At 39.0% G+C, this 108,168-nt stretch overlaps 4 protein-coding genes and 4 long non-coding RNA genes across 14 annotated transcripts; 6 read left to right on the forward strand and 2 right to left on the reverse strand.

The window, feature by feature from the left end:
- The first annotated feature begins 45,868 nt into the window (after positions 1–45,868).
- On the forward strand, positions 45,869–47,819 carry LOC147500163 (1-aminocyclopropane-1-carboxylate oxidase homolog 1-like). Its single transcript, XM_086561862.1, has 3 exons — positions 45,869–46,540; positions 47,082–47,403; positions 47,484–47,819. Exons 1-3 carry the CDS (start codon positions 46,008–46,010, stop codon positions 47,733–47,735), a joined length of 1,107 nt encoding a protein of 368 aa, XP_086417988.1. The 5' UTR covers positions 45,869–46,007; the 3' UTR covers positions 47,736–47,819.
- A 1,878-nt stretch (positions 47,820–49,697) lies between these two features.
- On the forward strand, positions 49,698–50,153 carry LOC147500164 (uncharacterized). The gene is made up of 3 exons (XR_015195476.1): positions 49,698–49,770; positions 49,885–49,947; positions 50,043–50,153. It is a non-coding gene; the product is annotated as an uncharacterized LOC147500164 (long non-coding RNA).
- A 4,830-nt stretch (positions 50,154–54,983) lies between these two features.
- On the forward strand, positions 54,984–56,571 carry LOC147500165 (WAT1-related protein At5g64700-like). Of its 4 annotated transcripts, none has more exons than XM_086559288.1 (5): positions 54,984–55,075; positions 55,187–55,249; positions 55,345–55,461; positions 55,926–56,019; positions 56,080–56,571. In XM_086559288.1, exons 1-5 carry the CDS (start codon positions 55,065–55,067, stop codon positions 56,137–56,139), a joined length of 345 nt encoding a protein of 114 aa, XP_086415414.1. In that variant the 5' UTR covers positions 54,984–55,064; the 3' UTR covers positions 56,140–56,571. The 4 variants fall into 4 exon arrangements, with proteins under 4 accessions (XP_086415414.1, XP_086415415.1, XP_086415416.1 ...); XM_086559289.1 differs by having other exon boundaries at positions 54,985–55,075; positions 56,182–56,571; XM_086559290.1 differs by having other exon boundaries at positions 54,987–55,075; positions 56,164–56,571.
- Positions 56,572–58,719: 2,148 nt separating this feature from the next.
- Positions 58,720–61,483, forward strand: LOC147500166 (WAT1-related protein At5g64700-like). Of its 3 annotated transcripts, none has more exons than XM_086559296.1 (8): positions 58,720–58,857; positions 58,981–59,091; positions 59,208–59,309; positions 59,872–59,963; positions 60,149–60,378; positions 60,490–60,552; positions 60,713–60,764; positions 61,229–61,483. In XM_086559296.1, exons 3-8 carry the CDS (start codon positions 59,300–59,302, stop codon positions 61,259–61,261), a joined length of 480 nt encoding a protein of 159 aa, XP_086415422.1. In that variant the 5' UTR covers positions 58,720–58,857; positions 58,981–59,091; positions 59,208–59,299; the 3' UTR covers positions 61,262–61,483. The 3 variants fall into 3 exon arrangements, with proteins under 3 accessions (XP_086415422.1, XP_086415420.1, XP_086415421.1); XM_086559294.1 differs by having other exon boundaries at positions 60,648–60,764; positions 61,229–61,342; XM_086559295.1 differs by lacking the exon at positions 60,490–60,552 and having other exon boundaries at positions 60,648–60,764; positions 61,229–61,481.
- A 1,499-nt stretch (positions 61,484–62,982) lies between these two features.
- Positions 62,983–63,406, forward strand: LOC147500167 (uncharacterized). Its single transcript, XR_015194636.1, has 3 exons — positions 62,983–63,069; positions 63,147–63,191; positions 63,271–63,406. It is a non-coding gene; the product is annotated as an uncharacterized LOC147500167 (long non-coding RNA).
- A 9-nt stretch (positions 63,407–63,415) lies between these two features.
- LOC147500168 (uncharacterized) lies at positions 63,416–66,079 on the forward strand. The gene is made up of 3 exons (XR_015194637.1): positions 63,416–63,523; positions 64,344–64,449; positions 65,866–66,079. It is a non-coding gene; the product is annotated as an uncharacterized LOC147500168 (long non-coding RNA).
- A 21,607-nt stretch (positions 66,080–87,686) lies between these two features.
- LOC147500169 (uncharacterized) lies at positions 87,687–89,089 on the reverse strand. 2 transcript variants are annotated; one of them, XR_015194639.1, is made up of 4 exons: positions 89,067–89,089; positions 88,583–88,658; positions 88,330–88,414; positions 87,687–87,875 (listed from the first exon to the last, which is right to left on the reverse strand). It is a non-coding gene; the product is annotated as an uncharacterized LOC147500169 (long non-coding RNA). The 2 variants fall into 2 exon arrangements; XR_015194638.1 differs by lacking the exon at positions 89,067–89,089 and having other exon boundaries at positions 88,583–88,975.
- A 10,895-nt stretch (positions 89,090–99,984) lies between these two features.
- Positions 99,985–100,776, reverse strand: LOC147500170 (uncharacterized). The gene has a single exon (XM_086563607.1). It carries the CDS (start codon positions 100,774–100,776, stop codon positions 99,985–99,987), a length of 792 nt encoding a protein of 263 aa, XP_086419733.1.
- Between the last annotated feature and the right edge of the window lie 7,392 nt (positions 100,777–108,168).

The following is a 108,168-nucleotide window of genomic DNA, read 5'->3' on the forward strand; positions in this document are numbered from 1 at the left end:
CGCAGTAGAAGAGACAATAACTGGTTTTCATATTTCACTTTTCAAGTGAATTGAAGCTTTCATTTCCCCTTTCTATGCATGTTTCATTGTTCTTTTCTAGGATAAAATAGAAGATATTGTAAGGAAACCAACATGAATATTTTGTGCCATGGCACTTACCTTATCACCATGCTGAAATCACTGGCCTCACTGTGTTGATGAACTTGTCTTGAGGTTTTATAAGGAATGGTGAATTTATAAGGAAGAGCAGGAATAATCTGATACATTCTAGGCAAGGGTTACCTCCTTGTGCATTCTAAACACAATTTTTGGTAGTTCGATATACTTTACGTCTATCTCTCTGTTTGCTTATGTTTGCCTATGGAGCAAAGAATTACATACACATTACTCGTTGTCATTTGCCAACAGGGCATAATTTTGCACTTGGGAGCAGCATTACTATTCTCCTTTCTATATTGGTACTCGAGTACAATCTTGCAAGCATTGGGCCTAAGCAGATATAGCTGATCAAACCCAGATATTTGCGCGCGGCATGCTCCCTCAACTCTATGCTTCGCTCTGAATTTGGCAATGCAGAGGTTTCTTCAAGCACAGAACATTGTGAACCCCTTAGCTTACTGGTTACATAGCTACTGGGATTTTTTTCTTGCATTTGCTTCTCACTTGTCTATGAAATTTGATATGGGTTATGATATATTGATTTTGTATCTGCTTACTTTCAATTTCGTTATGTTATACGAAACAGAAAAATGAGTTGTAACAACACACAAAGAAATCATATAGAAAATTGCTTGATTTAAAAATTACTAAAGATATGATTCCATATATGTAAAAATGTCTGATAAGTCATCTCATTTCCAAGATTGAATAGATAATTAAGTAGAGAGAATCATAATTCTACCATTCCCTCTTTAGATAATCAATATCTTCTTTCAGACTCATAATTTTTTCTTTTTGAATTTGTATGCACTGATTTTTAAGAGTGTCGTTCTTTTCTTCAATCTCAAGTTTGTTGCAAATTTCTTCTATTTCTTCATAGTTATAATCTACTACTTCAAAGCCTATTTCACTGCGCAGAAAATCAATTGCTTTCTTTGATCTTTGAATTTTCTCTGAATCTTCTCGAAGTTGTTGAGTTTCCTTGAATTGGTGATTGTCTTTGATGTTAAATATTGGAATGTCAATTGATATTTGACATCTATACTGATTTTCTCCCAATATTTTGTTGCGAAATTCTGGGCCGTCTATCTTTAATATTTTGGTGCAGTGCATTAGCATATCTTTGAATTTTAGAGGGATAAGTTTCCGAAATTGGATTCGCTGCATCAATTTATTGTTAGTAAAACACTTGAAAATTACAATTAACCAAACAAAATATGAATGTTGAATTTGTTTACCTTTTTATTAAATTTGTTGAGACTCGAGTACCGTTCTTTATTCTCTTTGATTATGAGTTTGGTATTGTCTAAAATAATACTTCTAATATCTGTACTGGACATTCCGCGACGTGCTTCATTTCTTCCAACCTAAACTTTTAAAAGTTAGTGATATATAACATATGAAAAATCATATTAAATAAAAAAAACTTGCCTTTGTTCGTTGTTTGATATTCATTGATTTCTCGAGGACTTTGATTCTTTCTTGTTGTTCTTTAATGAACTTTCGCTTGATTTTCAACTCCTTGAAGTTGTAGTCAACAACTTCAAATTCATTAACTTTTTGTGTAAATTCAATTGCCCGTCTTGCTGCAGTGTTTTCAGACTCTTCAAGGGATTTTGATAGTACTCCTTTAAAACTTATGATTTTGATGATATATTGAAGGCTTGTATAGTTGTTTATAGTTTTTTATGTTCATATCTATCTGTGTTTTTTTGTGTGTATGTTTGCTATTAGTAATTCTTTTACAAATTCGAATGTATTTAAAGTTTTGTGAATAATATTTCACATGTAAGTTTGCGAACATTATTTATACACATCAAGTTAGTTAAGGCAAGATTGTCTTTTTCAAAAGAAATAAAATATATTAAATCCAAATATGCAGAACATTGTATGTGACCAAAACAATCTCAATATATATCTTCATTCATGTCTTCAGTAGATACTTTATCTACTTTATCTCCGATTGACAGCGTTTCTCTTTTCTATGCCTTATTAAGATAGTTGAAAAAATAATCACTGCTACTTATCTTCTCTGTTTCTTTTCGAATCCATTCCTAATACATAAATAAAATTTAAAATTAAAACTAAAGATTAAACTATATAAAAAAAAAATTGTTTAAAAAACATGTGACATACCTTTGTCTTCTTGTTCCAAATATAATGATTTGGGAAGTCAATATCGATTTTTTCTTGTTCAAGTATCATTGAATAATGTCGTAGTGGTGTATTGACATGCATTATTTCTTGCCAATTTTAATCATAATTTATAGACTAACTTAATTCTTTATTTGAAATCTTTATACCACACGTCAACTTACCTCATCTGTCAAACCCTTGTAGTCTTCATAAGAAATAGTATTCTTGTTTTTCCTGTAGTAACAGAGTCTATTTTGCTCAATTGTATTCCACGCATCAGTTAATGTTTCACTAATCATCATTCCAGCATTTATCAATCCGCAATTAGTTGCGTCCACATCTATGGTATCCATGTGGTTTACCTGCAGTATTTTAAATAATCTTAATAGCTACTGATAGAACAATATAATTCAAACTAAGTTCTTAGATTTAAAACACAATAATAATTATTAATTCACAGAAAAAAAAAATTAATTTCTTGGTACCTTTGCTTTGTAGCTCTGAGTTTTGTGATGGAGGTTTCTGTACTTATGAATGGTTGAGTTGTATTTATAGGTTTCCTTCGGCGTATTTTTGTCTTAGTGCAATACTTGTGTTGGACTTGTACTTTGATTAGAAGTTTTATTAATTAATTCTTATCTAAATTAGATAGATATCAAAATTAGAGGTTATCAATTGATAAAAGATAGATTTAACAATAAAAAAGCTACTTATTGACCTTCTTTCCTTTTCACCTAATTGACCTTCTTTTCTTTTCACCTAAAGTCCTAAACCAACTAATTAAAATAGCATCTTTGTATATTAGAACTTTGATATTTTACTTTATTAGAAACAGATCAATATTCGAGGCTAAGCAATATCAACGCATAAAAGTTTGCTTTCTATTTGAGAATGTTTTTTGTGCTTCCGTGCAGTAATTAAGTTCAGGCAAATATTGTTTGAATATTGTTTGGGTTATTTCTTGGATTATTTGATATTGAATATTTATATCATGTTTATATCATAATTTTCCAAGGTTTATGTGTGATAGATAACACATCTTTATTGTCAAAGATGTATGCTACTTCTCATAATGGGGTTCGAGTCTGAGCTGCATTATCTTCATCCTATATAATGATCTAGACTCTGACATTGTTATCAAAAAAGTGATGAATGTATTATAATATCTTGATGATTAAGATAAAATCCTAATAAAAGAAAAAACAATTATTCAACTACTGAGAACGATTTATTCCTCTCCAAAAGATTCTTCATTTGCTTGATACTGTATTGTCCTCATCACTTTACTCTTCATTTTTTTTTAGCTCTCTTTGATGGTCGAATTTCTTCGATAATTTCTTTGGAAATCTGGTGCTGCATTTTACTTACATGGATAAGGTTAATGACCGCTTGAGTAATCAGCGGGAAACCCTCCTAGCGCAGCATACCGCCGCTCTTGCCACCATCTCTGAGAAGCACCAAACTGAAATGGCAGCCCTCCATAAGCAGCACGACACCGACATTGACGAGCTCCAGGATCACTTCCGAGCCCAGGCTGACAAGAGAGTGGCCAAGAAGATCAAGGAGGAGCATGAGCGGCTTATCAAAGAAGGACGGCTTCTTCCTGAAACCCCGGCCACTGCCCCCCTTTCTGAGGTTGTTGTACCACCTCCGGAATCTGTTCCCGTGGTCGATGAGGCCGTTGTCCTAGTAGCCGGGGTGATAGACGCTGCTGCGGATGCCGTCATCGAGGAAGCCGCCGAGTCAGTGATCCATGAAAATGCTTGAGTGTGTTTTACTTGAAATGGCCCGTTTTGTGCCCTGGCCAGGCTTCTTCTGCTGCAATTTTGTAGTACTTATGATACATTTTGTTTTATTTTTACTCTCTCTGGTTGAGGATAACTGATTGTGGTATTTATCTTATATTTTGTCTTTATGCATTCCAAGTGTTCTTGTCGGCATCCGATACCTGTGTGACTTTAGCAATAGTGAACCTCTATCATCGTCTTCATCTGTTTGGTCGGGAGCGCTCGATTCATTTGCCCCATGTTTAGGTCGGGCCCCCCACCCTTCCTCTCTACACATGTCGGACCCCTTGTCATGCGGGGGCGGGGAAGCCTCTTCGGCTTTTCTCTTTGCCGGCATCTCATATCTTGTCCGGCTTACTCCTCTCACCCCGCTTGTGTGAGATTCTTTGTACCCGCCGTGGACAACTCTTTTTGCCCGACCGAAGTTCTAGACCTCTCGTCCCTTGGAAGGCTCCCCTTCCGTTCCTTTTACTCAAGACGGTAAAAATTCATGCGACATTACTCATCTCAAAAGTGCTAAGGTTTTATATATGTACAACTAGCTCATGCGGTTTTCTGACCACTCCCATTACATTTACTCATGAAATTTTTTCAGCAGCCTTACATTCCACGGTTTTTCAACCGTTTTCCCTTCCAAGGTCCGCAACCTGTAGGTGCCCGATCCTCCCACCTCAACCACCACATAAGGTCCCTCCCATGTTGGACCCGGCTTTCCTCGCTCATTTTTTTCCTGGTGTTGGGGGTCACCCGCCGAAGTACCTTGTCTCCCACCTTAAAGCTCCTTAGTTTCACCTTCTTGTTATACTACCGTTGGAGACGGCGATGGTACTCTTCTAGTCTGATGCGCGCGGTGTCTCTTCTTTCTTCAGCTAGATTCATATCTCTGGCTAGGATGCCCCAGTTTGATCCATCCTTGACGGCTAAGGTTCTAGTGGTCGCTGCCGCCATTTCTGTTGGTATCACGGCCTCCACACCATATGCTAACGAAAAGGGGGTCTCCTTGGTAGTGGTCCGCGGAGTTGTTCGATAGGCCCACAGTACATGGTTGAGCTCGTCGGCCCAGGACCCTTTCTTGTCCTCCAGTTTTCTCTTGAGATTGTTTAGTATGGTCTTGTTGGAGGATTCCGCCTGCCCATTGCCCTCGGGGTTGTACGGGGCCGAGAATCCCTGCTTCACATGATAGGCCTGCAGAAAGCTCTTAACTCTCGATCCCGTGAACTGCGTTCCATTATCCACAATGATAGCATAAGGCAACCCGAAATGGCAAATAATGTTCTCCCACAAGAACTTGATCACTTGGACCTCCTTTACCAATTGCAGAGGTACGGCCTCGATCCACTTTGTAAAGTAGTACGTCGCGACCAACAGAAACCTCCTCTTACCTCTGGCCGTAGGCAGCAACCCCACTATGTCGAGGGCCCACATTGCAAATGGCCATGGGCTAGATACACAGTTTAGCGGCTCTGCTGGGGCCCATATTAATTGAGAAAATCTTTGACATTTCTCACACTTTCTGGTGAATTCCACAGCGTCTCTTTTCATGTGCAGCCAAAAGTAACCTTGTGTTAACAACCTGTGTACCGTTGTCCGGCCCGCTGAATGGCTCCCGCTATCTCCCCGCGGCGGCTCATCGAGCACCTCTTGAGCCGCCGCCCCAAACATTTCAACAAAGGCCCGTTGAAGTTCCTTCGATATAATTCTCCTCTAATCAGTGTGTATCTCCGAGACGCCTGTTCCAATCTCCGCCTTTCTCTAGGGTCGGTCACCTCAACCCCTTCCAAGAACTGCTTGAAAGGCCCCATCCATCCATCGTCTCCCTCCGCTGTAATCATTACCTCAAGTCTTTCCTCGGTACTCGGTCTGCTCAGTTTCCTTATCTCGATTGTCCTTTCTTCAGACCCTGGAATGGCGGCGGCCATGTAGGCCAGAGCATCGGCGTGGTAGTTCTCCCCACGGTTCAGATGGATGAATCGGATTTGGTCGAACTTCGAGGCCCACATCCGCAGGACCCCCAAATACCTTGCCATTCTAGGGCATCTAGCCGCGAACCCTCCATTCGCTTGGCATACCACCAAATTGGAGTCGGAGTATACGGTGAGTTCCTTCACGCCTGTGCCTTCGCCATTCTCATGCCCGCGATTATCGCTTCATACTCCGCCTCATTATTTGATGCTTTCGAAGCCCATTTTCATCGTCATTTAATATATTGTTCTCCGGAGTGACCAATACCACTTTATTCCGCTGCATCCGTTGCCGATCCATCGGCAAACACCCTCCAACCGTTCAGACATCCCATGGTTCAAACAATCCAGTTCCTCTTCTCTCGGGTTCCAAAACCATCTCCTCCCCCGTAGGATCCTTCGCAGGAACTCCGCCAAGAACTCCGCCATCGCCTTTTGAGCCTTCTCCGCCCTAACTTGATAATCAATCTCATATGAACTAAGCATCACGGCCCATTTCAGCATTCTCCCGACTTTTCAGCCCTCGAGCCTCGCTTAAGGGGCAAGTTGGTTACCACATCAACGCGTGGGCTTCAAATAGGGCTTCCCCGGCAGAGAACACCAAGGCAAGGCGTGCTTCTCTTTCCGCCGTACCTAGTCTCCGCATCTAACAAGGTCTTGCTCTGGAAGTACACTGGTCTTTCTACTTTATCCACTACCCGGACGAGGACCGAGCTGATCGCATAATCTGTGACACCCAGGTACAAAAATAACTTTTCTCCCACTTCGGGCCGCGACAACAGCGGTGTTTCCTCTATATACCTTTTAAGCCCCTGGAATGCCTCTTCGCACTCCGCTGTCCATTTGAAATCCGTGGTGTTCCTCAACAGCCGATACAACGGCCTACATTTGTCGGATGACTTTGAGATGAATCTGTTAAGAGTCGCGACTCTACCTGCCAACCGTTGCACCTCCTTCACTGTCTGCGGTGACGGCATCTCCACCAGTGATCTTATCTGTTCGGGGTTCGCCTCTATTCCCCGCTGTGTCACAATGTACCCCAGAAATTTCCCCATGGTGACTCCAAATGTGCATTTCTCTGGGTTGAGTTTCAAATTGTGGACCCGCAGTATCTGGAATGTCTCCTTCAACCCCTCCAGGTGCTCTGGTTCTGACATGCTTTTCTCCACCATATCATCAATGTATATCTCAATGCCCTTTCGGATTTTGCCCTCAAACATTTTCTCCCCCAATCATTGGAAAGTAGCCCCCGTGATTCTTCAACCCAAATGGCATCCTCGTGATAGCGGATGTGCCTCCTTCCACAACGAATGAGGTCTTCTCCCGACGTCCATACATTGCAACCTGGTTGTACCCCATGGACGCATCCATAAATGAGAATATCTTTGAATCCCGCCGTCCCGTCTACCAATTCGCCCACTTTCGGCATAGATAACCGGCCCTGACACCTCGGGTTTATGTCCGTGAAGTCAACACACATTCGCACCTTCCCATTTTTCTTTGGAACCGCGACTATATTGAATTGGACAGCCATTCCGTGAACTCCACCTCTCTTATGATCCCTGCACTCTTTAGCCTCGGCAACCTCTTCCCCGGATTCCTTCCTCGTGTTTTAGTCCTCATTCCCTCATCTTCTCGTCTCACCGGGCCAAAAGTCCTCCTCATATGTAGCGATGACATGCGAATTCGGATCTAAACTCGCGGACATCCTCTATCCCCAAGCAAATACGTCCTTGTTCTCCATCAAACATTGCTCCAACTTATCTTTCCATTCACCCGTCAGCCTCGACCCAATCGACGTCAACTTCTCCTCTCCGCCCTCTCCCAGGTTCACCATTTCTATTTCATCTAAAGTATTTGGAACCATCGCGGCCTCTTTCGCCCCTTCCACGGCCCCGCATTGTAATTGCTATGCCGGGCTCTTCGTAGGGTTCACCGGTCCACATTTCGGCCCGCGGGACATCCTCTTAATTGTGTTCTGGTGACTGTTCTTGGAGGCCACCTGATCTCCGCGGACCTCGTATGTTCCCGTAGGGGTAGGGAAGCGTATGACTTGATAATAGGTCGAGGGTACCGCTCTCATCTCATGTATCCATCTCCTCCCCAGGATCGCATTGTATTGGGAATGGGAGTCGACCACCATAAATCTTGAGAACACCGTCCCCCCGCTATTACCGCGATGTAGGTTCACCCATAGGCTCCGCGGACGCCCCATTGAATCCATACAAACGGTTCACGGGGGTCTTAGTTGCCCCCGGTCGATCCCCATCTCCTCAAGAGCTCCCTTTGAATAGCAAATCCAAGACCGCCATCCAATCAGACTCTTTTGACCACATAATTACCCATTGCTACCGTGAATGACTAGCGATCCTCATGTGGAGTATCCACGGTTCGGAGATCCGCGACCGAGAATGCAATCCTCTTTCCCCGCGTTAGCTCCGCGTCGCATTCTCGCCCTTGGTGGGACTCATTGACTTGTTGAATGCTCGGGCCGTCCTCCCCGACCTTATCTCGGTGGACATTGTGACTCAAGATTTCCCCACTAAAGATGACATTTATGGTTCCCAATATTCTTCCCCGCGCTGGCTCCGCTTCCTATTTTGTGGTTCCGCTTACAAATCCCTCATCACTCCCTTCTCTACTAATCTCCTCGAACCAACCATTTTAAGGCATAGCAATCGCTTTGTTTCATGATTGTGCACCCGGTGATACTCGCAGAGATGGCTTGTTAGGCATTTCGGCAGAAAGGTTCGCGCCCTTCATATCCCGCACTTTTTTATCAACGGCAATATCTCACTCAACGGTCTCGCCAATGGCACCTGTTCCACCTCCGGTATGGCTTTTTCTCCCTCGCCGCCCTCGCCATTTCTCTTCCCCGGCCGATGACTGACCACGGTACCTCCCTCCCCACCTCTTCTCCTCTGTCTTTCTCAAGGCCCCTTCCTTTTTCTACACCAGAATCGCCTTCGCCCCCTCTTTTGAGTCCTTCCTCGATAGTGTCCTCATATCTAATATACTTCTACTACCATGATATAGCTCGTCGCGTTGTTGCAATCTCATTCTTTGCCACGGACCGATGTACCGCTGCCCCCGGTCGTAGCCCCCTCGAACGCTATTACCGCCGGGCCCTCTCATCCAAATTCTCCACTTTAAGTGTCTCCGCCTTTGAAGCGACATAGATACTCCCCGACTGATTCGGCGGACCTTTGTCTGACATTAAATAAGGTCGCGATGTCTACCACCCTCCGCTTCTGATGTATAAAATGATCAACAAACGCTTGCTCCAACTCTTGGAAATTGGTTATGCTCCTTGACGGTAACCGATAGTACCCGACCGGAAGCCCTCCTTTAAGATCGGCGGAACATCATACACCGCACCATCGTATTCCTCGCCTCTTGCCGAGAGGCATCTGCTGTCGAAAGTGATGGATGTGATCCGCGGATCTCCGCTCAGGCCAGATCTCTCGAATCTTGGCCGATTGAAGCATTTTGGTACCTCGTGGTCCATATCGCGATTCTGCCAATGGTTCGGGTTCGGCCCCTCGATAGGAAATTAACCGCCTAAATAAACAAAGGCTAATTAAACCCTACTTTACTTATACTAATACTGCAGTTTATTTGAGGTCTATCGTAATAGGTCTTGCAAGAACGCAGGTCGATCCCACAAAGATTGCGGTTGGGTACAATTGAATACTAAAATAGTACTTAACCTAATCCCAACTATATTGGTTTATGAAATTTTGATTAACTAGTAATTTGGCTTATTTAACTTAATTATGAAAAATATTAAATTTATATTAAATTATCGATTGGAGAGACTACTAAGGCATTCGAATCCACCCTAGGCTCATTGTAAGTATCCTAATTCAATTAATTCAAAGTTCTCTTTTTTAATTACGAAGTAGCACGAGGAAAAGGAAACCCTAGCTTTCTCAAGATGTGAACATTGAGCTCTTATATAAATCTATATATTGGTTTGATCAATTTCAACAAACGAAATATAAACTCCTAGCAAAAATCGCCTTCTTACAAAGACGACTTCTCACAAGTTTACGTAAAACGATAGAAACGATGCTTTGATAAGAACGGAATATGTATCTAACGATTAACTAGTCAACTCATGCAAGATATAATTAATGAAAGTATACCACTAATATCAATAATAAAACGATCATCGAATCTTTTACGCTCCGAGAACAATGAATCAACTAAACAAAGATAAAACCTCATTTAAAAGTCTAGGGCTTTATCTAAGCCCTAGCTTATAGTTTAGCTACACATAATAACTGGAACCATAAAACAAAAGAAATAAAACTCCCTTAACAATATATAGCCTGCTGTGAAGTCCTCTCCTCTTGCTCCTTGGTTCCAGCTCAAAGTCTTGGCCTCACAAGATATCTCCTGGTTCAGCCCACTCGAGCTCTCTCCCTGTTCTCTGGTTCGGTCTCCAGCTTCAGCCTCCATTCTCTGGTTTTCTGTTCTCCTCTTTTTCAGCCAAGAGCCGACCTTGCTTCACTGCTGTCGCCCCTCCATTTATCCGCCAGAATCATCTTCAGAAGGAAGCCAAAGATTTGAGTCGGTGGTTATGGGCTTTTTGTGTGTCCCCTGTGTAATTGTTAGATTGGTTCGATTTGTATCGATTCAATGGAGGGAAAGTTTCTGTTTCTGTTCGTGAGAGATGAAGGTGGAAACTAAGGTCTGATTCGGTGCTCTCGGGTGGACATGAACCGGTATGGCCATTAGTTGGTTGTGTGGGCTTTAGTCTTGAATACGGATTGGTTTGCAATTCTTGGGCCCTTTTGTCGGTCACATGCCCATCAACTTCATGGCTACGGCTGGTCTTTAGCACATAGGTTTTATAGCTACCTCCTTCAAACCGACTTTATATATTCTCGTAGCCTCCACTAAACTAGATCAACGTGACACACACTAATATCTTCGAATCTCGACAATTTCAACACTTTTAATCAAGTTATTCTAATTCTGCAAAATCACCGAAAAATACACTAACTTAATCAAACAAATAAAATAAACGGACTAACCGGGTATAAAATTGGGTGAATAATGTAACATTTACGTGCTTATCGGGCCCCGCCACCACCTGGATCGGGTCATACCGCCCGCTTTGAACCTTCGCTTTGCGAAGATTCGCCTCCCGGCCGTTGTTTATCATTTGTTGACTTGCTCCATCGTTAATCCAGTCACTGGGTTGTCCACCGAGTCGGGTCCCTCGCCCCCTCCTCCTCCGCCTTTTTGTTCTCCGATTCCTCCCCGCCTCTTCCCCGGACTCCTCCTTACCTCTCTCTCTTCTTCTCAGCTCCTCATTTTCCTCCCTCAGCCTTTCAATCTCTTCCCCGCATAAGTCGAGCTTCTTCTTCTACCCTTCCCTCCCTCGCTCTTCCCTTCCTCCACCACCGCTTCGCATTTGTTCTAGGACTATTATCTTCGAGGTCTACCCGCCGCCTTCTTTTGGTGCCATCACAACTTCTCTCCACAGATGGCTTAAATGTTACAACCCAATCCTCAAGTATCATCACTATTCACTAGTTCTTAAAGCACTATTCCCCTCTCCTCTCTCATTGGTCGCTTCTCTCTTCTTCTTAGGTTTTCCCTCTTCCCTTAATGAATCCTTTCCTTTTCCTCTCTTCCTCTTTCTCTTTATATCTGCTTTCTTCCTCCATCCAGCCTCCACACTCCCTCCATCTCAAGGGTCTCCTTCTCTCCGCGTGTAGGGTTTCCGTACTGCGGCCATGTGCCTTAGCTCTGATCCTGTACGCCGCGGCTAAATACCTTTCGCTGACTCGGGCGCATCCTCCCTTTGATATTTCGGGCCCCCATACTACCACTACAACTTGTTCAAAATTTATTGCACCACTCTCTATCAAAAGAAAGCACCAAACGTTGGTAAAACACATCGATTTATTTTTGTTGTTATGTTTAATAATAGAAGTTTAATTGAAATTTTGTGAGAATGCCCAATGTAGTGAAGATGATATTGAAGCTACTTAAATAGCAAGGCATTCCCAATCATAATAAAATAATTATAATAAACACTACTTAAAATGCAAAACTATACTTGTTGAGATATTATATTCTCCATATATATAATACAACTATGTTTCGAGATTAATTTAATGTATTTGCATAAAGTTTCCGGATTTAATGCTAATTATTCTTTTGAGGCTAGTTCAATGTAGTTGGATCTAGTTTCCTATTTCCCATTAATTATTCTTTTGAGGTTAACTCAATGTAGTTGTATCAAGTTTCTGATTTTCCGCTAATTATTATTTGAGGTTAGTTCAAATGGCTTGCACCAAGTTTACGATTTTCCGCTAGTTATTCATTAAGGTTAATTCAGTATAGTTCCATCTAGTTTTAAATGTTTCGCTAATTACTCTTTATGATTAGTTAATTGCATTTGCATTAAGGTTCCAATTTCCCCAAGCAATTATTCTTTGAGGTTAGTTTAATACATCCGCATCTAGTTTCTGATTTCCCCGCAATATTTTTCTGCTTAGTTCGCATCTAGCTTCAAATTTCCAGTTATTTATGCTTTGAGGGTAGTTCGATGTAGTTACATCCTGGTTTCCCATTTCTAGTTAATTATTCTTTGAGATTATTTCAATGCATTTGCATCCAGCTTTGATTTTCCGTTAAATATTCATCAAGGATATTGCATCCAATTTCTGATTTCCTTTGTTAGTTAATATATGATTTTAGTTTAATACAATTGCATCCAGCTTTTCAATTTTTCATTAATTATTCTTTTTGAGGTTAGTTTAATGCAATTGCATCCAATTTTCGATTTTCCTCAAATTGTTATTTGAGGTTAGTTGTTTAATGCATTTGTAGCAAGTTTTCGATTTCCCATTAATTTTTTTAGGTTTGTTCAATACGCTTGCATCAAATTTATGATATCCCGCAATTATTCATTGAGGTTAGTTTAGTGCATTTGCATCCATTTTTTATGTTTCTATATTCGCTAATTAGTTTTAGATTAGTTCATTGCATTTGCATCCAAACTTTCTGATTTCTCATTAATAACTCTTTGAGGTTAGTTCAAGACATCTGATCTAGTTTATTATTTCTGATTATTTATGCTTTGAGGTTAGTTCGATGCAATTTCATCCGGTTCGATTTCCCATTAACTATTTTTGAAATTATTTCAATGCATTTGCATATAGTTTCTGATTTCCGTCAATTATTCTATGAGGTTAGTTCAATGCGCTTTGCATTTGGTTTTTTTATTTCCCTATTAATTATATTTTGAGGTTAGTTCAATGCATTTGCATCCAGCCATTCAATCGCTAATTATTATTTGAGGTTTGTTTAATGCATTTTGCATACCATTTTCGATTTTCCGCTAAAATATTTTTCAAGAATTTGCATCCAATTCTAATTTCCCATTAGTTATTCTCTCGACGTTAGTTTAATGCAGTTGCATCCAATTTCCGATTTCTAGTTAATTACTTTTTTTGAGTTTAGTTTATTGCATTTGCATAAAGTTTCGATTTCCCATTAATTACTTTTGAGCTCGGCCCAAAATGTATTTGAATCTAGTTTTCATTTCCTTTTAATTATCCAATGTGGTGTGTAATACCAATTTTCTACATATCTATCTCAGAATGTCCTTTGCAAACATGACATAAAAATAAATCATGTTTGATACACTATATGGGATCATCAAAGATTATTCGGTTCTCAATTTCCCGCTAATTATTCTTTAAACTATATACCCGACTCACTATGTCGGATCTTCAAAGATTATCTACTTAACGGGTCCCCTGGCATATTAATTATTCTGAAAAATATATGCATAACAATTATATACAAATATTATATTGATCACTTATCCAAATTTCTTATAACATGAAAACCCATCTATTCTCTATTAAAAAAAAAAACTGCCCATTGATAAAACCCTTCAACTTCATTTGTTGTTTAATAATAGAAGTTTGATTGAAGTTTTGTGAGATTGTCTAATAAGACGGTTCATATTGAAACTACTTGAATAGCAAAAGTGTCCTCAATTATACCTAAAAAGATAAGATAAACACCGCTTTTAAATGCAAAACTATACTTATCGACATTCCCACAATAATATATAACACAACCATATTTTGAGGTTAGTTCAATGCATTTGCATCCAATTTCTGATTTTCTCATATTTATTTTTAAGGTTAATTCAATGCAAATGCATCCAGCTCGATTTCTTGTTAATTATTCTTTGCAATCAGTTTAATGCATTTGCATCTAATTTCCAATTTCCTGCTAATTATTCTTCGAAGCTCACCAATGCATTTGTATCCAGTTTTCCGATTTCCCGTTAATCATTTTATGAGATTAGTTTAATACATTTGCATCCGCCGATTTCTTTTATTATTCGATGAGGTTGTATTTGCATCTAGTTTCCGATTTCCGCAATTATTGTTTGAGGTTAGTTTAATGAATTTGCATCCGCCATTTTTCGTTAATTATTTCTTGAGGTTAGTTAAGTGCATTTGCATCCAATTTATTTTTTTGAAATTAGTTCGAACAGTAGTTGCATCCAGCTTTTGATTTCCCATTAATTATTTTAAAGATTAGTTTCATGCATTTGCATCATGTTTCCAATTTATAATTATTTTTTTAGGTTAGTTCAATACGCTTGCATCAAGTTTTCGATTTCCCCAATTTAATCTTTGAGAGTTAGTTCATTGCATTTGCATCTAATTTCTGATTTACCGACAATTATTTTTTAGTGTTAGTTTAATGTATTTGCATCCAAGTTTTGATTTCCAGTTAATTATTCTTTGAGGTTAGTTTAATGCTTGCATGTGCATCCAATTTCCGATTTCCCGTTAAATATTATTTGAAGTTAGTTCGATGCATTTGCATCTAGTTTTCTGTTTCTCGTCAATTGATCTTTGACATTAGTTTCAATATTATATATATTTTAAAATATTTGTCATTATTGGGGGGTTTTTTTTTTCATTTGTTATTATATATTTTGTGATGTTATTTTTTGTATAATTTAATTTTCCATATATAATTTGTTTTGGTTTGGTATATAATTTATTTAAGCCTAACATCCACTTTAACTAAATCAATAGTTATATGATTTATTTAAGCCAACGTCCGTTTTAACTGAATCCGGTTATTCCGCTAAAATTGGAAATTATAAAATTCATAAATTTAATTAGAATATGTCGTAATTATTGTGGCCTATGGTTTTTGAAATCTTTAACTATGACTAAATGTCTAAATCCCACAGTGGATGACACCTCAAATTGATCCAACTTTATTTGTTAGGGCCATATATATAGTGCATACAATACAATTTTATTGTTTTTGTTATGAGCCTTTTGTTATACACTATTACTTATTTTGTGATTAGTTTACTTTTTTTTTCCTTTTTTCCTAGTCACATGTGTGGTTAACAAATGTATAAAGTAAATGTTCAAACAACTTAATTCATTTTTTCCTTTGTTTTTCATAGTTTCATTATCATTTTCAGAAAAAAACTTTATTATGTTAAACTTCACCTCGAGATTAAAATGAAACTATTCTTTTTTTGTGTGTAAGGATTTTAGGAAAATCATTTTTGGTTGAAAATAATGTTTTTTGCAATTTAGTATTTTTTTTTTTTTTCGTAATTAGCCATATTGTTTTGGAAAAGTTGGAGACTCATAAAACTCTGGGATGGGATTGTTTATTTATTTATATCCTACTTTTTCATAATTAGTAATAGAGTTTAGAAAAATTGGAATCTAAGGATTTTTGAATTCCTTTTTTTTTTTGTAATTAGTATTAGAATTTACAAAAGTTGGAGACTCGGTTAAGCCTTGAAAATATAGCCAAGAGGGTATAGTTATAATATAAATCTAAGGAAGACACCTTCTTCATCGACTCACTACACCATAACAATTTATTTGTAACAGATATACATCCGCTACAAAACATATTAGTAATGGTTATTTTATGTTGACACAATTTTGACAAATATTAAGAATGTATATCCTACCTACATAATATCCATTCTCCCAGGATGCTCATAGTGAGCCATGTCAGCCAAGTTTTTAAAATAGTCCCTACTTGAAAAAATAATTACTTACCTTCATATCAAACTAACCCCCTAATTTGTCATGCTCTCTAATTTAATATAAATCAAAATTATCTTTTTCATGTGTTATGTAAAATGAAAAACAAAGCTACTTATTATTTCAATTGTGTATGTATAGGCTATTTTAGTAATTAACAAATAAAAAAAGAACCTAACTCTTTCGTTAGAAAAAAAACCCCACTTCCAAAGCTTCGGGTAAGCAAGAGAAAAGAGAAAAAATGGAGAACATAAGGGTTTGGAGAAGAAAACCTTCGGCAAACCGCACCCCATCTATCTCTTTGGAAACCCTATTCTCTAAAAATCATCTCCTTCCTCCAAAGTCAAATCTTTTTATTCCATCTCTTTTGCTATGAAAAAACCAAACAAAATGATTTTGAATGATCGTTTGAAAAAAAAATAAAAATCACGCTTTCTCTTAAAAAAATTGAAGATCTCTCAGAAGGAACTCTCATTCACAAAAAGACGAAGGAAGCCATTGATTTTTTTTTTTTTTTTATTAATTTATTTTTTCACAGAATTTAGATTTATTTTCTTTTTACTAATTTCTAAATTTAAATTTATAGTCCGTGTTATTGTTTGAAAGAGCAACCACTAATCCCCCCTGCTCGGTAATCAACAACAACTTGAGGGACTTCGTCTTCGCACCTTTGGAAAATTTTCAAGATTCATATTGTCTGATTTTTATTGGACATGCGATGGTCCAATCCCGTGTAGGACATCCTCCGGATGATATCAAAGCTCTTGTCAAATTCTTAGGAAATCTCCACTAAATTATATGAGTTGAAACTTCGTCAAGCATTTGAACAACTTTTTATTTTTTACAAGAAATCAAATTTTAGTTTACAAAACGGTCAACGTTAACTCCAAACTCGAAGCAAGCAATGCACTCAGATGGTCAGACCACAGCCCCTTTGTAAGGAAGCGAACCAAAATTGGAAAAGAATGTATTATTCTCTACTTCATCCTTGCTCAACCACCCCGATACTGATGCTCAACCTATTGCCCCTAGCCTTGGCATACAATAATTCCCTTTCCCTCCTCATCTCCAGTATGTCCCTTTTTCCTTTTTCAATGCTGCCCATTTTAATTTTTTTAATAGTAATTCTGTCCATTATTGTTACTTATCCTATTTTATCATGATAATGTTTAAAAGTATTTGGCCATTTACTTAAAGAAATTTCTACCATCATTTCGTTTTTCGAGATTGCCCGTAAGGGGTAATACGGTGAAACGGTGAAAGGACCCGGACCATCGAGTTTTTAATTTTCACGAAAAATGTGTAATCTTGGTTGTACATCAAAACTTTTGACCGACTTTGAACTCTTTTTCGCAATATGTGCTTGTCATGCCTCTTTTCATGTTGGCTTTATAGGATTTGAGATCATAGGCATCGCTCGAATTTCCTCAAAGCTCATTTAAGCGTAATTTTCTCTTTTTACTTTTGCTGCGTTAGTGTTATAATTAAGGCTTTTGATGGCCCATAGAGCTGCGGTGCTCCAAGTTCAAGAGGAAGATGACAAGGTTTTCCAAAAGCGAGGCGTCGGAGACATCCCTATAGGTGTCTTAAAAGTGCACGTATGCCCACAAGGCGTCGGATAATCGTAGAACCCGATCTTTCCTAGATGGATTGGCGTTTTTTCCAAAATGGATTTTATTTCTCGATTAGAGACTTCTACTTGACCGGCGGTTTGAGGATGATACGGAGTTGCCACTTTGTGCGTGACTCCATATTTTTCTTAATGATTCAAATTTTTTATTGCGAAATGTTTTCCCCGTCACTAATTATAGCTTTTGGAACACACCAAATCGAGGAAAATATTTTCTTTTACAAAACAAAAGCGACGTTTTTATGATCGTTAACCGCGACATGCGATGCCTCAAATCCATTTTGACACATAGTCAATTTGCTACAAAGTATGTATAGGAAGCCATGAGATTTGGAAATGGACCTACGAAGTCGATGCCCCATACATCAAAGATTTCCATAATTAGAATGGGATTTAAGGGCATCATATTGCGTTGAGTAATGCGACCCTAGCCTAACTGGCGGCGATTGCATGCTTGCGATATGCATGTAAATCTCTAAACAGTGTTGGCTAATAAAAACCACATTGTAGAACCTTGGCGCAGTTTTTCTTACCACTAAAATGACCACCACAAGATTGTTCATGGCGGGAAGGATAACACATCGTTGTGTTCCCGGTCGGGAATGCAACAGCGGTGGATTAATGAATCGAACAATACTTGAAGAGGTAGGGATCATCAGAAATAGAATTTCCACGATTGGATAAAACTTTTTCTAGTCATTCTGAGACCAAGATAAAGGAACTTCCTCGGTAACTAAGTAATTTACTATGTGTGCGTACCAAGGGGACAAAAAATAGAGTACAAGTGTTCATCACGGAAAGGAATCGCGGATAGGTTCAGTATCAGTATCAACATCGACAAGTCTTGACAAATGGTGCGCAACCACATTTTAAGCTACCTTTTTATCTCTAATTTGAGAGTAAACTCTTGCAAAAGGAGAATCCATCGGATCAACCTTTGTTTTGCATCTTTTTTTAAGCTAATAGATAGCGAAGTGCATGATCGATGTAGACAATAGTTGGAGAACCCACTAGGTAAGGGGACGAAACTTATCTAACGCATATCTGTGGCAAAGAAACTCTTTTTCGGTGGTGGTATAGTTACGTTGAGCTTCATTAAGGGTTTTACTCGCATAGTAAATGACAACCGGCTTATCTTCTCGGCGTTGCCCTAGTACAACTCCAATAGCATAGTCGCTCGCGTCACACATTAATTCAAAAGGTTTAGACCAATCAGGTGGTTGAATTATGGGAGCGGTAGTTAATGCAGTTTTTAATACCTCAAAGGCTTGTTTGCAACTGAAACTAAAATCAAAAGCGGCATCTTTAAGTAGGAGATTGGTTAAAGGTCTAGCAACCTTTGAGAAATCTTGAATAAATCTCCTATAGAAACCTGCGTGTCCTAAGAATGCGTGAATGTCTCGAACTGTTTTTGGTATAGGAAGTGAAGCAATTTTTCTATCTTAGCTTTATGGAAACTTGATTAAAGTCCTTTGAAAAGCGATATGTCCTAAAACTATTCCTTTAGTAACCATGAAATGGCATTTTTCCCAATTAAGAACAAGGTTTTCTCTTTTCAAGCGTGTAAAGACCTTTTCAAGATTTGATAGAAGCTGACGAAAGAATCTCCATAAATTGAGAAGTAGTCCATGAATACTTCCATAAACCCGTTCAACTATATCACTGAAAATATGAAGCATGCAGCATTGAAAAGTACCAGGTGCATTGCAAAGGCAAAAGGCATTCATCTATATATGCAAATGTACCAAATGGACAATTGAGCGTTGTCTTTTCTTGATCAGCAGGAGGTCGATGACTATCTGAAAATTACCTGAATAACCATCAAGAAGCAGTAATAGGCATGACCGACTAAACATTCGAGCATCTGATCAATGAATGGAAGTGGAAAGTGATCCTTACGGTGGCGGCATTAAGTTTGCGATAGTCGATGCATATTCGCCATTTCTTTGGGATACAAGCGGAAATGCATTCATCTTTATCATTTTAGCATAAGCGTAATGCCGATTTCTTTGGAACCACATGTATACAGGACTCACCCAAACACTTCTCGAGAGATAGGGTAAATAATACCCGCATCTAGTAATTTTAACAATTCCTCCCTGACCACATCTTTCATGGTAGGGTTTAGGCGACGCTGTGGTTCACGCGACGTCTTAGCATTTTCTTCTAGGTGTATGCGATGGGTGCACACATTAGGTTCAATGCCTTTAATGTCATCGAGGGACCATCCAATAGTAGAACGATATTGTTGAATGACATTAATTAAATGAGCTTCCTGATCGTCAGTTAATTGTGAAGAAATAATAAGCGGGTGGCGACCATGGCATCAAGTTATGCGTATTTTAATTCGAAGGAAGTGGTTTTTAATTCGGGGGTGGAAATGGTGGGTATTAAAGATTCTTGAGGAAGGTCATCATCCATGTAGTAAAACAGATTGATGATCATCCAAGTTACTTGACATCATTTGTTGTAGGGTCAAATAATGGTGGTAACGACTCAATAACTTCATTTACTTCTTGTGTGTAATCATCGTCCTCAAATTCGATTCGCAAAAGGAAAGAAATTGGTACACTTCATCTTAGGAAAAGAGTTTGTGAAATACTCTTGCGGAATCTTTCATCAATCTGTTGACCTCACCATCAATGTCGGGCTCGGAAGTTGTTTCATCAACTTGAACACATTCACCTCGACCGAAAGATTTCGAAGGACATGGTCATGGAACCATCTCGACAGTTAATAAGAGCATTAGCGGCGAGGGCGAGCGGACGTCTAAGATGATGGGAATGGAATCACATGCAACCGTATCAAAATAACAAAGTCTACGGGATAGAAGAAATCTTGGACTTTACAAGGGCGTTTTCCACAATCCATTTTGGATACTTTATGGAACAATCGGCTAAGCTAGAGTCATGGTGGTAGGTTTGAGCTCATGAAGACCTAGTTGTTTAAATAAATAATATGGAAGTAAGTTCACACTAGCTCCTAGGTCTAGTAGTGCGATGGCCAGTGTATTTGTCACCTAAGGTGCATGGAACCGTTAATTACCCGGGGTCCTTGTATTTTACTATACCATTGTGTTCGGTGATGGAGGGCTGTTGATGAGGAACGGCTTGTTGAGGAACATTAGTTCTCCTTTTGTGGTGCACATATCTTTGAAATTTTGCATGTTTTGGTAATAATTTTTCAGGCATCGAGAAAAGGTAAGTTGATTGTTAAATTTTGAAAAGTCTCTCGAATTTCAGCAAAATTCTCATCGGGTTTATTCTTTGCCAAGCGTCACGGAAATGGTGCCTTAGGGTGGAATTTGGCAAAAAAAGGGTCTACTTGCTTGTTTCCTACATTCGGAGGTGTTGACTCTCTGTTGAATCGGGGAATCTTCCAGTAGGTTCATTATTAGAAATAGATTCCTTGGAACCCTCTTTTCTTTTGGTTGATCATCCGGCATACGATATCGATTGTCTCACAGCTTTTTCGGATCGTAGAGTAGTGATTGCATGCACCTCACCTTGGTTGGGGTGCTTGTACCGAGGGCATTAGTAAGTTCAAAGGTGTGGTTTGCTTTGGTTTAGGGTTTGGAAGCGCTTGTCACGAAAAACGCCTTCGACTCTTTCTTGCGCCAATTCTTTGAAGTGATTGTTGGATAGGCGTTAAAATTTGAATTTGTTGGTTCATGTAAGCCAAGAAAGTCTCATTTGTCCTATCCGTAATGGTTGGCTTGCCGAGTTGTGCAACGGGTAGTAGTTCTCGATTATTGCTTAGAAGTTGTTGATTATAGTTGGGATCCGGATTAGCCGGAACAAGGTCTGCGGTTGGTTTGATAATTAGCATTGGAATTATTTGGAAATTGACCTTATTTGGTATTGTTGATTATTTCCTTGGCGGTATGGAATAAAATTGTTGGTAGAAGAGGCCGGGTGGATTAAGCTTAAAACCTTGAGGAGCCCCATTTTGTTGGTTATTTTGGTATGGCGAAATTGGATGTTGTCTCCCGGTGCATTAGGAATGTTGAATGCACATGCCTCCTCCGATTGTTGAGTAGGGAAGCATATAACAAGGGACAATATGCATCAAGATGGTCGAGGACTAAGACAAAGGACACAAGGGGCAAATGTCAGCGTTTATGGTAGTTTTGGTAGTTGATCGTTTACTTAAACCGCAGGGCATCTACTTTTAGTTAGGGATTCTATCAAATTTTTTATTTCGGGATCGGGTTTTGCCTCAAAAATAGATGTGGCCTTTGTAACATTGTCCTTTTGATGACCTAGGCGACTTAGTGTTACCCGGTGTGTACCCTTTTTCGCTTGTTTTCAAGAAAAGTATATAAAGAAATTAGCTCCTTTGTCCATGAAGCAACCGCCGTTCATTATATCAAGAGTTTCTTTTTTGATGATGGAAAAGACCATTAAAGAATGAACAAACAAGGACGATTTTTCCGGTTGGTGATGAGGACATTCTAACGGAAGATCGGTAAAAACGACTCCATGCTTACGTAAAGGATTTCATGAGGATTTTGACGAAAAGAATTGAATTTTCTAAAAGCATTTCAGTTGTTTTTTCCGAAAGTGTAAAACTGAAGCATGAAAGCTTTGAACTAGTTTATTCCATGTGTCTATGGATTGTGATTGTTGTCCCGCTAGCGGATTGACGCTTTTTCTGCTAAAGTGAATGGAAACATCGAAGCAAGAGTTGTTTCTTAAAGGCTTTGGATGATGAAATGTTGTTGCCACTTGTTGAAGCCTCACGAAGATGATTGTGACGGTTTTTCGTGCTCAAACCATGATATATTGGTAACAAACGAAAACGCGTTTGGTGGGATCACGAAAATCACCGACAATGTCTTCAAGTTTGATCGTGAGGAAGAAGGTCCTTCCTCGTAATGCAAATATAAGTCCGAGAGGGCTTCTCTCGGCAGTGGAGGATCGTCGGCCATAATGACGAAGTTGATGGCGCGAAGGATTGTGATGAAGGTAATTAGCGAAGAAGAACAATTTTTAGGTGAGAACTTATGCAATTGCTTATCGTATTTTTTTCGGCGATAGGTATGTTCAATTTCTTTAGTGGAAACCGGACTTTAATCTCATGCAAGCGAAGGAATTTAGTAGGACTCGAATTTTATTATTATCTTAAGCATTATAGTTTAACAACATATGCCTAAATTTCCGCGCTAACGTAGCGGTGAAGCTAGGAATACGTGTGCATAAACCAACGGCCAGTCACAAAGAGATATGAGGGAGGCTTTACGTGCAAACGCGGTTCTAATTAAGTAACCTCAATCTTTCAAGTTTCCTAGACACCATTGGAATATGATTTAAGATTTATGGAATTAAAATTTATGCAAATGTGGTATTAATTTTAATTTAATTTAATTAATTAATTTAATTATTTATTTTTATTTTTATTTTTATTTATTTTTAAGATTTATGCAAGGGTTAAAATACAAACATGCAAATACGATCTACTCATACAAAACTAAGTACAGTAGCATGTGAAGATACTCTACTCATACGTATAGCTATACGAATAGGCAAGCTTGTGTCATCGATAAATATTTCCATACGTCTGAGGGCAAATATACATCGATAATACATATATGTGCGCTTAATTTGTAAATCGATATTACGTAAGCGTGATATTAAAAGCTAAATGGGTAATTTGAATCACTCATGCATTATCTAAATACATTATCATACTGAATACTGATACATACATCTGTAATAGACGACAAAACTAAACATGCAAAGTATTATACCTAAACTAAAAACGACTCTTGTATTGCATAATAAATCGATTTCGACAATACTCATTGAGATTGCGAATGTCCTATAGAGAGTAGCTTTACCCGTAGGGTTTAGAAACAACTTACCTAACTTCGTTAATCGAGATATAAATATTTCTGGGGTATCTTAACTTTGATTCATACATAATTCAAGGCTAAAACTTAAATAATAATCCATAAATATTTCCTAATACTATATACATGGCATACATGTAGAAAAACATAATAAAAAAAATTACAATAATCTTGAAATTGGAACCTGTGGCTTCAGCGTTTTTCACCGCGAACCTGAAACAAAGCGTTTCAATTGCCGAAATGATTAATCCTAAAGGATTATCAATTTTTTAGTCTGAGGGCGGATATTTAGGCACGGAAATGGATCAAGGTAGATCGAGGGGAGATCTTTGGTGGTTGAGCAGAGCAACAACACGAAGAAATTCACCCGTGGGACGCGGGTCCCACTCCTCACGCTGACTCCACAACATAAGGCGTGTCCAGTAGTGAGAATACTTTCAAATTTTCGGAAGTCTTATAATGCTTTGTATTTATCTTTCCCAGTCCTAACTTTTGGTACGAAAGTGGAACAATTTTTTTTTAGATTACAGTGTCTATCGCGAGGCAAAAATCTAAAAAACAACAAAAAAAGCGTAACTAAAAGCGAAAGGAAAGGAAAGAGAATGGGGGTTCCCCTCGATGCAACTTCCGATCTTTAGCACAAGTTCTATGGCTTTAGAACAGCAGAATGACGCCATTTGATATATGCTTGTTACTACTACTTAGAGTTTGAACTCTCTAAATTGATGCAAAAGCACTCAAGGTTCCTTTTACTCACGATCTTCGTTTCATAGAGTTTGAATAAGGATTGGACTAACCTAAAATTTAGAACAACTACAAATTGGATGTTACAATTAAGGGAACTAAGGAGTAAGGTTATAATATTTAAGCTAGGATTTCCTTCCTACACAAACATTAAGAAAGACATTAAAGTTGAAAACATGCACTTAATACCAAAATAGAGATTTGAAAGAAAGGTGGAGAGTTAATCCTCCTCATGTGAACTATCATTAGTTGTTGATTTGAAAAAGGTTATTTGATCCTTCCTAGACTCATAGACAAGCCCCTAATGGAAGAAAAGATTTGATCCCCAGCATGTATGGCTCACTTAAGAGCTCACACATGCTAGCAAAGTCAGAACTAAACAATGACTTATCTCTAAGCTCATTGTTTTGATTCCTAACTAGACACTACACCAACTATCATTTTGGGATAGGGTGTAAGAGCTAGTTGTTCTTCCTAACAACCTGTCAAACCAACAAAAATTGATTTACCCTCACATGAGTTGGATTAACTCCCCAAAGGGGAAGTTAGCTCATGATCCTTGGGACAAGGATTTATAAACTAAAAAAAACAAAAAACAGAAGAGAAGAGAGAAAGCTAAACAATCAAACTCACTTCTATTTAATTTTCTAGAAGAAACAAGTGTTCCTCCATTAAAACTATTACAAGCTTTCTAATAAAAACTAAAAACTAAACTTAACATTTCTTTCACTAAGGAACTAAAATAATGTCATGTGAGGAAAATAAGTCAAGGGAGTAAATGGAGTGTCCCCCACCCTTGTCTAATTTCTTCTCTATTTGAGAGAAATCTCATTTCCTCCCACGTGAATTATCAAACCACATTAATGAATTTTTATCCACCACATTAAAACAAAGTGACACCTTGCCTTTTTTTTTTCACTATTAACACCTAATCTAATTTATTACATACAAGGTGTCAACTTTGCACCAATAATTTGTTATCTTTGTCTTGACATGCTCCATGATTGATGACTCATCCAATCTTGTGACCCAAGATAGTGGGTCCATGTGCCCAATCTGTGGGTCCGGTATTTTGGGCAAGTTGTTACAATTTCCGCCTATCGTAGAGTTCATCGCCTGATTATCCGAAAGCATCATCTCGTGGTCGCATTCGAGTCCCTGGGTTCGGAGGAGGTAGGAGCTTTGGAAGTTTGATGCTTCGTGTGGATTTGAGAGAATTAGATATATCGCCGTTCCTCGTGTTTTATTTCAGGTTTAACCAATATTTCCATGTTTACTGCAAATACCTGCAAAAGTATGAAAACATATTTATTTCATGATTATTAAACACATAATTAACCAAATTTATATGTCTCAATGGGGTTTCATAATACACTTTTGGGTGCTTAGTGTTGCAATAAATATATAAGGTCATATTGTCATCATGATTGGTCTAAAAATCATGTTGGTGCAGTGGTGCTTTTCATAGGAAAGCATGCAATGGAACCACTACAACTACATTAAGGATTTTGGATACTGCAGATAAAATGGTGAGTGAGAAGGTACCTTTGAAGCTGAGTGCCTAAGAGATTAGAAGCAAAGATAGTTGTAGTTATGTTAGAAAGTTGTAGCTAGACAAGACAATTATCGTATGAAATAACTTGGTACTGATGAGAAAGCTAAGAAATAAATTAGATGGGCTGGATTAGCAACAAAAAGATAAAGTCCCAAGCATTAGACCTCATTTTTCAAATTTTTGTTTGGAGTTGTAATAGACTTATAAGTTTTTTGGAGTAACCTCAGCAGAAACTTGGCAGTCTCAAGACAACAAGACCTTGGTCAATGGGCTATCAACTATGTTACATGCTATGGGGCAATTTTTATTTTCTTATGCGTTCTTTACTGACTACTATGTATGTGATATTTTGCATCTGTATATTTATCTGATATTTGGTTCTTTTGCATTGGTATATATGCAAAACCTTGGTCAATGGGCTATCAACTATGTTACATGCTATGGGGCAATTTTCAACTCCCTTAACATATCTTGATTTACAATTTTCACCAAGATCGATTTAAACATAGACTGATAGTTACCAAAATCATGAACATATACAGATTTGCACCATTTTAGATATGCTAATACTTATATAATTAGCTTGGAGTAAAAACACGTGTATGCACGTGCATCATGCTAGTATCATTCTATTTGCATTGCTTCATCTCACAGTTGGGGACATATTTGTCAGCCTTCTTGCCTTCATGCCAGCTGGATGGGCACTGTTGCAGGTACAATTTATTTCTTTTTCATGCCACCTTATTAACTAGATTGTATTTATCATCGCTGAAGTTGATCTCCAAGTACCCGAAGATTTTTGTTCCAGGTTGGTCAGATAATGGCGCCCCTTGGTTCGTTGCAGGACAGCTTGATTTAGCTCCAAGTTGATGAAGGACTCAAACATATTAGGCTCACTGCACACTTTTGTTATATTGGGTAGTTTAAAATTAAGGAATGAGGGATAAAAATATCAAGAAATTGGTCTCAAGGCCCAATTTTGGGGAAAATGAAGTCTAGAGGACACGGTTTTTTGTGAGTAACTCACAAGGACAAATTTTGGGGAAAAGTAACTCACGAACCCACTATTTCAAAATTAGTAACCCTCAAGGACTAAGTTGGCCCCGCCTTTTTATATTTTTTAAAATGTCAGTTATACCCTTCTGTGAAAATAACCCTCAAGGACAAATGTCCCTGATTTAAAATAAATATTTTCCAATTTTACTCTTTCTGTCATTTTACTATGAACAATGAGTGTTCATATCTTCTGCTGGTGTATGAACAATGATTGTTCATATCCAAATAGGTGAATGTACCTCATACAATATATTGATGTATGAACATTGAATGTTCATAGTCCTTTTGCTATGAACATTCAATGTTCATACCCAATCAATGTTCATACCCAAATGACCAAGGACTATGAACATTAAATGTTCATACCCAATCAATGTTCATACCCAAGGACTATGAACGTCGACATGTTGGGTATGAACATTGAATGTTCATACCCAATCAATGTTCATACCCAAGGACTATGATTCTATGAACATTGAATGTTCATACCCAAAGGACTATGAACATTGAATGTTCACTATAAACATTGAATGTTCATACCCAATGACTATAAACATTGAATGTTCATAATGTTCATACCCAAAAGACTATGAACATTGAATGTTCATACCCAATCAATGTTCATACCTAAGGACTATAAACATTGAATGTTCATGTATGGACATTGAATATTCATGTATGTTACCCAAAGGACTATGAACATTGAATGTTCATACTAAATACACCGGATCGTTCCGTCTGGGCCGGGACGTTAATTATTTTGCGTCAGGGGTATACTTGACATTTTATCTACCCAATCCGTTTTTTATTTCACGTCAAGGGTATACTTGAACTTTCATCTACCCGGTCCTTGTGAGTTACAAAAATAAAAAGGTAGTCCTTGAGAGTTACTTTTTCGGCATTTTTGTCTTTGAGAGTCACTCCCTGTAAAAATATTCACAATGAATCATTTTTCTTACTGCTCCAGTATTAGTTCTGCAATTTCTATCTGAAAAATATAATTAAAAAAACTAAAGAAATATATATAAGTAATATGCATGTTATAAATTACTGAAGTTGTAGTTTGCTTCAATTCACATGATGTTTCTACCACATATTTTCTCTATTGAACATTGTTCATGAAAGAAGAAAGAAAATTGGCAATATTTGGATGGGAGATTTTTTTTTCTTTGAACAAAACCATGTTTATATTATTTATAGACAAAGACACGATTTATATTGCATGGGGGAGGTTGTTTCCCACTAATTTTGGTATGCTTAAAAATTGTAGCGCGCTGCACGCAATCGCTCTAACATTTCCTCTAGGAGTCTAGGATTACAGCTTTGTTGGCTTCCTTGATGACGTACTACTCAAGACTAATTAAACTCTGAATACATAGTCCGCATTTTGGTCTTTGTAGGTTTAGTTGGCAAAGCGTTGTGCATGTGCTCCACACAAGATGTATTTTGCATGATTAATTTGTAAATAAACAAAAATAGAGGGACAATTTAGTAGCTGTTATTTGGGCCACACGTTGGGGCCCAAGTACAGTGGAAAAAGTGTGTTGAGTCTAAATGACATAATTGTTCTTATTATTATTTCAAATTTACTTTAATATTTTGATTTGGGTTTTTGTAATTTAATCAATTGAGTATGAGCAATTCTGTCCAAACAAAATGGTTAAAGAGATGAAGAGTTACCTAAAAAATTATAAAGTACTGTTGCGGGACTGTAGCTCACAGCCGCGTTCTTTAAAGTAGTTTAGAAATTTACTTGAACATTTTGATTTAGGTTTTTATAATTTAATTAATTGAGTATGGGTAATTCCGTCCAAACAAAATGGTTGAAGAGATGAAGAGTTACATAAAAAAAAAATTAATAAAATACTATTGCAAGACTGTAGCTCACAGCCACGTTCTTTAAAGTTGTTTAGATAACTTCCTAAGTGTTTTTGAAGAGTCAGGGTGTGATTTTCGACCGCAACGCAGAGCGAGAATTTTTCCATTTTTTTTCTCAAAGTCTAGCCACAGAATTTCTCAACACACACAATAGTGAATACAATGATTCGTGGTTGCCATTGCGATGCATGTATCATCACAAGTTAATTGCGATTCAATATGACCTGGAAAATTTTACTGAAGAATTGAATGCGTTGGTGTCTGAGAAAAGTGTTGTCAAGTGCCTAATCTAGGAAAAAACTTCATAAATTTCATGAGAAGCTGCACCAAATTCCCCAAGCATCATCAAATCTGGCACCAATCTTTCATCGAATCACAATATAAAAGACTCTTTAACTTGAAGTTATTTAACTTCTGATAGGTACATATGTTTGGCCTCACTCTTATCCTTCACAGCTTTGGGGGCCTCAAAGACCTCTAAATAGTATCTTATATATAAAGCGGATACTTGATTTTCCAATTAGTTCCCATATTCCCAGTTTTAGACTAAAGTTTTAAATCGAAAGAGTACCGGAAAGTTGGGCAGCCACTTTCTTTTTGTTCTTCGCTAAAAGGGTAAATCGGTAGTTTAAAGCATTTCCAGGACTATAAAACTCAACGTCTTCAAAACATAGACCATTTCACGGTTTCCCAATTAAAAATCATTTCACGAACCAAACGCTTATAATTTGAAGTTCTAATTTCTAAACAGCCGCGTCGGTCTCTATTTTCTCAAAACTCAAAGTCTCAGATACATGCGTCTTCCTCTCCCGGTGTCCTTAATTCTATTTCTCTTTTCCTCACAAAAAATTATTGTATTAGGTAATGGACTTATTTATTTTTTGTTTTTTGTTTCTTTTGGGTTATAGTTTTTTTTGCTCTGTTTTTTCCTTACTATTGGTGAATCTTCTATGCATATCGGGAATTCCTAGCTGACTCATAATTGAAGTTTTCAAAGACGTATGAAGAACTGTGGTACCCTATATCTTTGAAACAATACAATAACAAAGAATTTTTTACAATTTTTTTTCTATAATAATTTCTATCACTTTTCTTTCTTTTTTGGTTTGTTGATCAAGCAGTTTTCTTCACTAATTTTCAGCATTAATGTTTGTTCAAGTCTTGGTACATACTCTAATTTATTCGATTTAGTGTGCTAAAGTTTGGCCCTACTGACTGAATTTCACTTGCATTACGATAACCGTCAATTTGAGTTTCTCACTCAATTTCTATTTTACTGAATTCCTAATTTATTCTTTGTTTCAAATTTGAATCAACCTCAGATAAGGTTTTTCTTCTTCAAAAACAAACAGGTACCACTATTCTTCTTTTCTATCTCCTTCTTCCTATTTTTCATCGTGTCTACTGTTTGAGATAGTACCTATAAACATTTTACTACTTTAACGAATGTTTCCTACTGTTTGAAAATCTTGGTTTGTTCCCTGGGATTGAAAATCCAATAAATATCACCATTTTGAAAAATGGTTGCCATTTAAATTTATTCTCAAGAGACGCATCTGGATTTCTGAATCTTATTACTGCAGTCTTATTAATGTGTTTGGATTTTCAAGTCTTATTGCTCCTAAAAGAATTTTAAAGCTAATCCCACGCAGTTACGCCTTTTCACATAAGGGGATTATCAACGGACAACCAGTACACATCTATGACAATAGTTCATAATAGTTCACTTAAGCTATGACCCACTTCAAAGAATCCTCGCATTTGTTATTACTATATGTATTTACTTATTTCATTGCTTATGTTATTCATTTCATTCTTGGGTAAACCAAACAATTATTGAGTGATCAGATGGTTACTAATAAGTTATCAAGTTAGACTTTACAATGTACATATAGGACATTATGTTTTCAATGCCTTACTCATTGTCGGTGTAATTAACAACCACATGCGCGCTATTGGTTGCATTAACAGTTTGTTCTCATTTCTTTTTTTGTTTTTGTTAAAAGAAATATTGGATCATAAAATATATATAATTGTTAAAAATGTTTAAGTTCACTTTAGTTTGGTATTCAACTTTTTTTATTGCTCATTTAGGATCATTTTTTGTATTGGTTGCCATAGGTTTTTGTATGTAAGAGGTGTTTACTGACTCTTTCATTCGTAGGGAGTTAGACTGTACAGTATCACGCTGGTCTTAGGTTTTTATTTTTTATTTTAAGACACTGATTCGAAGAAATTTAGAAAATACCTTAATGAGACTTTTTAATAAATGTTTTCTAATGTATTTATTATTTACTTATGCCACAATTCTTTGAATTATGTTTGGTCTATGCAAATTGCTTTAGATATGGATTTATTTGGCTGTCCTTCACTCTTTATATCATTAGGGGGATTAGGAGAAAACCATATATATGGATATTACTTATGTGGTCTATCCTGGTTTAAAGGCTTGCGTAAGAAAATGCATGCATGTTTTTAACCACATTCATTGTAATATTTCGTTGTTAAGTGTTTCAGTCGATGAGTCTCCGAGAATCACATTTTCCTTCAATGGTTTTTGGTAGGAGGTATAAATTAGAATTTGATTAGAATTTTAGCAATGTCACACAATTTCCTTTTCAACATTCCACATAAGCTCTCATGGTCGTCTTTGCCACTAGACTCTAAGTGACAGGCCTGTAACTTTCAAGCCTTTAACCGTGATATATATATATATATATAAAAGGTGTCGACATTGTTATAAAAGCTCCCTACACCCATGATCTTAGAAGTGGGTCATACCTCATTCATAAATCCGTGTATCACTCATCCATGTTAGTTGTAGGATTCATCGTACATTGAATTTTGATTGCTTTTTGGTGTTATGATTGTAGTACAAAAGCTTCTACATGTCAAGCACTAAAGCTTTGTGTCTAGGGAGTATTATATCACGCGGAAGAGCGTTGGTGGAAATGAAGTCGATAAAACAGTCAAATTAGGCAAAGCACATCTCAATTGGAATTGCTTTGTGTCTTGCAAGCATGGACATATTGATCTGAGGTATTCAATAAGGAATGGGACTAGAATGTCTGCAAACCGAATGCGACAACTCATCGTCATTTCACATGAAGGGGGATTAATGAATGAAGCCTTGATGACGTGGAAGGTGGGGATGAATTAGAAAATTACAACCATTATTACTAGATCTACACAATGTCTATGATTTACTAGATTCGAATGCAGCTCCATGTGCAGTTGATTTCATAACCGATATACATATACGACATATTACTATAAAAAAAAGACCAATATCTCTGTGTTAGGAATATTAATTCTTTGTGTGTTGAAGATAAGGATCAGTGCCACTCTATTAACATTTTTGTGTTCACTTTCAGGTTATTTATTACATTAATATCGAAAGCAGGTCCCTAAATGTCAAGCGCTATCTTGCTTTCTCAGTCTTTAGCATCATATAATTTAGGAGGAGAAGTGCTGGTATCATAGAGTTGTATGCTAGAGTCTAAGTGTTTCATCATATAATAGGTAATCGTTGTACTTTTATTTCCATATTATTTTTTACTTTCATTTATGTAGAATTGTAACATGTATATTACTTTCGAGATATATGCATTCATCATCAATGAAAGATCGATCAAACATCAATGAAAGGGTATCTACAACAAGAATTTAGAGTTTTCACTTTTTATGTAGGTTCCCATTACTTACTGTGAGTGATGGTTCTTGATATGTTAAAGGAATGTGAATCATTTTTTTTTTTAATAATATACGAATCATTACAAATGCAAATCTTTATTGCTATCTTCTAAAGCAATATGTTATTTGATTATGCTAAAAAATTTCTTGAGCATACGCAATTTCAATGCAACTGGCTAGATGAGTTAGCATAGAAAATGCTACAATGTTATTCCACAATAATTTTGTGAATTTTATCATAGTGGCTAACCTCCCATATCATTCTTCGGTTCCTTTTCCCCAATTAAATTTTACTATCCTCCTAACACGTGCAACACACGTGCCCATTTACTAGTAGGGGTAAACGCAATATTGGCCTGTGTAGGGGAGCAATATCCCCATTAAGAAACATTGCATACGAAACATAAGCGATCTCAATACAACGACCTCCAGGACCGATCTATGAAGCAGCTCTCTAAGAAACATTGCATAGCGACTTCAATACATCGACCTCCAAGACCGACACTGTGCGACTCCTCATACGTATAGGGTGGTGCGCTAAAACTCAGCCCGAGACATCACAATGCAATGCAGGAGAATATCGGGACCGAACGCTTACCGGATAAAGGCATACCCCATCATGTGTAATCATTACCAAAATCTTACCTTCATCGGAAATGAGGGTCACCTCACCCACTCCCAATCAGAAAACAACTAAAAAACCTCCTCCCTACACTTGTCCACCGTGGTCCCATTGTCCCAAGAATCCAAGCCCCCAAAGCCTATAAATACCACCTAATGGAACTCGTGAGACCTGATTCTTCTCTCCTAAAAAGAGATCAAGAGAAGATCGTGAGGGCAGCATTTCTTCGGGGGTTTTAACTTCGGTCTAATCAAACCCTAATCACCCCTTTATCTGATGAATCGGAAAAACCTAAGCGATCCTTTACATTGGCGCCCGGAATCGTGGTTTCGATTACATTTGAGAACCACCTTAAATTCGTTCATCCATCACCAATTCTCAAGCCCACGAAGCATGAATTGCCTCTCGAAGCTCAAGTCCGGCACCTTGCCGCGATTTGAATAGCGAGCGAGCATTTCCTTGCTCAGGGAGGAAAATGCTACTTTACGAGCTCAGGTGGATAGTTACCAGCAACAACAAGTAGGTAACGGAGCAGAGAACGGCATCAACGACGTTAATCAACAGATTAACGAGTTATCACAAAGGATTGGTCAGAACGCCGTAAAGAAGGATTCGACACAGATTGTGCACAAGATGCTTAAGACATATCGCGGCGTCTCCGATTCGGTATGAGAGGTTCTCAATAAACCCTCTCCACAAGACTTTATCAGCCCCACGCTTTCCCATATACGATGGCAGACGCGTTCTCGGGTCGGCAACATGTGGCTCGCTACATTCGAGTTTGGCACTTTATAGCTCACCCGAGTTTGATCATCTCTCCACTGCAGATTATTTCCGGCCGGTCGAGGATGGGCTCTTGATTGGTTCTTTTCATTGGAATCGATTCTATAAAACCTTCGAGCGACTTCTTGATTTGTTCGCCGGCCCGACGTCCAACAGGCGCGTAAGAAGGCGGATCTTGATTCTTTGTTTCAATTATCATTCAAGGAAGCGAAACTATTCGCGTGAGTTCCTAGGGCGGTTTAAGGCGAACTATTGTGCATGGAAGCGGCTTGAAAGAATCTTTTGCCACATCGGCCTTTTCAATGCTTAGAGTCGCGTAACACCGACCTCTCAGGTCGTTGATGAAGAACGCATGAGACACTGTCCGAGCTCTACTCGGCGTGGACAAAGTACATCAAGTTGCGAGGAAACTTTGAAACTCCGCGGCTTTAGGCGAGAACGGGAGGTGGCGCGGTTTGGATCGTACTCCGCGGGCAAAGAAGCTCTAGGTCGCTTGTCCCAAAAGCGATATCCGATCAAACAACAGAGAGTTAAGCTATCCCGACGCGGTCCCCGGTTACATTCGGGTAAGATTAAGCGATCCCCTTCTTTCGACCCGATGTGAGGCAACTAATAGATCGACTTGACAAGCCATTTTTGCACATTTCTGGCGCCAAATGCCATGAAACCGATGATGCATCTTTGGGGGCTTAAATATTATCTCCGGGGATCTAGTGGAAGCCGGCCATATAAAGCGATTACACTAGCATTCGGACGGCGACTTCGTCATAAACCGATGGCTCGCCCGAGTGCGTAAGTCGATCTCCACCTGCCGTCACTACCAAGAGGTTCAAGCTTCGTCCCGCAGCAGAGGGCGTCCAACGAGATCGTTCGCGCCACGGCGGCGGCGAGCACTCATCCGATCGTGACAATGATCGAACTATTCACGTGATTACTTTCCGGACGATTCCGTAACCTCATCTAGAGAAAAGACGCCGCGGTCGGGCTTCTTGAAGTCTATCATTTCACTTCTTCCGCAGCTTTCACGCTGGTGGCGTGGTTCGCGTCGCAGCGATATCACTTTCATGAAGGCCGACTTAAGCAAAGTCGCCTTCCTCATAATGATGCATTGGTAGTCCATGTCAAAATTAGCATTTGGGCCGATCAAAAGCGCCCCGATCGACCGGATAGTTCTGTGACATCTTGTTCTACCACACCATGCAAGAGATGAACCTTCCTAAGTCCGTCCTCCTAGACCCGATCGCCCCCTTTATGGGTTCAATGGTTCGGGGGCGATCCCATTGGTGATATTATACTTCCGATGTCGGTGGGATCTAGAGGACAAGATCGTTTGCAATACGCGGTTCTGCGTTCTAGAAGCGACAAGTCGTCATACAATGCCATACTTTCGGACGATGTTGGATCCATCGATCTGCGGTACCGATCAGCGTTGCATCAAGTTCTCCGCTTTCCGGGACCTAGAGGAATGGCCGGAACTTAGAAGCAATCGGCTTGAAGCGTACCATTGTAACCGGATCTGTCAACAAACAAGCGATCGCCTGCGTGAACCGACCCCCGCCACACATGAACCCACGGCTACCACAATGGCACATGACTTAGTTGCGAAGTCCGGAATGAACTGCCAAGCCGAACGGGGGCTCTAGCAAGCAGATTTTCTCTCCAATGCAGATACCGCACCGCCTCCCGAGTCCTTGCCGCCCGGCAAAGGTCTCCAAAGATTGATCCAACGTCGATAACCGTCGGATAGATTATCGAGGTCGTCTCTCAATTTCGTGTTAGCCGCGCCACGGATGACCGCAGCCTCCCACCATCAATGTGCAAAGCCGTCCCCCTCCCCATTCGTGGGTATCCCTGTCGGCGTTACGCCTGGTCGCTCCCACCTTTCGGTGACCCGATCGTAATCCCACAAAGTGTTCAAACCTCCCGAGATGGCCCCGATAGCTTAATCGCAATGGCCTCCGCCATCGGTTGCAAAACCTCCGGCGCAGAACGAAAAAAGTGAACCTAGGCGAAGGCGACCCCAAGTTTGTATATGTAGGGCTAACCTCGATTCCCCACAATCGGGACCCACCTTGTAAATTTCTTATCTATGAATAAAGATGTTTTTGCTTGGTCAGGTATATCAATGTGCGGAATAGATCCGTATTTCGCATGCCATAAATTAAATGTTCATCCCAATGCTAGACCCGGTCCGACAACGACCCGCCCGACTATCCTGCATTTTCAAAAGCCATCAACGGCGAAGGTTAACAAACTCGAAGCAAGTCGGTTTTATCAGAAAAGTAGATTATCCGAAGTGGATCGCTAACATCGTGGCAGTACCCAAGAATGGACAAGCCATTTATCGTCGATTTTACTTAATGTAAATCGGACCACACCAAAAAGACGTTTTTCCCTACCTCGCATTGACCGACTTGTCGACCAGACCTGTGGTCATGAGCTTCTCTCCTTCATGGACACGTACAGTGGGTACAACCAAATCCTACTCACAGAGGAGGATCAAGAGAAGACCTCTTTCATTACAAAGCAAGGAATCTATTGCTACAACGTTCTCCCGTTTGGCCTGAAAAATGCCGGAGCAACGTATCAACGCCTAGTCACTGACATGTTCCAAGACATGTTAGGCAACACCATGGAGGTCTACATCGACGATATGGTCGTCAAAAGCAAAAAAGCCGGTGATCACCTCGACCACCTTGCACTGGCGTTCTCTAGATTACGCCCGACGGGCATGAAGTGAATCCAGAGAAATGCCTTTTTGAGCGCCCTCAGGCAAAATTTTAGGGTATCAAGTGTCACCAACCAAGGGATCGGCGAATCCGCACCAGATCCGGCGTTCTTAGACATGCCCGATCCCCATACGAAGAAACAAATACAGAAATTTCCGGGCATGGTCGCTGCACTCAACCGATTCATATCAAGGGCATCCGATAGGTGTAGACCGTTCTGCAACTCCTTAAAAAGGCGCGGCGGTTCTCATTGAAGCGATCGGTGCCATCAAGCATTTCGCCACTCTCAAAGAGTACCTCACCGCGCCCCCATCTTAGCCAAGCCCGGTAGATGGAGAGACTCGCGGGGCTCTATCCGGCGGATCGATTCGCCCATCGGCTTAGTTCTCTTCAAAGAGGAAAACAATTCAGAAAAACCGATCTACTTCACAAGCAAGACGCTCACGACAGCGGAAAAGAATTACTCCTTCCTGGAAAGAGCCGTACTTGCTTTGTTGTATTCGGCACGGAAGTTCAGGCCTTACTTTCAAGTGCATCAAATCAAAGTTCTTACCGACCTCCCATTGAAGAAAATCCTCCACAAAGAAAACAAGACTACTCGAATGGCAGTTTGGGCCGAAGAACTCGGCGAACACCACCGGAGTTAATTACCCGGATTTCAAAAAGGCCAGTCGTCGCCCGATTTTTCTAGCGGATTTCCCTGTTGATGACCCCAATTGGGAACAAGAAGCCGACCTCCCAGATTCGAAAGAGCACATCAAGTCCACCTGGTCTCTCTTTGTAGATGGTTCTAGCAATCCTGGCGGCAGTGGCATAGGGGTTGTCTTAGTTTCACCCGATGGAACGGTGATGGAGAAGTCAGTTCGCATCGACTTAGCGAACTCCAATAACTTGGCGAGTCTGAGGCACTAATCGAGGATTCGTGTATGCTGCAGATTTCGGTGTCAAAGAGCTCCAAGTCTTTAGTGACTCGCAGCTGGTTGTTCGCCAGGTTGCAAAAGAGTACACTACCCATGAAGGTAATCTTTCAAAATATCTTCAGGTCGTTCATCAATTATTGCCTTCTTTTAAGCAGGTACACATACATCATTTCTTGCGTGACGAAAACCGTCATGCGGACAGTTTAGCTTACCTAGCAACCCAGACCCCGAGCTGCACCCCAAGACAACTACTCATAGAAGTAGTCGATCGACCTACGTACCAAGTCGAGCATAGCCTGACCATAAGCGACCTATTCCCTCTCTCCACCAGTCAGTTGAGTCAAACATGGATGCAGCCTATCATCGACTATATCCAGCACGGCGCGCTCCCTGAGGAGCGTACCAAGGCTAAGCAAATCCCCTATCAAGCACGACGTTATTGTTTGTTCCATAACAAATTGTTCAGGAAATCGGTGGTGGCCCTACTTTGCGGTGCATCACCCTCAGTGGTCGGTTAGTTTTCGCAGAGATCCACGAAGGAGAATATGGAAATCATGCCGGAGGTTGCTCTTTAGCCCATAAGGCCATTTCACAAGGATATTTTTGGCCCCGTATGCAGATCGATGCTAAAGCATACATCCTCAAATGTGTCAAGTGTCAAACATTTGGCCACAATATCATCCAACCTGCTCGCGAACTGATCAGTATAGCAAGCCCATGGCCATTCCACATGTGGGGCATGGACATCATGGGACCATTCATCCCGCAAAAAAGTACGGGCTTCCGCTTTGTATTAGCTGCAACCGACTACTTCACCAAGTGGGTCGAGGCTATTCCTTTAGCACACGTCAAAGAGTCACATGTTAGAAACTTCATCTGGACTCACATCATCACCAGATTTGGTTTGCCACATACATTAGTAATGGATAATGGGCCTCGGTTCAAAGCGCGTAGCGGTTAAAGAGTTTCTAGCCAAGTGGAAGATCGTTCACGATTTTCTACCTCCGCGATGCCTTCGGAGTAATGGTCGCGCGGAAGCCGATTAACAAAGCAATCTTGGAAAACTTGAAGAAAAAGATTGAAAAGAATAAGAGCCAATGGCCAAATCAATTCGAGAATATTCTATGGGCTCACCGCACCACGCCGATTCGATCGAGACCGTGAATCACCATTCTCCTTATGTTATGGCCACGAAGCGTAATCCCACCGCCGGCGATCCACTACGACTCGATCGGAACTTGTCGAAGTCGGGACATAACGACTCCGTGTTAGCGAGAAGTCGACTGTTGAAGAAAAGCAGGACTTAATTTGCCATCGAGTCGCGATCTTATCGACAAACTCGAAGAACTCCTACAACAAAGCGAAGTTCATCCTAGGTCTTTTCAACTGGCGACCTAGTGCTGAAAAAGACGCAAAGGCGATTCCAAGTTAGCACCACATGGGAAGGCCCCTACATCGTGGAACGCGGCGTGCGATGCGCAATGGAGCATCTTTGGATAAGAACCCAAGAGGGGAAGATGTTGCCTCGACCTTGGAATACCTATCATGAATTTTTTTTACCCGTAAGCGCCATTCATGTTGTATATCCTTTGTTCACATTAATGAAAACTAAGTTTCTTGTGTTAACTAATACAATATAATCTATTTATTTGTATTGACAAGTCAAACAGCTTTTACAAAGATAGATAATCAACCGTTTCATCGGGTCCGCTTATCCTCACCAAAGAAGACGCCGTCGCTAACGAGAACGCTCTACAGCATACTCTCGGAGCTTACGAGGCTCTTAGCCTCTCCAAGTCTTGTTACGTCGAGGACCTATATTTCTAGGATCGACCACACGAGAACGCTCTCGCGAAAGCATGCATACTCTCGAGCTTATGTGCTCTACAGCCTCCAAGTCTTGTTACGCCGAGGACTTATATTTCTAGGATCGACCACCGCAGCGAACGACTCTCGCGAGCATACTGACTCTCCGGAGCTTATGTGCTCTACAGCCCTCTCCAAGTCTTGTTACGTCGAGGACCTATATTTCTAGGATCGACCACACGAGAGAACGCCTCTCCCTGAAAGCATGACTCTACGGAGCTTACAGTGCTCTACAACCTCTCCAAGTCTTGTTACGCCGAGGACCTATATTTCTAGGATCGACCACGAGAACGCTCTCCGCGAAAGCATACTCTCCGGAGCTTACGAGGGCTCTACAGCCTCTCCAACTCTTGTTACGCCGAAAGTACCTATATTTCTAGGATCGACCATTTCACACGAGAACTCTCGGCGCCCAAATCTGACTCGGAGCTTACCGGGTTCCATAGTCGTCACTTATCATTCGGGTCGAAAACCTATACTCAGGGTCGGTCGCACTACAATACCAATGGCCATTGGCCATTTCTATCATGCTTAATACGCCTAAGCAAGACATTCCGGCAAAGCATTACTTATAAATTCGAGAAAGAATAGACCTAACGAAGAACTCTTCAACCTCGATTCATATCATCTAAGCAGGGCTCCTAGCAGTTCTCTCTTACAAACAAGGTGACAAACGTAGGTATAGTGCGATCACATGAAAAAGAAACTGCTTACAGCTACCGAGCATTGAACTACAAACCACGCATAATAATAAGCGGAGAATAGAAGCAAACAATCAACATTAGCCATGCGTTCTAAATCCAATCCATACTAGTGCTTGGCCATAGCCATTACATCTCGTTTTACCGATCTGTTGGGGCTACCCGGAAAATCGGATCGATCGTATTAAACAAAACAACGAATCGTCTTCCGCGGAAACCGGGTTCGGTACCGGTGTAGCGAACTGCTTCGAGCAAGCTGAAAGTACAGCTCTATTGCTTACTCCCATAGAAGAGGCAAAATCAACACATCATCACAAATTCCCACAAAGAGAAATACGATTACATCATCAAACATTGGTTAAAAATGCTTATCTTGGGGGCACTCTCTGCCAAAGACACCGTGTCGGCGGACCTCAAAGATCACCGCGATACCTTGTTCTGCGGCTTCACCATCAGCCGCTCTCTTCAGGACATGATATTTCGTCCGGTAGCGGCATATTCGCCTGCGTGGTGTATGCTTTCTTTGCCTCATGGCGACCCCTTGGCATTTCTTGGCATAAGCGATCCACTTGACCACCTCCTTATCTAGCTTCGGTCGGTCCGTAACCCGGTAGCGGCGTTTCGAATAAACCAGCGTTCGATATCTCGTCGTCATTACTTCCGGCTTCCTTTTCCACGACTCTCTCCGCGATACCAGCATCCAACTCCATATGAGAGTTATCATTTTTGATGCCTTGCCACAAAGATTCTTGACCTATCATACCCTGCAAGAAACTGTACAACCAAAGTCAACATATCGAAAAGACATTCGAAACTAACATAAACACCTACTGCATCACGAGTTTACCAGACAAGCCGCCATATCCATCGACCCTAGAAGTGTTTCCATGCTTTCATCCTTCACCTCCGCCTTATCACCATCCAAAGACGGCCCCCGCCCGGAAGGCTACTACGCTATGGGGGCGGAGAAAAACTCCATCCAAAGCGTTTCATGCGTTTCTTCCCGTTTTCCCCATGTAGTAGAACTTCGCTCCCCACATCCCAGTGGCGGGAACGAGTTCTCACCAAAGATGTTGTGGCGACGATCCACAGCGCCACCAGCCCGGACGACCGACCCTCCTAGGTCGGTTTGTTGCTTTGGCCCCACCAGCAAACCTTCCGCTTCCCCGGTCTCCATGCGCGTGAGGGGAGAACTCTATCTCCTCCATGACCGGTGGAAGTTTCTCTCGGGACGCCCTTTTCCTTTACTCCGTTTCTTCGCATTACGCCATACTTACACCTACGAACAAAGAAGACGCAGTCAGAGTTAAAGACCGGGGCAGGATTATGCTTAGCAAGACATGTTCAAACGAAGAGAGCAACGTTACCTTTCAAAGCAGCGGTAGTGGAAATGCACAGTGCGAAGAAGAAGAGAAGCTGGAACAAATGTTCAAACACCTTTGGTATTCTGCGAACAGTTTCACTTATCAAGTAAATGTCTTTTCCAAACCACGTCATAATTACCTTGAGACGCCAAACGTCAGCCAAGCTGTCCGCCATCATTGCGCCCCTCGAGCCGCTCACTGTCTTACACGTGGCATTCCCATCAAAGCGATCTGGTATCATCGATACAGGAAACGCACAAAGAGTAACAAGTGTTCAACATCGCAGGAAAGCAAATAACGACCTTCTTTAAACAACACTTTCATACAGTTCGTTCTTTAGCCGGGCTGCTGAGACTACTCAGGAAATCCAACCTGGCTACGCAAAAGTTAACTTCATCTGGTTACCCCGAACTAGCACGGGATACCAACTCATTCAACAAAACAGAATACAGAAATGCAAGAAAGGCGAACTGCCCAGGTTACCCCAGGAAACCAGTTCTATTGTATCGCAGCATATAAGCTGATAAGAGACATTCAACAAATTTACAACTCGCCCTCCCCGGGCACCACAATTAGTTCGCAGAGACCTCAAAAGCTTCATCGACCTCAAAGATCCCTCCCCGTCCACTACGATCGATCGCCATCCGGTTCCAACTCATCGTGGTAGCGTCCGGGTGCACCGGCTCAACCGGACACCACGACCTGCGGCATGATCAAGGAGGCAATCGCCCCACCACCGTCTCCTCGCAGACTGTTCCGCTGGTACGGACGCCAGCGGCGTCGCGTGTTCCTCCTTCAAAGCCTTGTAATCCGCTTCGGATCTCCGAAGTCCGTGATCGGATCATCATAGGCCTTAGTAGCGTCCCGAAAGCAACCTTCTTGCGGTGAAGGGCATAATCGTTCGACCTTCAATTTCCCGCGGTTCGCGGCACGAACGTTCCGCCCGCTCCTTCTAGCTTCGCCTCGGATCTTCACCGGTATTTCTTCGGCAAAGATCTTCGCCAGATTCAGATTTTCATGAGCCTTCCGCATCTCCTCAAGCTCCTCACGCTCCATCTTAGCGGCGTCCTACACATTCTTCTTCTCCTTTGGCGGCTTCAACACGGACTCTCTATCCATTTCATTGAACTGCGGAAATCTCTTTCAACTTTTTGGAAACCAGCGACAAGCTGCCATAATCCACGATATAAACAAATCAAAAAACGAACATAACAAAACACGTTATATCAAAGGACAACAAACCCACGTGCGGACATTACATTGCGCGATTTGATCCCAGGTATGTTATCCGCCGATCCCTTCTCATCCGGTTCTTGCGATTTCCATCTAACGCAATCGTTCCAAAGAAGCGGGCCGATACCTTTACTCGACTGGCTGCGATCGATGCGGCTTTTATCGTTAAGCTGCCCTCCGTGTTCATCTAAATACACCGAACTAGGCCTCCGTGTCATCAAGACTCACAACAGCCTTCCCATTTCGCCTTGGGAGCCTTCGCCGCTAGCGGATCGGGTTCCCGTCCTCGTCGAGGCGGACTAGATCCCACACCGAAGGTCACCAAGTCCATGACTTTCGGGCCTTCGCCCGACTCGGCGCCCACCGCTAGCACCACCCCCCACTAGAGCTCTCCCCCTGTATGGTCGCGACCACCTTAGCCATTCGAGCCCCTCCGCCGCCACTTCAGCTTCTTCTTCTTCTCTTCTCCGACCTCGACGAAGGGCAGCGGTGAAGGCTACCGTCTCCAGTTCCACAGGAGCGTCAATGGTTAACCCTTCAGGACGAAAACTCGAACTACCAGCCCCTGCAGTACCACCACCAAGAGGACGCCTCGGGACGCCACGCGCCCGATCTCGGTCCTCCCGTGTTATCAGATCACTTGTACGCTTCTCCATCCCCACCCGCTTTGTTCGACCTAGAGCTCGCTCTTTTTGAGCCTTTCTTTTCTCCCGGATCGCAGCCCCTCCTTTTTCCTCAAAGAAATGAGCAAATTCCGGAAGCTTCGCCGCTTTTGTTCTCGACTCAACCGCGCGAACCTTTCTATCTCCCCGCGATCGGTTAAGGTGTCGCGACAGAAACTCGCAAACAAAACAAAGAGATGAACCGGTTAGAACCACGATTCGCTCACCCATTAAAGTGTCAAAAAGCAAGACAAGCCTACCCACCGCTAGGGCTACACATCCTAGTTCGCGAACCTACATCCACTAGCACGGTAGTTGCCAACTAGCAAAGAACGGCCTCTTCGCCCGGGCCTCATTGCTTACACCATCGAGCACAATGTGAGCGGCGTCGTCATGGTTTGCAAGCTAAAGTTCAGATTACCGGACCGCCTCATTACGTAGTGCTCTATTATGTCGACACCCTATGTGGTATTCACCATCGGCATTCAACAGTCGAACACCTTAAATAGTCGCCAAAGTGTTACTAACGAATCGGCATGGACTTTCCACGATTGACTCAAGAAGTCACAAACCAATTTCGAACGGTATCTCGCATATGCGGCTCTTTAGTGACCTTCACGGATGATTATTCCACCATTCGGAGGATTGTACCTCTCTCACTACTTAACATCTTCACTCACCGGTTGGGTTAGATATTTCCGTGTCGAGCACATTGATCCCATAAGGCTTTCGCGACTCGAGAAACGAAGCTAGCAAACATGATGCTCTCACCGCTCTTAGGGTAACTCACCCATTGGCGTCATCTCCCCTCGACCCGACGCGTACTAGCCCGCCATCTTCCCGACCCGGATCGGTATTAGCCTCCTCTACCCTAACTTCTTCATCCACTTCCAGTCCCACCACCACCACCACCACTCAACGAAGTCTTCATTCTCCTCTTCATACTCTCTCCGCGAACTCGGTGAAATCTCCGAACCTCTTCCAAGCGAAGTGTCGTCGAGAATCCGACATTGTAGTATTTCTTTTTTTTTCTCAAATTACCCAACCTTAAACCCTACAACCTAACACCGACCTACCAACTTAACAAACCCTACTGGAACGAGAAGAAAGCAAAGTGAAAATGAAAAGCAAACAGCAACAGAAGCACTCACCTGCAGAGCCCTAGCTTGCGTTTTTGCGGAAGAAGCCTGGAAATGCCTTTTGGTTATCCCAAATTTGATTTTGCACAACCACTGCTTCGATTGCCCAAGAAGTTATGATTACGCCCTATCATATAGCCTTACACACGCGTGTCCAAGGACTGTCTTTTCATGGGTTCGAATAACGGCGACACGACTCCTTTCCAACCGCTATGATTACGTCACGTGCCACCCACGCCCTAATTTTTCTTTCCGCCAAAACCATCATGCTACAAGATTCGAACTTCAGCCATCTCGGTCGAGCGATCACCATAGCTCGCTTCATGCTTCACCCAAGTGTTGATTTTCTCTCGGCCAGATCGCTTGCTTGCACTAATACAACCAATCTATCGAGGGGGTAGTGTGGGAGAGCAATATCCCCATTAAGAAACATTGCATATGAAACATAAGCGATCTCAATACAACGACCTCCAGGACCGATCTATGAAGCAGCTCTCTAAGAAACATTGCATACGCGACTTCAATACATCGACCTCCAAGACCGACCTGTGAGCAGCTCCTTCTGTATAGGTGGTACGCTAAAACTCAGCCCGAGACATCACAATGCAGGCAGAATACTGGAGACTGAACGCCTCGGATAAAGGCATACCCCATCATGTGTAATCATTACCAAAATCTTACCTTCATCGGGAAATGAGGGTCACCTCACCCACTCCCAATCAGAAAACAACTAAAAATAACCTCCTCCCTACACTTGTCCACCAGGGTCCCATTGTCCCAAGAATCCAAGCCCCCCAAAGCCTATAAATACCACCTAATGGAACTACGTGAGACCTGATTCTTCTCTCCCCAAAAAGAGATCAAGAGAAGATCGTGAGGCAGCTCGCATTTCAGAGCTTAACTTCGGTCTAATCCAAACCCTAATCACCCCTTTATCTACAGTAATCAGGAAAAAACCTAAACGATCCTTTACAGCCTGCTTTAGGTTTGACGCACATCCAATAAGGTGTACACCACTGACCTCTAAACAGATGATATTTTTTGGGTAGGAAAACGATAGAAGATGACTGGCCTATGCAGATCTTGAACCTGCGATCCTAAACAGATGATTTATCGCTGTCAAAACCCAAAAGTCAGATCACTAATTGTCTAATTCATTATGTCGTTTTTGGTTTAATTAGTTGGCTTGGTAGCTGATAGTTAAGTTGATACATAAATGAACATGGTACTATGATAGTAACAGATCACGTATAAGTTCGAATCTCACTGCCTTAAAACATTACTGCCATAGTCTCATCGTATATTCAAGGCAATGCGGGCTATATCCACCAATTGTTTTTTTAGCAAACATGTGCGAAATGTTTGGTTGACATTGCATACGTACACTCTGTAGCTCTCTATTTAATCGACGTTTCATTGAATCGTTATTCCATTGAAATTTTTGCTTTGAGAAGAGAAAATGGCGATAAGCAAAGAAGCAGTTGTTCCATCTAGCATATCAACCGAGGCAGATTACAACAGAGTTGAAGAACTCAAAGCATTTGATGAAACAAAAGCTGGTGTCAAGGGTCTAGTTGACTCGGGCCTTGCTAAAATTCCAAGGATGTTCAAGTTACCTCCAAATGAACTCAATCTGAAGTCAGATTCCAATCCGGCACACTTCCAGATTCCGCTGGTAGACCTTCAAGAAGAACGCGAGAAGGTGGTCAAGGCGATAAAAGTTGCATCAGAGGAGTGGGGATTCTTTCAAGTTTTGAACAATGGTGTGCCCTTAAGTGTGTTGGAAGAGATGATTAAAGGGGTGATAAGATTTAATGAACAAGATCATGAGGTACGAAAAGAATTCTATACTCGTGATCGAAAGACAAGAGTGAGGTTCAATAGCAACTTCGATCTTTATACTTCTAAAGCTGCCAATTGGAGGGACACAATGGTTATTGAGATTTTGAATCCTTATCCCTTGGATCCTAAGGAATTACCGGCTGCTTGCAGGTATGCCTTTCACGTACACTTTCAATACTCAATCTACTGGCAAATAGCAAGTGTATGTTAGCCTCTCTCGAATTCACAGTATGCTCGAACGCGTTGGCTTTGTGTGTACAAAGATAATCCAACTGTGAAGTTAAGGAAGGCTAACAGACACAATCTTGCGCAACAAAAAAATTTATCCTACGGTTATTTTGGACACATTCATAGCGTGTTACTAAAAACCAAATTCGATGTCTTCCTAATTAGAGATGTATATGTCATAAGTATATTCTTGTTTTTGGGGTTTCTATAGACCACGAACTATATCCTGATTGTACTCTTTTGAGTCTGATTTTGTATGGCTTTCTGAGGTGTTGAATATATGAATCCTCTAGATAGAGTAAAGTAAGCAGAGTGTACTAGCTAATTAATTTAGCAGTATGTTTAATGGATTGCTATACATTAGACTTAACTATAACAGAAATATTCCAATCATTAAGTGAATTATTCATTCAAGTCAATAATTGATGATTGCTATTCATCCTGATTATTGTTTCAATCACAGAGACATAGCCATCGAGTATGCAAAGCATGTCACAGCTTTAGGAGATGCTCTATTTGAGTTACTATCAGAGACTCTTGGGCTCAAAGCCGATCATCTGAAGCAATTGAACTGTGGTGAATCATGTTTGTTAATATCTCATTACTACCCAGCATGCCCAGAGCCAGATCTAACTTTAGGTACTACAAAGCATAGTGACCCTACATTCCTCACTATCCTTCTCCAAGACCATATCGGCGGTCTCCAAGTTCTTCATCAAAATCATTGGGTTGACGTGAATCCCGTTCCAGGAGCTCTTGTTGTAAACATTGGGAATTTTCTCCAGGTATAATTCACACAATATGCAGATGCTAATGTCTACACTATGGAACACGCGTTTAATTGCAGTCTTTTTTTCCCTTGCAGATTACCTCCAACGACAGGCTCAAAAGCGTAGAGCACAGGGTGCTAGCAAACCATATTGGACCAAGAGTATCAGTAGCATGCTTTCTAAATATTCGTTCTGACATGGCCTCAACACCTTATGGGCCGATAAAGGAATTGATTACAGCCGATGAAGGTCCTGTATACAAAAACATTTCAATGAAGGAGTATTATGATCATATAAGTTTTCAAGGACTTGATGGAAAGTCTGGACTGGATAGTTTCAAATTCTGATGCAAATGCTTAAATTTATAGATTGTATGCCTCAGCCTATATGCTTCTCTATGATTTGTTAAATAAAATGAGAAGTTAACTCTTTTCCATGGTGTGATTTTGTAATGTTCGTAATGTTTCATGACCTATCTTATATATAATGGGAAAACTAGCTGCCGTTTATTAGTGTCCGTATCTTCTGTTTTAAACCAATCTTTTAAATCAAAAGGGTACCCGAAAGTTTCACCCACAAAATTTTCACAAACCTTGCACACTTATGTGCAAGGGTAAATTTGTCCTTCAACCAAAAACGGATAAAAAACACGTAAAATTCTGCTTTCAAAAGGCACCGTTTCGACCCCATTTTCCATCTATCTGACTTCTCTATTTCTGTTTCTTTCTATTCCAAACACCAATCTATTTCAAACTCGAATTTTTTCTCTTTCTCTTTGTATGCTTTTTATATTCCCCAAACTCCACTATTTTCTCTCCCTCCTTTTTGTTAGAATTGCACTGACGCGAATGGATGAGGTTAGTTTGAACAACTTTTACTTTTTCCATGTCTTCTATTCCTTTCTATTGCTTACTTGCCCTTCATCTCTCGGTTTGTGCATTTAGGTCTAATTTTATTTTATTTCATTTTTGGCGTTTGTATGCGAGTTGGGCAATGGGGTGTACACAACTTCGAAGAAGACATCAGCGTAGTATTAGTGATAGAAATTGATATCAAAAGCGGTTTCAAACACCAAATTCGTCTTCTCCGCTAAAGGTATTCACACAACAAATTTTTTTAGCAATTTCTCTTTTTTTTTTTTTTGGGGGGCTTTTAGTTCTTCCTTCATACTTTGTTTATTGGCATTGATTTGTGTCGATCACTGTTTTCCAGTTTCAACATCCTATACACAAACACATCCTACGGCGTGCGTCTTATCAACTTTCTCGGACACGCTAGATACACAAACACTCCTAACAATCGCATGCAAATAGGTAATTTAAGTTTGATTTTTTATGGTTTATGTTTCTCACTTAATTTATTCTTTCTTCTTAACTTTTAGATTTAACCCATGACTACATAATATATTTTCCCATGATGTCTTGCTTTTAGATGATGACACTAGCAATGCTTAATATTGAACTTCTTTCGTAGTTCCTCGATAGTTTGTATCATTATTAATTTTTCCCAGTTTTATTATTTATTTTCCTAAATTTTTTTCGTGAGTGCTTCAGTGGTAGATTGTATGTATTTATTCCTATCGTCTCATTTTTAAAACATTTAATCCATGACTATCGCCATAATTATCAAAAGATTTTAGCTCCGCTAATGCAAAATCCGTTCTTGCATTCTTTGGTCCCAAGCCCGGATAAAGGAGGAGGGGAAACATGCTTTTCTATGTTCTTTGATGTACAAAGGCGGAATCACACGACTAATAGCTAAAACAAAAACAAAGACATGAATAGTTCATTCAGTTTTACTCTTTACTTTTTAGAAATGTTTACATCTTGCTTGGAATTTTGCTTTTGAGAATTATCTTTCTATTTTTTTGCAGGAGTGTGCATGCCATATTTGACATGGAAAAGTAATGCTATGTACAACCGATCTAGTCGATGCTATGTGGATATTGGCTGCCACATTATCTGTATGGATTCAGTAACTACATGAATTAAGAATTAAGGTTTAAGAATTTGTTCTCCTCGAAGCAGAAAACAAATGGCCAACACTACTCAATAAAATACAATCAAAGTTTGACGATTATGTTCCTACATGCATGTATTTGTATATAGACTTATATCTTACTTATATTTGTATTTTTATGGATGTGCAGAAATATGTAACGCGTTCAATCTACCACCACGTCTTGGTTTTTCCTACTTGGCTTCTCGACCATATACATCAAAATGGTATCTATGGTTGGTTATAATACAAACCATATATGCTAGCATGTTTTGCTCTCCACGGTTACCTTTGGATGGAGGGATGAGCGACTTTGTATTTGTGTTCTATAGACAAGCGTTTTGCAACGATCTTTTTAGTCCCTTTTGCCTTCATGTTCGAAAGGTAATGCGTAATTAAGCTACTTGGCAACTCCTTAATTCATCTTCTAGCTTCTCTTTGATTAGTGTTAACGTAAAACTGTTTCAATTATATTTTCTCTTTTTAAATGTCCAATAGAGATAAAGCTCCACCACTGTCTTTTATAGCCTTCAGCAAGATGTTCATGCTTTCTTTATTTGGGTAAGTTTATACTATTACGCTAACTTTAATGTATTCAGCCAATATGAAGCAGAGAAACTTTAAACTCTATCGAACTTTGGTGTTTCTAAATTTAGGATTACCATTTGCTTGAACGTGTATGGCATTGCACTGGTTTACACATTCGCAATGTTGGCTGCAGGGACTGCAAATACTCTTCATGTCATCACTTTTTAATGTGTTTTTTGTTTTGCTCGGGTAATGCACTTGATCATTCTTTGGTATTTGAAGAATACAAAATGAACCTGTTGACCATTACAACTTCGAGTAAAGGAATCTTTTTAAAGCCTAGTGATGAGTGATAATTGGAAAACTGTACAATATTTTTAGGTGGATTGCTAAATAATTGCTCAAGACTTTTGAAAGACAAAACATAGGCCACATTAATATATTTTGAGTACATGAACTATTCACATAAAGAAATTGAAGAGCATTAGGAGGCGCTGTCTTTAAATAAGGTTATTGTATCAGCAGACAACATAATAGTATACTACAAATAAAATTATAAATTAGGGGGGAAAAGAACAATATTAAGTTGTAAGATTGCGCTCTTTCGGTCTTTCCTACATGCATTAACATTTAAAGTCGAACTAGATTCACTTGGCCCGAGTATTTAGCTCTTCATATGTATAAGCATAGGTTCTACATTTTTCTATTTACAGGATGGAACCTTTGAAGTTGAGGAGTGTGCTTAATATTCCACGTGACGTCGATAAGCTAAATTCTGTTGGCCAGGGATGGTTCTCAATTTGTGAGGTAGGCTTTGGCTTGCAATAGATTTATGAATAAACAATTTCTTAAAGTTTGATTGTTCAGGTGAAACTCACCTGTTGGAGAATCTATTTAAGACAAAAACCTTCCCTTCTCCCCCAATAAGAGCCTGGATGTTTGCTGTTCCAGGCGAGATGAAGGCTCAAGGCGAGCTATTTGATTCACTGCTTCCGGGGAGGTGGGGGGCCATGAGAACTCTAAGGCTCTGAGCTCTACTTTCATTGATAATCAGAGAAAGATAAAAATGTAGAAGAAGATTTGAATGAAAACTATTTTAAACCTAGAACTTGATCGCAATTGTATTTTCGAATATCCGGCTTGAAGTGAGAACTCCTAGCCAAGCGGGGAGCCATCACCGGGGCGATGATCGAACCCCATACGGAAAAGCCCTTATGATGATGGCGTGATCCATTGCTGATGTAGGCTAGAAGCGATTATCGGTTGAAGCTATGGAGCACCCCTTCCGGTTCAGTCGATATTGAGTTCCATATCCATTACGGATCCGGATGTAGAGACAGATTCTAAGCCATTTGATCGAGATCGGTAGTAGCTACCTGTGAGATCCATTTAGAGATCGGAACCCGTTAAGGTACACCTATTTTAGTAGCGGCTGCCCCTAAGTCTGCATTAGCTGGGTTTAGCCGCTAACTAATAGCATCAAAAGATTCAACTCTAATCGTGCTGAGAGCGGTGAAAAGCGATAAGACAACTTCGCTCGGTTGAACCGAACTTCAAATCCAATAAATCCGTCTATCTTTTAGGGCTCAGCGACAACCGCTTTCGGTTGTGTTACGCAAGTTGCTTTGGAACCTGCCTTGATTTCTCTCTGTCTCCCGGGCGCCTTTTGATTTACGAAGCCGAGGAAGAATTAGTAGCGGGCATTCATTTCCATAGTCAGCGATATTATGCTCCCCTCCGATTGTGAAAAAACTGCTTTCTCGCTACATCTCGCAATGGAATCGATTCTCGATTTATCCGGTGGAATGAGAGATCACATGGATGTCCACAAGAGTGACACCTCAAGCCCCGATGGCGGTGAGCCCATATATGAAGGAGAAGATCGGATACTACATTCGGGATTATTATCTTATCGAATCAAGAGCCCATGTATGAAGGAGAGGTAATTTTGGGTGAACAATTTGGAAAAGGCATGACGAAGTCTCATGCCAATAATGATGTCACTCACCATAATGGTAAGGTTCTATTTGATAACAATGAAGATGGTGTAAATCGTACATAATTTTGGCGGCTAATTAGGCGTATATTTTCTCTAACCACCGGTTTTTTCTCTTTTATTTTTTCCAAAATCTCTTTGCTGCGGGAGAAATAATTAGGATTTTTCAAAAACAATGCGACCCGATTAACTATATATGGGTACTTGTAATGTCCTATTTCTTCTGTCTTGGGATTTTCCCATGTGTTTTGGGCTGGTAATAATTTGATTTTTGGCAAACTTTTTCTTATTCAGATTATTTTGCTTACTAGGAAGGTCCGGAAGGAACGTGAGCTCTGTGTTTTTCTTAGTAACAATCATTTCAGCACCATGTTCAAGGTTACTTATACTGGCTATAGTTTCTATTGTTGATTTCTTTATTCTTCTTTTTCTCTTCTTTTCTTCCTGACAAATATATGTGGTTTTGACATGATGACTTTGCTTGCAACTCAAGGGAAAACTTTATCTTCTTGCTACTGACCAAGGTTTCATAAACCAGCCTGATTTGGTATGGGAATATTTAAATGAGGTAATTTTGATACTATACTTCTGAGTCTGTTTATATGTTGCAATTCTCGAAAACAGGGAAAAGGATCGTAGTGACCCAGACTATGACCGTAATTATGGAAGGTAATTACTTATATCTTATATCTCTAAGTCGGAGTTTACAACTTGCCATGTTATTAATGAACTGTTTAAATTGCAGCGAGGCATGTCAAATGCCTACTACCCAATCGAAGTTTCAGCTTTGGGGCCTTCACGATTACGGTTTTCAACCTCCGTTTGTGTAGTATGCATAAGGCTGGTTTTCAAAACATGGCATGTTGCGAGGTCTCAAGCATCATTTCCTACTGGTCTTCTACTCTGAATATGAGCCCATTTGGTGCTGTTAGAGTAAATCAGGTATCTCGCAATGATGTACACAGCTCAGACGTATGAACAAGTTTGACATGCTATTTTCCAGGTAGGACTTAGTTGCAGAGTTTCGTGTGTACATTTAGTTTAAGATAACAACACAAGTATTCAAATGGTGCATTTTCCATTTGATTTGTCCATTTTTTTATATCTTAGTCATAAACTAGCTAGATCATATGGTGTGTAAGCCACCTAATTTGGCAGAATAGGATCAATTTTGGTTTTTGTTTTTTATTTTTTTTTTGCGGAGAAAGACAATAAGAGTGTTGTATCTCCATCGTTTGGACGGATTAAGCGTGAGATGTCATTGGATGGACATCTTCAAGGACTGGGTTTATTAGTGTCCGTATCTTCTGTTTTAAACCAATCTTTTAAATCAAAAGGGTACCCGAAAGTTTCACCCACAAAATTTTCACAAACCTTGCACACTTATGTGCAAGGGTAAATTTGTCCTTCAACCAAAAACGGATAAAAAACACGTAAAATTCTGCTTTCAAAAGGCACCGTTTCGACCCCATTTTCCATCTATCTGACTTCTCTATTTCTGTTTCTTTCTATTCCAAACACCAATCTATTTCAAACTCGAATTTTTTCTCTTTCTCTTTGTATGCTTTTTATATTCCCCAAACTCCACTATTTTCTCTCCCTCCTTTTTGTTAGAATTGCACTGACGCAATGGATGAGGTTAGTTTGAACAACTTTTACTTTTTCCATGTCTTCTATTCCTTTCTATTGCTTACTGCCCTTCATCTCTCAGTTTGTGCATTTCGTCTAATTTTATTTTATTTCATTTTTGCGTTTGTACAGAGTTGGGCAATGGGGTGTACACAACTCGAAGAAGACATCCGCGTAGTATTAGTGATAGAAATTGATATCAAAGGCGGTTTCAAACACCAAATTCGTCTTCTCCTGCTAAAGGTATTCACACAACAAATTTTTTTTTAGCAATTTCTCTTTTTTGGCGGGGGCTTTTTAGTTCTTCCTTCATACTTTGTTTATTGGCATTGATTTGTGTCGATCACTGTTTTCCAGTTTCAACATCCTATACACAAACACATCCTACTGGCGTGTCGTCTTATCAACTTTCCCGGACACGCTAGATACACAAACACTCCTAACAATCGCATGCAAATAGGTAATTTAAGTTTGATTTTTTTATGGTTTATGTTTCTCACTTAATTTATTCTTTCTTCTTAACTTTTAGATTTAACCCATGACTACATAATATATTTTCCCATGATGTACTGCTTTTAGATGATGACACTAGCAATGCTTAATATTGAACTTCTTCGCAGTTCCTCTGATAGTTTGTATCATTATTAATTTTTCCCAGTTTTATTATTTATTTTCCTAAATTTTTTTACGTAGTGCGCTCAGTGGTAGATTGTATGTATTTATTCCTATACGTCTCATTTTTAAAACATTTAATCCATGACTATCGCCATAATTATCAAAAAGATTTTAGCTCCGCTAATGCAAAATCCGTTCTTGCATTGCTGGTCCCAAGCCCAGATAAAGGAGGAGGGGAAACATGCTTTTCTATGTTCTTTGATGTACAAAGGCGGAATCACACGACTAATAGCTAAAACAAAAAACAAAGACATGAATAGTTCATTTAGTTTTACTCTTTACTTTTTTAGAAATATTTACATCTTGCTTGGAATTTTGCTTTGAGAACGTATCTTTCTGTTTTTTCGCAGGAGTGTGCATGCCATATTTGACACTGGAAAAGTAATGCTATGTACAATAGATCTAGCTGATGCTATGTGGGTATTGGCTGCCACATTATCTGTATGGATTCAGTAACTACATGAATTAAGAATTAAGGTTTAAGAATTTGTTCTCCTCGAAGCAGAAAACATCGCGCAGCACTACATTTCAATAAAATACAATCAAAGTTTGACGATTATGTTCCTGCATGCATGTATTTGTAGATAGACTTATATCTTACTTATATTTGTATTTTTATGGATGTGCAGAAATATGTACGTTCAATCTACCACCTACGTCTTGGTTTTTCCTACTTGGCTTCTCGACCATATACATCAAAATGGTATCTATGGTTGGTTATAATACAAACCATATATGCTAGCATGTTTTTGCTCTCCACGGTTGCCTTTGGATGGAGGGATGAACGACTTTGTATTTGTGTTCTATAGACAAGCGTTTTGCAACGATCTTTTTAGTCCCTTTTGCCTTCATGTTCGAAAGGTACGTAATTAAGCTACTTGGCAACTCCTTAATTCATCTTCTAGCTTCTCTTTGATTAGTGTTAACGTAAAACTGTTTCAATTATATTTTCTCTTTTTAAATGTCCAATAGAGATAAAGCTCCACCACTGTCTTTTATAGCCTTCAGCAAGATGTTCATGCTTTCTTTATTTGGGTAAGTTTATACTATTCTGCTAACTTTAATGTATTCAGCCAATATGAAGCAGAGAAACTTTAAACTCTATCGAACTTTGGTGTTTCTAAATTTAGGATTACCATTTGCTTGAACGTGTATGGCATTTCACTGGTTTACACATTCGCAATGTTGGCTGCAGGGACTGCAAATACTCTTCATGTCATCACCTTTTTAATGGCTGTTTTGCTCAGGTAATGCACTTCGATCATTCTTTGGTATTTGAAGAATACAAAATGAACCTGTTGACCATTACAACTCGAGTAAGGAATCTTTTAAAGCCTAGTGATGAGTGATAATTGGAAAATCTTGTACAATATTTTAGGTGGATTGCTAAATAATTGCTCAAGACTTTTGAAAGACAAAACATAGGCCACATTAATATATTTTGAGTACATGAACTATTCACATAAAGAAATTGAAGAGCATTAGGAGGCTATTGTCTTTAAATAAGGTTATTGTATCGCCAGACAACATAATAGTATACTACAAATAAAATTATAAATTAGGGGAAAAGAACAATATTAAGTTGTAAGATTAGCTCTTTTCGGTCTTTCCTACATGCATTAACATTTAAAGTCGAACTAGATTCACTTGGCCCGAAAGTATTTAGCTCTTCATATGTATAAGCATAGGTTCTACATTTTTCTATTTACAGGATGGAACCTTTGAAGTTGAGGAGTGTGCTTAATATTCCACGTGACGTCGATAAGCTAAATTCTGTTGGCCAGGGATGGTTCTCAATTTGTGAGGTAGGCTTTGGCTTGCAATAGATTTATGAATAAACAATTTCTTAAAGTTTGATTGTTCAGGTGAAACTCACCTGTTGGAGAATCTATTTAAGACAAAAACCTTCCCTTCTCCCCCAATAAGAGCCTGGATGTTTGCTGTTCCAGGCGAGATGAAGGCTCAAGGCGAGCTATTTGATTCACTGCTTCCGGGGAGGTGGGGGGCCATGAGAACTCTAAGGCTCTGAGCTCTACTTTCATTGATAATCAGAGAAAGATACAAATGTAGAAGAAGATTTGAATGAAAACTATTTTAAACCTAGAACTTGACTGGCCAGCTGTATTTCTCGAATATCCGCTTGAAGTGAGAACTCCTAGCCAAGCGGGAGCCATCACCAGGGCCGATGATCGAACCCCATACGGAAAAGCCCTTATGATGATGGGCGTGATCCATTGCTGATGTAGGCTAGAAGCAGTATCAGTTGAAGCTATGGAGCACCCCTTCCAGTTTCAGGTCGATATTGAGTTCCATATCATTCTGAGATCCGGATGTAGAGACAGATTCTAAGCCATTTGATCGAGATCGAAAGTAGCTCTGGAGATCCATTTAGAGATCGGAACCCGTTAAGGTACACCTATTTTAGTAGCAACCGCCCCTAAGTCTGCATTAGCTGGGTTTAGCCGCTAACTAATAGCATCAAAAGATTCAACTCTAATCGTGTTTTGAGCCGGTGGCGATAAGACAAACTCGGTTGAACCGAACTTCAAATCCAATAAATCCGTCTATCTTTTTAGGGCTCATCGACAAACCGCTTTCGCTCGGTTGTGTTCGCAAGTTGCTTTGGAACTGCCTTGATTTCTCACTCTGTCTCCCAGACGCCTTTTGATTTACCAGAAGCCGAGGAAGAATTAGTAGCGGGCATTCATTTCCATAGTCAACGATATTATGCTCCCCCTCCCGATTGTGAAAAAACTGCTTTCTCCGCTACATCCGCAATGAATCGATTCTCGATTTATCTGGTGGAATGAGAGATCACATGGATGTCCACAAGAGTGACACCTCAAGCCCTGATGGCAGTGAGCCCATATATGAAGGAGAAGATCGGATACTACATTCAGGATTATTATCTTATCAGAATCAAGAGCCCATGTATGAAGGAGAGGTAATTTTGGTGAACAAATTTGGAAAAGGCATGCACGAAGTCTCATGCCAATAATGATGTCACTCACCATAATGGTAAGGTTCTATTTGATAACAATGAAGATGGTGTAAACTGTACATAATTTTGGCGGCTAATTAGACGTATATTTTCTCTAACCACCGGTTTTTCTCTCTTTTATTTTTTCCAAAATCTGCTGCAGGAGAAATAATTAGGATTTTTTTCAAAAACAATGCAGCCAGTTAACTATATATGGGTACTGTAATGTCCTATTTCTTCCTGTACTGGGATTTTCCCATGTGTTTGACTGGGCTGGTAATAATTTGATTTTTGGCAAACTTTTTCTTATTCAGATTATTTTGCTTACTAGAAGGTCTGAAGGAACGTGAGCTCTGTGTTTTCTTCCGTAACAATCATTTCAGCACCATGTTCAAGGTTACTTATACTGGCTATAGTTTCTATTGTTGATTTCTTTATTCTTCTTTTTCTCTTCTTTTCTTCCTGACAAATATATGTGGTTTTGACATGATGACTTTGCTTGCAACTCAAGGGAAAACTTTATCTTCTTGCTACTGACCAAGGTTTCATAAACCAGCCTGATTTGGTATGGGAATATTTAAATGAGGTAATTTTGATACTATACTTCTGAGTCTGTTTATATGTTGCAATTCTCGAAAACAGGGAAAAGGATCGTAGTGACCCAGACTATGACCGTAATTATGGAAGGTAATTACTTATATCTTATATCTCTAAGTCGGAGTTTACAACTTGCCATGTTATTAATGAACTGTTTAAATTGCAGCAGGCATGTCAAATGCCTACTACCCAATCCGAAGTTTCAGCTTTGGGGCCTATAAAGCATACAGTTTTCAACCTCCGTTTTGTGTAGTATGCATAAGGTTTGGTTTTTCAAAACATGGCATGTTGCCGAGGTCTCAAGCATCTTTCGCCTACGTGTCTTCTACTCGAATATGAGCCCATTTGGTCTTTGTTAGAGTAAATCAGGTATCTCGCAATGATGTACACGGCTTTCGGACGTATGAACAAGTTTGACATGCTATTTTCCGGTAGGACTTAGTTGCAGAGTTTAGGTGTGTACATTTAGTTTAAGATAACAACACAAGTATTCAAATGGTGCATTTTCCATTTGATTTGTCCATTTTTTATATCTTAGTCATAAACTAGCTAGATCATATGGTGTGTAAGCCACCTAATTTGGCAGAATAGGATCAATTTTGGTTTTTGTTTTTTATTTTTTTTTTGCGGAGAAAGACAATAAGAGTGTTGTATCTCCATCGTTTGGACGGATTAAGCGTGAGATGTCATTGGATGGACATCTTCAAGGACTGGGTTTATTAGTGTCCGTATCTTCTGTTTTAAACCAATCTTTTAAATCAAAAGGGTACCCGAAAGTTTCACCCACAAAATTTTCACAAACCTTGCACACTTATGTGCAAGGGTAAATTTGTCCTTCAACCAAAAACGGATAAAAAACACGTAAAATTCTGCTTTCAAAAGGCACCGTTTCGACCCCATTTTCCATCTATCTGACTTCTCTATTTCTGTTTCTTTCTATTCCAAACACCAATCTATTTCAAACTCGAATTTTTTCTCTTTCTCTTTGTATGCTTTTTATATTCCCCAAACTCCACTATTTTCTCTCCCTCCTTTTTGTTAGAATTGCACTGACGCAATGGATGAGGTTAGTTTGAACAACTTTTACTTTTTCCATGTCTTCTATTCCTTTCTATTGCTTACTGCCCTTCATCTCTCAGTTTGTGCATTTCGTCTAATTTTATTTTATTTCATTTTTGCGTTTGTACAGAGTTGGGCAATGGGGTGTACACAACTCGAAGAAGACATCCGCGTAGTATTAGTGATAGAAATTGATATCAAAGGCGGTTTCAAACACCAAATTCGTCTTCTCCTGCTAAAGGTATTCACACAACAAATTTTTTTTTAGCAATTTCTCTTTTTTTTGGCAGGGGGCTTTTAGTTCTTCCTTCATACTTTGTTTATTGGCATTGATTTGTGTCGATCACTGTTTTCCAGTTTCAACATCCTATACACAAACACATCCTACGCGTGTGCGTCTTATCAACTTTCCTGGACACGCTAGATACACAAACACTCCTAACAATCGCATGCAAATAGGTAATTTAAGTTTGATTTTTTATGGTTTATGTTTCTCACTTAATTTATTCTTTCTTCTTAACTTTTAGATTTAACCCATGACTACATAATATATTTTCCCATGATGTACTGCTTTTAGATGATGACACTAGCAATGCTTAATATTGAACTTCTTCGCAGTTCCTCTGATAGTTTGTATCATTATTAATTTTTCCCAGTTTTATTATTTATTTTCCTAAATTTTTTTACGTAGTGCGCTCAGTGGTAGATTGTATGTATTTATTCCTATACGTCTCATTTTTAAAACATTTAATCCATGACTATCGCCATAATTATCAAAAAGATTTTAGCTCCGCTAATGCAAAATCCGTTCTTGCATTGCTGGTCCCAAGCCCAGATAAAGGAGGAGGGGAAACATGCTTTTCTATGTTCTTTGATGTACAAAGGCGGAATCACACGACTAATAGCTAAAACAAAAAACAAAGACATGAATAGTTCATTCAGTTTTACTCTTTACTTTTTTAGAAATGTTTACATCTTGCTTGGAATTTTGCTTTTGAGAACTTATCTTTCTTTTTTGCAGGAGTGTGCATGCCATATTTGACCTTTGGAAAAGTAATGCTATGTACAACCGATCTAGCTGATGCTATGTGGATATTGGCTGCCACATTATCTGTATGGATTCGGTAACTACATGAATTAAGAATTAAGGTTTAAGAATTTGTTCTCCTCGAAGCAGAAAAATACAAGTAACACTACTCAATAAAATACAATCAAAGTTTGACGATTATGTTCCTACATGCATGTATTTGTATATAGACTTATATCTTACTTATATTTGTATTTTTATGGATGTGCAGAAATATGTACGTTCAATCTACCACCTACGTCTTGGTTTTTCCTACTTGGCTTCTCGACCATATACATCAAAATGGTATCTATGGTTGGTTATAATACAAACCATATATGCTAGCATGTTTTTGCTCTCCACGGTTGCACTGGATGGAGGGATGAACAGCTTTGTATTTGTGTTCTATAGACAAGCGTTTGCAACGATCTTTTTAGTCCCTTTTGCCTTCATGTTCGAAAGGTACGTAATTAAGCTACTTGGCAACTCCTTAATTCATCTTCTAGCTTCTCTTTGATTAGTGTTAACGTAAAACTGTTTCAATTATATTTTCTCTTTTTAAATGTCCAATAGAGATAAAGCTCCACCACTGTCTTTTATAGCCTTCAGCAAGATGTTCATGCTTTCTTTATTTGGGTAAGTTTATACTATTCTGCTAACTTTAATGTATTCAGCCAATATGAAGCAGAGAAACTTTAAACTCTATCGAACTTTGGTGTTTCTAAATTTAGGATTACCATTTGCTTGAACGTGTATGGCATTGCACTGGTTTACACATTCGCAATGTTGGCTGCAGGGACTGCAAATACTCTTCATGTCATCACCTTTTTAATGGCTGTTTTGCTCAGGTAATGCACTTCGATCATTCTTTGGTATTTGAAGAATACAAAATGAACCTGTTGACCATTACAACTCGAGTAAGGAATCTTTTAAAGCCTAGCTGATGAGTGATAATTGGAAAATACTGTACAATATTTTAGGTGGATTGCTAAATAATTGCTCAAGACTTTTGAAAGACAAAACATAGGCCACATTAATATATTTTGAGTACATGAACTATTCACATAAAGAAATTGAAGAGCATTAGGAGGCGCTGTCTTTAAATAAGGTTATTGTATCAGCAGACAACATAATAGTATACTACAAATAAAATTATAAATTAGGGGGGAAAAGAACAATATTAAGTTGTAAGATTGCGCTCTTTCGGTCTTTCCTACATGCATTAACATTTAAAGTCGAACTAGATTCACTTGGCCCGAGTATTTAGCTCTTCATATGTATAAGCATAGGTTCTACATTTTTCTATTTACAGGATGGAACCTTTGAAGTTGAGGAGTGTGCTTAATATTCCACGTGGACGCCGATAAGCTAAAATTCGTTGGCCAGGGATGGTTCTCAATTTGTGAGGTAGGCTTTGGCTTGCAATAGATTTATGAATAAACAATTTCTTAAAGTTTGATTGTTCAGGTGAAACTCACCTGTTGGAGAATCTATTTAAGACAAAAACCTTCCCTTCTCCCCCAATAAGAGCCTGGATGTTTGCTGTTCCAGGCGAGATGAAGGCTCAAGGCGAGCTATTTGATTCATCGCTTCGGGAGGTGGGGGCCATGAGAACTCTAAGGCTCTGAGCTCTACTTTCATTGATAATCAGAGAAAGATACAAATGTAGAAGAAGATTTGAATGAAAACTATTTTAAACCTAGAACTTGACTGGCCAGCTGTATTTCTCGAATATCCGCTTGAAGTGAGAACTCCTAGCCAAGCGGGAGCCATCACCAGGGCCGATGATCGAACCCCATACGGAAAAGCCCTTATGATGATGGGCGTGATCCATTCTTGATGTAGGCTAGAAGCGTATCGGTTGAAGCTATGGAGCACCCCTTCGGCCAGTCGATATTGAGTTCCATATCCATTCTGAGATCCGGATGTAGAGACAGATTCTAAGCCATTTGATCGAGATCGAAAGTAGCTACAGCAGATCCATTTAGAGATCGGAACCCGCTCGGGTACACCTATTTTAGTAGCGGCTGCCCCTAAGTCTGCATTAGTCGGGTTTAGCCGCTAACTAATAGCATCAAAAGATTCAACTCTAATCGTGCTTGAGCGGACCGAAAAGCGATAAGACAACTCGCTTCGGTTGAACCGAACTTCAAATCCAATAAATCCGTCTATCTTTTAGGGCTCACCGACGACCGCCGCCTTCGGTTGTGTTCTCGCAAGTTGCTTTGGAACCTGCCTTGATTTCTCACTCTGTCTCCCAGACGCCTTTTGATTTACCAGAAGCCGAGGAAGAATTAGTAGCGGGCATTCATTTCCATAGTCAACGATATTATGCTCCCCCCCGATTGTGAAAAAACCGCTTTCTCGCTACATCCGCAGCAGAATCGATTCTCGATTTATCCGGTGGAATGAGAGATCACATGGATGTCCACAAGAGTGACACCTCAAGCCCCGATGGCAGTGAGCCCATATATGAAGGAGAAGATCGGATACTACATTCGGGATTATTATCTTATCGAATCAAGAGCCCATGTATGAAGGAGAGGTAATTTTGGTGAACAAGCCGAAAAGGCACGCCTGACGAAGTCTCATGCCAATAATGATGTCACTCACCATAATGGTAAGGTTCTATTTGATAACAATGAAGATGGTGTAAAACGTACATAATTTTGGCTGCTAATTAGGCGTATATTTTCTCTAACCACCGGTTTTCTCTCTTTTATTTTTTCCAAAATCTGCTGCGGGGAGAAATAATTAGGATTTTTTCAAAAACAATGCAGCCAGTTAACTATATATGGGTAATTGTAATGTCCTATTTCTTCTGTCTTTGGGGATTTTCCCATGTGTTTGATTTGGGGGCTGGTAATAATTTGATTTTTGGCAAACTTTTTCTTATTCAGATTATTTTGCTTACTAGAAGGTCCAAGGAACGCGTGAGCTCGTGTTTTCTTCAGTAACAATCATTTCAAAGCACCATGTTCAAGGTTACTTATATTGGCTATAGTTTCTATTGTTGATTTCTTTATTCTTCTTTTTCTCTTCTTTTCTTCCTGACAAATATATGTGGTTTTGACATGATGACTTTGCTTGCAACTCAAGGGAAAACTTTATCTTCTTGCTACTGACCAAGGTTTCATAAACCAGCCTGATTTGGTATGGGAATATTTAAATGAGGTAATTTTGATACTATACTTCTGAGTCTGTTTATATGTTGCAATTCTCGAAAACAGGGAAAAGGATCGTAGTGACCCAGACTATGACCGTAATTATGGAAGGTAATTACTTATATCTTATATCTCTAAGTCGGAGTTTACAACTTGCCATGTTATTAATGAACTGTTTAAATTGCAGCAGGCATGTCAAATGCCTACTACCCAATCCGAGTTTCAGCTTGGGGCCTTACAGTACACAGTTTTCAACCTCCGTTTGTGTAGTATGCATAAGGCTGGTTTTTCAAAACATGGCATGTTGCCGAGGTCTCAAGCATCGCCAGCTCTGTGTCTTCTACTGAATATGAGCCCATTTGGTGTTGTTAGAGTAAATCAGGTATCTCGCAATGATGTACACAGCTCAGACGTATGAACAAGTTTGACATGCTATTTTCCAGGTAGGACTTAGTTGCAGAGTTTCGTGTGTACATTTAGTTTAAGATAACAACACAAGTATTCAAATGGTGCATTTTCCATTTGATTTGTCCATTTTTTTATATCTTAGTCATAAACTAGCTAGATCATATGGTGTGTAAGCCACCTAATTTGGCAGAATAGGATCAATTTTGGTTTTTGTTTTTTATTTTTTTTTTGCGGAGAAAGACAATAAGAGTGTTGTATCTCCATCGTTTGGACGGATTAAGCGTGAGATGTCATTGGATGGACATCTTCAAGGACTGGATTTGTTGTGGTTAAAAGGAAATAAAAATGGAATAATGAGGTGCCTAATGTAGGTCTGTGGTTAATTTGACAAAGAGAAACTTGAAATAGGTATGAGTTATTCACTTTATATATATATATATATATATATATATATATATATATATATATATATATATATATATATATATATATATATATTAAATGCTCAAATATTTGTTGGCCGGATTTATGGTCCAGGAAGTTCTAATATTTTTAGGATAGAAAATAGTCTGAGATGGGAATTACGTTATATGTGCATAACGGCTAAAATTTTTATTACTTTTTCCCTTTAATTTTTCTTTATCATACATAAAAAATTTCATTAACGACAGTGTGAAATTGTTCCTTTCAAAGTTTTCTTAACAACATATTGTTGCAATGTACATATTTCTCAAAATGAATAGCCATACTTTTGTGTGTAGAATATCTTTTCCCATCTGCAATTCTATCGTGTTGATTCTTCGCTTTTGCTTTAGGATAAATGTGATTCTCATTATACTTTGAATATTGTGGCAGGGAATGTTCCATTAAAATCGAGGTAAATGATGGGCAGAGGCATGATATGTGGGTTACCTCTTCAGAACATTAGAATGGGAACAATGCATGTGCTGTTAACTAGAAGGTACATAATTTCACTGCTCCACTCGAATTGTTTTGTCTAATATGTTCCTTTAACGTTAGATAATTCATATAGGGAGGACATACTGTTAATTACGTGAATTATTAGATCATCCAACCATAAAAGAATTATAGAAAAATATTGTAAGTTATCCAGATAGGAATATGGGTCCTTCTTCGAAGTGTTGTTGATCAAACCTCGAAATCATAATAAAAAGGATGCATTTCAAATTCAAAGAGGATAATGATTCATTGGAAAACATGCACTTAGCAAGTGGAGAATAGATATTTGGCTGATTGGAAATCGTACGATAATCTCATTCGTTAGTTCCAGGACCGGTCGTTTCTAAATTCAGAAAGCTGAACAAGATCAATATGACTTCTATTCATAGTTTGCTTTTGAGTTCAATTGCAGCTTCAGAGGTCAGAGGCTTCTTTTGTACATTGTGCTGTTTAATGATGTTAATGCAAGTAAGTTGACAAACAGTTTTCATAAGTATTAGAGAATAATACTTTATTTTGATTTGTGCAATTACGATTAAGTACATTGTTGCATTGTGCATTTCTGTATTTGTTGCATATGCATTTCAACATTTTGAGAGAGACGGTCAATTCTTTTGTTTCGTTGGACAAACAAGCCAAGGAATTACAGAAATGTTAAGCTTATACGGAGCTTCTCAAGTTCTATTTCCTAAAGAGCAGATTCTTCAAGAAGCAAAGGAATTTGCGTCTAAGTTTCTAAGAGAGAAACAGAGTCTTGGACATACTCTTCTAACAAATGTACTAAAACTACTCCCCCCAACACACACACACAAACAAGATGAAAATGTAATAGTTGAAGTCAACCTCCATTAAGCCACAAGGTGAGGGACGAATAAGAGGATCGATTGAATCGGCTTCAAATGAAATAGTAGAACAAAGCTTCGCCATGTTGTGCATCGATTCATTGTATACCCGTGAGTAATTTGTTTGAATGAAACATTGCTTGGTTGGTCCTGGGGAGTGCTGTTATAAGTTCACCATAAGATTTTGTAAAGAGTAAGAAAAATAATAAGGATAAGGCTTTCAAGAACCCCAAAGCCATTTTGTCGCGGTGAATAAATTAAAGAGTGGTGAATAAGTATAGATAAAGCTTGATTTAAGCAAAAGGGTTTGTAGCATTGTTTTGAAAACCGGCATTGATATTTTTAATAATGTATAGATCTGGTTGTAAATTAACATTGGAACAAACATTCGATGGATTTTATTATCGTCGGTAGAAACTAAGTTAGAAATACAGGACCATTCTGTTTGTAGCGGTACTATCAAAATATCAAGTATCAATGTCCATAGTCCATAGTCGTTTGTTTGATTACTTGCTACTTAGCTATAACATACATGTCAACAGTTATTTTTCAAGTTTTAACACTTCAATTTATAGGAGTAGCAATAAGAGATGATCAGGGGCAAGTTCTACTAGCGTACACTAGAGGTGGTGGCCAAAGATCAGTTTTATATCAAGAACTGAGAGCTATATGTGCAGGGGGGATTAAAAGGTTGTCAACTGTTGCAGGTGCAGAAAATCATAGTGCCATCAGATTCAATGAGGGCTATTAGAATTCTGAAGGATCAGGCGAAGGCGTCTTGGCAATGTGCATACTATTTACAAGGCGCTATTAAAGCCATTTTGAGAAGTATTTTAACTGTTAATTTTCTACATGTATTTAGGGAATCTAATAGAGAGCAGACTTCCTCTTTGCTCAAGAAAATGAGTTTGTAATCGACTATTTTGTACCTCCCTTAACTCTCATGAACATTATTGAGGAGGATAAGAATGAGAGGGTTTAATTAAGATTCTAATGCCGGGTTGGGGTCAGCCATAACCCCTACTCTCTTCCAAAAAAAAAATACATGTCCACAGTCATTTCTTCGAGGTACAAGGAATCAATAAAGTCATTTGATAGGCAAGTGGCAGCAGACGTCAATACTTTAGGTGCGGGAGTGCTAGACAATCAAACGTCTGAGGATGAACAGAAGGGCGAATTGCAAGAACAAAAAAGTACCTATTCTGTCACTTAGATGATTGGGAAAGATAAGAAAGTAAAGCTAAGAGCAAATGGAAACAAAGAGTTGGAGACGAACAAACTCAACCCATCAGTTGTACAAAACACTACATGGATGGGGCAATGGCCAATGGAAGCACATCGACTTTGATTATTTGTCGTTATACATACACTAATTGCTTAGCTAGAAGTCATATTATATTCGCTGTATCACAGACGTCGTCTGTTGATGGACTTAAAATTTTGATCAATCACTTTGACAGTGAGCCACTGGGTTATACAAATTACAAAACATATTGTTCACAGATAGGCTTTCAATAATTTGCCTACAGGTAACGCTTTAAAAACAGTGAAATATTTTTACATGATTGTATTACGAGCTTTACTGCCCAATAATATAGTAGTGTTGCATTAATGGGTTTTCTTTTTTTACAGATTCCGGGTGTAATGTCGGGGATGATCAGTCACAACCCTCACATTTGTGAGTACAATCCAACTTTTTTCATCTTTTTTAAATAGCATGTTATGATATAACTCACCAAATGTATTAGTGGCTACTCATCTTGGGACCTTGATTTAAAACTGCCAATTCATTGTCTAATATTCTTTCTTTCAAACTGTTTATCTTTGAAGTTTACTTCATCAATCAATGATACTGAATTTCATTGTGACTTCATGATTTCTGATTTAATGCAACTAGCGATTAATGCATGGAACTCTACAGTATACAGTATGGTGACTGAATGCAATTTCTGCCAGATTTGCCTCGGCTTTACTAATCTTGCTCATCCATTTCGTGTGTACGATAACAAATTAGCTTTGATATATTAATTTGGTCATCGAGCATAAGTGGTCTCATTTCACATATGCATGTTATGTACTCATCTTTTATTATTTTGGTCTTCCATTTCATTCAATTCTATCATTTGGATCTGAATACAGGTTTCATGGAATATCAACCAAACAATGACTTTGGAAATACTTTTACACCATCACTCATTTGTTGTAGTTGTATTGAACATTATGTGATGGAAAAAAAATACACAGTATCAGGTTATATTTTTTTCTTTTTAGTCATCTTACCAACCCTATATGTATATCTTCCCTATAAAACTCTATATGTATATCTTCGCTATAAATGACATTATGAAACTCTTCTACGTAGCTTATTTCTATGTAGTTTTTTACCTCTAACGTTTTTCCCTTCTATGTATGCACAATGGATCACGCTTATAATTCCTCTCAGACTTCTTGTGCACTCTTTTCTTGCTAAATACTCGATCATTACACTTAATTTGGCTCTCAAAAACCAACATTCCATTGCACTGTGTTAATAACATTTTCAAAGTTATGCATGTGGAGTTGAGTGCTAATAACATCTCTAGAATGGGACCAATAACCAATGTAAGAATTGATCTATGCAACTAGCTAGCATCCATAATTTCTTCATTTTGTCGCCTCTATAAAGATAGTTTGAAAAAATCATCACTCCATCATTTGAATCATTCAATCTCCATACACATGAAATAAGATCCACATTATATTGAAAGCTTTTAAATTGTAATCTTGCCACATAGCCATTTTCCCGAAAACTATTATTTACACATTCAATTCACTCCACATATTATATCCGACTAATTAATAGATCTATAGAACAAATATTAACAGTGTCCAATGCATTTTTTCTAACTGTTTCCCAATATAATTGTTTCTAAATAAATAAATATTGTTTTTGTTAGCTAGCTACAAATTCTTTCTCTGTCCAATTTACCTACTTAAAAAAAAAAAAAAAAAAAAAAAACACTGACGATGGATTAGCTAGATCATTTTGAAGACAATGATAAAAAACAGGTTATTCTTTTGCATTTTTTTTTTATATATTTTATTCTCCAGTGTATAATAACAAGTATGTTGCACACCATGATATAATATTCTTATATCTTACAAGTAATACACTCATATGAATCCAATAATGTTCCTCAAGCACATATAAATGTTCGACAAGATAATTACACAACTAGCAACACACAGGTTAACTTCATTAACATAATGCCTTTTTTTTTTGGTAAATTAGTTTGTATGATATGCACTAATAATTATATTTTGACTAAATTACAGGTGGTTAAATACCCCTTCGAATATATTTATTCGCAACATTGCTGATCAACAAAAATCGAATTGAACAGCTTATTGAAGTGTTTTTTCTTATTGAAGTTTTTTGTCAGACCTCGGCCTGTATTAATCTAAAACATTTTACATAATCCGTTCAAACAAAAGTAATATGTTACTATTCTAATTTATATGCGTTCATTCCTTTGATTTTCTCCAACCTGATTTTGTTGTTGTTTTTTTATTCAACATGGCACCTCCTCGACTTACATAAGTTCCGCCTCTATTGCAAGCAATATTAGAGTTTTTAATACCAGTCCAACAATTTTTTTTTAATGAATAACACTATCATTTTTCTCATTACCTGTTTTTTTGTTAAATTAGTTTGTGGGAAATGAACTGATAATTATGTATTGACTAAATTATAGACGGTTAAATACCTCTTTGAATATATATATTCGCAACATGGCAGAGTATCGAAAATCGAATCGAACAAAAATACAACTAGCGTATTAAAGTGTTTTTTCCTCATTTAATTTTTTAATTTTCTTTTCTAATTTACATGTCGTTCATTTCTTTGATTTTCTCCACCCCAATTTTTCTTTTCTAGCACGTGCAACGCACGTGCCCGTTTACTAGTATACATAATTATTTTTATTTATTTTTCTATACGTATAATATATAGGGCAATATATTTGAGAATTCCCTAGAAAAGAGTCAATTATATAATTGTGAATGATTGATCGAATGAATCCCACTGGTTTATTCATGTATTTAACATTATTGATCGATCCATCTATCTGTTTGGTTTCATCACACCGTGGATGGGCTGGTGGAAGCATGGAGATACGTTTTCTCATCTTTTACAAGAACCGCCTTCAATAATCTAATTAATTAAAGGAATTGCTATATATAGACCCCATATATCTCAAGGCAGACCCATTTAAAAAATATTAATACTGGATATGTCCCTAAATAATCTCTTAGGGTAGACTCCACTTAAAAAGTGAAAACACATAAATTTCAACTTTTTGTCTTTTTACTCTCTTTCAAGAAACCTTCCTAAACCCACACTTTTTTTTTTTTCCACTCCTCTCATTTTCCAATCCAAATAAATTTAACCCACACATCTCTTCTTTCTCTACACATATTCATCTTCTTTTTCAAATTCTTTTGTTCTATTTCTATTTACAACCCATCTTTTTGTTTTTCATTTTTTTTTTTTTGATGACATTGAGTGAAATGGAATGGGCATATGATGTTTTTAATGTGGAAAATGAACTATTTAATGAAGAGAAATTTCAATCAAGTGACCAAGACGACGACCAAGACGAGGTAACTCCATACACAACTATTGTTCATAATGATTCCAATATCAATTTATTATGAAATCATTATGATGACGACTTGTACAAAATGTGATTACAAAGTATTTATGCAAACTCAATCTATGAGGACGATCGCTTCTGTTTAATGTTTGATTTTAATAGTGAGTGTTGGGAAATGGGAATAGTCTTACGTTCGAGACGTCCCAGGCTAACTAACTTTCTAAGACTCTAGCTCCCCAACTGGAGCGACTTATGAAGCATTAGACAGTATAATTTGGCCGTCTCTTAGTTACTTTGATAGATATTTTTCTTGTGACAAATTTTTAGCTAATATTATAATTCACTGTAAATGTTATAGGATCCTCTATACGGTCACAATGAGGTACCAATTGATGCACTTCGGACTTCACAAAATTCAAATGCATCTTCGGAGGAGCACTACATAGATCAAACCGAACATTTTAACACCAACATGGTATGCATGGATGAATATACGTTTTGAAACTTACTTCTTTGATTTAATACCTTTTTACCCATGGATTAATGAATACTTAAATTGATTTATAGGTATTTGATAGTTGTCAAGATTTGATTGATTGGACACAACATAAAGGAAGTGAAGTGGGAGCTATTATAAATCATTTGGGAAATCTCAAAATGCAATTGGTGGGAAGGCTCCTAGACTTATTTTGATATGTGAGCGTGGTGGTAAATTTCGATCTCATAAAAAGGTAGAAGCAAACGAGAAGGCAGTGAGAAAGACTGGAACAAAAAAGATGAATTGTCCTTTTAAATTAAAAGCGTGTTTTGAACGTGATAGTTTAGAGAGATGGACACTAAGAGTTGATTGTGGTCGTTATAATCATGGGATGGCAAAAACTATGGAAGGTCACTCTTATATGGGAAGGTTTAATAAGATGGAAATGATTCTTGTATCTGAGATGAGTAGAGTTGGAGTCAAACCAAAAGAGGTCATGAATGCTGTCAAAGCAAGAGATATATTAAACTCGTCCTCCATGAGACAAATGTATAACGCAAGACATAGAATTAGACTTGATGAAATGGAAAATAGAACATAGTTGCAAGAGCTGGGTAGATTGTTAAGGGAAAATGGATATGTGGAGTACAGTAAACGTCGAGAAGGTAGCAATGAGGTTTGCAAATTGTTTTGGGCCCATCCGGGTTAGATCCAAATGGCTAAGACTTTTAACCAAAATTTTCTCATGGATTGTACGTATAGGACAAACAAGTATCATTTCAAGTTGTTAGAGATTGCAGGAGTGACATCGACCAATATGACTTTTACTGCATATCATGTGTTGATGGAAAAGGAAAAAGAGTATGACTACACTTGGGCATTGGAAAGGTTTCGAGAGATACTCATGCCTGAAGTTCCAGTGTTGATTGTGACTGATAGGGAGCTACCTTTGAAGAATGCGGCCGATGTAGTCTTTCCAAATGCAAAGAAGCACTTGTGTCGATGACACATTTCCCAATGTGTCTTGAAAATGGGAAAAAATATTCTCAGTGACGAGCAAAACATAAATAAACTTTGTGCCATGTGGACTAATGTGGTAAAGTCAAAGACACAGGAGGGTTTTTTGAGAAAGTTTGTTTTTATAGAATTAGCTTTTAAAGATTATCTTGTGCTCATCCAAAATTTGCGTAGAACATGGTTGCCTTACAAAGAAACATTTGTTGCTTACTGGATAGACCAACAAAAGCACTATGGAAACACTACGACGAATAGGGTGGAAGGATTGCATGCTCGACTGAAGTCGAGCTTGAAGGGAACATGCAAACATGATTTTCTTGGAATGTGGAAATTGATACATCCAGTTATCAATATTGAGATTAGCGAAATTAGAGCCTCTTTTGAGAGGAGTTTAACTAGATTTCAGCACGAGCACAATGACGAGCTTTTTAGTGAGCTCAGAGGATTTATTTCAAAGAGAGCTTTAGATTTGATTTTGGAAGAGATGAGACGTATAGATGTCATTAGGGTAGATAATAGTGTTTGCGACCACACTTTGCGTACTTCACACGGTTTGTCGTATGCACATGAGCTAGTGATACTCAAACAAAAAGGGTGCAGAATACCTCTTTCTGAAATTGATGAATTTTGGAAAAAGTTGTCTATTGAACCGAGAGCCAGTGATCCCATTGGTGTTGATTACAAACCAGCTATTGATTTATTTATTCAACGACTAGGATCAAGTTCTGAAGACCAACAAAGATCTATGATAAAGATGCTCATGGAACTTGCAACGCCTGAAAGTTCATCATTGGAGCCACCAAAGGAGGATGCTACACCAAAAGGTCGTCCTAAGGGCAGTACTAAGAAGAGGCCAGCAAAAGAAGAGTGGTCAACTACCCGAGATCCGTCATGGTTTGAGTACCCTCCGGATGCTCCACCCATGACTCCACAATCCATAACGAAGCCCAAGGCCAAACCATTTGTTCCAAAGAGGAAGAAACCAAATTTTGATGTTGGTTGCTCCATTAATGAAATTGAACATCCTCCAGATGCTCCACCCGTGACTCCACAATCTATAACGAAGCCCAAGGCTAAACCATATGTTTCAAAGAGGAAGAAACAAAATGTTGATGTTGGTTGCTCCATTAATGAAATTGAGCATCCTCCAGATGCTCCACCTGTGACTCCAAAATCTATAACGAAGCCCAAGGCCAAACCATATGTTTCAAAGGGGAAGAAGAAACTGAGTTTTGATGTCAGTTGCTCCATTGCTCAATCTAGATATAAAATGTGTTTTCCGCGTGAATTGCTATAGTTTATTGTTGGTTTTGAAGACCCGTCAGCGATGGAAATTGTGGTTTCAGGGCTCTCTGCTTGGCTTTGGGAAGAAAAGAAACCGACTGGTTTTGGATGAGACAAGAGTTATTAAGTGAGTTAATGTCAAATGAGGAATATTATGTGAGGATATTTTCCCAGGAAGCTGTTGATGGATTAAATAAAAGGATAAGGAAAAAGAAGAGAACTCGTGCCAAGAGGAACAAATGGATGGATATGCCTATTATTGGGTATTTGTTTGCGTCGAGATTTGACGTTGTGCTTGTACAGTTCTCTACATCATATTGTTATACCTTTCTCCCTATGAGATCTCCAATGGATTTAAACAATGTTAATGTGCTTGGGATCGGTTATGTTAATAGTAATCATTACATTAAACTAGATTTGGAAGATGGTTGCCCAATTCCAAAAATAGTGTTGTTTTGGAGCAGGAATAGTCTAGAAATAGCAAAAGGCTAGGAAATTCTAGTGAAAACCCGTGTGGAGGCATTCCAAGGGTTGAATGTTCAAGGGATTGCTCAAGTGGAGGCTTTCGAAGGAGATCCAATTTTTGTCGATTAGTGTAGTTGGGCAAATAGATGTTTGAAATATTTTATACTTTTACAGAGGATACATGAAGAAACATTTTTTGCGATGAAAAGTTTTTGTAAAGACATTGATAGAATGGAATTGAGTTTCTTATATATTTTGGAACCAAACATTTTATATATTTTAATTTTGATGTTTCGACTTTCATTGTTTACATGTATTGGTCTGAAACATTTTGCCAAAATTTCAAATTAGTTAGAGTTTTAATTTTGATCAAAACTAACCTAAAAATAAAAGATGTTCAAATTAGGCTAACTCTGTGTGCATTGGATGGTTGAATTTGGACCGTTTTATAAAGATAGGAGATTGTGTTGGACTGTCTTAAGAAGCGGTTCATTGGAACCAACTTTAAAATAAAAGACGTTCATATTAGGCTAACTCCGTTTGCATTGGATGGTTGGACTGGACCATCTTAGAAAGATAGGAGATTGTGTTGGACCTATCTTAAGAACGATTCATTGGAACCAACTTTAAAATAAAAGACGTTCATATTAGGCTAACTCCGTTTGCATTGGATTGTTGGACTGGACCGTCTTAGAAAGATAGGAGATTGTGTTGGACATGTCTTAAGAACGGTTCATTGGAACCAACTTTAAAATAAAAGACGTTTAGATTAGGCTAACTCCGTCTGCATTGGATGGTTGGATTGGACCGTCTTAGAAAGATAAGAGATTGTGTTGGACCTGTCTTAAGAACGGTTCATTGGAACCAACTTTAAAATAAAAGACGTTCATATTAGGCTAACTCCGTTTGCATTTGATGGTTGGACTAGACCGTCTTCGAAAGATAGGAGATTGTGTTGGACCTGTCTTAAGAACGGTTCATTGGAACCAACTTTAAAATAAAAGACGTTCAGATTAGGCTAACTCCGTCTGCATTGGATGGTTGAACTGGACTATCCCATCTCGTTTTGGATAGCTGATCTAAACTATTTAATTGGTCAAAATTGGTCAATTTTTAGTAATTCACTCAAATTTGGTTCCACGATTGGTGACAAAATCTTTATTTTAAGACAATAATTAAAAAAACATTACCAACCATTGTTTATACACCTAAATGTTACATATTCATTTTATGGTCTTCCCCACTACACTATATGAGTTCAGGGTTTAAGGTTTATGGGTAAGGTTTTGTACTTTACAGAGATGTCAATGAAATTAAATTTGAACAATATATTTTTTTTTCTTTAATTCAAAATTTATTATTGAATTTTGGCTCACAAAATTATTTTTGGAATTTAAATACACGCCTCAGTTTAGGGTTTTGGGTTTATAAACCGTTTAGTTGATCAAAATTGGTCAATTTTTAGTAATTCACTCAAATTTGGTTCACAGTGGCTGACAAAATCTTTATTTTAAGACAATAATTAAAAAAAACATTACTAACCATTGTTTATACACCTAAATGTTACATATTCATTTTATGGTCTTCCCCACTACACTATAGTCTATAGATGTACATATGGGTTAAGTATTTAAGGTTTATGAATAAGGTTTTGTACTTTACAGAAATGTGAATGAAATTGAATTTGAACAACATTTTTTTTTCTTTAATTCAAAATTTATTATTGAATTTTGGCTCACAAAATTATTTTTAGAATTTAAATACACGACTCAATTTAGGATTTAGGGTTTTGGGTTCAAAGCATATATATAGTGAAGGAAAACTTTGATTCAAAAATTTTGGTCAATTGATTTGTAGTTTTTTTTTTTTTTTTTTTTTTTCATATGAAGTCTTGAAGTCTTGAATATGAAATTTAAATTGAAATTTCCAGCCCAAATTTTAAAATTAAAATTTGAATTTGAATTTTAAATTTTAGTAAAATTTCAAACACAATATTTTGGTAATTTGGTTTGTATTCTTCATTTCATGTTCAATACAATATGAAAACATGAATTGAATTGAAATTGGAGTTAGTGATAACACAAAACCAACTTGAAATTCAAAACACAAAATTGAAATTGAAATTTTTTGCCCAAAATTTCAAATTTCAAATTGGATTTTAAATTTTGGTGAAATCTTGATTCCCGCCCAAAATTTGAATTTGAATTTTGAAATCCGACCTTCAGTAAGTTGTACCGAAATATTTTGTCAAAATTTCAAATTTCAAATGAAGAGAAATGTGTTGGTTAGAATGGTTCAATTTAACTAACTTAAAAAGACTAGATGTTCACATTGGGCTACTCTATGCCTGCTTTTGTTAGTTGGAATGGACCGTCTTATACATAGACGAAATGTGTAGGTCCTGCATTAGGAATGGTTTAATTGAACTAACTTATATAAACAAAGATGTTCCAGTTAGACTATCTCTTTATGCCTCTGTTGGTTGGCTTTGGCCTGTCTTTGCTTAGATTAGATTTTCTTTGGCTAGCTTTGTTTGATTTAGTTGGTTGGACTGGACTATCTTATACTTAGATTAGATTTTGCAAGTCCTACATTAAGATCGGTTTAAATAAACTAACTTCGTTCACACCATGCTAGCTTTTCTGCTTTAGTTGGTTGAACTGGACTGTTTTACACTTAGATTAGATTTTGCTAGTCCTGTATTAAGATCGGTTTAACTGAACTAACTTAAAGAGAAAAGACGTTCTAACCAGGCTAGCCTTTTCTCGTTTTTAGTTGGTTTGGATTGGACCATCAAAAAATCCTTATCTTTTCAGTTTATCAGGCAACCTCAAAGGCTGAGTGGCAATTTACTTACCAAAATTGCTTGGACTTCATTTTCAAACTATAGTCTGAATGAATTTGAGAAGTGGTCTACTATCACCTTGTAGCTAGGTGATACATTTTTCAGCTTCAACTTGTGTGGATAAATATATTGTGTTTGCCAAATCTTTCCAAGATGTTATCACTGATTTTTCTCTTTATCTTCCTTGTGTCATATTGATAAATTCAGTAGAACTCAAGTGCAAGAAATTAAATAGTATGAACAGAAAGCTGAAGCTAACAAATGCCACTGATACATAACTAAAGTACTAAACTGTTTTAACATCTTCGACATTGCCATGCAAAGTTGCTGATTAGAACAGGTTCTCTGCTTAGATCTCTAGTTTCACATTGGAGCGATTGACACTTATACATGCTACAAAAGATCTGTTTTTAACTAATATTTGAGTCTTACATCCTTGCACAACCCCATAATAAAATGTTATTATAGGGCAGAAACACCAAAAACTATGCTTTATCCAATCATAGAAACTACATGAGTGTATAAACAGCAAACCCACTTCTACAGAGTAGATTCCCATAATGCCTCCTAATCCAGAATGACTGGTTTCTTCAGCATTCAATTCCTCTATCACTGTCCGGTTTGGGATGTTCAGCTAGCCATATATTGAAAACTTTGTATCATCAGAAACACCGAAAGGGATGACTTAAAACTGATACTCTTGAATTTTGTAGCTCTGAGGCGATTAACCTTAAATTCATATGCGGACATATCTCAATCAATAATAAGAAAATGAAAACATCGAAGCATCACAAAAGAGTCCGCCTCGAAGTAATGAAGAAATCAAGTAAAACAAGGCATACAAATGATACCACATCAAAAGAAAGAAAGAAAATCACTAAACAAGACTCGCAGCAAAGACCACATCAAAATTGTTTGGCAATGAAGGCCACCAGATCCTTACTAAAAGTAATATGGTTTAACAAGAAAAACATAACATAGGTGAAAGTCATAACTAAAAATAACTGAACAAGATTATAGCATATGCCACACTAACAAAATAGATAGGCCACCATCATAATTTTCATTAAAAAGTGAAGTCTACAACAAAGATTAAAAGATGTAACAGATGAAAAAGAACCCCATAGAAGTGATCACTCATTCATCCACACCAGCCGGACCAACAAGAACCCCCCTGAGCAGATTAACACCATCACTTCTTTCTCTTCTGCCTCATTGCAAGTTGTCGTTTTGTCAACTTTGTTGTGTCAATGTCCATGTTATCTCCACTATTTTCACCACCATCTCCACCATTATCTTGACCACCCCCACTATTTTCACCAACATCTCCACTATTTTCACCCCCACCTCCACTTTGTGAACTTTCTTGAATAATTTGTTTGAATTGGAGAATGTTGTATATCATCTTCTCACGTGCTAACATCCCATGAACATCTTGGGTTCCTCCTATGTCCAACGATTCTTTATGCAACCTTGTCGCTCCTGCTACAATAAGTTCCTATATATAAAGTAATTTGACAGTTAAATACATATCACAAATATGACTAACATTAGATATATTATATTTTTTGAACATAATGAAATCGAATACGAGTAGGAATAAAAAATATATATACATCTTACCCAATTTACAGGTGGAAGTCTATGAACTTGTGAAAAGTGCTTCAGATTCCGCATGAGTCCGAATTTGTGGACAAGTCTGTCCACAAACAGCAGTTTCTTATTGGTTAACAGTTCTTTTGGGCACTTTTAACAATTTTTTTGGGCGGTTTAATAGTTTTTTGGGGCAACACTCCACCAATCACCAGCTGCTGTTTTGTGGACAGCAAATAGTTGCTTGTCCACAAACATATTTCGATTCCGCATACGAGGATGGCTAATATTGTTGAACCAATCTATGTAGCTATTAACGCAATCCGAAGAAGTCACAACACGTTCACCACGTTCAAACTTAGGCAAAACATGATTATCCCCCGACGTCCACAATTGGGAAAAAGTTTAATGATTCACATTGTATCACACATTTGTTTTTTTACTATCATATTTAGGTTGAATTGGCCTACCAGGAATCTTTTGAACATATCCAACCTGACGTAGAACTCGGTTAATATTGTAGCCTTCAGCTATATCAAGCACACACAGTACGTCATTAAAAAAAGTAACGTCGTCTAATGGTCGGATGTCACGAACATCTTCGTAAGGGTCCCAATAAACCTAACACACAAAAATTCATAATTGTTATTCTCTTCCATCATTTTACAAACTAACAAATTATAATAAGAAAGTATTAAACTTATATCCTTACTTCTCTAGCTGATAATAAGTCTATCTCCTCCCGAAAGTAGATCAAAGAAGACATTGTGGCCATTGAAAGTGAGGGATATACCATCCACCGTCTCATACGAGGCATATCCCTTTTAAAGTCCATATTGATCATGGGAGAATTCTGAAGACGAAAGTATTCATACACCCAAGCCTACAAAAGTATTTTGTGAGCAAATCAAATTTTAAAAATGAGATAACTCCCTACAATAATAAAATACTACTTACTTCCAACAATGTCATACACCCGGTAACTTGTCTCCCATTTCGTTGAGATGCTTTTGCCAACTCCTTATATAAATAAGCCAACACAGCAACACCCCAAGCATACTTTGAAACATTGTCAACCTCCAGCAACACCTGCAAGTAGGCAACGTGTACACCAACTCCCGACTTGTCATTGAAGATTGTACAACCCAAAAGAAACAACAAATAAGCTCGAACATGACAGTCAACAATTTCAGCCGTAGCATCTTCGGGCGTGTTAGAGAATGTCTTCCTTAACCACTCTAGAGTCACATGCCCCTTTTTTCACTTTGGGTACATTTTCGGCCGTCAAACCAAGCCCTTGTATAAGCAATTCTTCTGCTTTTCCTTTATCTAACAAATAGATTCCCTCCACTGGAAGACCTTTGATTGGAATCCCCAAAATTTGACTGACATCATCGAGAGTAATGGTGATCTCGCCAAATGGGAGATGGAAAGTAGTTGTTTCTTGATGCCATCTCTCACAAAATGCTGAAATCACTACTGCATTGAAGTTCTTCCACAAATACAAGGCTAAGTTTAACAACCCAGTAGCTTCTAGCTTCTTTTGGAAAAGAGGTGGTTCTTCACTTATGTCACATTGCTCTAGTTTGACGGTATGGTGGTGCAGTTTTAGAATACCCCTTTCCTACAAAATTAAACAAGATTTTAATTTAATAAATAAATAAATAATAAAAAACACGACTATAAAATGAATTAAGCATAGATGTAAAAAAAATACCTTTCCAGCCCAAATCTTGCGAGCAATATGGTCTTCATAATCGACCAAAACTTTGCTATCTATAGGACCTCCGGAATATATTCCCAATTTAGACTCTCCATCGCTCTCGTTCTCATCAAATTGATGCAAATTTTCTTCTTGCCCATTAGAAACATCTATCTCCTCATCATGTTCTTCTTCCAACTCAACATTATCTACTTGCTGCAAATTTTCTTCTTGCCCATTAGAAACCTCTATCTCCTCATCATGTTCTTCTTCCAACTCAACATTCTCGTCTTCTTCAATATGGTCTTCTACAACTATTGCTTTTTGGTTTTAGGTATTGATGAGATGCCGTTTGGGGCACCCTGGCGAAGGGCTGGCGACTAGAGACAACTTTCCATTTCTTTTTAGGTGGCATGACTATCCCAGTAATCGTCAATAGCTAACAATAGTCAAATTTCAATTACAACCCAAACTTTATGATGCAAGACAGAAAATGCAAGCTTTTGAAGTGAAGGAATTTAGTAAGTGAAACCCCAAGCACAACATGCAAGAAAATGAGATAAAAGTCATAAAACTAGACGCGGATTCTGCATAAAACTTAATCATGAAAAACTTCTGGGTTGGGCAATTCATCTTTGCCAAATAGAGAAATTGGGTAACATACAATTTTATTTTGGACTTTTTGTGTATCGCGACTATGTACTACTTGGTAGGGTTGTGATGATAGAGCTTATCATTAGCTTAATTACTTGTGAAAGAAAAATAGTGTAAAACAGAGAAGGCTGGGGGTTTGATGACTGCAGGTGATCATATGTTCCTTGATAAACACGCATTTATACACGTTTTGGTTTTCAGTTACTTATTTTCTTAAGTCCGAGGTCCACAGTCCAAAGTTCGAAGTCCAAAGACCTAAGTCCAAAGTCCAAAGTCCAAAGTCCAACGTCCGTATAGTCGTACGTTTTAGTCAAGTTACCTTACTCACGTGGGTTTGGTAGGATAGGTCGAGTAAGGGATCGTCAAAACCTTAGGGCTCGGATAGGTTCACAACTGGAATTACAACTTTTGGTGAGTAGGATTTTTAGGTTTTTTTTAATTGGTTTAATAAATTTTACGGTAATGCAATTAATGTAAATTACTACGGTGATTTTTATGTAGGTAAACAAAGGTGGAGAAACAGGGAGAGAGTTAATCATGCTCATGCAAAAATCGTTTTTCAACAGTTTACTATTACATCACTACATCTCTAATTCGTCGCCGTGTTAGGACGGCGCCGAAGTATTGATCCCTAGTGTATGCCCACATCTCTAGGTCGCATTTCACTAGCATAAGGAGTTTCAATAATATCTCATCTCTGGTATATTATTTCAGCTCCTGGCTCGATTTCACATCAGCTGGACGAATTGGAAATTTGTCGACACCGGAGAGTGCAGACCGTCCTGGAGCATCAGTGATCAACTTTTGTACGATCTCGATCATTTTGGGACCGGATATCAAATCTAAGCCTAATTCCTAAGTAGTGACTCTAGAATATTAAAGAGTCAATCCGATTTTACACGAAGCAAAGATAACCCTCCCCTAAGGGGATTAGCTCATGGTCATAGAAGGAATAATAAAACTTGTTGTATACATTAAGTAAATAAATGCATGACAGAAATTAAACTAGAAAAGAAATGACTGTTATTAAGGGTAAAATAACTTACAGTATTTAAGCTGCTGGAATGGAAATGGCAGAATGTAAGTACTGAAGAAAAAATCTAACTAGGTGGAAGCTAAAGCATTAATATGCTAAAGGGGTAATAATGAAGGCGACCCCCTCATATATATAGGCTGGAGACTGAAGACGGTTTAATTTGATGTTGTTTGTTTCCTAATTGAGTTTTTCAAAACTTTGAGAATCAAAGTTTTGTTTTTACCTATTTTGTTTTGTCTTTTTGCTGATTTAAGGTTTTGTTTGTTGCTTCATTTCAATTCAAACCACCCCGGTTTGAATTGGTTAAATCTTCTTCTCTTGCGGTGGTATCAAATTGAAACCATCCTTTGCCCATGCCTATCTTGACTCATCATGCCTTCGCCCGCAGAGTGGATCCACCTAGTGTGTCCATTATTTTGCGCCGATTTTGGCGTTTTTACGACTTTTGTCCTTATTTGAGTTAAATTAAGCCGAAGTCGCTATGGCAACTTCACTAGCCAACGTCGGCATCTAGATTTATCCGATTTGAGCTTAGGAAGTTTTTGCTTCTTTATATGTGGACCGCTGCCTTTGGTTTTGTTCTTTTGGAAACTTCGCTCTAGGGGCTTTGTTGGGCTTCACGGGGTTGAGTGGGAAACTTCAAATATTCCGTATTCTGTACTTGGCGGCTTCACTAGCCAACGTCGGCATCTAGATTTATCCGATTTGAGCTTCGAAGTTTGCTTCTTTATATGTGGACCCGTTTCGAGACTTTGGTTTTGTTCTTTTAGAAACTTCGGCTCTAGTCAGGCTTTGTTGGGCTTCACGGGGGTTGAGTGGAAAACTTCAAATATTCCCATATTCCCGTACTTCGATGCATGTTTTATCACTATATTTATTTTAATTGCGGAATCCTGCAAAAGTACGAAAATATAATTATTACATGATTATTAAACACATAATCGACCAAAATGTTATGTCTCTCGGGGTTTAATATTACAGTTTTGGTTGCTTATCATTCCTTATGGTCGGTTCCAAAGATGTAATTCTTACATAGTTCCATTAGGGGTTGTATTTTATGTCTGGATAGTCCTTGGACTGATGCCCTTATCTAATGTGGTGTCCCCGGAGCGGTAATGATTGTTCGGTCTTCGGATCCTTGATTAACGATCCCTACCCTTTTTCGCTTACCATTGTGTTTATACTTGGTGCCAAAGCCTAAAATCCTAAAATACATGCTAATAAACCTTAAAACCCTAAAATGCATGCTTACCATTTTTTTTATACCAATTGGCTCACTCATAAATCCCACTTGTTAATCATACCAGCGGTGACAAAAATGGCTAGATGAGTTATCACCTCATCTGTTTTCTTCCTCCAAGTTATTGTAAGCTTGCGAACTCCACTAGTCAAAAAAACATGCAGGATGCAAATATGACTCTATGAGAGCTTCGCTTGACAATATTTATATAGAGATTTTAATGTTTAGTCCCCCCTTCTCTTCACCACCAACCTTCTCACACAAGATGCGGGCAGAACTTTTCCTGCAAATTTTTGTGAACCAGTGCAACTCCTTACATAGTCTGTCACAGCCCGACTTTCTAAACAATTAAAATAAATGAATATTTGAAATATAAATATCTCAAACATCACTCGGTTCAATTGTCTAAAAACCCAGGCTATGACGGGGTGGATACAACACATGTAAAAACCTAAAACCCACATCATAAAGAATCTTAACAACAATAATCTCCAAATTCTTTAACTACCACTTTATTAAAAACTTTCTTCCATCCCAATACAAACATAAACAAACTTTAAGAATAACAATTTCCAACATCGTATTCTCATGTCATATAAAAATGTAACTTACGTTATTTCATCCTTCCAATAAGAACAGACCTAATAAACTAAACTCCCAGACTGCTCCAGGTGAGAATCCAAATCACACGCCATGGTTCCACTTCCTTCCACCTATGTTCCCAAGAACACACCCACGTTGCCAAAACAAAGCAAACATGGGTCAGCAAATTGAATTTGCTGGTATGAGTAGACTAAATATATATAAACATTATCATACTTTGATTATTCAAACAATCACTTAATATTATCCCATAACTTAATCATTCACAGCTTGGAAGACAGGTAGTTCCGTCATTTTAACCGGCATAATTTCTTCCCAAGCAAAACTTCCATTTTATTAACTTCCATCTTATTAACTCATTATAATAACTCCTTTTAATATCTATATAATTGAATTACACTTACCGATATCCGCCGCTGTATAAGGGTAGGACCGCGTCCCTGCACAAAATATTATTAAGTCCTACCCTCCTGCAAAAGAAAGTTAGAACTTGTATATATAACCGATGTAGATATTCTATATGTATTCAAAGGTAAACCCAAGCACGCTCGTGTAAACAAATCCATTTCTCTTATCAATTAATCAATTACTTTTCTTATACACCCATTTCACAACCTATGTCCCTTAGGTCATTCCCGCCACATTCAAGGAATACCCAACCTTACATTCCCGTACACTCAAGGAATACAACTAACCCGCAAGGCGAATACCTTAGTTCCTCTCTAGGGTAGTCCAAACAATCTGGTCATTCATGGCACATTCAATGAATACCCGGGTCATTCATGGCACATTCAATGAATACCCTTATATAACGCTAACGGGCCATTTATGGCACATTCAATAAATGCCCACCTAACATATGACTTCATCAGTCATAAACTCAATTCCAAAACTTGAGGCGTGGAGAGTTCTAAAAGGGTGCGGTAAATTTTGTTTACGCATTATTGTACTTTATTTTATATATCATTTCAGAGAACGAATGAGTATCTTGATTCCTCTATTTTTTTATTTACGCGTTATTAATTTCAGGGATGTCTTAGTGCATAACGTTGCATATCATAAAATACTGCAAAATTACATAGTAGTTAATACACATACACACGTATATATAGAGGTCTTAGCCTAAAGTCAAGTATGCTAATAGCCCTAGACCTACCTTAATAACCCAAATCATAATCCGAGTTAAACAGTCAAATTGGGTCAACTGGTCAAAGTCAACCCTAGTCAACAGTCAACCCTGGTCAAAGTCAAACTGTCGTTTCCAAGTTCAACAGGTTCAGGGTCATAGCCATGGTTCATGGCTAAGGTCAATAATGCATGGCTCATGGGCTCATGACCAAGGAAATGGTTCGGACCAACTAGCCGAGCCCAAACCTTAGAACTTCGAAAGTCTAAACATTGGAAAACCCATATAGATCTATTTTAAGTCCGATTGGATCGCCCAAACAATATTAGAACCGCCCAAAAACGGTTAAGTGGTTCGTCCAAAACTAAACCTGAAACTAGCCCAACAAAACAAAGGAAACGGGCCCATAAACTAATATTAGAACTGGTCCCAAAACTTAATTAAATTGGGCCCAAACAAAATAGAATTTGAACTGGCCCATCATAAAAATAAGGTCGGCCCAACAAAACCAAAGGTTTTGGCCCAAAGGCCTAAACCGATATTCTTGTTCATCTTCTTCACGGTTCTCCTCCTCCGGCTGACCACCGAATTTTCCGGCCACCACTCCCATTCCATCAAGTCGGTTCGACTCCAAATGAAAAACCCACTAACATTAATTAACGCCAAATCCTCAATTCCTTAAATCCAACTTCACCAAAAACTAGATCTATAAACCTGTCGACCTCCATTAAAGCTTGTTTCAAGCTTCCATCAACAACCCACACAACCCTCAACCACCACTAACCAACCAATAACCAAACATAGTTCAAACAATCGTTAGAAACGCGATAAACCCTAAGTCGGTAATGGCGTGAACGCCATTAACGATGGCTCAAGCTTTCTCCAAGCTTCCCCGCCCGACATCACGCGACTACACAACCCAATCACGGTTTAATCAACCAATACAAACAACAATCACCCACCAAAACAAAGCAACATAGTATAAAAATAAAGATGCGATTCATGGTTTGGCGCCTCCATGAACGCTTTGTTCATAGCGTCGACGATCCACCCAAAATCCAACCCGACGATCCCTAACAAAGTATAACATAAACCCAATCATCCACAAGAGGAATTTAAAACCACCGGATAAACCATGCGGGGCGATTTACGCTTATCGGCTTGCGCCACCATTAATGCTCCGAAGCTTCAACGGTTTTCCGATTTTTACAAAGCTTCGGCAGTTCTATATCAACTCCGAGTTTCACTCGAGTTTTAACAACTCGACAACACGACGTCGAATCAAAATAATATAATAAACAGTATAAAAAAAACAGAAACCTTAAACAGTATACCGATATGCGAAAAACTATAATCTGGTGAAATAGCAAAATAGCTACTCACCTGTAGCGCTCTCCGATTATCAACCAGCTACCAGGAAAAACCTTCCTTTCCTTCCTTCAGTCAAACTCCCATTTTTTTGAATAAAAACTATCGCGGTGTTTTTTTTTTTACCAACCCCTATTCTGTTTCTGTTCTGTTCAAAACAAAACCCCCCGAAATAGGGAGGAAGGTTTATCCCATAAACCCACGTCTCCTATTTCCACTAACACTTATCCTATTTTATTATATCTATTATCTATTATTATTATCTTTATTATTATAAAAAAAAAACAAATAATAAAAACGCGGGGTGTTATATAGTCCCAGATAGATGCATGCTCTAAACTGGCACAAATGGTGTGTCCGAAGCCAATCACTTGAATGGTTGAAGTGAATAGCTAAATGTAAGATAACTTCAGGATGGACAGTAACACTTCACCACAACATATGACTTGGAAATGGAAGAAAGGGAAGTAACAAATCAGATTATTCTTTATGTGATGCTTAGCTTTAAAGAATACCAAAGCAAACTCTTGAAACATTCCCGATGACCTTCAAGAAAAGTTGGTAAATTGTGATATCATTTGGTTGTGATATATACTAGTTCATCTCCTTAGGCTAATTGAAGCTCAAGTCAATTCCCACCAAGACAACATTATAGGGCATTGGTCGATCACACCGTGTCCATCTTCATAAATTCTTTCAAAGCAATGCATCTCTTACCTCTCATTCATTCACCAAACAGATCAAACCAATGAGGCCTTTCTTGTTGCTTCACTCAAACTTCTTCGAGCCACCTTCGAACATGTGAGTTCAGCTCTCTAGTCGGTCAAGGATTTTTATTCTACTTCACTAGGATTTTTATTATCATTTACCAATAATTAAAATATTAAAATGGATTTAGCCATTATATTTTTAGAGAAAATCACTACTAATAATGTAATTGTTATAAGAATGAACAGTATACTTAGAACAAAGTCGACTTATATAGACCAAATCTACATTTCTAGTTCTAAAATGCTTGCATTATTCTTGTCCTACTTGGAAAACTAAAACGTTTTCTTCACAAATTCGTAAACACAAACAAGAACTCGGGTAAAAAACTAACTACATAGCTATGAATCAAGTATGAAGATTATACCCATTACCCAAATCTTAAAAACAAAAAATCAAACCATAAGACAACACAGTTAAACAAAAGTTAAGTTAAAATGGGTAGTAAAAAAGTTCTTATTACCTTAAACACTTGGTTTCCTCAAATTATCAAGAGTCTCCTGGTGGTAATGGTCATTCAATGAAGAAAAATCAAATCTTGCAACTGCCAATAAAACATCACCACATATCAGCTAAACACGTTAAAAACTTATACATTATAACATTGAAATAAACATAACATTATCGATAACCCAAAGCTTAACACGTTTTAAAGCTCATTTTTCATTATAACGCGTCTTTAAAATAGGAAGAAGAATTAAAAAAAAAAAAAGTGGCTCACAATGTTGTATTTTAGAGGAGGAAGAAAGAGAACGAAAGAAGGAAGAAAGTGAAAAGTGAAAAGAGAAAACAAAGTTTTTAGTTTTTTAGGCCCAGGGGGGTGTGCCAAACGATAATTTTAAATTTGGGGTCTACCCTGAGATGGAGTCTGCCTTGAGAGATATGGGTCTATATATAGTCCTTCCCTTAATTAACCGCCATCTACGTTAAATCATGATGATAATAATCATGATACAAATAGAATATTACATGTATTTATTCCCTTAAATGACAAGTTTAACCTCACAATTTCTGAAATGTAGGCTCACAGGGAATTGGGTTGGGTTTGACCCGACCTGGATATGAATAGTTCGGGTTCGGGTTAATTTTCATATCTGTTTATTTATTCAGGTCGGGTTCGGATTCAGGTATGTCAGATTCGGATATATTTTTTTGGGTTTTTTATTTTTATTTTTAGTGTTATCCGATCGGGTCGGTCGGGTTTGAATTGAAGATTTCAATTTTATTTTGATTCGAGTTTGGGTTCGGATATTGATATCCGACCCGTTCCCTGCCCTACTCACACACACCATAACACTCTTTTTGTGTCGTCTATTTGGTGTCACAAATAATTTTCGTGACGCCATTTTGGCATCACAAATATGGTGTCACAATTTGGCGTCATTTTTTGTTTACGACATTTTGGCGTCACTAATTTGCGACAGCAATTTGGTGTCACAAATTTGTGACGGCATTTTGGTGTCACAAATTTGTGACATCGTTTTGGCATCACTAATCTGATTTTAGATTTTTTAAAAAAAATAATTATTTGCTACTCATACAATCATACATACACCCTTGTAGAACTGGCCAAGACAACAAAATTAAAAAACGAATTGCTCCATTAAATGCACAAGTACACCATCATTCCCATTCAAGAATATAACATTCATTCTTCAATTTTCGCCTAGAAAAAGTTAAAACTAAAGCAAAGAAACAATAACAGAGCTACACAAATTACTCCCCCGCTTAAAGCTTTGTGTATTCGTTCCCCATGGAAGCTTGAACACCACCTGAAATGAACAAATGGAACACATGAACAATATATATGTGTATTCGGTAGATTACTTCAACAATAAACTAGCAAACTATATAACTACAAAATTAAAGGCAGGTGAATTAAATAGTTAGTGACACAACATGAAAAAACACAATTAATTATCTGGAGAAACTGTTGATATATATGCATAAAAATAGAAAAAATAAATAAGTAGCAAAAAATAACAATACACAAAAAAATTACTGATTTTATGCACTGTTACCTAAGGTTCTAACTATGTCAATAATGGTGCTCAATAAAAAGAAACATTTGAAATTAGATCTAAGTTGATATTGAACTTAAAAATGTATGGATGTCATCACAATAAAAACGTTTTTTCAGAAGTAAACATTCAATGACAAACTGATCTACAGTTTGGAGTGGTAAGCCCCAAACTGAACATGAATTTTGCAATAAGAAATATATACCTTATGCAACTGACCAAACCCAATCAACACATTGTACCCACTGGATCTGTCGAGACTTCCTTAGTAGATGCGTGTCACCAAAAGTCTGAATTTACAAACAGAACTCGACTTTAAAATATATAACTTTCACAGATGTCATCCAAGAATACCAAGTATTGGTAGAATCAAGTTGTAGACTTGTAATATGACCAAACCCAATCAACTACACTGAGAAATATTTCTTAATACAAACATAAATAAGAATATGAAGTACCTTGAGAAGCAACATTGACAATAAGTAACACTTATCCCTTCCAGAAGTTTAGATACACATTATCTCCTTTAGCATCCTAACCAAAAAAATAAAGGAATAGAAGAACAATATCTAACCAAACCACAATCAAATAAAACCAAGTATTGAAATTTGTAATAATAGCCAACCACAAATGCCCACTACACCAAGCATAGCCAATGAAACAACTAAACTTGAAACAATCCAATAACAATAGATAATTTGTGCCTATTACCTCAATACCAGATTGGCATATTTATGCCATATCTGAATACCAAGTTATATAAGTTCTAAGTGATAACCTTTAGTAATGATCTAGTTTTACATAGTATAATATGAACATACTACACAAGAACAAAAAAAAAAGTACTAAGAAAACACTGCACTGACTTGATAAGAAGCTCTCAAGGCTTTGTAGATCATACAAGTAACAGATGAGTATATAAACTATGAAAACCACACGCACCTGACTTTTCTTGTTTGGGTGTTATACTCAACTCTAAACTTGCAAAATAAACCACATTACATATTAACAATCAACAATAAAGATCGAGCGTGCACACACACACTGTCACAGCCCGATTTTCTAAACAATTAAAAAAAATGAATATTTGAAATATAAATATCTCAAACATCACTATATTCAATTGTCTAAAAACCCAAGCTATGACGGGGTGGATACTACACATGCCAAAACTGAAAACCCACATCATAAAAGAATCTTAACAACAAAAATAATCTCCAAAATTCTCTTTATTACTTTATAAAAAAAGTCTATCTTCCGTCCCAATAAAACATCAAACCACACACTCTAAGAATAACAGGTCTTCAACATCTTATTTTCATGTCATACTGAAAATATAACTACGTTATTACATCCTTTCAAAAAAAACAGACCTAACAAAACTAATGGACTGCTCTAGGCAAGAATCCAATTCACACGCCGCGGTTCCACTGCCTTCCACCTATGTTCCCAAGAACACACCCACGTTGCCAAAACAAAGCAAATATGGGTCAGCAAAATGGAATTTGCTGGTATGAGTAGACTAACCACATATAAACATTTTCAATCTTTACTTATCCAACTAACACTTTAAATCTATCATAACCTCATCATTCTCAGCTTGGAAGACAGGTAGTTCCGTCATTTCAACCGGCATAGTTTCTTCCCAAGCAAAACTTCCATTATATTAACTCATTCTAATAACTTGTTTTACTATCTAAATCATTGAATTAAAACTTACCGATATCCACTGCTGTATAAGGGTAGGACCGCGTCCCTGCACAAAATGCTATTAAGTCCTACCCTCCTGCGAAAGAAAGTAATTAGAACTTCTATATAACATATGTAGATATTATATTAGGTATTCAAAAGTAACCCAAACACTCGCATAGTCAAATCAATTTCTCTTATCAATTAATCAATTTCTTTTCTTATACACTCACCATTTAGTACCTATGTACCTTAGGTCATTCCAGCCACATTCAAGGAATACAACTAACCCGCAAGGCAAATACCTTAGTTCCTCTCTAGGGCAGTCCAAAGAGTCTGGTCATTCATGGCACATTCAATGAATACCCGGGTCATTCATGGCACAGTCAATGAATACCCAATATATTAACGGGCCATTTATGACACATTCAATAAATGCCCACCTAACATATGACATCAACAGTCATAAAACTAAATTTCCAAAACTTGAGGCTTAGAGAGTTCTGAAAGAGGTGGTAAATTTGTTTACGCATTATTGAACCTTATTGCATATATTATTTCAGAGAACGTAGGAGTACCTTGATTCATGTGTTTTTGGTTTACGCGTTATTAATATACCGATGTCTAAGTGTCATAACGTTGTGTATAAAACTGAAATATCACATAGTAGTTAATACTCATACATACGTATATATAAAGGTCTTAGCCTAAAGCCAAACATGCTAATATCCCTAGACCTATCCTAATAGCCCAAATCATAATCCGAGTTAAAATATCAAATTGGGTCAACTGGTCAAAGTCAACCCTGGTCAAAAGTCAACTCTGGTCAAAGTCAAAGTCGACCTGCCAAGAGTTAACAGCAGTCAACCAGTCCCAAACTCTTCTAACCCAAAAGCCCAAAGTCTAAGGCCCAAAGTCTAAAACAAAAAAAATCCAAATTTGAAAATCTAAAAAATAAAACCCATAAGCCCACCCACGATTGGGCCCAAGCCCAAATCGAGATTTACTGTTCATCTTCCTTCCTCACCAAAACCTCCACCAGCTCTAGCCACCACTGGCCATCACTCTAGATGAGTTATCACTCAAGATGAGTTGGTTCTACCCAACCCACACTAGAAATGGTTCGGCCCAAGCCCAACAGATGAGGAAAACGATGTTCATCTTCTTCCCCTCACAGCGCCTCCACCACCACAACCACCACCGGCCATCACTCGCCACCCAATTTGAACCCAGCGGTTGGGTTCCTTGAGGAAACCCCTAAACACCAATACCCACAATTCATGATTTCCATTATACTGTAAAAATCCCAATTCGACGCCATTAATGGTCTGCGAAAGCCTCACTCGCCGGAACACCACTCACCTCTCCACCATACCCCCTACAATCAATTCTCATACCACCAAAAACAACTACCATACCCATTTGATCGACCCTTCCTCCACACTAGATGACGCTGCCATTAACGACCTTTTGCCACCTGCAACAGCACCCACCCAAACACCAATCGACCAAACCTCAACCCTAACACAGTTTAACAGTTCCACAACATATACAAACACAACTTAAAAGAGTTCAGTAAAGATTTATACAGGACCGACTTCAAATGACACACAAGAAAAAGGACGTTTTGGGTTACGAGTTGGCCTTGATAAGAATAAACCGTTTTGAAGGCTTTGACAACCTCTGAACCCACAACTCTCCATCCAACCAATTCATGAATACATAATCGTCCAGTTTGTTTATAGCCAGCAATCAATTTAGGTTTATTCAAAGTTATATACTAAGTTAACACAAATTAGTATATCGTACTGACTAAACAAAGCATCATGTGAACAGTACCTCGTATCATGAAATCTACAGTAAACAAAAATAAAAACGTAAAATATCTACTCACCTTTAGCGCTCCGACTATCAACCAGCTACCAGAAAAATCTTCCTTTTTTACTGTCAGTAGAACCCCCTTTTTTTTTCTCTCCTCTCTATAAAACTCTCGCTGTGTTTTTGACCAACCCTATTCTGTTTCCTTTCTGTTAAAAAACAAAACCCCCGAAATAGGAAAGAAGGTTTATCCCATAAACCCACGTCTCCTATTTCCACTAACACTTATCCTATTTTATTTTATCTATTATATATTATATTATTATTATTAGGAAAATAAAAAGAAATAAAACACGGGGTGTTATACACACACACACACACACACACACACACACACACACACATATATATATATATATATATATATATATATATATATATTATAAACAAAAAGTGTCCATTCAGTAGTAAAAATATCCATGAACAAAAGGTCCGTGCAAGGCAGAAAATAACCATAGATAAACTGTCCATACACTTAACATATACCATCCATGCACTTAACAAAAGGTCCATAGACAGAAAATAACCATAGAACAAAACGTCCATACACTTGACAGAAGTTTTCATACTACTCGAGTTCCAAATTAAAAAGAATGAAATAAAAGGAAAAATAAGTAGTTTATAACAACAAGCATGCAATTTAATCTTTATATTGCAACCTGCCTCCAGCCCACATCAGGAAACCTCCAGCAGCTATATCTCAAGATAGGATTAAAAAGAGATTGGCAAAAAGATAGAGCAAGGCAAAAAGACAGTCCTGTAGTTTTCGAACAAATTGAGGGAAGAAGCAAGGCAAGACGTATGGCTTGGCAAAAAGCCTTTGTTGGACCCAACACCTAAGCAAATGAGGAACAAAACTGTTATAGATAATGAAGAAAAAACCAATGAGCTGAATTATCATCAGGGGAATGGAATTGAACCACTACATAAATTTATGCAATTTTGGAAAATATCACTATCTACACATCTAATAAGCTACAAGCTAATAGAATAATTAATTAGATGTTAAAAAAATTGCTCAATAAGGTATTCCCAAATACAAAGGAAAACGGAAAGTATTGGTTCATTTAATAGTACTAGCTTTCGAACCCGTCCTACGAACGGGTGCCGTTATAATAAATTATTCTAAAAAATATTAGTAACTATTCATAGCTATGAGATATAAAAATTATATTAATCACTTGTGTTACAACCCAATCCCTGTTACTGTCACTATTCACTAGTTCTTAAAGCACTATTCCCCCTCTCCTCTCTGTTGGTCGCTCTCTCTCTCTTCTTAGGTTTTCCCTCTTCCCTTAATGAATCCTCTCCCTTTTCCTCTCTTCCTCTTTCTCTTTATATCTGTTTCTTCCTCCATCCAGGCCCTCCACCTGTCCCTCCATCTCGCGGTCTCCTTCTCTCCGCGTGTAGGGTTTCCGTACTGCGGCCATGTGCCTTAGCTCTGATCCTGTACGCCGCGGCTAAATACCTTTCGCTGACTCGGGCGCATCCTCCCTTTGATATTTCAGGCCCCCATACTACCACTACAAATGCCCCCTCTCGAGTCCGTGACCATTTGGTGATCGGGGAGTCGAGAGTCCACCATGTCACGTGTTCTATCCGCGGACCCAAAAATTCTCTTTCACCGCTGGACTCACGAGTCCCCTCGCAATTATAACTTGTGCCCCCTCGTTCCTTGTGCATCCATGCCTCACACACTGACTGATCCCTTTTGGTGTCGCCTCGATTTCAACCCCCCTCTAATTACTCTTTTGCCCCTTACTCTTACAAAAAGCCCGCTCGACTCTTTCTCTCCTCCATTCAGTCTTTCATTTTCTTCCTAGTTGCTCTCTCCCTCTCTCTCTACTCTTCCTCTTGGTTAACTACTCCGGTCACGCGCGCGGCTGTCCTTCCTGTTTTCTTTTGCTAAGGTTTTTGTTCCCGCTGCTTCCCCCTTCCCTCAAGTTGGTCCCTTTTCCTCTCTAGTCCATTTATTTGCTATATTGCGTGTTTCTCTCTTGAGTTTGAGACTGTTCGGTTTCTCCTCTCTCCAACCTATCTTGACTGTGTAACTTCTTCCCTGACCTCGATGTCGGTTTCCAGATCCGACACCTCATGCTCTTCCCCGTCCCATGGTGTTGCCTCCCCCTCTCACCCCGACCAAATCGAGGCTCCTTCCACCTCTGGGCGCCCCTTTGCCCTTCCGCCACCCCCACCCCGCAGCCGCAGACCTAACCTCGAAGCTGTTAAGGTGGCTTACGGAATACCCGCTGACGTCATCTTAGAGCATGTCCATGCCCTAACATACTACCCTCACTTGGTTCCCTACAAGCCGGGCTCCGTTTGCCCCTCACCCGTCTTGACATCGAGGTGTGCAATCACTTCAACATCCCTCCTTGCCAAGGCATCGACAATTTCTGGAGGGTCATGTATGCTGCGAACCACTACAACCGGTCCGAAGTCCCCAAAATAACAGTCTGCGACATGACTGCTCATTTTTACATAAAAAAGAGCACCAAGGATGTCAGCGTGGGATACCACTCTTTCTGCGTTCGCCCTAGAAAACAACATTTTATCCTCCGTGTCACCTCCTCGGACAAGTTGTGGCACCATTACCCTCTTTACATCTCTGGGAACTTCCTCTTCGCGGATCTTCCTCCCGACCTGAACCTTAATCACCTGGCTTTTCTCCCCAGCGGTGAGTCTGCCTCTCTACTAATCCCCTTGGTATAGGTCTTTTGTTCTCCCATCTGACTTGACCGTTTTCTTTTACAGGTTGGCGTCCGGACTCGAAGTCGCAGCCCTACGATAATTTCTTTTCCACCACCTTTCGGAAGATTCGCGACTTGGGACCGGCACAATCCGCAGTACTTGGGATTGATCCTGTCACTGCCATTCCCCTCCTCTCCGATCCTCAACTGAAGTTCATTGGAAAATATTGTTCCCCTTTTTATCGCCCCCCACCGCCCAAAGAGAGAAAGCCTCGGGACACACCCCCTCCCAAGAAGAAGCGCCACCCCAAGAAAGCTTCCCCGCCACGACCGATCATTGTCCCCCACCTTCATCCTCGCTTCTCCACATCATTCGCTGATCCTCACCCCTTATCGGCCCCTCGACCACTTGGGAAGACCAATACTCGTCTCCTCATTCACCCTCCACAACTTCTCCCCATCCAGACATGGGCGCCCACAAACGTAAGCTCTTCGACAGCGACTCAGATGAGAAAGCGGTCTCCGTTGTTGTCCCAACGGCCGCGGCTCAATCCTCTCCTCAATCGGCGTCTAAACGTCCATGGCCTTATGCGTCTGAAGAGGACCCCGCCCATCACTCTACCGAACACCCTGCTGCTCCCTCTCGTGCGAGGCGCCAGGAAGGAGGTGGCTCAGGCCCAAAAGGGGGGGCAGGCCCATTCCTACTTTCTGCCCCACTTTCAAGGTTCGAAACCGCACTCTTAACATCCGCGATTCGGCCTTAGACAATGCTGCAGTGGCCTCTTCTCTGTTCTACGGGTCTCATCTTCCTAGAGACATGGCGTATGCTGACGGGGGAACGTTTGACTCTCACCGGACCTCATTTTACACTGGTTAGGAGAAGGTACTCTCTCCTTCGTACTAGGTGTCTTTCCCTTCCTCCCTCTGAATACTCTAACTCCAGTTACTTCTTTTCAGATGAGCTTGGACATCTCTTACATGATCCGAGGCCTCTTTAGTGCAAGGGCCAGGATCGACCAGTTGGATGGTGACATTGCCCGCCTGGAGCAAAAGAACGCGGCCGCGGACTTAGCTTCGAGGGCAATGGGACGAAATGAAGAGGCCGAGGCCGCCCACCTCGCTTACATGGATAAGGTTAATGACCGCTTGAGTAATCAGCGGGAAACCCTCCTAGCGCAGCATACCGCCGCTCTTGCCACCATCTCTGAGAAGCACCAAACTGAAATGGCAGCCCTCCATAAGCAGCACGACACCGACATTGACGAGCTCCAGGATCACTTCCGAGCCCAGGTGACAAAGAGTGGCCAAGAAGATCAAGGAGGAGCATGAGCGCTTATCAAAGAAGGACGGCTTCTTCCTGAAACCCCGGCCACTGCCCCCCTTTCTGAGGTTGTTGTACCACCTCCGGAATCTGTTCCCGTGGTCGATGAGGCCGTTGTCCTAGTAGCCGGGGTGATAGACGCTGCTGCGGATGCCGTCATCGAGGAAGCCGCCGAGTCAGTGATCCATGAAAATGCTTGAGTGTGTTTTACTTGAAATGGCCCGTTTTGTGGCCTGGCCAGGCTTCTTCTGCTGCAATTTTGTAGTACTTATGATACATTTTGTTTTATTTTTACTCTCTCTGGTTGAGGATAACTGATTGTGGTATTTATCTTATATTTTGTCTTTATGCATTCCAAGTGTTCTTGTCGGCATCCGATACCTGTGTGACTTTAGCAATAGTGAACCTCTATCATCGTCTTCATCTGTTTGGTCGGGAGCGCTCGATTCATTTGCCCCATGTTTAGGTCGGGGCCCCACCCTTCCTCTCTACACATGTCGGACCCCTTGTCCGCGGCGAGAGGAAGCCTCTTCGCTTCCTCTTGCCGACATCTCATATCTTGTCCGGGGCGACTCCTCTCACCCCGGCTTGATTGTGAGACTTTGTACCCGTCGTGGACAACTCTTTTTGCCCCGACTGAGTTCTAGACCTCTCGTCCTTGGAAGGCTCCCCCCTTCCGTTCCTTTTACTCTGAAGACAGTAAAAATTCATGCGACATTACTCATCTCAAAAGTGCTAAGGTTTTATATATGTACAACTAGCTCATGCAGTTTACAGCCACTCCCATTACATTTACTCATGAAATTTTTTCAGCAGCCTTACATTCCACGGTTTTCAACCGTTTTCCTTCCAAGGTCCAGAACCCTGTAGGTGCCCGATCCTCCCACCTCAACCACCACATAAGGTCCCTCCCATGTTGGACCCAGCTTTCCCTCGCTCATTTTCCTGGTGTTGGGGGTCACCCGCCGAAGTACCTTGTCTCCCACCTTAAAGCTCCTTAGTTTCACCTTCTTGTTATACTACCGTTGGAGACGGCGATGGTACTCTTCTAGTCTGATGCGCGCGGTGTCTCTTCTTTCTTCAGCTAGATTCATATCTCTGGCCAGGATGCCCCAGTTTGATCCATCCTCGACGGCTAAGGTTCTAGTGGTCGCTGCCGCCATTTCTGTTGGTATCACGGCCTCCACACCATATGCTAACGAAAAGGGGGTCTCCTTGGTAGTGGTCCGCGGAGTTGTTCGATAGGCCCACAGTACATGGTTGAGCTCGTCGGCCCAGGACCCTTTCTTATCCTCCAGTTTTCTCTTGAGATTGTTTAGTATGGTCTTGTTGGAGGATTCCGCCTGCCCATTGCCCTCGGGGTTGTACGGGGCCGAGAATCCCTGCTTCACATGATACGCCTGCAGAAAGCTCTTAACTCTCGATCCCGTGAACTGCGTTCCATTATCCACAATGATAGCATAAGGCAACCCGAAATGGCAAATAATGTTCTCCCACAAGAACTTGATCACTTGGACCTCCTTTACCAATTGCAGAGGTACGGCCTCGATCCACTTTGTAAAGTAGTGCGTCGCGACCAACGAAACCTCCTCTTACCTCGGCGTAGAAAGAGAACCCCACTATGTCGAGGGCCCACATTGCAAATGGCCATGGGCTAGATACACGCTTTAGCGGCTCTGGCTTTGGCCCATATTAATTGAGAAAATCTTTGACATTTCTCACACTTTCTCGTGAATTCCACAGTCTCTCTTTTCATGTGCGCGGCCTAAAAGTAACCTTGTGTTAACAAACATGTGTCAAGTTGTCCGGCCCATTTGAATGGCTCCCGCAGATCTCCTTCGCGTGCAGCTCAGCACCTCTTGAGCCCGCCGCCCCAAACATTTCAACAAAGGCCGTTGAAGTTCCTTCGATATAATTCTCCTCTAATCGGTGTGTATCTCAGGGCGCTGTTCCAATCTCCGCCTTTCTCTAGGGTCGGTCACCTCAACCCCTTCCAAGAACTGCTTGAAAGGCCCCATCCATCCATCGTCTCCCTCCGCTGTAATCATTACCTCCAGTCTTTTTCGGTATTTTCGGCCCGCTTTCGGTTTCCTTATCTCGATTGTCCTTTCTTCAGACCCTGGAATGGCGGCGGCCATGTAGGCCAGAGCATCGGCGTGGTAGTTCTCCCCACGGTTCAGATGGATGAATCAGATTTGGTCGAACTTCGAGGCCCACGTCCGCAGGACCCCCAAATACCTTGCCATTCTAGGGCATCTAGCCGCGAACCCTCCATTCGCTTGGCATACCACCAAATTGGAGTCGGAGTATACGGTGAGTTCCTTCACGCCCAGGCCTTCTGCCATTCTCATGCCCGCGATTATCGCTTCATACTCCGCCTCGTTATTTGATGCTGCGAAGCCCAATTTCATCGTCTGCTCTAATATATTGTTCTCCGGAGTGACCAATACCACGCCTATTCCGCTGCCTGCATCCATTGCCGATCCATCGGCAAACACCCTCCAACCGTTCCGTACATCCCATGGGTTCAAACAATCCAGTTCCTCTTCTCTCTCGGGTTCCAAAACCATCTCTTCCCCCCAGGTAGGATCCTCTGCAGGGAACTCCGCCAAGAACTCCTTGCGCGAGCGCTCTCGCCCGCCCTAACTTGATACTGAATCTCATATGAACTAAGCATCACGGCCCATTTCAGCATTCTCCCTGACTTTTCAGCCCTCAGAGCCTGCTTAAGGGGCAAGTTGGTTACCACAATCACTGCGTGGGCTTCGAAATAGGGCTTTCGGCCTTCGAGAGAACACCAAAGGCAAGGCGTGCTTTCTACTCGGCTGTACCTAGTCTCCGTCTAACAAGGTCTTGCTCGGAAGTACACTGGTCTTTCTACTTTATCCACTACCCGGACGAGGACCGAGCTGATCGCATAATCTGTGACACCCAGGTACAAAAATAACTTTTCTCCCACTTCGGCCGCGACAATGACGGTGTTTCCTCTATATACCTTTTAAGCCCACGGAATGCCTCTTCGCACTACTGTCCATTTGAAATCCGTGGTGTTCCTCAACAGCCGATACAACGCCTACATTTGTCGGATGACTTTGAGATGAATCTGTTAAGAGCGCGACTCTACCTCGCCAACCGTTGCACCTCCTTCCTTTGTCTGCGGTGGACGGCATCTCCACCGATGATCTTATCTGTTCGGGGTTCGCCTCTATTCCCCGCTGTGTCACAATGTACCCCAGAAATTTCCCCATGGTGACTCCAAATGTGCATTTCTCTGGGTTGAGTTTCAAATTGTGGACCCGCAGTATCTGGAATGTCTCCTTCAACCCCTCCAGGTGCTCTGGTTCTGACATGCTTTTCTCCACCATATCATCAATGTATATCTCAATGCCCTTTCGGATTTTGCCCTCAAACATTTTCTCCCCCAATCATTGGAAAGTAGCCCCTGCATTCTTCAACCCAAATGGCATCCTCGTATAGCAGTATGTGCCTCCTTCCACAACGAATGAGGTCTTCTCCTAATCAGGTCCATACATTGCAACCTGGTTGTACCCCATGGACGCATCCATAAATGAGAATATGCTGAATCCCGTCGTCCTGTCTACCAATTCGTCCACTCGCGGCATAGGATAAGCGTCGCCCGGACCTCGGGTTTATGTCCGTGAAGTCAACACACATTCGCACCTTCCCATTTTTCTTTGGAACCGCGACTATATTGGAATTGGACAGCCATTCCGTGAACTCCACCTCTCTTATGATCCCTGCACTCTTTAGCCTGGCAACCTCTTCCCGGATTCCTTCTGCGTATTTAGTCCTCATTCCCTCATCTTGTCTCAGCGGGCGTCCTCCTCCCTCATATGTAAGCGATGACATGCGAATTCCGGATCTAAACCTGTGACATCCTCTATCCCCCAAGCAAATACGTCCTTGTTCTCCATTAAACATTGCTCCAACTTATCTTTCCATTCACCCGTCAGCCTCGACCCAATCGACGTCAACTTCTCCTCTCCGCCCTCTCCCAGGTTCACCATTTCTATTTCATCTAAAGTATTTGGAACCATCGCGGCCTCTTTCGCCCCTTCCACGGCCCCGCATTGTAATTGCTATGCCGGGCTCTTCGTAGGGTTCACCGGTCCACATTTTGGCCCGCGGGACATCCTCTTAATTGTGTTGTTCGGTGGATCGTTCTTGGAGGCCACCCGATCTCCATGGGACCTCGTGATATGTTCGTAGGGGTAAGGAAGCGTATATGACTTGATAATAGGTCGAGGGTACCGCTCTCATCTCATGTATCCATCTCCTCCCCAGGATCGCGTTGTATTGGGAATGGGAGTCGACCACCATAAATCTTGAGAACATTGTCCCCCGTTGTTACCGACAGTAGAAGTTCACCCATAGGCTCCGTGACGCTCCCATTGAATCCATACAAACTGGTTCGCGGGGGTCTTAGTTGCCCCGGGTCGATCCCCATCTCCTCAAGAGCTCCCTTGAATAGCAAATCCACGGCGCTGCCACAGTCAATCAGGACTCTTTTGACCACATAATTACCCATTGCTACCGTAATGACTAGCGCATCCTCATGTGGAGTATCCACGGTTCGGAGATCTGCACTGGAGAATGCAATCCTCTCTTCCCCGCTCGTTAGCTCCGTGCCGTATCTCTGCCCTCGGTGGGACTCATTGACTTGTTGAATGCTCGCTGTCCTCCTGACCTTATCTCGGTGGACATTGTGACTCAGTGCTTCCCCACTAAAGATGACATTTATGGTTCCCAATATTCTTCCTGCGGCGGGCTCCGGCTTCCTATTTTGTGGTTCCGCTACAAATCCCCTCATCACTCCCTTCTCTACTAATCTCTGAACCAACCATTTTAAGGCATAGCAATCGTTTGTTTCATGATTGTGCACCTGGTGATACTCGCAGTATGGCTTGTTAGGCATTTCGGCAGGAAAGGTTCGCGGCCCTTCATATCCCGGCACTTTTTTTATCAACGGCAATATCTCACTCAACGGTCTCGCCAATGGCACCTGTTCCACCTCGCGGTATGGCTTTTTCTCCCTCTGCTCCCTGCGCGCCATTTCTCTTCCCCTCCCCGGCCGTGATGACTGACCGCGGTACCTCTCCCCACCTCTGTCTTCTCCCTCTGTCTTTCTCAAGGCCCCTTCCTTTTTCTACGGCCAGAAGCGCCTTGGCCCCTCTCTTTGAGTCCTTCTGCATAGTGTCCTCATATCTAATATACTTCTCTACCCGCGGATATAGCTCGTGCAGTGTTGCAATCTCATTCTTTGCCACGGACTGATGTACCGCCGTCCCCGGTCGTAGCCCCCTCTCGAACGCTATTACCGCCGTCCTCTCATCCAAATTCTCCACTTTAAGTGTCTCCGCCTTGAAGCGACATAGATACTCCCTGACTGATTCGGCGGACCTTTGTCTGACATTAAATAAGGTCGCGATGTCTACCACCCTCCGCTTCTGATGTATAAAATGATCAACAAACGCTTGCTCCAACTCTTGGAAATTGGTTATGCTCCTTGACGGTAACCGATAGTACCAGTCGGAAGCCCCTCCTTTAAGACTGGCCGGGAACATCATACACCGCAGACCATCGTACCTCGCCTCTTGCCAGAGAGGCATCTGCTGTCGAAAGTGATGGATGTGATCTGCCGGATCTCTCGTTCAGTCGTATCTCTCGAATCTTGGCTGATTGAAGCATTTTGGTACCTCAGAAGTCCATATCGCATCTGCCAGCGGGTTGCGGTTCAGTCCCTGATAGGAAATTAACCGGCCTAAATAAACAGGCTAATTAAACCCTACTTTACTTATACTAATACTCGCAAGCGCACGAGGTCTATCGTAATAGGTGCGCAAGAACGAGGTCGATCCCACAAAGATTGCGTGTTGGGTACAATTGAATACTAAAATAGTACTTAACCTAATCCGAACTATATTGGTTTATGAAATTTTGATTAACTAGTAATTTGGCTTATTTAACTTAATTATGAAAAATATTAAATTTATATTAAATTATCAGTGGAGAGACTACTAAGGCATTCGAATCCACCCTAGACTGTTGTAAGTATCCTAATTCAATTAATTCAAAGTTCTCTTTTAATTACGAGTAGCACGAGGGAAAGGAAACCCTAGCTTTCTCGAAGATGTGAACATTGAGCTCTTATATAAATCTATATATTGGTTTGATCGAATTTCAACAAACGAGAATATAAACTCCTAGCAAAAATCGTCTTCTTACAGCACGACTTCTCACAAGTTTACGTAAACGATAGAAACGATGCTTTGATAAGAACGGAATATGTATCTAACGATTAACTAGTCAAGTCATGCAAGATATAATTAATGAAAGTATACCACTAATATCAATACGAAAACGATCACTGAATCTTTACGTTCCGAGAATAATGAATCAACTAAACAGTATAAACCTACGCAAGTCTAGGGCTTTATCTAAGCCCTAGCTTATAGTTTAGCTACACATAATAACTGGAACCATAAAACAAAAGAAATAAAACTCCCTTAACAATATATAGCCTGCTGTGAAGTCCTCTCCTCTTGCTCCTTGGTTCCAGCTCAAAGTCTTGGCCTCACAAGATATCTCCTGGTTCAAACTCGCTCGCTCTCTCCCGTTCTGCGGTTCGGTCTCGGCTTGACCTCCATTCTCTGGTTTTCTGTTCTCCTCTTTTTCAGCCAAGAGCCGACCTTGCTTCACTGTTGTCGCCCCTCCATTTATCCGCCAGAATCATCTTCAGAAGGAAGCCAAAGATTTGAGTCGGTGGTTATGGGCTTTTTGTGTGTCCCCTGTGTAATTGTTAGATTGGTTCGATTTGTATCGATTCAATGGAGGGAAAGTTTCTGTTTCTGTTCGTGAGAGATGAAGGTGGAAACTAAGGTCTGATTCGGTGCTCTCGGGTGGACATGAACCGGTATGGCCATTAGTTGGTTGTGTGGGCTTTAGTCTTGAATACGGATTGGTTTGCAATTCTTGGGCCCTTTTGCTGGTCACATGCCCACTGAACTTCATGGCTACGCTGGTCTTTAGCACATAGGTTTTTATAGCTACCTCCTTCAAACTAACTTTATATATTCTGCAGCTCCACTAAACTAGATCAACGTACACACACTAATATCTTCGAATCTCGACAATTTCAACACTTTTAATCAAGTTATTCTAATTCCTGCAAAATCACCGAAAATACACTAACTTAATCAAACAAATAAAATAAACGGACTAACTGGTATAAAATTGGGCGTAAATAATGTAACATTTACGTGCTTATCAGTCCCGCCACCACCTGACTGGCTGCGCCCGTTTGAACCTTCGTTTGCAGAAGATTCGCCTCCCGGTCGTTGTTTATCATTTGTTGGACTTGCTCCATCGTTAATCCAGTCACCGGGTTGTCCACCAGAGTCGGTCCCTGTCCCTCCTCCTCCTCCGCCTTTTTGTTCTCCGATTCCTCCCCTGTCTCTTCCCCGGACTCCTCCTTACTCCTCTCTCTTTCTCTTCTCAGCTCCTCATTTTCCTCCCTCAGCCTTTCAATCTCTTCCCGCATAAGTCGAGCTTCTTCTTCTACCCTTCCCTCCCCTCGCTCTTCCCCTTCCTCCACCGCCGCTTCTGGCATTTGTTCTAGGACTCTTATCTTTCGAGGTCTACCCGCCGCCTTCTTTGGTGCCATCACAACTTCTCTCCACAGACGGCGCCAAATGTTACAACCCAATCCCTGTTACTGTCACTATTCACTAGTTCTTAAAGCACTATTCCCCCTCTCCTCTCTGTTGGTCGCTCTCTCTCTCTTCTTAGGTTTTCCCTCTTCCCTTAATGAATCCTTTCCCTTTTCCTTTCTTCCTTTTTCTCTTTATATCTGTTTCTTCCTCCATCCAGGCCCTCCACCTGTCCCTCCATCTCGCGGTCTCCTTCTCTCCGCGTGTAGTAGGGTTTTCATCTTCATGACCATGTGCCTTAGCTCTCGATCCCAGACGCGCTGGCTAAATACCTTTTCACTGACTCGAGCATCCTCCCTTTGATATTTCGGGCCCCCATACTACCACTACAACTTGTTCAAAATTTATTGCACCACTCTCTATCAAAAGAAAGCACCAAACGTTGGTAAAACACATCGATTTATTTTTGTTGTTATGTTTAATAATAGAAGTTTAATTGAAATTTTGTGAGAATGCCCAATGTAGTGAAGATGATATTGAAGCTACTTAAATAGCAAGGCATTCCCAATCATAATAAAATAATTATAATAAACACTACTTAAAATGCAAAACTATACTTGTTGAGATATTATATTCTCCTATATATAATACAACTATGTTTCGAGATTAATTTAATGTATTTGCATCAAGTTTCCGATTTTACGTTAATTATTCTTTGAGGCTAGTTCAATGTAGTTGGATCTAGTTTCCGATTTCCCATTAATTATTCTTTGAGGTTAACTCAATGTAGTTGTATCAAGTTTCTGATTTTCCGTTAATTATTATTTGAGGTTAGTTCAGTGCAGTTGCACCAAGTTTACGATTTTCCGTTAGTTATTCATTAAGGTTAATTCAGTGTAGTTCCATCTAGTTTTAAATGTTTCGTTAATTACTCTTTGCGATTAGTTAATTGCATTTGCATTAAGGTTCCAATTTCCCGTTAATTATTCTTTGAGGTTAGTTTAATACATCTGCATCTAGTTTCTGATTTCCCGTTAATTATTTTTCGAAGTTAGTTCGCATCTAGCTTCAAATTTCCAGTTATTTATGCTTTGAGGGTAGTTCGATGTAGTTACATTTGGTTTCCGATTTCTAGTTAATTATTCTTTGAGATTATTTCAATGCATTTGCATCCAGTTTCTGATTTTCCGTTAAATATTCATCAAGGATATTGCATCCAATTTCTGATTTCCCGGCTTGTTAGTTAATATATGATTTTAGTTTAATACAATTGCATCCAGTTTTCAATTTTTCATTAATTATTCTTTGAGGTTAGTTCAATGCAATTGCATCCAATTTTCGATTTTCCGTTAATTGTTATTTGAGGTTAGTTGTTTAATGCATTTGTAGCAAGTTTTCGATTTCCCATTAATTTTTTTTTAGGTTTGTTCAATACAGTTGCATCAAATTTATGATATCCCGTTAATTATTCATTGAGGTTAGTTTAGTGCATTTGCATCCATTTTTTTTTTCATTGCATTTGCATCCAGCTTCTGATTTCTCATTAATAACTCTTTGAGGTTAGTTCAAGACATCTGCATCTAGTTTATTATTTCTGATTATTTATGCTTTGAGGTTAGTTCGATGCAATTTCATCCGGTTTCTGATTTCCCATTAACTATTTTTTGAAATTATTTCAATGCATTTGCATATAGTTTCTGATTTCCCGTCAATTATTCTATGAGGTTAGTTCAATGCAGTTGCATTTGGTTTTTTATTTCCTATTAATTATATTTTGAGGTTAGTTCAATGCATTTGCATCCAGTTTCTGATTCACCGTTAATTATTATTTGAGGTTTGTTTAATGCATTTTTGCATACCATTTCCGATTTTCCGTTAAATATTTTTCAAGAATTTGCATCCAATTTCTAATTTCCCATTAGTTATTCTCTGACGTTAGTTTAATGCAGTTGCATCCAATTTCCGATTTCTAGTTAATTACTTTTTTAGTTTAGTTTATTGCATTTGCATAAAGTTTCTGATTTCCCATTAATTACTCTTTGAGCTCAGTTCAATGTATTTGAATCTAGTTTTCGATTTCCTTTTAATTATCCAATGTGGTGTGTAATACCAATTTTCTACCTATCTATCTGTAGTGTCCTTGCAAACATGACATAAAAATAAATCATGTTTGATACACTATATGGGATCATCAAAGATTATTCAGTTCTCAATTTCCCGTTAATTATTCTTTAAACTATATACCTGACTCACTATGTCGGATCTTCAAAGATTATCTACGAACGGGTCCTGTCATATTAATTATTCTGAAAAATATATGCATAACAATTATATACAAATATTATATTGATCACTTATCCAAATTTCTTATAACATGAAAACCCATCTATTCTCTATTAAAAAAAACTCGCCATTGATAAAACCCTTCAACTTCATTTGTTGTTTAATAATAGAAGTTTGATTGAAGTTTTGTGAGATTGTCTAATAAGACGAAGTTCATATTGAAACTACTTGAATAGCAAGGTGTCCTCAATTATACGAAAAAAGATAAGATAAACACCGTTTTAAATGCAAAACTATACTTATCGGGACATTCCCACAATATATAACACAACTATATTTTGAGGTTAGTTCAATGCATTTGCATCCAATTTCTGATTTTCTGTTATTTATTTTTTAAGGTTAATTCAATGCAGTTGCATCCAGTTTCCGATTTCTTGTTAATTATTCTTTGCAATCAGTTTAATGCATTTGCATCTAATTTCCAATTTCCTGCTAATTATTCTTCGAGCTCAGTTCAATGCATTTGTATCCATTTTCCGATTTCCCGTTAATCATTTTATGAGATTAGTTTAATACATTTGCATCCAGTTTCTGATTTCTCGTTTATTATTCGATGAGGTTGTATTTGCATCTAGTTTCTGATTTCCCGTTAATTATTGTTTGAGGTTAGTTTAATGAATTTGCATCCATTTTTCGATTTTTCGTTAATTATTTCTTGAGGTTAGTTAAGTGCATTTGCATCCAATTTATTTTTTGAAATTAGTTCAGTGTAGTTGCATCCAGTTTTGATTTCCCATTAATTATTTTTAAAGATTAGTTTCATGCATTTGCATCATGTTTCCAATTTATAATTATTTTTTTTTAGGTTAGTTCAATACAGTTGCATCAAGTTTTCGATTTCCTGTTAATTTAATCTTTGAGAGTTAGTTCAATGCATTTGCATCTAATTTCTGATTTACCGACAATTATTTTTTAGTGTTAGTTTAATGTATTTGCATCCAAGTTTTGATTTCCAGTTAATTATTCTTTGAGGTTAGTTTAATGCTTGCATGTGCATCCAATTTCCGATTTCCCGTTAAATATTATTTGAAGTTAGTTCGATGCATTTGCATCTAGTTTTCTGTTTCTCGTCAATTGATCTTTGACATTAGTTTCAATATTATATATATTTTAAAATATTTGTCATTATTGGGGGGGGTTTTTTTTTTTTCATTTGTTATTATATATTTTGTGATGTTATTTTTTGTATAATTTAATTTTCCATATATAATTTGTTTTGGTTTGGTATATAATTTATTTAAGCCTAACATCCACTTTAACTAAATCAATAGTTATATGATTTATTTAAGCCAACGTCCGTTTTAACTGAATCCGGTTATTCCGCTAAAATTGGAAATTATAAAATTCATAAATTTAATTAGAATATGTCGTAATTATTGTGGCCTATGGTTTTTGAAATCTTTAACTATGACTAAATGTCTAAATCCCACAGTGGATGACACCTCAAATTGATCCAACTTTATTTGTTAGGGCCATATATATAGTGCATACAATACAATTTTATTATTTTTGTTATACACTATTACTTATTTTGTGATTAGTTTACTTTTTTTTTCCTTTTTTCCCAGTCACATGTGTGGTTAACAAATGTATAAAGTAAATGTTCAAACAACTTAATTCATTTTTTCCTTTGTTCTTTCATAGTTTCATTATCATTTTCTAGAAAGAAACTTTATTATGTTAAACTTCACCTGAGATTAGTGTGGAAACTATTCTTTTTGGTGTAAGGATTTTAGGAAAATCATTTTTGGTTGAAAATAATGTTTTTTGCAATTTAGTATTTTTTTTTCGTAATTAGCTATATTGTTTAGGAAAAGTTGGAGACTCTGTGAAACTCTAGATGGGATTGTTTATTTATTTATATCCTACTTTTTCATAATTAGTAATAGAGTTTAGAAAAAATTGGAATCTAAGGATTTTGAATTCCTTTTTTTTTTCGTAATTAGTATTAGAATTTACAAAAAGTTGGAGACTCTGTTAAGCCTTGAAAAATAGAGCCAAGAGGGTATAGTTATAATATAAATCTAAGGAAGACACCCTTCATCAGGACTCACTACACCATAACAATTTATTTGTAACAGATATACATCCGTTACAAAACATATTAGTAATGGTTATTTTGCGTTGACACAATTGCGTGACAAATATTAGTAACAGATATCCTACCTACATAATATCCATTCTCCCAGGATGCTCATAGTGAGCCATGTCAGCCAAGTTTTTAAAATAGTCCCTACTTGAAAAATAATTACTTACCTTCATATCAAACTAACCCTGAATTTGTCATGCTCTCTAATTTAATATAAATCAAAATTATCTTTTCATGTGTTATGTAAAAATGAAAAACAAAGCTACGCCATTATTTCAATTGTACGTATAGGCTATTTTAGTAATTAACAAATAAAAAAAGAACCTAACTCTTTCGTTAAAAAAAAAAAAAAAAAAAAAAAAAC

This window comes from Coptis chinensis, chromosome 5 (assembly GCF_015680905.1).
Source record: "Coptis chinensis isolate HL-2020 chromosome 5, ASM1568090v1, whole genome shotgun sequence".
In the NCBI taxonomy this organism is placed as follows: Eukaryota; Viridiplantae; Streptophyta; class Magnoliopsida; order Ranunculales; family Ranunculaceae; genus Coptis; species Coptis chinensis.

What these genes read in the sequence shown, in the direction of transcription:
- LOC147500163 (XM_086561862.1), top strand. Translation starts at nt 46,008, where the DNA reads ATGGCGATAAGCAAAGAAGCAGTTGTTCCATCTAGCATATCAACCGAG. An exon ending in GAATTACCGGCTGCTTGCAG is followed by an intron (nt 46,541 to 47,081) that starts GTATGCCTTTCA and finishes TTTCAATCACAG; the next exon opens with AGACATAGCCATCGAGTATG. An exon ending in ACATTGGGAATTTTCTCCAG is followed by an intron (nt 47,404 to 47,483) that starts GTATAATTCACA and finishes TTTCCCTTGCAG; the next exon opens with ATTACCTCCAACGACAGGCT.
- LOC147500165 (XM_086559288.1), top strand. An exon ending in TTAATGGCTGTTTTGCTCAG is followed by an intron (nt 55,462 to 55,925) that starts GTAATGCACTTC and finishes TTCTATTTACAG; the next exon opens with GATGGAACCTTTGAAGTTGA. An exon ending in GATGGTTCTCAATTTGTGAG is followed by an intron (nt 56,020 to 56,079) that starts GTAGGCTTTGGC and finishes TTGATTGTTCAG; the next exon opens with GTGAAACTCACCTGTTGGAG.
- LOC147500166 (XM_086559294.1), top strand. An exon ending in TTTGCCTTCATGTTCGAAAG is followed by an intron (nt 60,379 to 60,489) that starts GTACGTAATTAA and finishes AATGTCCAATAG; the next exon opens with AGATAAAGCTCCACCACTGT. An exon ending in TTCATGCTTTCTTTATTTGG is followed by an intron (nt 60,553 to 60,647) that starts GTAAGTTTATAC and finishes TTCTAAATTTAG; the next exon opens with GATTACCATTTGCTTGAACG.
- LOC147500170 (XM_086563607.1), bottom strand. Translation starts at nt 100,776, where the DNA reads ATGGCGCGCAGGGAGCAGAGGGAGAAAAAGCCATACCGCGAGGTGGAA.